Below are 144,179 nucleotides of genomic sequence, written 5' to 3' on the forward strand. Positions count from 1 at the left end.
TAACATCTGAGCGTCACTGGGTGTGACTCAAAAATCAAAAAAGAAAAAAAATTGTTTTTACAAAACAAACCCAGAACCTAAAAACTGGTCTATGGAACAGAGCTTACCATGTTAGTGAGATTTAGTGCAGGAAGTGAGGGATCTTGGTGAAGTGGGACTTGAGAGAGATCTGGGAGCAATGGTAGAAGGAAATAAACACCCAAAAGGAGGTGTGGTGTGGAATGTTTTATTCATAAAACCATGTCATTGACAGAATTATAAAATTGTAAAGCGCAGTGACTAAAATCAAATAAATATTAAGATAATGGTGGAGAGAAGCAGATACTTTGGTGAAGGGTATGGTGTTGGAACATGGTCTGCATGAAACCCCATCACTAACAGCTTTTTAAAATCACAGTTGCGGGGCTGGAGAGATAACATGGAGGTAAGGCATTTGCCTTGCATGCAGAAGATCAGTGGTTCGAATCCCAGCATCCCATATGGTCCCCTGAGCCTGCCAGGAGTGATTTCTGAGCATAGAGCCAGGAGGAACCCCTGAGTGCTGCTGGGTGTGACCCAAAAACAATACAAACAAAAACAAACGAAAACAAAAAAATCACAGTTACTTTAAATTAAAGATAACAATTGCAACCAATAAACAAAATAACACATTTAAAAATCCACAAGAGGGAGCCAGAGCGACAGTGCAATGGATAGGTTTTTTTGACTTGCATGCAGCAGATCCAGGTTCAAGCCCCAGCATCCCATATGGGTCCCCAGGCACCACCAGGAGTAATTCCTAAGTACAAAACTAGGAGTAACCCCTGTTTCATACCTACCATTGCTAGGTATTACCTCAAAAGAATGTTCCCAAGGTGGCCAGCATATATAATGGGATTTGAACTTAGACAAGTATGTAGGGCAAGTATTTTTTTCCCCAAAGACTGCAGGCAAACACTGTCACAACCCACAAACTACCTACCATCCCTCACTCCAAAGAGTTGGAGTTCTTGGGTTTCCCAAAGGTCCAGCGGGGGAAGAGGACTGAGGACAAGGACCCACCAGACTGACCTAAGCAGTCTCCTATGGAACCTCTGCCTAAGGACTACTCTGTCCAAGCCACCTTTCCCTGGGGGCATTTTTAATGGGAAGAGCTCAACCCTTGATCCCTTTCCCCCACCTTTCTGTCTTTCCATTTTCCTGCTGCCTCTGGTCTCAGGCTGAGCCCATCTCTGGGTGAGGCAGGGAAGCTTCTCTGTCTGCTTTGGATGATAGCACAGTAGTAGTTAGGGCTTTACGTTACATGCAGTTAACCTGGGTTCCATCCCTGGCATTCTGTATAGTTCCCTGAAACTGCCAGTAGTACTTTCTGATCACAGAGCCAGGAGTAACCCTTGAGTGATGCCAGCTGTTGCCCAAAACTCACAAAAATTGTAAGTAAATAAATAAATAAATAAATAAGGAACCAGAGAGTTAGTATAGAGGGAAAGGCACTTACCTATCATATGACTGATTTAGGCACCCAATATGGCTCCTTCAAGCTCCACTGGAAGTGAACCCTGAGTGCAAAGCCATAAGTAAGTCCTGATCACTAACAGGTGTGGTCCCAAAACAAAAAAATTAAAAATAGAGCTACCAGCAATATAGTTCTAGTGATTTCCTTCTGGGAATCTAAGGGAAATAGAAGCACAAAAAGATATCTTCACCCTCTGCAACATGACTTATAGCTTCAGAAATGCCTAGTGAGAGATGGGGGGATGGGAATAAAGAACATATGGTCCACCCCATAAAATATTCCTCAGCTATAAAAATAAAAAGATCCTATAATGTGAGACAACCGTGATAAAGCTTGAAGGCATCATACTATAATAAATATTCCAGAAACAAATTAAATATAATATAAATTATATTTATACATTAAATATAATATTGCTTGTAAATGGAAGGAGAAGACTCGTTAAAAAAAGAGATCAAACTGTGGTTTTCAGAGACAGGGGGAAAGGAAATGAAAATTTGATGGGGGCCATTGAAAGGAACAAACATCTATAGAATAGATTAGCTCCAGGCATGTAATGTACACTGTAAAATCTATAATTAAAATGGCAATGTAATTTATATGGAAATTGTTATGAGAGTAAATTCAAAGGGTACACATCACACACAAACACATACATTGCCCCCCCTGAAAAGCACATGCTCTGTTCCCCTTTGAGTGTGGGTATCTGCATTCTAACTGGATTCTGAATTGAGGAAATTGTATTGTGGCATTCATTTCACAGATGTATAAGTCAGTTCATTATGATAGAGACTTTGTACTTATATAGTGACACATCTCAATTATATCGCAAAAATCATGAGGGTGGAGAGATAGTGCAGTAGGCAGGGCATTTGCTTTGCATGTGGCCAACTAGGGTTCAATCACAGGCAAACCATATCATCTCCTGAGTACTGTCAGGAGTAATCCCTGAGTGCAGAGCCAGGAGTAAGCACTGAGTACCATTGAATATAGCCAAAAATATACAAACAAAAGTTAGGAGCACATTGTGTGTGTGTTTGTGTGTGTGTTGAGAGTGGAGTGGAGAGAAAAGAGATAGAGGAATATAAGAAGAGAAAGAGAAGGGAGAGGGAATGAAAGAACAGGAGAGTTAGAGACAGACATGGAGAGAAAGAAAAAAAAGAGAGGAAATATGGTATACCCCATAAAATATTCCTCAGCTATAAAAATGAAAAATCCAAAAAAAAAAAAGAAAAATCCTATAATGTGAGACAATAGGAATAAAGCTTGAAGGCATCATGCTATAATAAATAATCCAGAAACAAATTAAATATAATGTAAATTATATTTATAAATTAAATATAATATTGCTTGTAAATGGAAGGGGAGAGAGAGTGAACAACATCTGGTCATATGCTCCCACCTTCCCCAGCAGAAAATCCAAAGATACCACCCAGGCATCTTTCTTTCATTGCTAGTTTGGGACATTAATTTCTGTACAAATCACACTTGATATACTTGTTCCTAAACTTTGCTAGTCTGTGCATGTTTGAAACTTGCAGATGAAATGTGCTGATCCCAAATTTGATGAGCCTTTAAAAAATTCATATTGAGCCTCACTTTTCTCACCTGTGAAATGGAGACAGTAACAGCATCCCCTATAAGAATTAAAAGATTTGGGGCTGTAGCGATAGCACAGCAGCAGGGCATTTGCCTTGCAAACAGCTAACTCAGGAGGGATCTGGGTTTGATCCCCGACGTCCCATATGGTCCCCCAAGCCAGGAGCGATTTCTGAAAGCAGAGCCAGGAGTAATCCCTGAGCATCACTGGGTGTGGCCCAAAACCAAAAAGAATTAATATACATGAAGCGATAAATTGGCTCTGGCAAAGCAGAATCACTCTCTGTGTTTACAGTGATTATTGCCAGCTTGTTTTTCCTCTGATGAAATGAAAGGATAGCCCAATTTCAACCCAGGTCACACACATTGTGGGTAGAACTTAGATTTGCATCTGGACTTAGTCCCAGCCCAGAGCTGTGATCAGCCCATTTCCTTCTTCATTGCCGGTGTGGATACCAGAGATAAGAAGAGCTCCCTCCCCTGGTTACTCCAAGATGGGGCTTCTCAGAACACAGCAGGTTTCTGTGGGGTGCTGGTACCTGTTCGGCAACTCCATAAAGTCCACTTCTAGGCATCTGAGCAAACAAACCTCTTACTTTTTCTTCCCCCGACTGTAACAATGAATCTTTATGCAAAGGGTGAACAAATCAGCTTGTGCTTATCAAGGTTTGTTAGATACTAGCTGCTGTGTCATTCACAGCTTTCTTTCATTTTTAGTCCCATCCACCTTACAGAAGAGGGGCACAAAAGTAAGTTGCCCACTAATAAATTATGTGGTGGCTCAGGATTCAGAACCTGGCTAATGACTCAGAGTGCTAAGTGTTTGCTTGTTTGGGGGACATACCCAGTCACACCTGGATTGTAAGCCAATCAGACTGCCTACTGTACTATCTCTCCAGCCCCCAGAGTTGGTTTTATGTTTTCATCGGTCTTGGGACACACCCAGAAATGCTGAGGGCTTACTCTTCGCTCTGCATTCAGGGATCAGTCCTGGCAGCTCAGGGTCTGTTAATATATATAAGACTGGGGATCAGACTTGGGTTTGCTGTGTGCAAGGAAAACACTCTTCCTAATGTACTAGCTCTCTGGCCCCACTGTCACTGTTGTGTCTTTTGTTATTGTTGTTTTAATTTTTGGACTACATTTAGCAATGCTCAGGAATTATTCCTGGCTCAGCACACTGAAGTTACTCCTGGTGGACTTGGGGGACCATATAGGAAGCTAGGGGTCAAACCCAGGTCAGCTGTTCGGAAGACAAGCACTCTGCCTGCTGTACACTCCAGTCCTGTGTTGTGCATTTTAAATAAAAAATTATAGAGCCATAGAAAATGGTACAGATTTGTAAATCTATACTTGAGAATTTTCACTGAGTTATTTACCTGTCTCACCAGAATCTGTAACAACAAGCAGACCCTGGCAACTCCTCCCTGATGAGAAGCCACCTTTTTGTTCCTTACCCAACATCCTGACTTCCAATGTCATAGATTAGCTCCAATAGCATAGATTATTTTTGCTTGCTTTGGAGCACTAATCTATAGTGACTGATTCAGGTTCCATTTGGTGCCCAGTTCCTTTCTCTCAGCATTACGTTTGTGCCATGTGTCCATGTTGTGTGCTGAGCTGTGTTTTCTTTCAGAGGGCCACACCTGGCAGTGATCAGGAGCTACTTCTGAGCTCCGCACTCAGAAATTAGTCCTGGCAGGCTTAGAGGACTGTATGGGATGCCAGGGATTGAACGTAGATAGGCTGTGTGTAAGGTGAGTGCCCTGTTCACTGTACCTGGGAGCACTCACTTTAACCCTTTGATTGCTGGAAAGAAGCAGTTCTGCCTCTACTGTGGCCTCAAAAATTTTCTGGCTGCTAGTCAGAGGTACCTCTTGGTTAGTTTTATGCAGGTCTCTCCACCTGGCTTCATCCAAACCAAGGAGAGTAATTGAGACCTTCATAGAAAGATGAAATTTATAGTCTAAAGTAATATGACTATGGGAAGGACATCTTGAAACACACCTCCAAACATTTTGTTGGTTGGAAGTAAGGTGTGGGTTCTGCCCACACTCAAGGGGAAGGGAACACAGGGGTGGGGTCATGCAGGGATACTGCGGATCACTGCATATCTTTAGTATTCGCATCTAAGTCTGTTCTATGGTGTATATACTAGAGCAGAGTTGCTAGATCCTAGGGAATTCACATACTTTACAAGATTTTGCTGAACTTTATTCTCCATCCTACCCACCACCAACACCTCAGCCTTGTACCTTTTACTCTCTCAGCAGTGCAGAAGTCAGAGTGTCTGCATTTGAATCTTACCCCTTATCCCTTTACAAAGGAGCTTTTATCCCTGGAGTCATTGAATGAGAGGTCTAAATTTGGTTTCCTGGAATCACATATTCTCAGGCCACAATTCTAAACTTTATTCCTTTTTTCTTTTGATTTTTGGATCAAACTTGGTGGTTCTCAGGGCTGATTCCCAGCTCTGTGATTAGGGATCAGACCTGAGGTTGCTCAGGGAACCCTATGTGGTACCAGGTATTAAACTGGGGTAGACCTATGTGCAAGACAAGTGCCTTAACTCCCGTATTATCCTTTGGCCTTTTTTTTTTTCTATTTTCTAAATATAGTTTTATTTTGTTTTGGGGTGGGAGGTTATATCCAATAGTGCTCAGGGATTACTCATAGCTCTATGCTTAGTAATCACTCCTGGTGGTTGAGGGCCTGCAGCGCTCAGGGGTTATTCCCTGCTCTGCGTTCAGAAATTGCTCCTGGCAGGCTCAGAGGACCATATGGGATGCTGGGTTTCGAACCACCGTTGGTCCTGGGTCAGCCGTGTGAAAGGCAAACGCCCTACTGCTGTGCTATCTCTCTGGCCCCTCTATATTTATAACATCATTCACCAGCTGTACAATCAGGCAGCCAGGCAGCAGAAAGCCAGGAAGTGCAGTGTCTGTCCCATCATGCAGTTGGGCCTTGCTATTCCCCGCCCCTGCTTTAGGGTAAAGATGCCTGGGAACTGGGACAGTCTTGGCAGTGGCAGGCAAGTACTGGCCTGGGATGCCTCGTTAGCTAATACTTTGCTCCTTCAGACCTTTGACCATTGGTGACTCTTTTACATCTAGCAAACTCTGTGACCTGCTGGGACTTTCCCTGAGTCTGTCTCTGTTGTGTAGCCAATTCCAAGAAGGCCTTGATGACTGAGTTTTTGTCAGCAGGGAACTGAAATGAGCTTCACCTTTGGAGAAAGTCCCTTTCCATCAGCAGAAAGCAAAGCCTCTAGTTTATTTGGTTGGCAGTGACCTCATACTATGTCACCATTGCTCTTGTTTTCTGCAGAGACTTCAGCATCTTGCATTCTTGTTTTATGGATTAGGCTCCGATTCAGAGCCAAAGAGGAGGTGTCATTCTTCACTCTTGGTTTTCATGTTCCTTCCAAAACAGGTCAACCTTGTCTACCTAACTAGAAATTTCTTCTCATGTTTCCTCTGAATCATTCCATTGGATCTAAATATGTCCACATGTGCCTCCCTCCTCCCTGCATTTTGCAGAGATGCTCTCTCCTTCCAGAACAAAGGTTCCTTTCTTTCACAGCCCTTACCCAAACCTCATCTTTCACTGTTTTCTGACTTCTCCTAAGAACAGATTGTTTTTTGAAAGGTAAATTTCAAAGATCATTCCTTTTGGGTCTAAGCTTGACTTGCTGTCGAGAAGCTAGGGAGATAGGAATGTTTCTTGGTAATCAGGATGGGTCAGGTTTCTTAACAGGGGGGTCTGACAGGATGGGTGCAGAGGAGGAGGAACATTCTTCTGCCTGGAGTAGGGCTTGGGCAAGGTCAGGAAAGTGCCAAGAGCAAAGAAGCATTTGATTCCAGTCTTGAAGGAGAGGTCCGTTTTTTTTTTATTTGGGAATTTTGGAAACATACAGAACTAGGAAGAGTAGTATAGTTAATTTCATATATCCATTACCTTCAAATTTTTCTTAATCTTTCATTTCTTTTTCTTCCATTTTTTTGTTTTATTTTCAGAATCAATTTGGGTGATTTTTTTTTCTCCCTACACCCAGGCACGTTCAAAGGTTACTCCTGGCTCTGCGCTCAGAAATCACTCCTGGCAGGGTCGGGGGATTATATGGGATGCTGGGGATCAAAACCAATTCAGTCATGTGCAAGGCATATGCCCTACATGCTCCCCCAAAATAAATTTAAAGCAATTTATATCATTTAAATCGAAATACTTCCTGCTGAAAAGGGTATTTTTCTGCTCTCTGCTCATATTTCTTTGATTCATTCAAATATGTATTTTAACTGTTGGTTGGTCAAAACTATGATCCAGACAGGATCATTGCCTAGGTTTGTTTGGCTCTGAAACATCTTTTGTTCTATAGTAATATCCTTCCGTGGCTCCCTCCTCATCCACTAAAGTTATTCAGTTTTTTTTTTCTTTTTTTATCCTGAACAATATTTGCATCCTGGATCTGGCCAACTGCTTCCTCTTGGTTTAATTAATGTATCCCTTTCTTTCTCTTATTTCCTGTAAATGAATGGTCAGATCTAGAGGCCTGATTAGGTTCAAAGTCTTTTTCGTTTTCAAGGTTCGTTCAGGGTGGGGTCATGTCATTCCTCCTGCACCTTATTGTGATCATATCAGGGCTTGTATCCTGCTTTCATTCATCCTAAGAATAATCTATATCAAAGTGCTTACAGGAGTCATAGCACAAGTGAGTGAGTAGGGTGTTTGCCTTGCACACAGGCAATCTGGAAACTACCCAGGTTTGATTCCCAGTATATCATATGGTCCTCCAAGCTTGCCAGGAGCGATTTCTGAATGCAGAGCTTATGAGTAACCCACGCTGCCGAGTATGGCCCCAAACCTCCACCCCTCAAAAAGAAAGTGCTTGCAGATGGAGTCACCTATTATATGGCCTCTATCCATTTTCTGTCTTAGTGATTTTTAAAAGTTTAATTGTTGTGACACAAATTTAATTTTTATTGGTTTTGGGCCCACACACAACAGTGCTCAGGACTTACTCCTGTTTCTGCTATTAGGGATATTTTTTGGCAAGCTCAAGAAATCATATAAGGGGGCCGGAGAGATAGTGTGGAGGTAGGGCATTTGCCTTGCATGCAGAAGGATGGTGGTTCAAATTCCAGCATTCCATATGGTTCCTGAGCCTGCCAGGAGCAATTTCTGAGTGAAGAGCCAGGAGTAACCCCTGAGCTCTGCTAGTTGTGACCCAAAAACAAAACAAAACAAAAAAAAACAAAAAAGAAATTATACAAGAGTCCAGTGTTAGAACACAGGTTGGCAATATGCAGAGCAAGAACCCTACCTACCTGCTGTGTAACTGCTCTGTACTCCAAATGCATGGTCTTTTTAAATTAGATGTATTTTTGCTTTTTGGGGGTGACCACACTTGGCAATGCTCACTCTGGGGACCACGTGGTGTGGAAGAATCCAACTTAAGTTCCCACAAAGCATATGCTCCAGTCAATTAATTGAGCTGTCTCCCAGGCTAACATTCACCATCTAAACCTTTTAAAATGTATAGTTCAGAAGTGGCAAGTGTCATATCCTGTATGCAATCTCTGGAGCTTTGTATCTTGTAAAAGTGGCGCTTGCTTTCTATTAAGTCAGCACTCTCTAATTCTCCTCTCCAGGCCCACAGTAACCACCAATTTTATGTGACAAAATTCAGAATAAGAAGTAACTTTGCAAGTGGCCAATACATTTTGCTTTATTTTGTTTTAAGATCACATCCAATAGTGCTCAGGGGTTATTCCTGGCTCTGTACTCAATAATCATTACTAGCTGACTAGGGGATCATATGGGATGGTGGATATAGCACCCACGTCAGCCTTGTGCAAGGCAAATGACCTATCTGCTGTGCTATTACTTCAGACCTGAGTTTTGCAATATCATCAGAAGACTTGACTTTGTAATTGAAATATGAAATATGTTTCCTCCATTGAAATTAATGTTCAATTTAATTATATAGTATAATAGTATAATTTATATTATACTATTTTAGGTCCAGCTGGGCAGTCTCCTGTGTTCATAGAAAACAAGAGAAAAAAAAAAAGGAAAACCACATACTATTTTATTATAAGCATCTTTTTTATATTGAAGATCTCTTTATATAAACATTTCTTTGTCTTATTGTTCTAATTGGACAAGATGAGTTCTAGAACCATTCTCTATTCTAATTATCTTTTCTAGGTGTAGAATTAAGATATATGTTTGCATATTTGATTCTTCAAGTTCTGTAGCTTAATGCTATTATCAGTAACTTCATGCTACAAGCATGAAAATTGCTGCTCAGTTGTTAATTCTCATTTTTTTCCCCTAATTCTCCATACTGCACATACTCCACAGTCCTGTCGGCCATAAGCAGTAGTTTTCAATCAAAGATATTTTGGTCCTTTGGTGACACCATATTTGGAGATATTGACAATGTTTGGAGACACTGTCATCTCTGAGAGTTATTGGCATGCAGTGGGAAGAAGCCAGGAATACTGCTGAACATTGTCTATAATGCTCAGTATAGTCCTACCTCCTAAAAGCCAATGGTGCCATGGTTGACTTGTAAGCAATTCAGATAAAAGCTCACATTTTTTTTAATAAGTGTGTATTTAATGAAAGGATATATAAATGTGCTCATCTGAGAATTCAACTATACTTGAAGAATAGACAAAACATAACTTTGAAATTCCTCTACTCTACCCCCTTCATTTTTATTTCTGGCTCCTATTTTTCCCCTAGAGATCTTTCTATAATTGGCCTAAGGAAAGATTAATGGACCATTTTTATTGCTTTCAGGCCAATGGAAAAACTCTAGGTCTTAAATTTTTTTCACTTGGGAAATAAACATTAAAACCAAGTTTACACAAATAGTAGTTAAATATTTCTTGGGAGGAAGGCTCCCAATACCTCTTTGCTGTTGTGATAGATTCATGTGCACATTTTATAAATTTAATATTACCTTTCAAAAATCATCAAAAGCATTGCTGCTTCTGCTCAGAGCTTCTCATACAAGATGTATATTCCTGTGGTCTTTTCACTGCTGCTTTTGGGCTGATTTGAAATAACTCAGTTGGTGCTTAAATAAATTTACTCTTGGAAACATCTGGAATGAAGTGATTTTTCTATTCAAAAGTTAATTTGTAGACTAGAACTCTTAATCTTAATCTGATTTAATAAAAGACATAACTGATTTAACAAAAACAAAAATGCAACTTGTTTTGTTGTGTTTTTGTTTTGCTTTGTTTTCAAGCTACACCTAGTGGTGCCAGAGCTTAATCCTGACTCTGCTCAGGAATCACTCTTGGTAGGGCTCAAGGGACCATATGTGGTGCTGTGGATTGAACCTGGGTCAGTCACATGCAAAGCAAGCACTCTGCACACTCCACTATCTTTTCAGCTCATAATTATGTTTCTATTTTTATTTTTTGTTTTTGGGGTCACACCCATCATAGCTCAACGCTTAATCCTTGCTCTGCACTCAGGGATCATTCCTGGCAGGAATTAGAGGACCATAAGTGGTGTCAGGGATTGAATCCAGATTGGGTATACACAGAATAAGCATTTTATCCACTGCATTATCTCTCCAGTCTGGTTTTATATTTGATATATACAAGATTAGGTAAGGCAGATGTATTGGTTCATTTGCTTATGTCAAATAGTAACATAATTTTGAGGGGTGGGAGGTGGGGAAAATTTGGGACATATGGAGTGGCTCTCAGGGCTGCTTGGCTCTGTTTATGGCTCACTTCTGGATTTGCTCGGGACCATATAAAGTGTCAGGATTTAAATCCACATGCAAGACAGACACCTACTCCCTTTTCTATCTCCCCAGCTCCGCTACACAACTTCTCCTACAAATATTGCTGACTACATTTTGTCAAAAAGTAAAGAGATGGGGGCCGGAGAGATAGCATGGAGGTAAGGCATTTACCTTTCATGCAGAAGGTCATCGGTTCGAATCCTAGCGTCCCATATGGTCCCCTGTGCATGCCAGGAGCAATTTCTGAGCATGGAGCCAGGAAAAACCCCTGAGCACTGCGGGGTGTGACCCAAAAACCACACACACACACACACACACACACACACACACACACAAAAAAGTAAAGAGATGGAGAAATAGCTCTATGACCTAAGTGCATGCTTTATTGTTTTGTTTTCTTCAAATTTTTTGGTTTTGGGCTGTATTTGGCAATGCTCAGAGGATATTCCTGGCAGGCGTGGGGTACAACATAGAGTACTGGGGATTGAGCTCGGATAGGAGAGATGCAAAGCAAACAAACCCATACCACTTACTATCACTTTGGCCCCTGAATATATGCTTTCCATGTAGGAGACCCAGAGTTTGATCACCACCACACTACATGGTCCTTTGAGCACTGTTGGGACAAACCACTGTGTACTGAGTATAAAATAGGCCTTGAGCACCACCAGGTTTGCTCTTCTCCAGAAAAAAAAGGTAAAACAAAAATATTACTATTTTATGATTATTTTTGTCCCTTCTCTTTTTTTTTGTTTCAGTAAATGCCAATGATTTTTCTTGACTTGGTAATTTGGAAATAAGATATCTCAAGAGTAAATACTAAAAAAAGTGTCCTGGGTTTAATGTTCCCATGTACCTACCTAATTTTATACAGTACCAAGTCCAGCTTATCTCTGAGAAGTATTATTTGGCACAGCTTCTTTTGCAAAGTGACCGTACTTTAAACGTTTGCTTCCCAAATTGTACTTTAGTTGCTTAATTTTGTTATACATCCTCCACTTGTTCCAAGTAGGCTTTTAAAGAATCTAAAATTTCATGAAACCTATTTGAGTTCCTAAGTGCTGCATTTTCTTTCCCACATCCTTTATATTTCAGCTAATACATTCCAGGGTATTATAAACTTGAGACTGGTGCTGCAGCATAGGAAAACAGGAAGATTTCTGTTGATTTAATGCTCTCAAGAATTGGATTTATTACTCTGGATTGGTGGGGGATAGGCAAAAATATTGTATGAGTGAATTTGGAAATTGAGTTTTCTTTTTTAGCACAAGTACTACTTTCAAGTTGATCTCCCAAAATGAATAATTTCTGCTTCTTCTGGATGAAGTTGGTACTTGATGGCTGAGCTCTGTACAAATCCCACTGCCCATAAGATGCAATTTTCCAGGGCTGGAGAGATACTGCAGTAGGTAAGTTGCTTACTTTGCATGAGACCAACTGGGCTCAATCCCTGGCAGGATTGATTCTTGAGTACAGAGCCAGGAGTACCTCAAGCATCACTATAAGTAGTCATCCTTTCACCCCCAAAAAGGGGATTTTATTTTTATTCAAGATATGATGTCCCAACTTTGTCTGGACATTCAGGGCTGGAGAATTCTTCATTGTGGGGACTCATCTGAGCATTGTAGGATGGTTAGCAGCTTGTCTGCCCTGTTAGACAGGAAACTTCTCCTTCCAGCCATTATCACATTTCCAAATCCTCACCCATTCCAATCTGACCCCAGGGAACAAAATCAATCCTGGTGGATTACTACTGAGCTGAAGTGAAAAGGTATTGACTAGATGTTTAACAACACACATTGCATTGTGTTGACCTGGTTGCTTTGTCTTAACCTGTGGTCTTTCTACTTTTCTGAAACCTGTAGATTTCTGGGCATTGCTTCTCCCTGGGTGGTGTTGTTTATGAGACATCTGAGATGAGGGATCTGGTTGGTCCTTATTGGCTCTTGCTCAGGCTGCCTGCTCTGCTGTGGACTGCTTCTTAGGGATCTGGATATGCGTCCTCTGCAGCAAGCTTTCTTGATCCACTCACACACATAAATTGTAGCTCATTTTTCGGTGTCTCCTACTCTGTTGGTAGAGTACTTGTTTCTAAGTATCTGAAGACAATGGACTCCTGATGTTGCTTTCCATGGACTATTGGAGATCTAAGATAGAGGCACTGTGGCTTGATATCCCTTTACAACCCTACTTTCACACATATGGACAATCTTACAGATATAGAGTGAAAGGAGTGACTTTCTTTGTGGGGTGCGGGTCTCTCACATCACTGCCTTGAAACAGGCAATCAGAACTTTGGAAATATCCATTGATGGTCCTAGAGCTGTGCTGCAGAGCTGTGCATGTCCCATAAAAGATTTCAGCTTCCATTTAGGAATGGACACTGGAAGTCTGCAGGGCTTTTGGGAGCTGGAAGGTCCAGTTAAGGGAACTCCTGTTCAGGAACCTCTGGTTCTGGAGGGCAGGATTTTAGAGGTTTATCCTCCCAGTGTGATCTGAATATTCTACCAAAAAATTAATAGACAACTCTACCCATGAGAGTTGAGGTTTAGACAAGTGTTTTTTTTCTATTCACCACTATTTCCCTTCTGTGAAAACAGCATGTTGGACTCCATTGTTCCCTCTGCAGCCTGGCTCAGAAAATCTGGCCTTGGAAGATGCAATGAGTAGAAAGGAAAAAATTTCTGAGATCAATGATTTTGAGAATGCTCAATCCAACTGCCTCTGCTTTCCCTCCTTTGCTTTCCTTCACAGCACCTCTTGTATTCTAGAGTCATACCAGGCATTTATTTATTGGCGCATTATCTTTTTCTCCCTCCTCCCAGAATGTAGCCTCTGAGACAGCAGGAATGTGGTGCTTCTGTTCGTAGCTTATCCTTGGCACATGGCATATAGCAGGCACCCAATAACAAATGTGGTGAATAAATAGACCTTTTGAACTTGGGGTTTTCCAAATGAGTCAAATAAGGGAGATCATCCACCCATTAGGATGTAGCAACAAGTACATGGGGAAATAACCAGAGAAAAGGGGATTGTAAAACTTGAACAGTCATCCCTGAGGTTAACTTTCTTTCTTTCTTTTTTTTCTTTTTTTTTTTTTTTTGGCTTTTGGGCGGTGCTCAGGGGGTACTCCTGGCTGTCTGCTCAGAAATAGCTCCTGGCAGGCATGGGGGACCATATGGGACGCCGGGATCCGAACCAATCAGCTTTGGTCCTGGATTGGCTGCTTGCAAGGCAAACGCCGCTGTGCTATCTCTCCGGGCCCGAGGTTAACTTTCTTAACTCAAACCATTCTTCTCTGACAGCATCTTCCTGACCATGGACTAAGCACACGGCATTCACATTTGACTGAAAGTCAGACAAAACATGGACTTATCCACCCTCTCTTTATGATAGAGAATGACATCTTGAACTGAGAACTCCCCTGCCCTGCCCCCAGGCCCTCTGGGAAGCAAAAGTGAAGCTATTGAAATCTGTGCCTTTCACAGACCTAGTGAGCAGTGACTGAAGCCTGACTAAGGAGAACTTGAACTGTGACATTAGAAATAGCTCATCTCTCTCTCTCTTTCTCTCTCTTCTCTCTCTTTCTCTCTTTTTCTCTCTCTTCCTCTCTCTCTCTCTGTCTCTCTCTGTCTCTCTCTCTGTCTCTCTCTCTCTCTCTCTCTCTCTCTTTGCATTCCTTTTTTATTTTCTCTTGACCACGCACTTCATTCTGTCCTCCTTGCAGACAGACCACCTTTCTCTGTACACATGACTCTCCTGTGCCTTTCGAATATCATGGACCTAATTCAAGTAGCCAGTTTAAAATGACCCTACTCACTGTTGCTCAAGGCCACAGGTCCCACTTGTGAAATGTTGCCTAAACAAGAACCTTACTGTGGGACATAGGGATGGCTTTTTATTAATTGCAGTACCCCCAGATTTTAGAACATCACCTGGCAGTTAACTATTTGTGGTTGGATCTAACTGTTTCATCCTATATTCTCACCATGAAACTCTCAATAGTGCAGTTAGACAGAACCTGGCTCTAACAAAATTGTGTCTCAGTCTTTTTCTCACTGCTTCCCCAAGTTAGAATTGCAGCCAGTCTTAGAAAAGAAAAAATCAAATTTAAGATGAGATAGGATATACACATAGGGGTCTAGTACTGCGAGAAGAGGCAAAGACAGCACCTGCCCCCTTTAAGAATTCAACTCAAAAAAAAAAAAAAAGAATTCAACTCAATTTAGAATCAGAGCTTAAAAAGGGAAAATTATTGGGAGAACAAGTCACTTCTTATGAACCAGAGTACAGAAATATAGCTGTGTTTCCCAAGAGAAAAGAACTCATGACTCGGAAGTCATTAGAAGACTAGGAAGTCATTAGAATTTCTGAGGTCTTGCTATTTGGGTTGGCTTCCTTCAGTAATCTTCAGTTTTTTCTTTATTGACCAGTTTACACAGTGTCACATCACAAAGTGCCCATGAATGGTTCTCTAATTTACTAAGATCACATCACGAACAGTCTCTCCGCTATTCCAGGACCTATTTCTGGAAAATATCTGAATGAACTCAAGCTTCTGATTGGTTCTTTGGAGTCAGTTGGCCACATACCTCAGGTCCAATCATCTGTGGCCTTACAGGGTAGAACTCATGTGATACTAACATGCAGCTAACATTTGTCCTTTTTTGGGGTGTTATGGAAATGCTTGGTGGTGGGAATTTTCTGGTTTTTTTTTTTTCAAGTGTTGGAACTATATATGCCTCAAGAAATTAGTGGTAGTGATGGTGGTGTGATTCTTTGTTAGATCTATCCCACTCAGTACATGCCTTGTTACTCATTGGTTGGAAAACATCTTTGAATGTAGCACTTTGGACTGTGTTTAGACCACTTGTTTTCCATCCCAGATTTGGGTCTTCCTAATAAAAATCCTGGGTCTCCTGTGCAGATACCAAGATCTCTAGACACAGCGGTCTAATTTTACCACCCATGATGGAGCAGAAGTCTTCCATTCACCACCAAAGCACCTAGGGAGAATAAATGAACATGCATGGAGTCTGTAGTTAACTTCAAGGGTGGAGAGACACTGTATCTCTTAGGCTAATGGAATTCCCTTTCTAATATCCCCAATATTTACTGTGCTTATGCAGGGAAGGGGGAAAAAAAAGCACAAAATAACCTTTTTTAATTTATTAATCTATTTATTTTTATTTTATTTTATTTATTTTTTTGATTTTGATGTTGTTATTGTTGTTTCCAATTATTTTTTTTTTTTTTTTTTGGTTTTGGGTCACACCCAGTCACGCTCAGGGGTTACTTCTGGCTCTACGCTGAGAAATCGCTCCTGACAGGCTCAAGGGACCATATGGGATGCCGGGATTCGAACCACTCTCCTTCTGCATGAAAGGCAAATGCCTTACCTCCATGCTATCTCTCCGGCCCTCCAATTTTTTTTTTTGCACTCTGTTTTTTTTTTTTTTCAAGGACCGTGGTTATTATGTGGTGCTTGTCTTTATTGCTGTAATGCTCATTGTATTTTTTGTTAGATATCTTTTTGTATTGTTGTGGTGTTTCTCTTTCTTTTTCCCTTTCTTCTCTCAAACTGATGCTGAGGGCCTCTAGTCTAGAAGGACTTCACCCATTTTCAGCTTATTTGATTTTTACCCCATTTTATTGCTTTTCTTTTTTCAAACAGAACCACATAACTTGAACCATCTAGTTCCGCCTCTCAAATTGAGGGGGGAAATAATGGAGGGTTCCAAGACCAAACAGTTGTATGATCACTAGTAGTAGTAGTAGTAAGCTAGACACAGAGGGAACCACTTATACTAGAAGCCCGGGGGGTAAGGGTGAGGGATATGGGATGCAAGCTGGGAACGAGGGTGGAGGGAGGACAATTTTGGTGATGGGAATTCCCTGATTCAATGTTAATATGTACCTAAACATTACTGTGAAAGATATATAACCCACTTTGGTCAAAATAAAAATTATTATAATTAAAAAAAAATCCTGGGTCTCAGAAAAAACACTCTCTTGTGTTTCTGGCTTTCCTTCACTGAGCTGTCTGCTTCTTAGGAGAGAAAGTCTTGCATGTTGGAATTCCTGCGTGTTGTTTTACCCCTTTAGTGTGTGTGTGGATTATTTACTGCCTCCGAGTTTGCTTTCAGACCCATGTCTCTACAATGTTTTGGTCTTGGAGCATGAGACTACCTTCACACTTCTTGAATCTCCCTCTCCTCAAATTTCTTTTCATACTTTTATTTTGGTTAACAGAGTTATATCTGAACCAATGAGCAAACAGGAAGTGGTGTGTGTGTGTGTGTGTTTGCCTAGGGAATTTTGAGGTGAATATGGACCCTGTTTTGACAGGTGGTTTCAATGTTGTAGAAAATGCCCCTGCTTCTCTGGTATTATTCTTTGGCTAGTTTCCCAGCTAACATTCTTGCAACCTTTTTTTTATTTAAAAAATTTAAATAATTGATAGAATCATTGACTCATCCATTCATTAATTTTTTAATTAATTTTTAATTAATTTTCCATTCCTTTGAGTCACACACATGCAAGGCAAGTGCTATATTGTTGAGTTATATCTGTGCCCACTATGGTCCATTTTCACATACTACTAAATATTTATGATATGCTCTCTGAGTAATCAGTACAACTTTCTATGTGATCATCTGAATGTGCAGATAGATCTTCACTGTGACTTCCACCACACTTGAAGTCTTCACTAGGAAACGTAGAGGAGTGAACCATGGCTGCTCTATATCAAATTAAAGGTTGAGCCTTGTGTTGTTTCCCTATGACCATTGTAACAAATTTCTACACACTTGTTGGCCTGAAAACTAAAAACTGCTTTTCTCTTGGTTCTGGAGGTGAGAAGCACCAAATCAGTATCAGTTGAACTGAAATGAAGGTTCTCACGTGGGCTGACCTCCCTGGCATGTTCAAGGGAAGTGCCCTTGTAGGTCTTTCCCAGATCCTGGGACAGCTGCCTTCTTTCCTTGGTTGGCAGATACCTCGCCCTAGCCTCTGTGTTCACATGCTTCTTTTATTTATACTGGTAATGTATCCTAGTTCTTATTTCTCAGGGCCCACTGCATAATCCATTCTAAACTCAAAGCTCTTCCTTGAATCAGATCTTTAAAAACTCTACCTTATAAGGAAACATTCCAGGGTTTAAGGCTCAGTATCTTTAGCTACATCATGTCTCAAACTCTAAGGCCACCATAAATTAAGCATCGGATACTGGACCCTAACAAAACTACTTTGTTTATCAAGGAAGGTCCAATCTAGGCAGACATCTTGAAAGATGTCCTTGAAGTCAGACTGAAAACCCCGTTAGGAAATCATTCTCAGCAACAAGATGAAACCATGACATTGTTGGGCATCTCATTATTTCTCTCTCCTCCCATGGGTCCCATCAGAAGGAAGCATGATAAATTATGGAAGTCCAGAGAGAACATCCATAGTGATAATAGAGAATCTGAAGTGGGCTGGGACAAGAGCAGGCTCTGGTGTCCACTGCTGCCAAACCAGTATTGCTCCTCTGCCCATTTTTATAGATAGATTTTGTACAAGGAAAGAGACAGGTTGGAACTTGAGGCACTGCCACCTATTCTGAGATAAGATAGTGATCTTCTTATCTTCTTTCCCTTACCTCCCAGAAGAAGAGGTTAGAGGAAATCCACCATGCCTGAGAATTTATTCCTTCAACTAAACAGACTCTAAAGAGGCCCTTCTTGCCCACACAGGAAGGTGACTTTGGCTTCAAACATGGCTTCCCAGACACCCCTTCTTGAGTTTCTGAGTCTACCTGGTCTCATTCGGCCCTCATCAGTGGAATGGCCCTTGGGATATTTATGAGAAGCTTCTGTACCCTCACAATCAGACAGCCCACCAGTTCTGGGGCTGGATCACAGCAGTGCAGGGTTTTTCCCTGGACCAATACTCTGAAGAGGTATTCAACAGATAGAGAACTGTTGTCTAGTCAACTAAAATTTTTGAGAATGTGAATTGATGAGGATAGCTTCAGTGTCTGGAAAACAATCTTTACAAGGTTTATTGTTTTTTGGGGGTGGGGGATTTGGTGTTAGATCATACCCAGCAGTGTCAGGGCTTACTTCTGGATCTATGCTCAGGAATTACTCCTGGCAGTGCTTAAGGATACATGTGGGTTTCAGGGGATCAAACGTATGTCAGTCGTGTATAAACACTTTACCCACTGTACTATCTCATAGCCTCCATGGAAAAGCTCTTTATACTGAGTTATCCTGCTGTTTAATAACTCAGACCCTGAATCCAGAGGCCCAATTTCAAACTCCATCTCTGTCACTTACAGTGTAACCTGTGCCACTTTAACCCACATTTCCATGAGCTAACCTCTGAATGGCAGTGAAAAGTCTTGAGGCCAGAGGAAACAGGAATTTATATATATATATATACATATATATGTGTGTGTGTATACATATATAAAGTATATATAAATATGTACATATATAAATATATATTTATATATAAAGTAGTTATATATATGATATATATAAAGTAGGACTAAGTGTTCAGTTCCTACTAGCTACTGACATCATTTTCATCGTCATTGCTGTTGTTGTTATTGATTTTTTTTTCCTGAGCAAGATATAGTGGAAAATCTGCAAAAGTAGTTCAGGATCCAAAGCTATTCCATATAAAAGATTTTATTACAAAAAGTTCAGTTGCACAGTATTGTAGAAGAAATGGAACACCTTCTTTTTAGCTTTCCTGTTCCTGTCATCACACATTAGAGAAGAGTGAAGTTTGCTGATACAGACATGACTTTAGCACCCTCAGGTACTTGGGCCCTCAAAGAACCAGCTGTAGCTGGATCTTCTCCCTTTGAGTCACCCAGCCTCTCCCAATTCACCAAATGGCCCCGCATCCTTTCCACAAATCCCTATGAGTCCCAACTTCCTGCCCACGGTGGCAGACTCTGGAGAAGAAAGCAGAGACATGCCTTGTTTTCTTCTGGAAACAGAAAAGCTTTAAAACAAAAACACAATCTAAACCAGTTGCTAGATATACTTTCTCACTAGAGAAGACAGGTGATGTCAACTACAATTCAGAGATGGGGAGAGTTGATGGGGTCCATGCCCATGTTGCACCCCAGACGGGGATCACAACAGCTGGGACCCCAGTTGCTCCTCCTATCCTGATGCACCTAGTATATGCCATTCAATGGTCATCAGAGTCACTCCAGAACCATGTGTCACTCCAGAACCACGTGCTCCCTCCCCGCCCTCTGTGATGCCCCATCCAAATTGCTAAGTATGCAGGGAGGAGGCCTCCTGCTTCTCAAACGTGACTGAGGTGACTTTCTTGGGGGTCTATGGTGTGGAGGGTGGATGACAGGAGGGAACACATCAGAGAAGGGTATCAGTCAGGTGGCCGCGTGTTGGGGGCCTTGTCCTGCACTTCATCATACTGTGGTGGGGGAGTCAGGGGCTCAATGGAAGGCGGAGGGATGTTTTTATCCGGAAGATTGATCCTAAAGTCTTTGAGGTGAAGCTTCTCAGATTTAATCCTCCGCACTTTCAGTGGCTTCAGGCGTTTGGCCAGCTTGGAGTTCTGCCGGTCTAGTGGGTTCCCCTGGTTGGTCTCCCCATCTGTTCTGGTGGTGGTGGTGGGGCTTGTCTCATCTAGTCCCGTCAAAGACTCATAGGAGGGGAGAGAGATGCTCATCCCGGGGTTCTGGTCCATTTCCCTTGCTTCTGAGTAGTTTGTATTCATCACTTCCTCGTAGCTGGGGACGTAGTACCTCGAGGAGACCTCCTCCTCCTCCTCCTCTTCCTCCTGGCTGTAGGACAAACATAAGACAGGGTGTGTGAATCACTGCGAGTCTCTTACAGTTACAAAGGAGGCTGGAAAGAGTCCAAGAGGCTGAACATGTGCAAAGCTTGCTAGAGACGCGAATTCAGCCTCTGGCACTACAGGATTTCCAAGCACAAAGCAGACAGTTCCCCTGGAAGCAGTGCTTTCAGGTGTGGTCCAAAACACAAAGATTAAAAAAAGAGATAAAAATAAATATGTTTGTTTTTGTAGTACTCCCAGCAGTGTTCAGCTGGGTGGGAGTAAACTGGGGGTGCCACATGGAAGGTATGTGCCACAGCCCCTGTACTAGCTCTCCAGTTAAAATAAAATCATGCAAAATTACAAACAGGTGACTCCAAATCACACACTAGCACTGGGACCACGTGTTCTAGGCAACAAATGAGCCCACAAGTAATAAAAGCTAACGTTTAACTGTTTGTTATGTGTCCAGTGCTGTAGTAAAGACTTTAACTCAATGTCAACTTAATCTTTCCATCATATATACATTATGATCCCTCTCTTATGGGTGGGGAACAGAGATATGAGGTTAGGTGACTTTAGAAACTGGAAGAGCAGGAATGGAAAGTTGTTCTCAACTCTGGTAGTGGATTTGGCTGGGTACTAAATCCCTGGCCTTTCAGTCTCATACCTAGCAATATGGGTAGGGTAAACTATTTTTGGTATAGCCAGATGAACACTTTACTGAAGGCAAAAGAAAAATACACAAACTGGTTGGCAACGTGAAGCAGAATAGTTAAGATTTTGTTTTATGATTTTTGTTTGTTTGGGTTAAAAAAGAAATATGAGGGGGCCGGTGAGGTGGCGCTAGAGGTAAGGTGTCTGCCTTGCAAGTGCTAGCCAAAGGAACAGACCCCGGCATCCCATATGGTCTCCCCAAACCAGAGCGATTTCTTTTCTTTTCTTTTTTTTTTTTTTTTGGTTTTTGGGCCACACCCAGTGATGCTCAGGGGTTACTCCTGGCTGTCTGCTCAGAAATAGCTCCTGGCAGGCATGGGGGACCATATGGGACACCAGGATTCGAACTGACCACCTTTGGTCCTGGATCGGCTGCTTGCAAGGCAAACGCCACTGTGCTATCTCTCCGGGCCCATCCAGGGCGATTTCTGAGCACTTAGCCAGGAGTAACCCCTGAGCATCAAATGGGTGTGCCCCCGCCCAAAAAAAAAAAGAAAAAGAAAAAGAAAAAATCAATAGGAAAGGGCCGGAGAGATAGCATGAAGGTAGGGCATTTGCCTTGCATGCTGGAGTGATGGTTAGTATCCCAACATCCCAAATAGTCCACCGAACCTGCCAGGAGCGATTTCTGAGCATAGAGCCAGAAGCACTGCCAGGTGGAACACAAAACCAAAAACAAACAAACAAACAAACAAAAAATATCAAGTAGAAACATTTAAAAAAAAAAAAGAAATGTGAGGTGCTGGAGCGACAGCACAGAGGTAGGGTGTTTGCCTTGCATGCAACTGCCCAGGATGGACCTGGGTTCTATCCTCCTCCCTCACCTGTGTCTCATTGGTTTCCCAGGAGTGATTTCTGAGTACATAGCCAGGATTTCTGAGTACATACCCATAGTACAGGGTATGGCCCAAAAAACAAAAACAAAAATAAACAAACAAACAAAAAAAGAAATCTGAGATACGATGCACTTGCAACTCTAATAAAGTCTATTGTCTTTCTCTTCTAGGTAAAATTTTCCATTTTCATTTGTACCAACCAGATGGATATAAAACCATGGACAAAGTGCAGCTTCTCAGCTTTATGCTCATCTGGTTGAGGCAAGTGAAAATAGGAAAAATCACATTTGTAGAGAGTGATGCCTGTAACTGTTACATTTAAACTGGAAGGGTGAGGACAGCCAATATCAGAAACCTAAGTGGTATGATTCTGTTCTGCTCTCTTTTCCTTTCTTTCCCTCCCTTTCATCCCTACCCCTTCAGAATTAAGCTCTGTGTGCTCAGTCCTGGGTGGTACTGATTCCCTTGCTTTATTCTTTTCCCTAATTTCCACATTTCCTAGAATATGGATAAATAAATATCATCTTCCATGATCAGAAAATAAATTTGGTTTTTCTACAATAAAAACAATTCCCCTCCTTGCTAGAAATATAAGACATACTTGTAGAAAATTCAAATGATTCAAGGTTGTCATGTGCAAAATATAAACAGTCTATATCCTTCCAGCAGGAGATGATGCCTGTTCACAGTTCACTGTGCCTATTTCAAGATCCTTTTTGAATTCTAAACCCACAGCCACCACACCAGATGTGACAGGACCTTATCAAAGATGCTGAGTTATAACCTTCTCTGCTTTGTGTGGTGACTACGACCACCCTTTTGCAAATACAAGTCAATAGATAGCAGAGAACCACAGAACATACTATGGTACATCATAACTTAGCAGGACTGATTTGCAGGACGCTTTTCAGGGTTGGCTGTCTTAAATGATGTGCTCATTATAGACTGCAGAACCCCCTTTGTAAATGTTCACTTGTTTCCCCAGGACAAACAAATAGAACTGATTGGCACACACACACTGTGAATACTTCCCCTTTTGGGAAACTCCCCTTCTGAAGATGATGCCAACTAACTGCCATTTGCACCCACTTCCTCCCAGTTCTCACACACTGGATGGAGTTGTAGCTTGGATAATCTTCTAGGCAACAAATAATGTTACCTCCATTCTGTGTGCTCTTCCTGACTCATGAGGCTGAACTTTAATTGCCTACTAGTCTATGAAATGCTTATTTGTACCCTTGGTCTAATTTCTACCTGGCTATTCATTCTCCATATTCATTTCTAAGGGATCCTTTATTAATGGGGATATCAACCTTTATCTTTTGTGGCTCTGCTTAGCACTTACCTTTCTTTATTCATTCGTTTTTTTTGGGTTGAGGCCACACCAGAAATGCTCAGGGCTTCCTCCTGACTGCACTCAGGAATCACTCCTGGTAGAGCTCAAGGGACCATATGTGGTTCCAGGGATCAAACCTGGGTCAGCTAAGAGCAAGGCAAAAGCCCTATCCTCTATACTCTGGCCTCAATCACTTATCTTTTAACTTTGTTCAAGGTTCTTTTGGTTAAATAAAATATAGCTTACCAACTTTTTAGTTCAAAGTATATAGATATATAAAACATAGCACAATGGTGATAAGGGAGCAGAAGCTGGTATGCAGGCTCCAGAGCCACTGTAGATCATATGCAGCTCCTCTGAGGATATAAAATCCTGGTATCCCCATAATCTAGTCTTGTCACATTTATTGCGAAACTATAATATGCAACTATTTGTGATCCCCAATCTTGTATACAACGACTTAATGGCAGAAATTGGAAAATGCAAAGCATTTAGAATAATTCTCTCTCTCTCTCTCTCTCTCTCTCTCTCTCTCTCTCTCTCACTCTCTCTCTCTCTCTCTGTATGTATGTTAGTTTGAGTCATACTCAGTGATGCTAAGAACTGTCTCCTGGCTTTGCATTCAGCAATTGCTTGTGGCTGTCCTCCGAAGACCATATGTGGTGCTGGGGATCTGACCTGAGTCGACTCTGTGCAAGGCCTAATCCTTACCCATTGTACTATCTCTCCAGCTCTAGAATAAAATTTTTTTTCTGGAACCCCAGAATGTGCTTGTCTGAGACTGGCAAGCTGCTCCTTACCTATCCTCCTGGGTGCGGGGCTCAACCCCCTGCTGACGCTGGATGTGCGCCATCTCATCTCCTTGTCGCTGCTTCCTCTTGTCCCGGATGCTCAGGCAGATGGAGAGCAGAAGCAGCATCACTCCCGCCCCGACCAGCACGTAGGCCACAGAGAAAGTCTTGCTCTTGAGAATGCCACTGCCAATCTCCGTCTTATTGTTCCCCTGTGTTGTTGGCTTCTCAGTGGAGCCGAACCCAGGTACCAGATTCCACATGGCCATGATAACCCCAAGGACCAGCATCCCCAGGCCTATGGCAGTCAGTGCATAGTGTGAGCCGTTGGCCTTGGACTGGGCCATCTTACAGGTAGGGATGGGGCACAGCCCAATTCAAAGAAAGAAAATAAATTAAAGCAGCAGGAGCAACAAATCCTTAATTGTACTCAACAAATCCCATAGTGCCGAGCTTGTAGAAGAACATCAGCCAGACTCTGGAAGGCTTCGTGCAAATGTAAGGCATCTTGGATGTACAGCTGGGGCCAACAGGTCTGAAAAAGAAGCAGAGAAGAGAAAGCAAAATTAGTCTGGATTCAAGTTGCTTTTGCGAACACAGCAGCTGCAGCTTGGAAGGAGCTGAGAAGTGCTGAGCTCCAGCAGGAACTTGCCTTCCATGCATTCCAAATGTCTTATGTCCTGCCACTCCTTCTGGGAGACTGCAAAAGGCAGGCTGATCCGCCTACCCCCACCCAAAAAGGGAAAGTCAGACCTTCTCCTGCTGGAGACTGGAAAAGTCAAGAGAGCAGGTCTCTAAAGCATTCTGGAATTGCTACAGAAAGCCTAGCTTTCTCTGGATACTAATTGCAGAAACAGTGAGCCATGGCATGGGTGTATAAGTGATCTACAGAGGTCATCATATCTCATGGATGACAGGCATCCATCTATGTTAATCCCAGTCTGGACAGCCTTCTACATTCTGCAGTCTGCTCACCACCCTCAATAGTTCCCCATATCCTGCAACAGAAAATTCAGGCTCCTTAGAATCTTGTTTATGGCTGATTTCCTTGACCCTGCCTCTCTGTCTTCCATCCTGCCCTTCCTAGTACCTGCCTCCAGTATTTCTCCTTTAACCAGCTCAGCTACCTCTTCTCAGTGCTCCCCCAACAAGTACTGTGACAAGTTTTCCCCTTCCCAGGACTAACTTAACTCTTCCTTATCTCTTAGCTTGAAACATAGCAGGTCTCAAAACTTGCCCATTGAATCAGTGGAATGAAACTGCGTCACCTTCTTTTTTAGCAATAGAGAGTTTTCCTTTTCTTCAAGGTACAGAAGCAAATGGCAAATGAGACTAGAACTTAGGGGGCCAGGGGCTCTATGTTTATGCAACCAGATGTAGTGATCAAGTTCCTCATGCACAATGGCCTTCCATAATCATTTGGAAGCTGCACCAGTGAGCTAGATAAACAACTTGACTAAGAGCTCAGTTTAGAGCACTTTCTGGAATCAGGAGGAAGGGCAAACAATGGTCCTAAAGCGCTGCATCTCCATACACAATTCCCAAGACAGCAACCTTTGCTAGACAGTAAAACTTTATAGATGTTTAGATGGGCAAGATTCTGTTTTCAATTCTGCATTCTTTTTGATCTTTCCAAAAGAAGGGCTAAGGAGGCCTCTGGATATCTGATGCTCTGGAGATATTTTCTCATCAAACAATGTGTTTAATCTGAAACCGGCCAGTTGGTTAGAAAAGACTCTCAAAATATTTGCGATAACCTCTTTAATCGGCTTGAAGTCTGTTCCTTCCTTTTTCATATTTCTCCCCCACTCAACTATTTTTTGCGCATGTGCTTGGCCGTGTGTTATTTCTTGCACATCTGCACTGGAGATGTTTCTGGTCAACACATCAAGGCTTAGCGGGGCTTCTGGAAAGCAAGAAAAGTCTCTAAGGAATCAAGTGGGAAGAAAGAATGGGAACTGGAGAATTAAACAGCCAGTGTCCTAACTTGGCTAGCAGGCAAAATTTGGCCAGCATCCTGCATATTTAGGTAGCTATGCATGTGGGACCATTGTGCACCACTAGCATGCATGGCCATATGTTCTTGTATGTATATGTGCACGCATGTACTGCGGGCACAAGGCATTCAACAGAGGTCCAGCTGCACACACAGTGGGACTAAGCAAAGTTAGTTTGGTATCAAACAAGGGGTATCTGTTTCTCACAATGTTAACATGACAAGGGAAGGATGGGCACTTTGGCAGCCCATGAAATGTACTAGTTCTGCCAGATGGATGCAAGACAAGGTGAGAGGTGGAGGGGTTAGTGGTGGGATAGTGCAGCGAAGCAGTGCTGGAAAGAAGAGAAGGGAAGATCAATGAATACTAGATAGGGTCCAGCAGGTGGGGCAGGGACTTGGGGAAGGACCAATGTAACCTCCTCCCCTTTTGTATGCGCCTGGTAATTCTCAAGGCAAACCTTGCCTTCCATGATCACATTAGTAAAACAGGCCCACATATTAGTCAAAGATGAAAATGTCATGATGAACTCATTTGAGGGGCATGTTAAATTGTCACTGTAGGAAAACACCTATTCCTGTGTGGGTAAGGTTGATGGGGCTGGCAATTTCATATAATTTTTCTAGGTGGCAAGTTTTGGCACTTATAGATTGAAAGCTTTAAGAATAAGTATACCCTTTGGCTCTGAAATTTTAGCTTCTAAGAACTAAATAAAAGGTAGGCAGTTCATCAAAGCTTTGTAGTAGTTAGAAGCTAAAAATTACTTATACAGCCAATAGTCCAGATTTGGTAAAATAAAACATGGCTTACAGAAGTATAAAACTGTATGATCTCATAGCAGCTACTGATATATTTTAAGGTCAAACAAGAAGTTAAAAATGATACTAAGTATAATTTTAGTTTTTTTTTGGGGGGGGGGGTCACCCCCCGCAGTGCTCAGGGGTTACTCCTGACTCCATTCTCAGAAATTGCTCCTGGCAGGCACGGGGGACCATATGGGATGCCAGGATTCAAACCGATGACCTTCTGCATGAAAGGCAAATGCCTTACCTCCATGCTACCTCTTCGGCCCCTAATTTTAGTTTTAATAACATTTTACATGCAGACATGTACATATAAACACAGAGTGGGAAAGACAGGATGATCCTACTTAGATAAAATTTAAAAGGTATAGGGCCCGGAGAGATAGCACAGCGGCGTTTGCCTTGCAAGCAGCCGATCCAGGACCAAACGTGGTTGGTTCGAATCCTGGTGTCCCATATGGTCCCTCGTGCCTGCCAGGAGCTATTTCTGAGCAGACAGCCAGGAGTAACCCCTGAGTATCGCTGGGTGTGACCCAAAAAAAAAAAAGTTTAAAAGGTATAACATGGAGCTGGAGAGATAGCACAGCAGTAGGGCATTTGCCTTGCACACAGCCGATCCAGGACAATGGTGATTCAAATCCCAGCATCCCATATGGTTCCCCCATGCCTGCCAGGAACGATATCTGAGCACAGAGCCAGGAGTAACCCCTAAGTGCTGCTGGGTGTGACCCCCCCCAAAAAAAAGAGGTATAACATATATTCAACCAATATCTATGTAATAATTCCAGATGAGTGGCCAGTCTAGCCACTGGGCTAGTTACCACTGGGCCTGAAGGTGGACTTGGGATATGTTTTACTCTCTTTATTTCTGTTTATATATATATATATACATACATATATATATATATATACATACATATATATATATACACACACACATATATATTCACACACACACATATATATATATATTTTTTTTTTACAATAAAAACTGTATTACTGCAATGTAACATGGTTCAGTGGTTGACTGTGAACTTTGGAGCAGGTTATCAGGACTCAGATCCTTACCAGCTGTGTGATCATGGCCAGTTACTAAACTTCTTTGTGCCTTGGTTTTAACCATAGCTCAAGGGATGTAAAAGCTCTTTAGAACTCACTTCATGAAAGACCTGTGATAAGTAAACAAGGAAATATATGTAGAGCATCTAGTATAGTAGGTAACCAATTTAACTTTGGTTAAACCAAGGTAACTAGCTTTAGAATAAAGTTCCTAGAGAAAGATTTGTTATTGTTTACTATTTATAATGTATACAGGGTAAAATTGATTCTTAGACACTGTATGAAAAAGACTTAGATATTGCAATGGTTTCTTTAGTACATAAATACTAATTTACTATATGATACCTATTATACAGTATGTCTGCATTATAAAAACCTCATAGATAGTGTGGGCTGAAGTATTAGAAAAAGAATGCCAAAAATAAACCTACAGTATACGGAGAAAAGGGCAGAGCAACATTCTCTCATGTATTATATTAAATTTCAAAACATCTGATTTATACAAACTGTGATGTATATTTTCCTCAGTATGGTGTCATGAGAGTAAAGTGTTTTTTTTTTCTTACTGGGAGGAGAATTGAAAAACAGAAACTTGCTTATATTGCTTAGAATAAAGAAATTATAGGTGGTTGTTTGGTTAAAAACCCACAGGTATGAGTCTAACAACGTTTTTTTTTTTTCCCCAGGGGAGAGCACAAACCCAGTCCCCCACTACCACAAATTATTTTCCCACATTTGGGAAAATCGCAGGGGTCAGCACATCCGGAGTGCAATGGGTGAGCCTCATGGTGGGGAGACCACCTTCATGATCATGGTATCTCCCCTGCAAGGTAAGTTTTAACATGTTGAAGATAGTCCCATGATGGCTTAATGAACACAAATTGCAGTGCCAGTTTCAAGGTGTTAAAATCAGCTCAGAATTGCTCTTAACCCAGGCTGCCTGGAGAGTCAGATCCCCAAGGATGCAGCTGGGGTGATTTCTTCTAGTTCTGGCTTGCTGGCTTGTGCTATATTTAGTTCTTTCCCTTTGAAAACTATGTTCTTTCCATTTTGAAAACTATGGAAAGAAGTTAATTTTGTGCTTGGAGGATTTGGGTCACATAGCTAAGATATCCCTTAAGCCTTGGCGGTAGTCTCACATCCTAGCTGGGCCTAGTACATCTCTGTTCCTAAAGTTGGACTCTTCTCTGCTCATGTTTAAGGGTGTCTAAGGAGCTAACCAATACTCCTGCCTCTGGGTTTTCCAGGAAACAATGGTAACAGTAGAAGCACCCAGGACTGGCCTGACAGCTCTATTCCTGTTAAAATATGGAATAAGGGTCTAGAAAAAAAATAGTACATCTAGGAAGTCATTTGTCTTGGATTCAGCAGACCTGAGTTTGATCCTTGGTACCACCAGTGGTCACTCTGAGCAGAGCCAAAACTAGCCCTTGAGCACTGCCAGGTGTAGTAGTAGTCCAGTCCCTTACATGTATCCCTCTTGCCCCTCCAAAAAAAACTGGGGTAAAGGACCCACTTGTGAGAGAATAGTACAGCTTTCTAAGTAAGCTATGAACATGTTAGATGGAAGTGTATTTGAGCACAGAACAGAGGACGAGTAAATTAGAGCTAGCTTTAGGAGCACCTAGACATCTAAATCTTGTGTGTGTGTGTGTGTGTGTGTGTGTGTGTGTGTGTGTGTGTGTGTACATGCGTGCAGGTACGAACACACATTTGTGTTTTTTGTTTTTTGTTTTGTTTCTGGTCACACCCAGCAGTGCTCAGGGGTTACTCCTGGCTCTATGCTCAGAAATTGCTCCTGCCAGGCTCGGGGGATCATATGGGATGCAGTGATTCGAACCAATGACCTTCTACATGCAAGGCAAATGCCTTAGCTCCATGCTATCTCTCTGGCCCCATGAACACACATTTGTAAGTGACATGTCCACGTTGAATGTGATTTCCACTTTGACCCAAACAAGAGATTATTCACACTGACTGGATCAGCTAAACCCAACTCTCCCAAACAGTATTTGGCCAGCACAAGAGAACCCTGAGCCTCACAGCTTTCACCCTTCAGGTCCTGCCTTCTGTCCAGGAACAGGTTTGACCAACCTGAGTCAGGAGGGATTTCCCTGGGCACAGTGATAGAGGCAGTTGGTGCTTGGGGGTAGAGAATTGTCTATGGCTGAGACCAGAAGGGACTCAACTCTTCTGGATAAGATGGGAGTCTCTGGGACTCTTCCATAAGAGAATGATTTCAATATTCAAACCAAAGCAGTCTGCTCTGGCTGAAACACAGCAAAGGACCCCAACTTCTGATGGCCAAGTCTTTGCCCCTTTGCATGGAAAGTAGTGGAATATGGCTTAAAAGCCAGGCTTCTGATCTTGTTCCTGGTGTGGCCATTGAGCTCTGCCCTCAACTGGCTCTAGAAGGCACAGTTCCAGAAGCATCCAGCCCAGACACAGTTGCAGGGAGAGATCTCAGCTATTGGAGGTGTTAGGCAGCAGGACTAAAGCTGCTTTTTCCCATGACAAAGAGACTCCTTGAGCATTCTCCCTGCACCCCAACCTCTTGCTGCCAAGCTGCATAATTGGGAAAGGGATCCCCACTCTCTTTGCAGGGAACCAGGCTGGGCTACATTCTCATCACAAAAGACGAATTCAGCAGGCCCTCTGTTGGCCAAGTTTCAGCCTTCAATCACTTTTGTCACCGAGTTCCAGTCCCAGGAGTGGGGAAGAGGTGGAGGCACCAAAAAGGCTCGGCCCAAGTGTCTTTGCTCTCAGCCCAGTTTCACCTCCTCAAGGTCAAAGGGTGTCAGGTTCCTGCTCCTTTTAGAATAGATTTTTGAGGTATGCTCTCTGCGCAAATGAGTCAGACAGGGAGAGGTGAGGGTAGGAGGGCTGCCTGAGCCAGGAAGAGCTGATGAGTAAAAGAAAGAGAAAAAGGAGGAATAAGAAAGAGGGGGAAAGATATAAAATGTTCTGCCTGGTAAAACAAGGGTAACACTAAGACTAGTAAGCAAAGTACCAGCAGATTCTCTTAGGAAAGACGTAGCCTACCTGCCTCTGCCACACTTCAAGGGGTCATTAGACACCAACGAGATTAAGTAGTTTGCTCTAAGTCACACAGCTCTAAGCATCAGGGTCAAGATTCATAAACCAGTCCCTAACTAAAGTTCATCTCCAATCACTCTGTATGTGAGTACATGCCTTTTAAGAGGCTTAAAATAAAAAGAATTTGATTTAAACAATTTCTGAGTCCCTACTATGTGCCTTGGGGGATCTGGAATGGAGGAGAACATGCAGGATTCTGATGATGTACTCTCACCATCCTTACAGAAGGGTGATCTAGCCATAGATAGGAAGTCAATGTCAATACATGTTGAGAGCCTTTTCAGGCTCTGCTGAGTTCTTTTCCCCATGTACAATCAGGCAACGATTCCTTGTTGTATACTGCAGATATGGATGCGGAGGTTCAGAAATGTCCAGTGACTTGTCCAGAGTTATACAGCCAGTATGAGGCAGACTGATTCTATATATGTTCTATGTTTTTAGTCACTAAATAGTATTGCTGAGAGGACCCATAGAAAGCCAAGCATTTGACGCCAGAGTGATAGTACAGTGGGTAGTGAATTAACAAAGGAATTAAAATCTATGTTCAATCCCTGTTAAAATTCCTGTTCAATTGAACCCTGTTAAAATCCAGGTTCAATCCCTGGCATCACATATGGTGCCCTGAGTACTGCCAGCAGTAACTGCTGAGTGCACAGCCATGAGTAAGCCATGAGCATTGCTGGATGTGGCCAAAAACAAACAAACAAAAACAAAAGAAGAAGAAAAAAAGAAAGAAAAGAGAAAGAAAAAGAAAAAGAGAGATAGAAAGGAAGGAAGGAAGAAAGGAAAGAAGGAAGGAAGGAAGGAAGGAAGGAAGGAAGGAAGGAAGGAAGGAAGGAAGGAAATAAAGGAAAAGAGAAAGTAAGTCATGTATTCAGTTCCAAGGGATTGGGGAGGAGAAGGAATATAAAGCAGTAGTTTGGGAGGGTTTAAGGTGATGTAAATTTTCTTCAGGCAGAGCTTGAGGAGGAAGAGGAGGAGGAGGAGGAGGAGAAAAAGGAGGAAGAGAGGAAGATATTCAGGGGAATTGCACTGAGATTTGAGGAAGTCCACCAGTATAAATCACATCCTCTTTCTCCCTGGCAAAAGAAGATGAATTTTATCAGATCTGACACCTCCATTTCTCTCACTAATCTTCAAGGGTTGGCAAGTTAAGGAAGACAAATTCTATCCAAAGACTCCAAGTGCGGAAAACACAAGGAGCAAGTTAATGAACCAGGTATATATATATATATTTTTTTTTTTCAGGTATTATTCTCTCAGTGAGGACTGGTGTGTACTCATTTTGAAGGATGGCACTAGAGACCTGTTTTGAGAATGCAAGTCACATTCACTCTTTCTCAGAACTGTGGTATTACGGCATGCTTCTCCGCTAAGATAGTTTGGTGCCTGTGGGGTGCATGATTGTGACACTCTATGGTTGTCCAAGTTCTTATGGATACCAACACTTCTTATTTCCCTACCCTGCCACTCTGACAACTACACTGACCACCACCTGGCCCCTTGGCCCCAGACTCCAGCATATGACCAACAACAGAAATATCTGCTCCTGTGTCCTGGACTCTACATGTGTTCTGGGCTCCTGTCAAGAGCTTTACCTGGGTTAGGTCTTTTGTTCCACCCAATGTCCTTACAAGGCAGCTGTTATCTGCACAAGTCAGGTTGTCACTGGTTATATAACAAAGCCCAGAGAGGTTGAGAAGCCTGCCTCCCAATCTTAGAATTTAGCAAAGAGGAAGAAGGAATATGAAGGATGATGAAGCAGGGGGAGGGGGATGTCTGCCTAATTTCTTCTACTTCAGGGTGGGGAAGGGGCACATCCAACAGTACTCAGGTGTTATTCCTGTTTGAGTGACCTCCTGGCAGTACTTGGAGGACCAAATATAGTGCCAGGGATTCAAACCTGGGTTTGTGGGATGCATTGCAAATGGCTTCCCCCTCCACACCTGCCTCATGCTATCTCTCTGGCTTCAGAGTGTACATACCACTCCCTTTCCTGCTCCCTATGTATCAAGGGCAGTTGTTTCCACCTGCGCAGACCAGAAGTGCTGACTTCTGAGACTTTGGAGGCAGGAAGAGATTCACTTTGACCAGTGAGTGAGTGTGCGGGAGGCTGGCCAGGCACCTGTGAACCTGGGCGCTGTCTGGACACATTTGTCTTGTTCAGAAAGCGTGTTGTGTTAGACCTTAATTCACGATGCAAAACGCTATAAGGCATTTTGCATTGGAGAACAGAGGGTAGGATGAATAAGCAAAGCAAACATAGATATCGCATGCAATATCAACTCTGCCCACTATGTAGTGGACTTCCCAGGGAGCTCTGGGATCTGCTACTTTAATGGTTCCCCCAGAGCCTGGCTCCTTAAACTTTACCACTCACAACCCCTTTTGGCCCAAGGAAAAAATGTTGTGACCCCATGTATGTAGGATAAAAAGTGAACATGTGGGCCCGGAGAGATAGCACAGCAGTGTTTGCCTTGCAAGCAGCCGATCCAGGACCAAAGGTGGTTGGTTCGAATCCCGGTGTCCCATATGATACCCTGTGCCTGCCAGGAGCTATTTCTGAGCAGACAGCCAGGAGTAACCCCTGAGCACCGCCAGGTGTGACCAAAAAACCAAAAAAAAAAAAAAAAAAAAAAAAAAAAAAAAAGTGAACATGCAAGTCATTTACTGACAATAAATCTTAAAAGGATTATGAAACAATTTTTAAAATATTTATTTATTTATTGGGGTTTTGAACCACAACCAGAGATGCTTATGGGTTTCTCCTGGCTTTGTGTTCATGGATCATTCTTGGCAGTGTACAGAGGACCATATGAGGTGGCAGGGATCAAATCTGGGTCAGCCAGGTGCAAAGCAAATGCCCAACCTGCTGTACTATTACTCCAGTCCTCTACAAAACAAGTTTGAGAGATTCCTGTGATCCCCATATTAAAGCCTCCTCCATGGCATCTAAGGTACTAGGACTTAGAGGGCTGAAGAGATAGTACAGGGCTAAAGGATCTTGCCATGTGTGCTGCCATTCCCAGTCTAAATTCCAGGCACCACACATGGTCCCCCAAACAACACCAGGGTTAACTGCTGAGGACAGAACCAAGAACAACTCCTGAGTTGTGATCACCTTCTCCCCTGAAAAAGAAGCTAGGATAAAAGTCAGTTCTTGGTGCTGAAAGGAGATAAAGTAATATGCTGATACCTCTTCATGTAATAATACCTGCATAATAATAATAATAATACAATAATACATGCATGATACCTCTTCAGTAATAATATTATAAACCACAGTGTCTGAAAGGGGAAGAAGTGAGAGAGAGAGAGAAAGCTAGAAAGAGAGAAAGAGAAAGAGCTCTGTCTGCATAGAGGTGGGCAGGAGGAAAATTGGGGACATTGATTGCGGGAAATATGCATTGATGAAGGATGGTGAGTGTTGTGTGACTGAAACTCAACCATGAACAATCTTGAAACTGTGAAAACAAACAACAGTATTATGAACAACCTTGTATTCATCGTGTTTAAATAAAGTAATTTTTATAAAAGGTAGCTCTCACCTCTAAGTTTGGCCTTTGTACATGTTAAGAGGGGAATTGTACCAAGAACTCCCTTGTTGGGGGTACTCTGCTCAATGCATGTAGTTTTCAGAAACCTGTATCTATTCACTCAACAGAACATGAACTTAATTCTTATCCCATGTGAGGGCCTAAGTGCTACAGAGAGAGGTCTCACCAAAATAGACTGACAACCAGCTTCACAGAGAATCTAGAGAACCTTCCTGGGCGGTCATATACTAGAGTTAAACAGTGGAGTTGGGGTGGGCCAGGGTGTTGAATACTTTCAAATACACAGCTCAAGGAAAGTGATATTTAAGCCAAAAGTGGAAGGAGACTAGGGTGAGAACCCGGTAGTTATCTGGGAGGGTGATCCTGGCAGGGGGAGCTGGGAAATCACAGAACAAACACCTGATGCTGGAGCCTGCCTGGCAGCTTCCCGAGTCAGGGAAGCTGAGTACAAGTGCAGGCAGGGCCTGGCCTGTGTCTGGCAGCAGTAACTGCTTTCCCATGTCAGCTCCCTCTGCAAAAGGGAGGTTAGAATTTGACAGGGGCAGAGAAGGGTCTACACTCTCGGCCACTCACCACCCTGTGTTGCTCAGAATTTTGAAAACGCCACATGGCAGGTGAATAATGCTCTGGTCCAACATATGTGAAGTTCTAGAATTTATAATTGTGACTTAATATAGTCTAAGATGGAGCATTTGGGGATGTGGAACAGAGGGGATTATCCAGGTGGGTCTAATTTAATGATGAGGAAAGAAGAGGCTGGGATGAAGGGAGAGGAGAGGGCCCCAATGCCAGGAATGTGTGGACTCCAGAGCTGAAAAAGGTGAGCAAATACCTTTGCCCCTAACCAGCCCCACCAACAGGAAACTAACTAATCATGGACTTTGGAACCTCCAAGAACAGTGAAAGAATGAATGTATGTGCTTTCAGATGCAAGGGTGGGGTGATTTCTTACAATAGCAAGAGAGAAGGGTACCAACAGCTCCTTTCTCTGGCACCCCAATTCTCAGGCAGTTGCTGACCGGGCAAGTAGTATAATTGAGCTAGGTTCTGATAAAAATCATGCACTGGGTGAATGTCACAGCCATTTCTCAAGTTGACAGGTTAAAGAGAGGCCTCCTCCTGCTGGGCTTACATTTAACCTAGGGTTCTGAGCCTGCTTTACTGAACTGCTTTACTGCTTACATTTTTTTTTCTAACATTGCTGGGAAGCAAACTAATAAAATGCTTTCTCCAGCTTATATCAGCAAGTACTCCTCCAGGCTCAAAACTACAATTTCTAGTCCATAGGACAAAGCACAGCAGGGGATTATGTTAGAGAGTGGCAGACCTTTATAGGCCATTGAAGCTCACAGAGTCCAATCTGCCTCCCTCCTTTTATAAGCTCAGCCTTGATCTGCAGAGGATAGTCTTGAGAATGTTTATTCTGTCCATATCTTCACATTTTCTTTTTTTAACAACGGGGATGCTGCTAAGTTTTCCCCAAACCTGCCAAGTGCCTTCCAAGATCAGCTCACCCTCTCTCCAACCACTTGCTTCTGCTTCCATTTTCCAATTGCAATTGATTTCTCTGGAAGACTTTCAGCCAGAGCTTTGTGCAGGCCCCTTTTCCTCCTGCTTCTGACAGAAGAAAACCACTTTTCATGCCCTGTTCTTTCCCCAGCCTTTACATTTTGGATTCATAGCAACAATAGTGACTGTCCTCCTAAAGGGCCAGAGAGATAGCATGGAGGCAGGGCATTTGCCTTGCATGCAGAAGGACGGCGGTTTGAATCCCGGCATCCCATATGGTCTCCTGAGCCTGCCAGGAGCGATTTTTGAGTGTAGAGCCAGGAGTAACCCCTGAGCGCTGCCGGGTGTGACCCAAACACCAAGATAAACAAACAAACAAATAAATTAAAAAGAATGTCCTACTAAGTGCCAGCTATTTTACACCTATTGTTATACAATAGACTTTTCATTTTATTTGTGAGATCTAATTGGTTTATCTATTTAAGATGATTATTTGCTAATAATTCTTTAAAGTTATTCAGTCTAATCATACCAAAATTTTTGATTTTTATCATATTAAACTTTCCCAAGAACCTAAAGAAAAAGTTTGGGTGACCTGGAGAGATAGTACAGTGTGTAGGGTGCTTTCCTTGCACATGATGAACCCAGGCTTATTCCCCAAGTGGTGCCCTAAGCCTGCCAGAAGTGACTACTGAACATAGATAGAGCTAGGAGTAAGCTTTGAGCATTACTGGGTAGGACTCCAAAACCAAAAAGAAGAAAAATTTGTGGAAGGAGGGGAAGTCCTCTCAAACAGTGCTCAGAGGAATCTGGGGGCTTCTCCTGGTGAATTTTAACCAATCAGGTCTGTGGTTCAGAGGTGGGGCCTCAGGATGTAGTGCTTCTTGGGTTCTGCAGTGCCAGGGGCCATCAGAGCTACCCTCCACAAAGCCATCCAGTCTATATTTGCCATCATTCAACCTCCAGTGAAGTCTTCCAGGAACTGAGACAAACCTAGACAATTTTTTCTTTTTCTTTTCTTTTCTTTTTTTTTTTTTTTGCAGCTGATATGTGCTATCAGAGTGGCTTGCTATCTATAGATATGCTCTGATGAAATTCCCAAGATGCTCAAAGATGTCCCAAGGTATTGGAGGAAACACTCTGGCTGCCTTTCCTCTCTGCTACTCTTTTGTTTTGTTTTATCTAGAAGAAATCATACCTGCTCAGTCTTCTCCTGACTCTGTGCTTGGAAGATCATGTGTTGCAAGGGATTGAACCTGGGTCTCCCACATGCAAAGCCTGCACTCAAATCATTGAGCTACGGCTTCATTCCTGCTATTCTTATTTCTACATGCCAATGGGATCCAAAAGCATGCTAGTTAAATACATTGCAATGTCCCCTCTAAGCACACCACACTTCTGAACTCTTCTCTGACCTGTGCAGAAAGGAAAAGAAGAGAAATGGTGCTGACAAGTGAGCCTGTGAGTCTCAGGAGGAGTTTCTGGTTTTTCTGGTTACCAATATCCACTCTTCCTCTTTCTCATTGTAAGAAAATGAAGCATAGTTTTCAGGGCTTTGTAGAAAAACAGCCCATCTCAGATAGTATGAGTGAGGTTAGACAATGCAATTTATGCAAAAGTGTGTGTTGGGAAAAGAAATCATTCAGGAAGGGTTTTCAAAGAGAAGAGATTTAGGGGGGTGGAAGTGTTCCTTTCTCCTTTCTATTGACTATACTAGTGATGTGATGGCTAAAGCTCAGCAGCCATGATTGAACATGAAGAAGAATGGCAGAACAAGAAGAAAGATCTCTAGATTGTCAAACTGCACTCTATTTACACAAAAAATAAAAGTTTATTTCAATGCATTTACTGTGATTTAGAGCTTTTTTATTGCCTAAGCCAGCTCAGGTATGGAAACCAAGGAGAGTGCTAAAAGTTTTGTGATTTTATTTAATCATCGTACGACTTGCCCCATTCTACAGATGAGGAACTTGAAGTCTTCCCAAAGGCATAAGTAGTTTTCTTTTCTTTTTCTTTTTTTTCTCTTTTTTGGTTTTTGGGCCACACCCGTTTGATGCTCAGGGATTACTTCTGGCTAACTGTTCAGAAATTGCCCCTGGCTTGGGGGGACCATATGGGACCCCGGGGGATCAAACTGCGGTCCTTCCTTGGCTAGCACTTGCAAGGTAGACACCTTACCTCTAGCGCCACCTCACCAGCCCCCATAAGTAGTTTCTATTTCTTCTCCCATCCTTAATAACAGATATGAGAAAGTGTGGTTCCTAGTTCCCACCTCTGATATTCATAGCCTTGTGTGCCCCTTCCTACTCGACTATGAGAGGGACCCTTGACTTTCTTTTGGCCAAGAAAATAGTGAAGGATAAGAGTGTTTATAAGGGGGATACAAACATGACCTTGATGATGGTACTCCAAGGTGATTTTTTTTTATCACTCATGCATTTTTACAAAAACAATAAACCATTTGTGTGGAGCCATTTAGAAAGGGCCTAATGCAGCCTCCAAACAATAATCAATGAAGCCCTTCTTCCTCCATCTGTCAGGGACTGAATTCTGCCATCAAGCACGTGAGCATGCCAGTGGTTCCCCATATTACCAGATAAGGATACAGACCAGCCTTATCCTTATCCTTTGCCTTGTCATGTCAGGTCACTCTTGTTCTATTACTAATGTTATCATTTTCTATTCTGTTTCTCACCTCCCCACCACACTTTGCCTTTCTTTTATGGAGCCATTGTCCCAAAAATAAAGAATACCCAGATTGGCCGGTCCGGGATATGGACATATCAGAACCAGTGTCAGTATCAAACAGCTAAACTGAGTAGGAAGGACCTTGCCAGGAAGTTCATGTGCTATCATGCTAGAGGAGGTGTGGATGGGGCAGGAAGAACCAGAGTTCCTGGTGGACTCTGCAGGACACCGAGGCTGAAAGCTCCTCTTTTTGACACCTCCTGCAACCTCTGAGCCCTGTGCATTCTGTCTTTTGCCTACGAAGCCATTGTTGGCCTCTTCTACCAGACCATCCCCATTCCTGCTTCTGGTCCATATGTAGGAAGCAGCAAGCATTGCTCCCATTACTGGTTCCTGTGAAAATGATATCTGGCAATGTGGAGCTTCGCTGATGAATACTTTCCTAGTTATCTTTTCAGTGAGGTGTTATTACTGCCACTTAGATAAGGAAATGGAGACTGGTTTGGTGGGAAGAACCCACTGGTTAAGAAGAGGAACTGAAGCTCATACCAAAGGCTCATACCAACTGCTCTAATCTTCTATTTTTGGATCTACCTGGGGCTTTCTGTCTTTGCCTCAGAGTGCTGAACCTGCCCCCAGATAGAAACCCAGGCTTTGTGCTGAGACAGTTCACCTCTCAGCATAACTTTCTGACTCCCTGTCCCAGGCCAGTCCTCAATATAGCAGGGGTGAAGTGAGGGAGTGGTGGGGGTGTCTTTCCCTGAACCTTCTTCATTTCTCCAAAGCCTCTAAGAAGTTATTATGGCCTTTATGAAGTTCTCTTTGAGATTATTCTTGTACAGCCAATACACAGAGTGTCAGGGAACTTACTTCTATCAATCCACACACTGTACAGCATGAAGGGAAGATGTTAGGCATACCTTAGCCAGCCTTCTGCCAGGCTGCAACCACACGACTAAGCCAACCATCTAAGCAGAGGCCCATTGCCTTCACCTACCACCACAGCAAGAAATACTGGTTTCCATACCTAACTTCAATTCTATTACCAACTAGTTCCATTGAATCTACAGAGGATTGCTTTTTTTCTCTCACTTTTTCTCCCCAATTTTTATTGAAGAAGGAAGGGCCATTTAAGGAGAGAAAAAAATCGAAAGCAATGTGGTTAGCTGGATGTTATTGGCTTCAGTGCTCCCAACAGACAACACCACTTGAGAAATATAAAAATCCACTGCCTCTAACAGGGAAAGTACTGTCAGGCCTCTCAAAAATAAGCCAGGAGGTTAGGAAGCAATCAGTAGAAAGCTATCAAATACCAGTGCCCAATTAGCTATTTAGCATTTTCTGCAGCTGGGTCATTAGCCTACCACATTTGGGTTCCTTGATCAAATAATGAAATCTTCCTATATTCTAGAAAACCCTCAATTGTACACATTCCTGAACGTCACTGAGATAAATTGTTGTCAACTGCAGCCTTTATTAACTAGCTCACAAGAATTTCTTTTTTCTTTTTTTTTCCACATGAATTTCTTTTCCACTATTTTCACAACAATTACAGACTAAGTATTACAAAGAAAATTCTTTCCTAACACTGTTAGTATTACAAAGAAAATTCTCTTCATAGCGCTGTTATGATGCACCCAAATCACCATTAGAAATGCCCTGGGCCCGGAGAGATAGCACAGCGGCATTTGCCTTGCAAGCAGCCGATCCAGGACCAAAGGTGGTTGGTTCGAATCCTGGTGTCCCATATGGTCCCCCGTGCCTGCCAGGAGCTATTTCTAAGCAGACAGCCAGGAGTAACCCCTGAGCACCACCGGGTGTGGCCCAAAAACCAAAAAAAAAAAAAAAAAAAAAAAAAGAAATGCCCTGGAATGGGCAGGAGAGATAACACAGCGGTAGGGGGTTTGCCTTGTATGCACCAAGATAGACGGTGGTTCGAATCACGGCATCCCATATGGTCCCCAAAGCCTGCCAGGAATGATTTCTGAGTGCAGAGCCAGGAGTAACCCCTGAGTGCTGCTGGATGTGACACCTACCCCCACAAATAAAAAAGAATAAAAATATATAAATAAAAAAAAATGCCCTGGAAGAAAATTTTAAAAGATACTTGGGGCGTTCACCAGGCTCAGGCGCCAACTAACAAGGTTGGAGACATGCTTTGAATGCCATGTTTTTTATTTGCAAATTATTTGGCATGATTTTAAAGCAGAATTTACTTACCTAAGAGGGTAGGCAAATATTTCAATATTCTTTCTAGAGACTGGCTCAGATATTCTAAGTCACAGATGGCTCCTGTCATGCTTACCATAGACAGGCAGTTAGAACCAATGTGTTGTGAAACTAGTGATTTTCTTTGTTTTTTCTTTTTGTTTTTTTTTTTTGTTTTGTTTTTTGGGCCACACCCGGCAGTGCTCAGGGGTTACTCCTGGCTATCTGCTCAGAAATAGCTCCTGGTAGTCACAGGGGACCATATGGGACACCGGGATTCGAACCAACCACCTTTGGTCCTGGATTGGCTGCTTGCAAGGCAAACGCCGCTGTGCTATCTCTCTGGGCCCAAAACTAGTGATTTTCAACCTTTCTATACCAGTCTATAGACTGGCGGTTGAAGGCCAGTGCTCTCAGCAGTACTCTAGCATGAATATCCAATTAGGAAGAGAAATGTATTTGGCCTTTCAGACTGACTGAGAGCCCTTTGGGTGTCTAACTTGCCTCTCTATCCTTCTGATTTTAACAATGGCTTCCTGTCACAAGCATGGGTACCAACAAGCTCTTAGTCCACATTAAATACGATCTTCTTTGGGAAGCCAGTTGCCAAAGACCAGATGCCACAAAAATCCATTTACATGAAAAGACAAGGACAGGAAAAGATTGAAAGGTTCATCATTGCCTGTGACTAGGAGACTCTAGGAGAGAAACAGCAGCTCAAGGGTGAGGCTTTGTCACTGAATTAAGGGTTTAGTATCGTTGGATCATAAGGAAGCTCAATTTCCAGTTTTTTAAGGAATATTCAATTTTTGAAAAATAGCCTTTTACAGAAAGGTTGGACTAATAGCATTCCCACCAGCACTGAATGAGAGTCCCTTTCTGATGTGTGCCATTCCTTATGATTTATTCCTTATATCCCAGGGATATACCCTAGGAACACAAAAACACAGTACAAAAATGACCTCTCCACTTCTATGTTAATGGCAGAACTATTTACAATAGTCAGAATCTGGAAGCAACCCAGGTGCTCAACAACAGATGAGTGGCTAAAAAAAAACTGTGGCATATCTACACAATGGAATATCTACACAATGTTGAAAAATAAAGTCATGAAATTTGCTTGCTTATACATGGATGGACATGGAGAGTATTATGCTGAATGAAATGAGTCAGGGGGAGAGGGATAACATAAAATAATTTCATTGATGGGATATGAAGAAAATAAAATATAGTGTGGAGATGATAGACAGAGACTATAGATATGAGGATTAGGAGGACCAGGCCATGATAGGGGATGCTTGCCACCAAGAGTGACGAGTGCAATTCAAGTAGAAAAGGGTCTAATATGAAAGGGACATTCATTTGCAGTAGTACAAACCACAATGTCACAAAATGAGAGAGAGAGAGAGAAAAAAGAGAGAGAGAGAATGAGAATGCTTGCCCCAATGGCAGGAGGGAGAAGGGAGTAGAAAGGAAGAGGGCATCAGGGAGGGTGAGAGAGAAAGTGTTGACAATGTCGGGAAATGCACACTTGGTAAAAGTTGTTATACATTGTTTGACTGTAACTCAATCATGAATAACTTTATCTGTGGGGGAAGAAATCTATTACGAATAACCTTGTAATCATGGTATTGAAATTAAAAATATATTAAAAAAAAAAAAGAATCTAAGATAGTCACTGCTGTTGTGGAATGCATATGGTGCTGGTGTCATGAATGAATCCAGGGCCTCAGATATGCAAGGCATGGGCATTACCAGTTAAGCCACATTCCTAGGGTTCTTTTGGGGGATGATGAACATAAACATAAATCATGATAATGAAACCACCATAGAAACTATCCCCTACAATTTAAAATATATTACTCCATCTCAATAAAGTTATCATCAAAACTTACTAGAAAAAGAAGAGAGGAAAGAAATCCAGAGCTCTTGTGAGTCAAGTCATACAATAATCCATAAGCCTGATTGAAAACCATATCCTTGCACCCCATTTAAATTTAATTACTATTCAACACTGACTTCACATTTTTAATCCATTTACAAATTATCCTAGGGTATCAGCAACTTTCTGTAGAGGGCACAATCAGTTCCCCACAGATGAGTTTGGTAAAGAAAATAAACAATAATGAAAACTCAAAGGTCAAATAACTTCAGGCTTTGGGCTGTGATTTATTAGACAGAATAAGAGACAAAGCTCATTTCTTTTTTGGTGGGGGAGCACGTGTGGTGCTCAGGGGTCTGGAAATTGATTACCAGCCAATTGGAAGTTCAGTGGAAGGACCTGGAGGAAAAGGTGCTGCTTGGGCCATTTGGCCTGAGATTTCCTGGCAACCTATAGATCCTTGGGGAGACCTCCAATGTTGATGTATGGTAGTTGGACTTGGACATGCTCCTTGAATAACCCCACTGTAATGACAGCTGAACCCAGACATGCCCCCTTGTCATGCTGGGTATAAAAGGAAAAATTTGAACAGCTGCAGGGGGGGGGGGGGCCCAGGATAATGACCAGAGCAGCGCATTCTGGTCTGCGGGGGCCAGAGATAAACACTCAGAGAGATGCTCATAGAGATGCTGCCTGCTTTGTATTCTTTTCTCTTTCCCTTTGTACCTGAGCCTCCCCTGGCCACCTCTGGCTGGTGAATTTCCATCTATCTCTCCTTCTTTCTCAGAAATCCCTGAACAGGAGGCAGATCTCAGACTCCAGGAGAAATAAAAAGTATACCATACTTGGTTTCTACTTTTCTATTCTCCCTCTCTCAGTCTCAGGCACAGGGTTGCTACATGTTGGTGCCCCTGGATGGACATCAGGCTCCACCTGGCAGCCAGGCCCCATGGACCCTTGCAAGCAGTAATGGGCTCCGGCAGCCTTGGGCCTCTGCAGCCTGCAGTCCAGGCTGCCTTGGGCCCTTGCAGCTGGGCAACAGCTGAGTAGCAGGAAGACTTGCAGCTTATTGCACTAAATGCAGAGAGAGATTCTATGAATTTCTACATTCCAGGGCCAGGGTGGTACCAGGCAGTGGGAAAATTTCCCCTCCATTTCTAAGAGGTAAAATGCCTCAACAGTAAAGATATCTTATGACTCTGGTCTAAGTACATTTCCTGAACATCACTCTCTTTGAACCTATATAGTTTAACATAATCATATTCTGCTTTTCACAACCAGTGAAAAGCCCTTGTTCCCAGGGCTCCAGTCTAAGCTATGCATAGTGCCTCAATGCTTTCCTCTCTGTAGAGGATTCTGAAAAACCCCATGGTAGGATCTACTCTCTTTTCATTCTGGAGGTTCCAAAATCCAGGAGAGCCACTTGGGATGTGCCCCAGAGTGGGCCTTGCCACTTTCCCACCCTCCTACCCACCCCCAGGATTTCTTGATTTTCAGTCAGGTGTTCCTGTCAGTTTTTTGCACTACTTTCCCTACATCCATACACAGGTTTGACCCACACAAGAGGAACTTCCTTAAATAATCCTTGTTAAATGAGTGAACAGCAGAACTTAGTAGAATGGTGGGAAACTCATGGATTAGAAAGTTGATGGAACTTTGCTGAATCTAACACCCCTGGCAGTCCATTTGTTGTCCATTTCCTCATCTGTATGAAGCAGATGTCCCCTCTGGAATCCTGCAACCAAGCCCATGCCAAGGCTGGCAACACGGCCAAGCCTGGCAACATGCCGGCAGATCACCAGCTGCTAAGCCGTGGGAAACCTGGAAGCTACGGGAACAGATGACTCTGCCAAAGGATTCTAATACTTTTGGGGTGTGATGGATAAATCCAAGTTAGGCACCGGATACTGACCTCTAGCACTTGCATGTAATTTTACCTCCAAATGTAAATGCTTAGATGAATTCCCATGAAGATAGGCAGTCTTCCTCTAAGTCAGTGGGGGTGGAGGGAGGGTGGGAAAGTGGCAAGGCCCACTTTGGGGGCACACCCCAAGTGGCTCTCCTGGATTTTGGAACCTCCAGAATGAAAAGAGGGTAGATCCTACCATGGGGTTTTTTTTAGAATCCTCTCCAGAGGGGAAAGTATTGAGGCACAATGATTAACTCAGACTGGAGCCCTAGGAATAAGTTGCCTAAGAAAGGGAGAAATATCTTGATGGGTCTCAGGGGACTGAGACATATAAGTGGCTCCTCATCTGATTGCATCTAATCTGCACAGGTGGGTCTCTCCAGCACCTCTTCTAGGAAGCATTGTATCTGGTTCCTGCGGCCACTCTAAGGGATTCCCAAAGTCCGGTTGGCTCATGGCAGCACGTGTCCATTTTCATACCATTTTGGAGGCTAGAAGGTGAAAGAGTCTGTAGAGCTGTACTTCTAGAGGTGCAGAAAAAACTTGTTTCTTTGCCTCTTTGACTTCTAGAGGTGCCTACATGTTGCACTAAGCCCTTTGGATGGGCTTGGATGGAGGTGAATGGTGATAGAGGCCTTTTTCCTCCAGCTTAGGACCACGTGACTGCACCTCCTTCCAATCGGAGGGTATCTGGATTCAGGAGAGCGAGAGCGGAGGGTATAAAACTCACAGGCAGTCAGGTTTCTTCAGGGAATAACTATCATCTTTATTTATGCCCTGGCCACCACATGTGGCCTATAATCTTAAACCTATTTAAGCATGCTCTTGTCAGCTTGCCCTGTGTCTAGCTTCTTTCAGCCATCTCTCCTCCTGCTCCCTTTCCATCCAGGCAAAATCCCTTTTTGCCCCTCAGGCAAAATCTATTATAACCTTCCAAGACCCCTCCCAGAAATGGGAGGATCTATTAGCAGGTAAGATTACACTGGAGGAAATGGGAGGTGTGGTTACACCTACATTCCTGGACTCCAGACTCCCCCTTCACTTCCAGTGACTTTATTCCAGCCTTTATTCTCAGGGTTTCATCTCTATGATTTTCCCATTTCCCCTTAAATACACATAACTACATGAGGCCTGTCCAGATCATCTGGGACAGTGTCCCCATTTCAGGGTCCTTTATCACATCTGCAAAAGGCCCTTTTATGTTTGATGTAAAGTAATCGAGTTACAGGCTCTGAGATTAGAGCATAGATTTAGTTGAGGGGCAATCACATTAGTAATTTAATGTACCTCATACCAAAAGATAAATAAATATTTGTATTTATTTTCAAATAAACCTACTCACAAAATCATTTCTTAGACACCTATTTTTTGCCTCTTCCAACATAGCCACCATTTGGGGAGTGGCACTACCTCCTTCTGGCCACCCTGTCACTCTTGCCCTGCAGTTCTTCCCTATACAGCAGCAAGAATGAACTGTTGAAAGTGTCCTTGTTTGTACCAGTCTCAAAGCTGATCACACTAAGGCCCTGGGGAGGGAAGGTCAGGGCAAAGTCCCCTGCCCTAATGAAGCCTCAGCAGCTGCACACACACCCAGCAACCTTAGCCATGACAATGGCCCAACTTCACCACTTTTCCACTTTTCCTCTCTGCAGACACCCAACCACCAGAAACTTTTGTTAGTTTTGGGGCTGCCAGAGTAGACTGCCTCCTCCCTAGCCCCCATGTCTCCATATAACTGGAAGTCCTGCATCAGCCAAGCACATAATCAACACCTCCATATTTTTCAATACTGACATCCCAGTAAGAATGCATCAAATTAGATGTGAAATTATCATAGAAGCCACTAAACTCAACAAATAAAACCAACAACAGAATGTTCAACGTTCAATGTTCAATGTCCTCCCTCCCTCCCTCCCTCCCTCCCTCCCTCCCTCCCTCCTTCCCTCCTTCCTCTCTCCTTCCCTCCTTCCTCCTTCCCTCCCTCCCTCCTTCCCTTCCTTCCTTCCTTCCTTCCTTCCTTCCTTCCTTCCTTCCTTCCTTCCTTCCTTCCTTCCTTCCTTCCTTCCTTCCTTCCTTCCTTCCTTCCTTCCTTCCTTCCTTCCTTCTTTTTGGGCCACACCTGGTGATGCTCAGGGGTTACTCCTGGCTCTGCGCTCAGAAATCGCTCCTGGCTTGGGGGATGATATGAGATGCTGGGATTTGAACCACCGTCTGTCCTGGATCAGCTGAGTGTAAGGCAAATGCCCTACCACTGTGCTATTTACTCTGGACCCAAAATTTTTCTTTTAATGAAAAAAATTGGATAATTCCATTACCATTTAGTTGTAACATGCAATATTAAGTAAATTATTTGTATCTGCCAAGAGGCAGCTGGAGGGAGGGTTGGAAACTAGGAACGATGTTTGAGGGAATGTTACATTGGTGGTGGGATTGGTGTAGAAATTTCTGCATTATGGGCAACTTTGGAAGCCCCAGTGTTTAAGTAAATAATTTATAAAAAAAAAATGAAAGCATCATTGAGTGCCTTCACTACTCAGATTCTGAGGTCTCAAACAATATCCTCACTCCACACCCTGCCTCCCACTGCTTCAGGTTCTGCTCCAGTTAAACCCTGGAATCCCTTTGCCTCTTTCTGTCCTGGCCTCTCCAGGTGTGGTCTGGTAACCAGCAGCCCTGGTAGACCCAGTGCTGGTAAAAAACAGTTGCATCAATCCATTGAGATCTTAGCGATCAGAACCTGTATGTTAGTTCCTGGACAGAGCTAGAGACTTAGAACTTGAACAGGTCCACTTAATTCTGGTGTATTAACAACCCTGCTAGCAAATAATATTTGAGTCTGCTCCTTATGCCTGGCACAAATCCAAACCTCCATACCTATATTGAATCAAGTCCTCAGGTTCAAACACAAGAACACTGGGGAGACACACAAATGACCACACCTGGAGGTAGGACCAGGTGGTCTCAACACCAACCCAAGGTGCTATATTCAAAGATGTAAACAATAAGTGACAAGGAGTATACTGAGTGAGGTAGAAACAGATCAATCCCAGTAATCCCACACATGCCTTGTTCTCACAACAGCCCCATGAGGCATGTGTCATGAGAGTGTCCATTTGACAGAGGCTCAAAGAGACAGACTAATATGAGCTCATGGCACATGGGCCTTACAAATGAGTAGGAATTTGGTCCTAGGAGTACACACTAACGGGGCACCACTGAGCTCCCCACCCAGGCCACACACAAACCCTTCTAGTCTGCTCATGTAGGCAGAAGCTTCATGGTGTGAGTTTCTGCCTTTTATTTTTGTTTCCACCCAAAGGAAATAGCAAGCTTCAGAAGCCCCATTGCACCTCCCAAAATTCATGGAAAATAAATAAAACAAACACCAGGGTTGTTTGTTCACCTTGAGCTGGGGGTGCACCTGCTACAGCTCCACCCTCACAGTGGGAGGCCTGCCTACAATGCCTCAGTCTCCTCCATTATGTCCGGCAGCCCTGCATCTTTGGAGGGAGGGAACATGATCGTCAGGAAGATCTGGGAAGAAGCGCCTGTATTTTTAAAATGAATCATGGGAACTGGTTCAAAGATCTCTGTGTGCAGAAGCCCTGAGTTCTAATTCCAGCATCACACGGTCCCCTCCCCTGAGCACTTCTGGAAAAACTGTTGAGTACTTGACCTGGAATAGCCCTTGAGCACCATCCTTGTGTCCCCAAACAAAAATAAATAACTGAATAAATAGAAATTTAAAAAACTAAACAAGAGGAGATAGAACTATAGTATAGCAGGTAGAGTGCTTGTCTTGCATACAGCAGACCTGGGTTGTAACCCTAAAACTGCATATGGTCTTTCAAATCCTACCAGGAGTGATACCTGAGCACAGGTGAGTGTGGCCCTAAAGCAAAGAAAACAAATCAAATGAAAGAAACCCTGAGAGGATTTCAGAATCCCTAGCCAGGGTTGACAAGTCTACAACTAACCCACCGCTCATCCAGCAGACTGTCCCATCTTATAAGGACAAGCTCCCTACCTGCTAGAGCCTGGAGTAGCCTCCATGTTAGTCACAAAATGAAAGGTGTGTGGCTCAAACAGTATATGGTGAAGGCAGATACAGAGTATAGGTGTCACTGATTGCCATCCACTCAGGCCATTTCACAACCAATTGTGGGGCCTTTGATGATTGACTGGGGTCAACACACCTACTTTAAAGATGAGTATAAGGAGGTGGTGCAGTAACTTGTCCACACTCTACAGCTCAAGTTTTGAAGCTACTTTTGGAACCAGTAGACACAGCCTTCCCGAAGAATGGCATGCTTTTTGCTCAACTAGTGATAGATTCTTTTTCTGGGGGTGGGGAGGACTGTTCTGTAGAACTCTTGCTGGTCTACAAAATAATCACCAAAGCTAATGACAGTGTGGTGTCAAGAAGAAACAAGAATTTAGAGTTGGGACTTGGGTTCTGAACAAGGAGGGACGCCATTTTGTAAAGGCCACATGGCAGGCTTCTTCTCAGGTTCTGAGCAGGGAGAGATACCATTTTGAAAGAGCCACATGGTATAAGCCACATGCCTATTTCCATTAACACCGTCCCAAATTATCTGACCACACCAGTTAGCCTATCAGGGAAAGACAAGGGAACAGTAGGAAGGTGCCCCTAGAAAACATCTAATCATTTTAAAGATCATCAGAAATCTAGAATATCCCTCTATCCCTTCCCATATAATCTTCCTCATGATCTTGGGCAGAGTTCATTTCTTTCGAGAGATGATTCTGGCTGGCCAGTGTGGGGGGCCTTTTGGCAGACGGATTAAAGCATTAAGCTTTATTCCAGTTGTTTGGTCTCAGTCCTCCGACACTGGCCTCTAGCAATAGCAGCCACAAGCTTTAGTTCAAGCTCTTCCATTTTCTAGTGGTGAGATTGTGGCCTAGGGTTGTGCCTTATCTGAGCCTTAGTTTTTTTCCCCTGTCACATGGAGCTAGAAATAGTTCTGAAACCACAGGGCTATTCCATGCACTAAATTAGCAATATTAACCATAACAGCCAATATGTACTAAATTTTCCCCATGTTTATGGGTCTATAACAGGAGAAATTTTGGCATAACCTTTATTTTATAAATAAAGAGCCCAGGGATTTTAACTACTTTGCACAAAGATATACAGTACACTATGGCAACATGGGGACTTGAACCTAGAATGACTCTGAGTTCAAGCTCCTCAGAATAATATAATATGGGCCACAGCTGGAGTCCAAAGTTTGTATGTGGGAGTCTTTGGTTTAATTCCAGGCACTGCATGATCCCCTTACTACCACCAGGAATGACCCTGGAGCACTAAACAGGGGAGTAGCCCAGAGATACCACTGGGTTGGTTCAAAGACAAACAAATAAAAAAGAACGACACAATGCATCCTCTTACAGAATTCAACAGGTGCACAAAACAACCAGCATTGTGTCTATTCCATAGTAGTTCCTCAACACACACTGTAACAATGATTATTGGAGCTTATCCAGAGAGAGGAGAGCCAGAGAAGGCCCATCTACATCTGAGCCTACAGCCCTGTATGGAGCCCTGTCCATTGCCCAGCACTGCAGACCCTGTGATACCTGGCACCCAGCCAGGATCAGCCGGGTGACTGAGGGTGCTTTGTCTCCAGATTTGAGTCGGTCTCACTGATTATCGAGTCAGCCCTGTGGCCAGTCTCTAAGACATTAAGTTTGTGCTTGAAAACAGACAATTAACAAGTGCTCAACATTTTCCAAGCCTCAACTCTCCAGGCCAAGAAGAGGTATCCAGCTTAGATTGGATAGAGTCCATGCTGAAAGAGGCATTGGTTGAAAATATCAAAGACATTACATTCCCATTAAAGACTTGAATATTCTGGGCTACCAGGACTAAGACAGTTATGTATTTGTTTACCTAAACTATATATACAATAAAATGTATAGAATAGGCCTCCATGTATGATTGGCTAACTTTTGACAACTGCCTCCATCCTTATTGCCATCACTGAAATCAGAATGTAAGATATTTCCTACACCCCTGAAAATTCCCTTGTATGAGCTTTCTTCCTATCCACCTAGCCCTCACCTCCCTCAAACAGCCACAATTGTCTGTAACTGTAGGTCTGTTGGCTTTGACCAGACTTTTCTAGAAAGGGGATCAGTATAGCTGTTTTGTTGGCCTTCTTTGGTTCTTCTGGGTAATACTTGTCTTGGAAATTCATTCTGTTCATCCTATAGAGCAGCTGCCCCTTGTGTGTTGATCTCATGGTTTGTTTAGCTTCTCACCTACTGAGGAACCTGGGTGATTTCTTGCTTGGGCAGTTATGCAGTGAGTAGCCAAGAATGTGCATGTATGACCCTTTGTGGGCAGATGCTGGCTTTTTTCTGTACAAATACTCAGGGGTGAGCCATAGAGATAAGACACGGCTAAGGTGCTTGTCTTATGCCTTGTATGCAGCTGACTCTAGTTGGAACTTCAGAATTGCATATGGTCTCCTGACTCCCCCCAGCAATAACCCCAGATTGCAGTTAGGAGTAAGTCCTGAGTGATGCCTCCCTACCATCCCGAAAAGCAACAGAAAATTCAAGGGTGGAAATTGCTGAGGTCTGGTAGAAAGAAGACTTATTTGTGACCTTTCCAGACACTGCCTCAGTCCCATAAAACTACAATTCTAGAATCCACTCACTGAAGCTCTCTCTCCCTGAAGTTATAGGACCTCCCATGGGTCACATGGGAACAGTCTTCCTTCCTACTCATTTCATGTTTTCATTCACTTTTATTTATTTTTTGTTTAAAAAAGTTTATATATATAGACATATATATATATATATCTTTATTTAAGCACCATGATTACAAACATGTTTGTTGTTGGGTTTTAGTCATTAAAAAAAAATACTCTCCTTCACCAGTGCAACATTCCCACCACCAATGCACCCCAGCTCCTTCCTCCCCCACCCCTGGCCTGTATTCGAGACAGGCATTCTACTTCTCTCACTCATTAACATTGTCATGATAGTTGTTAGTGTAGTTATTTCTCTAACTGCACTCATCACTCTTTGTGGTGAGCTTCATATCCTGAGCCGATCCTTCTGACCCTCATCTCTATTGTCTCTGGGCATTATTACATTAATGTCTTTTTTTTCTTAAAACCCATAGATGAGTGAGACTATTCTGTGTCTATCTCTCTCCCTCTGACTTGATTCACTCAACATAATAGTTTCCATGTCCATCCATGTAAAGGAAAATTTCATAACTTCATCTCTTCTGATAGCTGCATATCTGTTGAAGGGCATCTTGTCTGTTTCCAGATTCTGGCTATTGTAAATAGCACTACAATGAATCTAAGTGTGAGGAAAGCATTTTTGTATTGTGCTTTTTTGTTCCCATGATATATCCCTAGGATTCATTCACCTTTAGTTGGAAAGTTTAACTGGCTCTGGGTGATCAGTTTAAGAGCTCATGGACACCACACAAGGAATATTCTTTCCCAGGTTTTGCATCATGTGCCTCCTTTTCCCCTAAGTCCACATGTTGGATGCACTGATGAAATGCTGCATTTACGACCACTTCAAACACTGATAGGGAACTCTGAACAATGTAGCAGAAGCAGTAGTGAACTGGTTAGAGCAAAGGTGTCAAACTCGACACAAAGAGCCAAAATTTTAAACTGTGAGAGTCAGAGAGCCATACCACGCAGTGACCTGCCAAAACAGACAAACACTCATACAAAAGCATCTAATTTTAACAATAATCTATTAAACACACATTACATTTTGCCATTTTGAGTGAGGGTAAAAATCCTGCAGTGTGCTGTGTCCTCCACACTAAGAACTAATGGCCAGATGTGACCCAACATGTGCCATAGGGGTCCCCCCACTAGCTGGCCCGTGCAGTTGTTTCCGAGGGATGGGAGACGGGATGACGCGCTCAGAGATCTCTCCTCAGAGGTCCCTCCTCAGAAGCAGCAGAACAAAATCCAAACTTGGCAAAGAGCCACAGTGTACAAAATAATGATAAGAGGCAAAGAGCCACATTCATTTTGGCCGGGAGCTACATGTTCACCACCCCTGGGTTAGAGAATGTATATGTGTGCGCTGGGGAGGACAGGGGAAGCTTACAATCAATCCACTAAGTGCCCTAAGGGGACTCTTTTAAACTTTCTGAGCCTTGATTTTTCTCAGCTATAGAATGGAGACACTAGAATGACAGCTTCATAATAGACCACCAATCCAAGGTATTCAAAATAACTAGAACCTTAACCCTAGTCAGAACCCTAAATGTCACCATCACCCTAATCTTCATCCCAAAATAAAACTCTAACCCTAATGCCAACAAGAAATGTCACTTTTGCCCTAATTCTTATTTATTTATTTTTTTTTGGGGGGGGTCATACACGGAGGTGCTCAAGGGTTACTCCTGGCTCTGCATTCAGAAATCATTACTGGCAGACACGGGGGCCATATAGGATGCTGGGATTCGAACCACCATCCATCCTGAATTGTCTGCGTGCAAGGCAAATGCCCTACCACTGTACTCTCTCTCTCTGGCCTTTTTACCCTAATTCTAATATTGAATATGAATCTAACTCTTGGGGAGGGGATTGGCTCAGAGATGGAGCATGGGAGACCCAGGTTCAATCTCTTGTACTGCATGGATCTCTGAGCATGCCAAAACCAAAATAAAAAAATAAAATAAATAACAAAAGGCAGAATTGGAAGCAGAGAGAGGAGACTTGAAACTCAGTTTTAACAAAACCCCCACAGGCTTCTCTTGTAGAGGTAGAACTGCCTTGCATAGTTATACAGCTTATGAGTTCCCCATTGTAGACTCCAGAAGGAGCAGGGCTGAGCCTAAAATCTGCCTTTTTTTTTTTTTTTTTTTTTTTTTGCTTTTGGGCCACACCCGGTGATGCTCAGGGATTACTCCTGGCTGTGTGCTCAGAAATCACTCCTGGCTTGGGGGACCATATGGGATGCCGGGATCGAACCACGGCCCGCCCTAGGCTAGCTCGGGCTAGGCAGATGCCTGACCACTTGCACCACCGCTCCGGCCCCTGGAATCTACTTTTAACAGGCTTCCATCCAGACACTCACAAGGGCCTGAGTCCTAGTTCTGTAATCCTGACCAAGGAGGAGCCCAAGAGGTCTGTAGGGACTAAGATGAGGGACCAAGGTGGGGACTTTGGGTTTTGAAGAGTCAAAGCTTGGAAGTTACAGCCAGGGTAAAACAGAGACAAGAGAAAGACTGATTTATTTCTCCATCATGAGAAATTGGCTATTGGCTCTGGCCCAGAAACCCCATGTGCATCATATAATCTTAGCAAAAGTGCTAACAATCCTGCAAGGAAAATATCTTTAAGGGGCCACAATTAAAAGTTCTGGCTAGGAGGTAGGAGGCCTCAGTTTAACTTAAGCTACTCCACTTCCTACTTCAATAAACGTGGGCAGTTGGAGCAATTCATTCTGTGGACTCAGAACTCAGGAAGTAAAAAGGGTTCACAGTTAGGATTGACTGTTGGGCTTTAACAGGTGGAGCACTGAACATTGAAATCACTGAACATTGACCTCTTTCACAAAGTCACACTAGGACTTCATTTTGCTTCTGCTGGAAGCCTGGGGAGGCTGTGACTAACTGCCGATTGCTCAGAATCTTCCCTAGGAGTTCTGGGAGGAGAGGGACTGGCTCTCAATCCAGCTCTCAATCCTGCCGTGAAATTTCAGGTTTTTGCCCATTTTCTCCTGACTGCCAATGGCTTGGATTTGCACAACTAACTAGCAAGCCAAGGTGCCTCCCTAAGAGTCCAGACTGGGGAGACATGTGACATCGCTGAACCTATTCTGACTCCCCATAAAATGAGAAAGCCTTAGTTTCCCCTTGCAAGCTGCAGGAGTGGTCTCTATTTCAGTTATTACTTTCTATGCATTGTTGCACTTTCCTGGGCTCTCACTCTCTTAGACCCACCTGAGGAGTGCTATAGTCTGAGGCCTTATCCTAAAACAAATGAATGAATTATGCCTGGGTCTTCACTCACAGGAGGCCAGAAGATAACAAAAGGCTGCACTGGGGCAAATGGTTAAATAAGCAACACTAAGAACCTAAATAACCAAAAGCTAAGGAAGATGACTGCCTGCCAGCCAAATAACAGGACTTTGATCTTTTCTTAGCCACATGAAAGGGCCTTAAATTAACACCTGTGCAGAACAAATGGGAAAACTCTAGTACTTTCTAACAGCCTTATCAGCATGATTAGAGACACAAAAACTCAATTTACCTCTTACACAAGCTGCCTGAACCTTAAATTATCCCTGTGGGGAATTTTTTCCCCTTCAATGAACTTTTTCTATCTGTTTCAAATACTGAGTCTAAAACACTAAGTTTCATTCTTGAAAATAAATACTAAAGCATCTGGGAACCATTAATCTTTAATAATAAACAATGGCTAAGGCCCACATACTGCTGGTCCCCCATGTGGGTTTACTGGGAGTTGCAGGTCTTCCTGGTTTCTAGGGGCAGAAGTCTTGGTCCAGGGGAAGAGGGAGGAAGGCTACTTCTATGAACCATCTGATGCTGAACTGAACACAAGAACACAGGGACTGGGGCCAGAGATAGCATGAAGGTAAGGTGTTTGTTTGCCTTGCATGCAGAAGGACAGTGGTTTGAATCCCGGCATCCCATATGGTCCCTTGAGCCTGCCAGGTGCGATTTCTGAGTGTCAAGCCAGGAGTACTGTCGGGTGTGACCCCCCCCCCAAAAAAAAAAAAAAAAAGAACACAGAGGAACAAGAACTGAGGTCCTCACTCCCTGAAACTATTTTGAGTTTCTATTTGTTATTTAACATTAAAAATAAAAATTCATGGGGCCGGTGAGGTGGTGCTAGAGGTAAGGTGTTTGCCTTGCAAGCGCTAGCTAAGGAAGGACCGAGGTTCGATCCCCCGGCGTCCCATATGGTCCCCCCAAGCCAGGGGCAATGTCTGAGCGCTTAGCCGGGAGTTACCCCTGAGCATCAAACGGGTGTGCCCCCCCCCCCAAAAAAAAAAGAAATTCACAGTGCAAACTACAAGGCTGAAATTCTTTTGTTTGAAAAATAAAAATTATGCTTTCAACAGGAAGCAATTTTATTTTGTGCCTGTTGCCATAACTACTGTGTAAAAAGTAAGGGATGAAAGAAAATGATGGGCTCTAGGGACACTACTGTCACCAATGTGGCTGACTCTACATAATTGCATCCACCACTACCCTTTCAGGGCCACATAGGGTGAGAAGAACCAGATAGAACCCTGGATTCACCCAGTCTGAGCCCAGGCCTGGGGAAAGAAAGTGGACTTAGGACAATACTGAAAAAAAACTGGGTGTGGGCCAGCCCTAGGGAGGGAAAGGAGGGCAGGAAATCCTTCAGTTAGGAAAGCAGCACCAGATAGATGCAGCTCAAGGTCCCTGTCAACAAGGAAACAAGCCCGGATTTTTTTTTTGGGGGGGGGGTGTTTAAAACTTGCAAAGTAAGTATGAAAATTGGGCACTTTTGTTTCATTTCATTTTGGGGCCACGCCCAGTAATTCTCAGGGCTTACTTCTGGCTCTGTGCTCAGGAATCATTCCTGGTGGGACTCAGAGGACTATATGGGATGCCAAGCAACTAACAGAATCAGGAATTGCCTCTAGCAAGGTAGGAACTTCATTCCCTTCACTATCTCCCTGGTAATCAGGCAGTCTTAAACAAAACAAAATGATAGGAACAAAACAAACAAATTGAAAGAAAGCCACTGGATGCCCTTAGGGTTGTTACTTCACCTTTCTCAGCAATAGAATGGAGAAGACTAGGAAGACAGCTTCATGATGCTGGAAAACACACTAAAGACACTCAAAATCTAGGGGCCGGCACGGTGGCACTAGAGGTAAGGTGTCTGCCTTGCCAGCGCTAGCCTAGGACGGACCGCAGTTCAATCCCCCGGCGTCCCATATGGTCCCCAAGTCAGGAGCGACTTCTGAGCTCATAGCCAGGAGTAACCCCTGAGCATCACCGGGTGTGACCCAAAAGCCAAAAGAAAAATAAAAGACACTCAAAATCTAACAATTCGGGGCCGGAGAGATAGTACAGCCCCGTTTGCCTTGCAAGCAGCTGATCCAGGACCTAAGGTGGTTGGTTCGAATCCCCACGTCCCATATGGTCCCCTGTGCCTGCCAGGAACTATTTCTGAGCAGATAGCCAGGAGTAACCCCTGAGCACCACCGGGTGTGGCCCCCCCCCAAAAATTCAAACAGAAGTTAAATAAATAATTGATAATACAGGAGTCAAAGTGCTTGCCTTGTTTGTGGCTGACATCACAAGATATGGTCTAAATCCCTCAAATAATAACTACTTTAGAAAAACAGAGAGACCACTTCCATACCTGTGCCAGCTAGCCACTCACAGGCCCTTTCTCCAATCTCTAACCAACAGCCTTTTGCAATTCAGCTGCTTCCTCAAAAGCAGCTGTTTTTTTTCTATCTTGCTTTATTTTTCTTACATTTATTTTTAAATTCAGTCATCATAAGATGACAAAGTGATTCATGATTAGGTGTCAGGTTTATAATGTTTCAACACCAATCCCGTCACCAGTATCCACTTCCCTCTATCGATGCCCCCTTCAACCCCCATTTGCCTCCCACTTACCTTCTATGAGAGTGCTTTTTTTTTTTTAAAAAAAAAAGAAGCATATTCTTTTTACCATAGTATGCAATGATGGGTTCCATACATAACACAACTACCTTTCAACACTACCTCCTCCTGGTTGAACACTTCCCTCCCTAACCCTGTCCCATCAAGTGGCATGGTCCTATTGAATACCAGTTCTCATGTTTTTTTGGTATCCATTATCTTTGATTATTCATATTCCATTATTATCCTTCTTTATATCCTGCATATGAGAGATCATTCTATGTTCATCTCTTTCCCTCTGAGTAATTTCACTAAGCAAAATACTCTTCAGGTTCCTTATGAAGCAGCAAATTACATGACTTTACCTGTCTTTTCATGGTTGAGTAACATTCTATTGTATATATGTACCATGGTTTCTTTATTTAGTCATCTATTCTTGGACACCTGGATTATATCCAGATTTTGATTATTGTATATACTGCTGCAAGGAACTTAGGTTTGCAAATGTCTTTTCTCCATTTAGTTTTTAGGCCCAAGGGAGTATTCATATTGTTTTCCAGAAAATCTGTGTTCTGCTTTGTTGTTGGACTGTCTATATATCACTCAGCAGCTTCTACTTCCTCCCCCTTTTCTGGGACCCTCCTCTAACCACAGTGCAAGGGCTCACCCTGCTCCACTCCCTGTAACCTGAACTCAACATCTCGGGGATCTTGGACGTCGTCTCCTCTCTCCCAATACATATAACTCCTGGATCTTATAGTGGCAGCCTAAAGGTTGTATTGGGCCCATGAAACTATCTTTTTTGGCCTATTATTTGGTGTGTCATGCATTTTGTGTATTTGGCAAATTGCCACTATTGAGAACATGGGTCATCTGATATATTAAACTAGAGAATCTGGGAACCCTGGCTCAAATTCTCACATGTGAGGCTGAGTCATAGCTGCGCCCTATGAAAGATGCCTGACATCCATATGGCACAATCTCAACCACTCCCTGCTGCCTCACATCTCACCAGTCTTTCCTTAGGAGCCCTGCTGAGGTAAGTAACTTGGGAAACCCTAACCACATCCACATCCAGATGGTCCCCAGACTCGTTTCTTCCACCTTCCCACCTTTTCAGCAACTCTTCCTATTCCCACCCACCCCTGTCTGGTTTCTCAACTATGAGCCAAGAGCACTGCTGGGTCTGGTCCTCAACTTACCTTTTTAAAAATTTTAAATCTAGGGGTCGGGTGATATTACAGTGATAGTGTTTTTGCCTTGCACCCAGCCAACTAGGGACTGGCCCGGGTTTGATTCTCAGCATCCCATATGGTCCTCTGAGCCTGCCAGGAGCAATTTCTGAGTGCAGAGCTAGGAGTAACCCCTGAGTGCTGGTAGGTGTGGCTCAACTATCCCCCCACCAATTAAATCTAGGCAAATAGGGTCAAGAAAGACCTCTCAGTGAGTGAGTGCAGCAAGTGGCATATGGAAGGTGAGGAAACATGGCAAAAATCTAAAATACTTGAGACATAAATAACCTTGGACATTTAGCAATGCAATGGCAGCAGAGAGTCAGGAAATTACTGTCTTTGTCCAGGCCATCACTGACAAATAAAGAAAAACTAGTGATGGATTTGGTTGGGGAAGGAGATATAAAGAATGGTAAGGCCCTTTAAAGATTGGATTTAAATTCATATGTAGAAGTCCTGATGTTTTGTATTTTTCATGGGGTTTTGATGTGGTAACTAGAATCAGATATGGTAAGGCTAGGAGAGTGGGCAGTGGCCTGATGGGACTGGTGGACTCACAGGAGAGATCAATATGGCGGCTGAGCACCATACAGGCCCTTTACCCAAATGGGGGAATCTCAAATAGTAATGCATGGTTGCATAAACTTCCAGGACCCTGGGATTATATCTAGGAGGTCCATAGCTCTATGCCTAAGGGGCAGAACTCTACATTTCATTCTGACATGTCCCTGGACTCTTGTCTCTAAACTTTCACCTGAGGCTGAGAGCTGTTCCCAGGAGGTCTTCCTCTCAATTTCTGACCATTAAAGTGATCCTTCCCTTCCCCTCCCTCCTTGCAGCTGAAATGCAAAACCCTGCACTCCAGATTGCTGCTTTCACTTGCTTTGGGAATAACAACCTTTTGTAGAAGAGCACTTCAAAGCATGCACTCAATTTACCAGATAGCCTGGAGGCTCTCCTTTGATCCACCAAGTGATGGATATTATAAAAACCTCCATCTTGCCTCTTTAGAAAGTAGTTGTACTAGGCAGACCACACAAAAAGAAGACAGTTATGGAGATGTTTGGCATGTGGCAAAAGCTTCAGAAATTCCAGGTTTAAGAATGTTTTGAGATAAGGTGGAACTGGAAGTTGAAATGGAATTAAAAAATCGGGATAAGCGATGGTGCAGCTGTAGGGTGTTTGTATGTGGCTGACCCAGGACAGACCATGGTTTGATCCCCCACATCCTATATGGTCCCCTAAACCAGGAGCGATTTCTGAGCATATAGCCAGGAGTAACCTCTGAATGTCACCGGGTGTGGCCCAAAACATCCAAAAAAAAAAAAAAAAAAGGGTTTTGGAGTTGTTTGGGGCCTGAGCACAGTGGTAGGGCATTTGCCTTGCACGCGGCTAACCCAGGATGGACCACGGTTCGACCCTTCAGCGTCCCATATGGTTCCTCAAGCAAGGAAGGATTTCTGAACACATAGCCAGGTGTAACCCCTGAGCATCACTGGGTGTGGCCCCCCCAAAAAAAGTACAATTTTAGGGTATTTGAGGGTCTGGGGGCACAATGCTCAATGACTACTAATGGCTCTCATGCTCTGGGATCACTTTTTCAGGGTAGCTCAGGAGACCATATATGGTGTCAGGAATTGAACTCAATTCCTATGTGCAAAGCACACACTGCACTCTCTCTCCTGACCAAGTGTCACAATATATTATAGCTTGTTAAAGTAGTGTGTGTGTATGTATGTGTGTGTGTATATATATATATATATAGAGAGAGAGTATATATAAACTATATATATATATATATATATAAAGAGAGAGAGAGCTACTTCATTTTGAAAAGCTGCTACTTACTTTAAGATTATGGTTTAAATTTATCTGCTGTTCTGTAAATGAGATTAAATCTCTTTAGTTTTCTTTGCTAGTCCTTTTTTAATTTTAATTTTATTGAAACTATTGGGATTTACAAAATCCTTCAAAGTTGGGTTTCAGACATACAATGAATCAGGACCAAACTCATCACCAGTGTTGACCTCCCTCCACCAATGTTCCCCACGTACATCCCATATCACCCCCTTGCCCCTCAGCCTGCCAATATAAAAGACCCATTTTAAGTTTAGATTGTTAAAGTTTGAGTCTCTTGATTCCACTGTGGTTGACTTAGGCTTGTATATTTACTTGTCATTTTTGTAACATTACCAATGCACCTTTGACCTCCTGACCCCTGGCCCCATCCTTTCATATTTGTTTTCACCTCTTCCACTCAGTTTCTTTCCTTCTCCTCAAAGGAAGGGTAAGGATATACCGGACAGTGGTCAGGGCCTAATCCTGGCTCTGTGCCCAGATATTACTCCAGGTAGGGTTTGGGAGGTTAGATGTGGTATTGGGGATCAAACTCAACTTGTTCACATTCAAGACAACAAGTACCTTATCTGCTGTACTATCTCTCTAGCATTGGGGTTTCTTTTAGGGTAATGAAAAAATGTTGCTCTAGATCAAGGTGAGACTGCATATCATGAAAGTTCCCCAATAGGATTGAATTGCTTTCTTTGAGACTTAATTTTGTGTTATGTGGATCATCTGAGTTGAGACCCCTTTTTTTTTTTTTGGTTTTTGAGTCCCACCCTGCAGCACTGAGGGGTTACTCCTGGCTCTAAGCTCAGAAATTGCTCCTGGCAGGCTTGGGGGACCATATGGAATGCTGGAATTTGAACCGCCGTCCTTCTACATGCAAGGCAAATGCCTTACCTCCATGCTATCTCTCCGGCCACAACAGGCTGTAGAAGAAGCATGCCCCTAGAAGTAGTGTGAGCAGGAAAGGGCTCTGTGCTTGGGAAACTTCAATAGCTGAAACCTCAGAATAAGAAGGTCTGAATTCAGGGGCTGAAGTTTCCCAAGCACAGAGCCCTTTCCTGCTCACAACACTTCTAGGGGCATGCTTCTTCTCCCCAATTGGAAAGGCATGGAACCCACCCATTGACTCCCATATTCACACTTTTTACCAATAGCCCTGAAACCCAAAGCACTGAATTATTGATGTGGAGGACAGAACCTAGTGATCAGCAACACTGGGTCTATTCTGAGAAGTGAATTCCCTAGGCTCAGCCTGACCCTGCCCTGCCCTGAAGCAGTTTATCTAAATTGGAAGAACTTTTTCACCTTTTGGTGGTAGAAAGGAGTATTTGGATCACCTCACAGTACTTAAAGGCAGAGAGCACTCCTGGTGGTGTTTAAGGGACCAGGAATGGAACTAATGTAACATAGACACTTTCAAGGCAATGTGTTCTTAATCCTAATACTATCTCGTCTAGACTAAAAAAAGAATTGTATTTGTTTTTAAATTTTTAACTTTTTGGGTCATACTAAGAGGTGCCCAGGACTTAGTCTTGGCTCTGCAGTCAAGGATCACATCTAGTGTAGCCTAGGGATTGAAGTTGGGTTGGCCATGTGCAAGGCAAGAATACTTCCTGCTGTACTAGTGTGCTGGCCGCTGTGGAAAGAATTGCAAAATATAATTATGAGTAACAGCACCAAAATTGATTAGGCATCTACTCTAACACATAAAATTTAAGCTTAGTCTATGTAATCCTCAAATAACTCAAAACAATCTCCCCATTTAGAGAGATTAAGAAACTGTCCAACAATGTCTTGGATTGGACGATAACTTGCCTGGAGCCTAGAGTTGGTCTTATGCCAGAAAACTTCAGGGGTAGGATCTCTTTGTATTTAGGCCAAGGTTATTCCTTTCCATGCCTCTCATATTTTGGTGGGCCTATGCAAACAACAATTGCCACTCTAACACCGTTTTTACTGTGCTCCTTTGACTCTAATCCTTAAAAAAAAACCCACTTAAAATTTGAGGTTAACTTAAGCTAATATGCATGTACATGGAAATGTAAAAAATACTATGCCTCTAATGTTTAAGGAGTTACGTAAGTTTTATGGCTTTAGATTGCCTTGTGTGCTGTTAAGAAATATTATAATGTGTTACAATCTGGGGACTTGAGGAACAAAGTAATTATACATGGATTCTGTTTTACTTATCTTAACGTTCTTTGGCTGAAAGTTCAAAGTTAAGGTATCAGCAAGGGGACTTCTTCTGAGAATTATGTTATGGGTGATTGTCCTTCCACTGAAACTTTACCTTGTCCTCTTTCTTTGCATCTTTTGTTCTCATAATTCAAAATAAAAAAAAATAAAAAAAAAGAAACTGTCCAAGTTCACTGGAGCCATTCAGGCCAGCACTTAAATTTACTTTTGTTACTTTTTATTTTTTTATTTATATACATATATACATACATATATATATACACACAAAAAAAAATCCTTCACCAATGCAACATTCCCATGACCAATATCCCAAGTGTCCTTCCTCCCCACCCACACCGGCCTGTACTCTAGACAGGCTTTCTACTTCCCTCATTCAGTCACATTTTGTTATGATAGTTCTCAGTGTAATTATTTCTGTGACTGCACTAAACGATTCCTGTGGTGAGCTTCATGTCAGGAGCTGGACCCTCCAGTCCTCCTCTATTTTGTCTCTGATAATCATTACACAAATGTTTTTCATTTTGTTACTTTTTAATACAAAGTAGCATGCATTTCTCAGCAAAAATTAAAATTAATATATAAATGGTATATAACCTGTTAAAATATTCCTTGTCTATTCAACAATAAAACTGAAGCCAGATTTATAAGCTGCCTTATCATATGAATGGATAAGAATAAACTTTCCAACATTTCTCTAGTACTGTTGCTTCCAATGAATGTGTTATTTCACCTTGTCAAAGCTTTTTGGCAACTCCCTCCCTTTTTATCCTAGTGGCCTCCGATATAAAAGGACTCTCAGTAAGAAAGTAAGAAAAATTAAAACAGACAGTCTGAGGCTAGTAGTTTGGAGGATGTGCTCACCTTTCTCTGGGAAAAGTCACCTTCTTACATTATGTAGTTCTGATTGGGCCAAACTGGAATTTTACCAACACTCTGCAATTAACAAGGACCACATGATTCTGGCCAGAGAGTAATCTTCAGGTTCTAGAGAGATAGTACAATATGTAGGTGCTTGCCTCACACATGACCAAAGCAGGTAAAATCCCTGAACTCCATATTGTACCCCAAAATTCGGCCAGGAATGATCCTTGGGCAGAGTCAGGAATAAGCAAGCCCTGAGCACCACCAGATGTGGTCCCCCAAAGATAACACTCCCCCACCCCAATGACAGCACTGGCCTGTGGAGAGTGTATAGTCAACCCTCCTTTGACCTCCAGTCTCCTTGCTCTTCATAACCACACATAAAAAAACATGACTGATAAAATTTCTCTGCCATTTTCTGTATATGCAACATATGTCCATGGTACATTCCTCAACTACACACACTCACATCTTTCTCATAAATATTCAGGAGTTTCCTGAAAACCTACTATAATATGTATAAGCTGTTATGCCACTGTCTCTACTGGGCACAAAATCAAACCTACTCCCCATTCCTTAAAGCGGCTCTGCAGCGTGTGCTAGTGGATATCCTTCCCAACTTTTGTTTTCTTCCTTCCTCCCTTCCCTTCCTTCCCTTCCTCCCTTCCTCCCTTTCTCCCTCTCTCTTTCTTTCTCTTTCTTTCTCTCTTTCTTTCTTTCTCTTTCTTTCTTTTTCTTTCCCTTCCTTCCTTCCTTCCTTCCTTCCTTCCTTCCTTCCTTCCTTCCTTCCTTCCTTCCTTCCTTCCTTCCTTCCTTCCTTCCTTCCTTCCTTCCTTTCTTTCTTTCTTTCTTTCTTTCTTTCTTTCTTTCTTTCTTTCTTCCAGTTGTTGAGACCTGTGTGGAGAATTAGCCATATTCTATGCTCCTGTCCTATCTGTTGGACATTTAGGAGGTTTCCATGAGACTGCATTTCAGCTAGTGAATAAACAAACGAGGGGCTAATGCCTCTTTGCAGTTATCTTCTTTCACTGAGTAGTCACGTGGAGCAGTAAGTTAAGGAAAAGATTAGAAAAAGAAACTCAGAGACAACAGAGCTGGGGCACGTCTTTCAGATGTAAATCTTTAGAAGAAAAAACTTTCATTTTCTTTTTTTCTTTTTCGGTTTTTGGGTCACACAAAGCGGCACTCAGGGGTTACTCCTGACTCTGCACTCAGAAATCGCTCCTGGAAGGCACATCCATATGGGATCCCATATGGGATTCGAACCATCTCTCCAGCCCCAAGACTTTCATTTTCATGTGCTGAAGACTATGTAAAACTCTCATATTTTTATATCTCTCTTCTTAGAAAGAGTAGGTTGATTCCAAATGCTCTCCAGATTCCCTTGGTTTTTCCTAGTTTCTGGTATCTTAGGTCTAAGACACCATCCAGGTAAATGTGGCTAAAAGCAGTCCTCTTGGGGCCAGACAAATGGAACAGTAGTTAAGGTCTGTGGCTTCCATTCAGCCAACCCAGGTTCAATTCCTGAGCATCACCAGAAGTTATACCTGAGTATAGAGTCAAGAGTAAATGTGAGCACTATTGGGAATAACCCCTGAACACTACCAGGTATAACCAAAAGAAAAAGCAAAAAGGTCAGTGCTCCCACTCCTTACCATAGCACAGTGATGGGTAAGAAATTAAGAACATAGAATGGGGGGCGGAGAAATAGCAAAGATAAGGCATTTGCCTTGCATGCAGAAGAACAGTGGTTCGAATCCCGGCATCCCATATGGTCCCCGGAGTCTGCCAGGAGCGATTTCTGAGCGTAGAGCCAGGAGTAATCCCTGAGCACTGCCGGGTGTGACCCAAAAACCAAAAAAAAAGGGAATGTAGAATGTAGTTGGGTTCTATATCACTTTCAACTATGATATCACTTTCAAACTCAGGACATTATAACTAACTCACCAAATTCAAAAGATGGAAGAAGCTTGGGTCTGACTGGAACACAGAGCCAATCTTTCCTAACTAGACCCACTCTCCCCACTTCAATATATCAAATTGTGATCTTAATATCTCTCACAAGTGCTCTAGAGCTGGGGCTCCTTGCATAGTAGCAAGCCAATTCCTGCCTCAATTTCCCCTTGCACCAAGGATGAAGACTGACCTTAGGAAGGTTATGCTTCCAATTTTCCAAAACTCTGCCTCCCAGATGTGATCTATAACTCACCAATTCGCGGAAGTCCTCTGTGATAAGTGGTCTGACTTTCCTCTGTCAGTTCCAAGAAGAGATTGTTTCATTCTAAAGCTGCTCCTAAATTCTCCTCATGTGGTGAGTCAGTGCAAACATGTGGCACTGACTAGCTCTCTGAACTTTCTTTAGAGAAAGTTCCAGGCCCAGTAAGGGAAACAGCACAATAGGTTTATTTAAGTGTAAGCACAGAGTTTGAGATTGGATGGGGAGGTGTCATTTCTTAATCATTAGGGCCCTACACCGTAGTCCCTATACTGACATAGTGCTGAAGATGGTAGTTGTGTTGAAATCTCCTTAGGGGGGATTTGAGGTGATCCCCCAGCAAATTTTCTGGGCTGAGATGGAGGCTATAAAGGTGTGTGAAGGCTAAAACAAGACTGAAGGAGGTATGGGGAAGGCCATAGAGTGTAGATGGAACACTCCCCCTCTCCAACTGCAGAGGTAGCTTTGCCTTGAGTAAGTGGTGTTGAGGCCTTTTACGAAGGCCAACTTGAGTCACCATCATTCCAAGCTAGAAAAACTCCAAATATTCCTTCACAGAGGAAAGAATGTGCCAAGTGAGGCACATCCACACTGTGGCATAAAGTAAACAAATATGGGAGCTGAGGTTGCAGCTCAATGTTGGGGATGTGTGAGACCTTGGAAGGATGCCCAATACTGGAACAAAAAAGAAAAGCAATAGAGAAAAATCTCAGATGACTTATGGTGAGTCAAAGCAGTTAGGCCTAAAGGTTCCTCCTATATGATTCCAGTGATAGGACACCCATGAAAATTTAGTACTCTTCATATAACAAATAGATAGTCACCAAGGACTGGGGTAGAAGAGAGGGTAACTACCGAGGGGATGCATCATGGAATGGGGAGGGTGTTTGATAAAACTATGATGGCAAGGGCCCGGAGAGATAGCACAGCAGTGTTTGCCTTGCAAACAGCTGATCCAGGACCAAACGTGGTTGGTTCGAATCCCGGTGTCCCATATGGTCCCCCGTGCCTGCCAGGAGCTATTTCTGAGCAGACAGCCAGGAGTAACCCCTGAGCACCGCCGGGTGTGGCCCAAAAACAAAAACAAAAACAAAACTATGATGGCAGTTAAATAAATACATGTTTGCCAAAACCTATAGGAGTTAACTGTATGTGAAAAAGGGGGGAACTGCACAATATATATTATATATGTATGCATATGAATGAATACATATAAAATGCTGGGAGCTAGTATTTGAGCCTAGATTACTAAAGTAAAATATCATAGCATTTTATAATAACGTTATTTAAATAATGGGGCTTAAAAATACACTTATTTCTCAGAATGCAGGAGCTTAGAATAAGGCCAGTAGATATGGAATCTGGGGTGGCTGCCTCCTAGCTTGCAGATGACAGCCTCCTTCCTCCTTAGAAAGCTCTCTCCTTCTTACTAATCCATATTGTACCAATGAACTCACTTTCCTGATCCATCTGAATCTTATCTAGTTACTTCCAAAGCTTCAACTTCAAATATCCCCACTCTGCAGGGTTAGAACCTCCACAACTGAATTTGGGGACATGGCCTGAGAACCCAACCAAGACAATCAGCCATAGCAGGTAAATCTCACAGATGCAGATCAATGCACTGCTATGGCTTATATCATAGCTTCCTAAATTCAGGAAAGGAAACAACTCAAAGTTAAAATTTCAAAAGAATCACCTGAAATATTGTCTAATATTTGCAAAGTTCTCTATACTCACAAAGAACCTTGCCTAGTTGTCCCCCTTGAACCCCATAACATGAAAGTTGTAAAAATAAACATCTTTTTTGTTATAAAAATATGGCGTGTTTATTCAACAAGGTTAGTAAATCTAGATTAGCAAAAGTAAAATGAAAATCTCCCATTACCCACCATCCATAACTGCTGATAACATCTGGGATACTATCTGGACTTTCTTGAATATTATGCAAATAAATATTCTTTAAAAAAACAAACAAATAAGAACTGGATTTTACTGCAATATAATTTTATGACCTCAATTTGTAAATTATTATATAGCAAATAAGTTTGCACAGATTAAATATTCTGATACACTATAATTTTAGTGGTTAAAGAATATTCAACATGAAGGACTCATTTATGGAATCAATCTGTATTGCCTGACACATGGTTTCTTATTTTATTGCAATTATATATATATATATATATATATATATATATATATATATATATAATAGGATTGGAACTAGCTCCTTGCACAACTATGTTTCTCAAGAATAAACTCCCAGTATTAAAACTGCTGCATTTTAAAAATAGCTCTCAACATGAAATTTAATTTATACTTTCACCATGAGCTCCTGAAAACACCACTTTTGATACTACCTTTTTCTTATCAAATTTAAAAAAATAGGGAAGGGAGGGGATTGGGGGCTATATCCAGGCTGCTTAACACTCTGCTCAGGAGTGATGCTTTTGTTCAAGGAACCATATGTGGTGCTGGGGTTTTATTTATTTATTTATTTATTTATTTATTTATTTATTGTTTTGGGCCACACCCATTTGACGCTCAGGGGTTACTCCTGGCTATGCACTCAGAAATCGCCCCTGGCTTGGGGGGACCATATGGGACACCGGGGGATGGAACCTCGGTCCTTCCTTGGCTAGTGCTTGCAAGGCAGACAATTACCTCTAGCGCTACCTTCCTGGCCCCTGTTACTGGGGTTTTAAACTAGGATCAGTGGGATGCAAGGTAAGCACTTTAAACCCTCAATGAACTCTCTGATCTGCAACTTAAAAATTTTTTTAAAAACTTTCAAAAACATTCAATTGCTTTAATTTCATCTCCTTTGATGAGGTTGAATATTGCTTCTTTCCACCCCCCACTCCTTCTGGCACTTATTGTCCAAACGCATTTCTTCTTTATCCTGTTTCTCTTTTGGAGCTCTCAGTCCTTTTCTATTGGCTGGGAAAGCTCTTGTGTACGTTTAGCAAACTGCCCCCGTCTGCTATGAATGGAAATATTACTCAAGTTTATAATTTGCTGTATCAAAATTTGCTAGATTAGGAGCCTAAGCTAGCAGTCCTTTCCAATGATTTCATTTATAGCTTTACCTTTTACATTCACGCTTTCTAAGAGTCACTTCCATAAAGAAACTTCAGTAACTTTGTAAAGAAGAAGCTTAGCACACTTCTAGGACCAGAGTATCAAAACCAGTATATGGGAGCTGGGTTGTCCCAGTTTTTCCCCAGGCAGCTAGAATTATATTAATCTGGTAACTCAGCACATGCCCATGCACAGATAGCTAAGATGAAAAACATATTAAATACTTCTCACCATAGACACACACTAATTTGCAGTCTACTTTATTCCATTTCATTTTTGTTTTGGGGGGACACATCTAATAATGATCAGAGGTAACTCCTGGTTCTGTACTCAGGAATGATTCCTGGTGGGGTTAAGGAGATTAAGCTCAGGTTGGCTCATGCATGAAATGTTCCAACACCAACCCCACCACCAGTGTGACCTTCCTGACACCCATTACCCCAACCTATCCCTTTGCAAGCACAAACACATTTATTTCATATAGTTTGGCACAATACAAAAGCAAATGAATTGATCAAAACAAGCTCATTGAGTTTGATGTTCTTCCATGAAACTTTCCCATCAGATTTGCTATAATCCTACTGGGCTAAAACCACTATGAAATTTTGGGGTGTTGCACAATCTAGGATCTATAAATCTGGAACAACTTTGTAGCTTGGTAGTTGGATAAAGTTTAGTTGTTGGAGCTAAGCTATTCCTGTCAAGTGTTCCTGTCAAGGGTTGTTGTGCTTTCCAACAGAAAGGGAACCTGTCTGTTCCACTCTGAGAAGGCCCCAGAGTTGTCAGCTAGAACTAGTCTACCTGAGAAGATTCAGTGGCCACCATGTTCTTATAGAGATCATTTGTTGAACTGGGCCACTTTTTACCAGCAAGGTGGTGGGTGTGGTTGGGCTCTCCATTTTATTTTATTATTTTTCTTCTTCTTCTTCTTCTTCTTCTTCTTCTTCTTCTTCTTCTTCTTCTTCTTCTTCTTCTTCTTCTTCTTCTTCTTCTTCTTCTTCTTTTTTTTTTTTTTGTTTTCTTTTTTTGGGCAGGAGGTCACACCCAGCAGTGCTCAGGGGTTACTTCTGGCTCTATGCTCAGAAATCGCTCCTGGCCGGCTCGGGGGACCATATGGGATGCTGGAATTCGAACCACCATCCTTCTGCATGGAAGGCAAACACACTACCTCCCTGCTATCTCTCCAGCCCCTTTATTTATTTTAGATTTTGGGCCAAACCTGGCAACGCTCAGGGGTTACTCCTGGCTATGTGCTCAGAAATTGCTCCTGGCTTGGGGGACTATATAGGATGTGGATCAAACCGCCATCCATCATGGGTCAGCTGCATGCAAGGCATAAGCCCTACCGCTGCACCATCGCTCTGGACCCTTCATTTTCTTCTTAAGCCAGAGGAAAACTACTTCACTGATTTAAACCCACTAATCAAGGACTGGAGACCTAGTACAGTGGTAGGGCACTGGCCTTGCACAAGATTGGCCTAGGTTCTCCCTGGCATCCCATATGGTCCCCAAGCACCTCGAGGAGTAATCCCTGAGTGCAGAGCCAGGATATTCGAGCATCATCAGGTATAGTTCCAAAACAAAACAAGACCCCCCCCCACCAAAATAAAACCCCATTAATCAGCCACAACTAACAGAGCATGAAGAGGGTTGCAAGTTCACTTCTGGTGCCAGCATACAAGCTCAACAGTGCTCTTCTTCTGAGGTCTTCTTCTGTGACCTTCTTCTGAGGTCTGAGGAGATGCAGCCTCAAAGGGGAGTGGCCTGCTGAATCACCTGAGCAGGAATCACATTCTTGGCACCTCTCTGCCATTGTACCACGTGTTCCCCAAGGGCAGGGCTAATTTTTCTAAGGTCCTGATTTGCCACAACTAATCTCAGGGATATTTGGGCAAGCGGTGATGATTGTGGGGTAAGGAACACTTGAGTTCCCACCTAAAAAAAAGCCTGAAGAAACAAAGCTTTCGCTCTCCCTTTGTCCCACTGAATTTTTTTCATCACTTTCTCCCTCCCTTAGTCCCACCCATCCCTCCAGATGACTGAATTATCTTCATCACTCACTGCATGAGGTTTTGCTTTGGATTTAGTAAGTACAGCCCTTTCTCAAACACCTCTGATAATGCAGAGAATGATCCCTCCTGAAGTCACCGGGAGTAATTTGCAAGGCCTTCCCAGATTTGGCTAAGGAGGGTTTGGAGGGAGTCAATCAGGGAGGGAGTTGGTCTCCTGATCACCAATCTCCCATCATAGAATGGTGTGAAAAATGGTCACACTTCATGGTGAACTGAAAAATCAGGATCTGAAATTGCTGTGTAAGCACACAAAACACAAAACTGAACCGAATAAAATGCCACTAGATTTACAGAGCTTTGTCAGCATGTCACAAAACTTTTCTTCCCATTTTTCTGCCATGAAACAGTGCAATCTAGAGAAGAAAACAGCCTTAAAAGCCTATCCATCCATTCAGGGTTGGGCTAGAGATAGAGCAGTAGGTAAGGAATTTACCTTGCACAAACCTGACCTGGCTTTGATCCCTGGCACCACATATGGTTCCCCAGTGCTTGCTAAGAATGATCACAATCACAAAGCCAACAAAGCCCTCAGCACCACCAGCTAAGATCCTGTACACCAAATTCTGTTCATTCATTATACATTATAAAGATTGAGTTAGGAAAGAGCTGATACAATAGTACAATGGGGGCCCGGAGAGATAGCACAGCAGCGTTTGCCTTGCAAGCAGCCGATCCAGGACCAAACGTGGTTGGTTCGAATTCTGGTGTCCCATATGGTCCCTCATGCCTGCCAGGAGCTATTTCTGAGCAGACAGCCAGGAGTAACCCCTGAGCATCGCCGGGTGTGGCCCAAAAACAAAGACAAAAAAAAAAAAGATAGTATAGTGAGCAAAGTATTTGCCTCATATACAGAGAACTCAGGTTGATACTTAGCTCTGCATATGACACACAAGCCCCATCTGACACATAGAAGGAGGTGGATCAGGAATAAGCCCTGAGCACCACCAGGTGTGGCTCCAAAACTAAACACACACATCTCAAAATATTTAATCTCTAGTTTACTCCCTGTAAGGAAGGTTTGGAGGGAGCCAAATTGGCATTATTAATGCCAGTCAAAGAGGACTGAAAATTCTTTTTTTTTTTTTGTTTTTTTTTGCCACACCCATTTGATGCTCAGGGGTTACTCCTGGTTAAGCAATCAGAAATTGCCCCTGGCTTGGGGGGACCATATGGGACACCGGGGGATTGAACCGCAGTCCTTCCTTGGCTAGTGCTTGCAAGGCAGACACCTTACCTCTAGCGCCACCTCACCAGCCCCAGACTGAAAATTCTTTTTGGAAATAACCCCATGGGAGCCCAGAGATAGTTCAGTGATAGGGAGAGCAGCTGCCTTACAAGTGTGAGGTTGTGAATTTAAGTTCCCTACACCCTAATATATGCCGAAGTGTGACCTTGGCACGGCAATGCCTGGGGGATCCTCAGAGTCACAGTCCTTGTGTGTGAATTTCAGGGCATAGCAGCCTGGCTTGCAATTCCTGGCAAGCACTGGAGCTAAATGGGTGCAAGCATAAAGGCTGCAGCCCAAGCCAGTGGGTACTTTCACATCTGTGTACAATCCATTACTGCATCAAACACTCAAAGAAAAAAGAAGAGAAGGGAGTTAAACAAAAGTAAATAGAGGGATCAAGAATACATGCTCTTTATGCACAAGGACTTGAGTTTGATTTCTAACACATCTTAGTTGCCTGAGCACCAGCAGTTGTAATCCCAAATGTGCCCCAGCATCACTGATATCTTAGTACCTCCAATACCCCTGGGCCTGACTGGGACTGCAATGCCAGGCACTAAACTGTTACTCGATTAGCTGAGTTTCTCTTGGAGTGGTCCCTAAGACCTCCTGAGAACTGCTTGGGAAACACTTTTCTAAAGAAAGTACAAAGCCTCGGCCATGTGCCCCTATGGATGCAAGTGTAGGTGCTGTGAGATTCTTTGCCAGGTATGGGCAGAGAGAAAGGGCTCTTGGGAAGGAAAAAATGCTCTGTTTTTTTTCTGTTCCGGGTTTGTTTGTTTGTTTCCTCTTCAAGAACCAATTCCAAATAATTTAAAACAAAATTGGGAAATTAGAATCAAAATCTAATACTGATCCTGATCTCCTTCCCTTCTCTGGGCCTCAGTTTCCTTATTTGTCAAAGAAGCACATTGACCTCTCTGACGGCTACAGTCTCTCCTGGCCCTGATATTTGAAGACTGACAGGAACCCACATTGAGGTCTAAAGGCTAAACCCGATAAATCTAGGGCAAGAGAGAATAGGAGTCTTTCAACTGCTCAGTCCAAGTAAACAACACAGGCAGGGCCTAGAGGCCTGGAAGATTCCAGCTGGGGCTCAGGAGGCAGCAGAGATAGGAACTCCTGAGACCCTCGAGTCCTGTTTCTGGCCCTGCTTCTCTGGGGCTTGCCTTGCAGGGCACTTTGGCCTGACAAGGTAAAATGGAACAAATGGCCTGTTTCTCTGGGGATCTGGAGCTCGGGGTGTGGGGTAGAGGTGGGGGCGGTAGTAAAAGCACAGGCTCAGTCCAGAGAAGAAGGAAAAAAAAACAATATCAGGTTAAGTAGGGTCACCTGAGCAGATGGGGAAGAGCAAGAATCCTTAAAGGGGCTTGAGATGCTGAGAAGTCAATCAGCCTGGACAATATGCTTGGCGGGCCTCCATGGATGATGCTGAAGAAGCCAGAGGTGGTGGAGCACTAGGTTGAGTTCACATTTCTCCTAACACCTCGTTGGGGAGAGAGGTTCCCTCTATCCAAGCGAGATATTTTTAGGATCACGTCCAAGTAGAGGGAGACTTCCGTTTTTGTCTTAGTGCCAGCAATGTTCAGGGCTTACTCCTGACTCTCTGCTCAAGGATCACTCTTGGCATTGCTGGGAACAGGGGACATATAGTGTCCGAAATTAAACCAAAACCAAGGTCCACACTGTACAAGGCTAGTGCCTTATACCCTAGCTAGCTGTCTGGCCATAGGGGGAGACTTCTAACCTGGAAAAGTATGCATGTCTGCTGCAAGAATACTTTCCAGGTTCACAGCGGACACAGTGAAAGTGAAAGCAGAAGCCAGTGGCCAGAGCAGACCCTTTTTGCCATGTCCAGATCAGATGTTATCTGGATTTGTGAACTTTCCTGGGTTTTGAGAAAGCTTTTCAGTCCCGTCTATTTCACCATAACTTAGAGTTGGGGGAAGAAAGGCTGATGATCCTCAAGACTCTTCACACTCCAGTCTCCCTGAATCTAAGTTCTGGGGGGCTTCCAGCCAGTCCCTCAAAGAGGGGGAAGAGCATTGGGCATCCTAGTGACAGTGTAAGGCAGGAATTCTCAAGGGAGAAGGATGTCCCGAGCAAATGTTAAGCAGCTCTGTTAACAGGCAGACTTTGCCTTCAGCTTTGCCTTTTCTCATTCAGAGAAACTACTAGAACAATACAAGTTCAGGAGCTAGAGAGCCAAAAAGTCAGAGTTGGAAGAGTCTGAACCCTGCCAAGGTCTCAGATATGCACTACCTCTTTTGGTCACTTAAAGTTCTCGCCAAATCCATTCACCAGATAACTTTAGACCAGATAACATGATAATTTCTGTGCTCCTAAGCACCCGTATAGGACACTGATTCCTTTTTTATTTCCTTCACCTCAACAAACACAGATCAGCAACCCCCCCCAAAAAAAAAAACTCTAACTTTCATGCTGCCAGAATTACCTTCCTACAATAACAATAGGATCAAATGACTTACTTCCCTGCTGAAATAGCTAGAATGGACTTTGTGACTCTGTGCTTGGTTCCTTGTGATACTCAGAATAGGGCCTCAGAGGCCCCTCACTCTGAATCTCTCTACTCACCTTCTTTTCATGCCCATCACCCCACAGACCTCCGGCCCTTTCCCAAGGCACATTCACATTCCATGCCCCTCTCTGGATGTGCTGTATCTGTCCATCCCATGGGGGACAACAATTCATAACATTTTTTAAAATTTTAATTCTGGGGCAGGGGGTGAGGGTTTGAGCTACACGTGATAGTGCTAGGGATCTAATTGAGGTACCTCTTAAACAGGCAAGTGCCTTACCCCTTTCTCTCTGGTCCAATTTCCTGAGTTCCCCCAACATTCTTTTCTTAACACAATCTCTAAGCATTCCTTGCTCTGTGTTATGTCCTTCCCTCGGCTCTCCCATAACTAACTTACTTGCTATGTGCTAGGTATGGGCGCACACTTCAAATTAGGTAGTTAAGAGGCATCCCCTGACGGCTTGCCTCGGCTGAGGCGTGTCTCGCTGGGGCTGTGAGTTTTCTGTTGGAGTTGTGGATTGTGCTGGTTTCTTTGCTTGGCAGACACTTGGGGGCCTCCCCAGGCATCCCCTGACGGCTTGCCTCGGCTGAGGCGTGTCTCGCTGGGGCTGTGAGTTTTCTGTTGGAGTTGTGGATTGTGCTGGTTTCTTTGCTTGGCAGACACTTGGGGGCCTCCCCAGGCATCCCCTGACGGCTTGCCTCGGCTGAGACACTTGGGGGCCTCCCCAGGCATCCCCTGACGGCTTGCCTCGGCTGAGGCGTGTCTCGCTGGGGCTGTGAGTTTTCTGTTGGAGTTGTGGATTGTGCTGGTTTCTTTGCTTGGCAGACACTTGGGGGCCTCCCCAGGCATCCCCTGACGGCTTGCCTCGGCTGAGGCGTGTCTCGCTGGGGCTGTGAGTTTTCTGTTGGAGTTGTGGATTGTGCTGGTTTCTTTGCTTGGCAGACACTTGGGGGCCTCCCCAGGCATCCCCTGACGGCTTGCCTCGGCTGAGGCGTGTCTCGCTGGGGCTGTGAGTTTTCTGTTGGAGTTGTGGATTGTGCTGGTTTCTTTGCTTGGCAGACACTTGGGGGCCTCCCCAGGCATCCCCTGACGGCTTGCCTCGGCTGAGGTGAGTGTTTGGGGGCCGGAGCGCGGCCGCTCCGCTGCGCTTCGCGGCCGCGCACTCCACCTCGCCAATGAGTACCACCACAACACGTAGAAAAACCCACAGCGTAAGCGAGACAATGGGGAGACTACGCAGACCAACTTCAACCATAGAGAATGAAGATGGAAACTCTGATGACCCAACAACGACCAACTACCTAAGCAGTCTTTCAGAAATGGAGTTTAGAGACGAAATATGGAGGTTGCTATCAGATATCAAAGAAAGTATAAATCAGAGCACTAATAAAAATCAAGAGAATATGAAGACAGAAATCAGAAAACTCCAAACTGAAATATCAGATCAGATAACAGGTCTGAAAAACTCAATAGACGAATTGAAGAACATAATGGATGAGTTTTCCAACAGGTTAACAGCAGCTGAGGATAGAATTAGTGCTTTAGAAGATGAGATGCATAACAACTTTACACAGCAGAAGAGATTAGAAAAAAACCTCAAATCAAATGATCAGACAATGGAAAATTTACTCAAAGAATATGAGAAGATGAAAATAGAAGTCTTTGATAAGCTCAACAGAAACAACTTCAGAATCATTGGAGTTCCAGAGACCCAAGAAGAAAATCTTCAGGAAGAATCAATGGTTAAGAACATCATCACAGAGAAACTACCAGAGCTAAAGAAAACATGTGACCAAATCCTGCATGCCCGAAGAGTACCAGCTAAAAAAGACCCCAGTAGAAACACCCCAAGACACATCCTAGTCACCATGATGAAACCCACCGATAGAGATAGAATACTGCAAGCAGCAAGATCGAAAAGGGAAATTACATTCCACGGAGCATCCTTGAAATTTACAGCAGACCTGTCACCAGAAACACTCAAGGCCAGAAGGCAGTGGTGGGACGTAGTGGCAAAACTCAATGAAATAAATGCTTCGCCAAGAATATTGCACCCAGCAAAACTAAGTTTCAGGTTTGACGGATGTATACACGGCTTCACAGATAAACAACAGCTCAAAATCTTTGCAGACTCAAAACCAGCCTTAAAAGAAAAACTGAAAGATCTACTCTAAAAACAAGACAGAACAAAAAACACACCAAACTTCTACACAAAGATGGCAATAAATCCCATGACAATTATTTCTCTCAATGTCAATGGACTAAATGCACCAGTTAAGAGGCACAGAGTGGCGAAATGGATCAAAAAACTGAAGCCAACCTTCTGCTGTCTACAAGAAACACACCTGAATAGTCAGAATAAACATAGACTCAAAATCAAAGGCTGGAGGAAAATCATTCAAGCAAACAACACCCTTAAAAAAGCGGGGGTGGCCATACTAATATCAGATGACACAAACTTTATACTCAGAAAAATTGTAAGGGACAAAGATGGATATTATGTACTAATCAAGGGATTTGTACAGCAAGAAGAAATCACTCTCCTAAACATATACGCACCGAATGAGGGTCCAGCAAAGTATTTAATACAATTGTTGACAAATCTGAAGAAGGATATCAATAATAACACAATAATTGTGGGAGACCTCAACACAGGCTTGTCAACACTTGATAGGTCAACCAAATGGAAACCCAACAAAAATATACTAGACCTGCAAAAAGAAATGGATGAAAGAGGCCTAGTAGATATATATAGGGCACTCTATCCTCAGAAACCTGGATACACATTCTTTTCCAATGTACATGGATCATTCTCCAGGATAGATCATGTGCTGGCACATAAAACATACCTCCATAAAATAAAAAAGATAGACATTTTGCAGGCTGCCTTTGCTGACCACAAGGCTCTGAAGTTAGATGTGAACTGCAAAGGGACACAGAAGAAAAAATTTAACACCTGGAAGTTAAACAGCCTCATACTCAATAACCAGTGGGTCCGAGATGAAATCAAGGAGGAAATCAAAAGGTTCCTGGAAACAAATGACAATAAAGACACAAACTATCAGAACTTATGGGACACAGCAAAAGCAGTACTGAGAGGAAAATTTATAGCTTTGCAAGCACACATCAGGAAGGAAGAAGGAGCTTACCTGAGTAGCTTAATGACACAGCTAATAGAACTAGAAAGTGCTCAACAAAAGGACCCAAAAATAGGGAGACAGAAGGAAATAACAAAGCTGAGAGCAGAAATCAACGAAGTGGAAACCCAAAAAACAATCCGAAAGATCAACGAAAGCAGAAGTTGGTTCTTTGAAAAAATAAACAAGATTGATAGACCATTGGCAAAACTCACAAAGCAAAAGAAAGAGAGAAACTTGATAACGCGTATTAGAAATGAGAAGGGGGAGATCACTACAGATACTGCAGAGATTCAAAGGGTATTCAGAGAATACTTTGAGAAACTCTATGCCACTAAATATGAGAACCTGGAAGAAATGGATAAATTTCTGAACTCATATAACCTTCCACGGTTGAATAAAGAAGAGGTAGCATATCTAAACACCCCCATCACTATTGAGGAAATTAAAACTGTAATCAAAAATTTACCCAAAAACAAAAGCCCAGGCCCTGATGGATTCACGAATGAATTCTTTCAAACCTTTCAAGAGGAACTACTACCAATTCTGGCCAGGCTCTTTTATGAAATCGAAAAAACAGGAATACTTCCAAATAGCTTTTATGAAGCCAACATCACCTTAATACCAAAACCTGATAGAGATGCTGCCAAAAAAGAAAATTACAGACCAATATCCCTGATGAACACAGATGCAAAGATCCTCAACAAAATCCTGGCGAACAGGATCCAGTGCCTCATCAAGAAGATCATTCACTTTGATCAAGTAGGTTTCATCCCAGGAATGCAAGGATGGTTTAACATCCGTAAATCTATTAATATAATACACAACATAAACAACAACAAAAATAAAAATCACATGGTCATATCAATAGATGCAGAAAAAGCATTTGATAAGGTTCAACACCCATTCTTGATTAAAACTCTCAGCAAGATAGGAATAAAAGGAACCTTTCTCAATATAGTCAAAGCCATCTACCAGAAGCCAGTGGCAAATATTATCCTCAATGGAGAAAAACTAAAATCCTTTCCTCTAAATTCTGGTACAAGACAAGGCTGTCCTCTCTCACCACTCCTATTCAACATAGCACTGGAAGTACTTGCTATAGCGATTAGGCAAGAAAAAGATATCAAGGGAATTCAGATAGGAAAGGAAGAAGTCAAGCTCTCACTGTTTGCAGATGACATGATACTCTACTTAGAAAACCCTAAAGACTCTACCAAAAAGCTTCTAGAAATAATAGATTTGTATAGCAAAGTGGCAGGATACAAAATTAACACACAAAAATCAATGGCCTTTTTATACACGAATAATGATAGGGAAGAAATGGACATTAAGAGAACAATCCCATTCACATTAGTTCCACACAAACTCAAATATCTTGGAGTCAACCTGACTAAAGATGTGAAGGATCTATACAAAGAAAACTACAAAACACTGCTCCAAGAAATAAGAGAGGACACGCGGAAATGGAAACACATACCATGCTCATGGATTGGCAGGATCAACATCATTAAAATGGCAATACTTCCAAAAGCATTGTACAGATTTAACGCGATTCCTCTAAAGATACCCATGACATTTTTCAAAGAAGTGGATCAAATACTTCTGAAATTCATCTGGAACAACAAACAACCTCGAATAGCTAAAGCACTCCTTGGGAAAAGGAATATGGGAGGCATTACTTTCCCCAATTTTAAGTTGTATTACAAAGCAACAGTTATAAAAACAGCATGGTATTGGAATAAAAACAGACCCTCAGATCAGTGGAATAGGCTTGAGTACTCAGAGAAGGTTCCTCAGACATATAACCACCTTGTTTTTGATAAAGGAGCAAAAAATCCTAAATGGAGCAGGGAAAGCCTATTCAACAAGTGGTGTTGGCACAACTGGTTAACCACTTGCAAAAAAGCGAACTCAGACCCCCAGCTAACACCATATACAAAGGTAAAATCCAAATGGATTAAAGACCTTGATATCAGAACTGAAACTATAAGGTATATAGAACAACATGTAGGTGAAACACTCCAGGACATTGAGACTAAAGGCATCTTTAAGGAGGAGACAGCACTTTCCAAGCAAGTGGAAGCAGAGATAAACAGATGGGACTATATTAAGCTGAAAAGCTTCTGCATCTCAAAGGAAATAGCGCCCAGAATACAAAGGCCACCCACTGAGTGGGAGAAATTATTCACCCAATACACATCAGATAAAGGGCTAATATCCAAAATTTACAAGGTACTGACAGAACTATACAAGAAAAAAACAACTAACCCCATCAAAAAATGGGGAGAAGAAATGAACAGACACTTTGAAAAAGAAGAAAGGCAAATGGCCAAAAGGCACATGAAAAGATGTTCAACATCACTAATCGTCAGGGAGATGCAAATCAAAACTACTATGAGGTACCACCTCACGCCACTGAGATTGGCACACATCACAAGAAAGGAAAACAAGCAGTGCTGGCGGGGATGTGGAGAGAAAGGAACTCTTTTTCACTGCTGGTGGGAATGCCGTCTAGTACAACCTTTATGGAAAGCGATATGGAGATTCCTTCACAAACTGGAAATTGAGCTTCCATACGATCCAGCTATACCACTCCTAGGAATATACCCAAGAAACACAAAAATACAATACAAAAAACCCTTCCTTACTCCTATATTCATTGCAGCGCTATTTACAATAGCCAGACTCTGGAAACAACCAAGATGCCCTTCAACAGATGAGTGGCTGAAGAAACTGTGGTACATATACACAATGGAATACTATGCAGCCATCAGGAGAGATGAAGTCATGAAATTTTCCAATACATGGATGTACATGGAATCTATTATGCTGAGTGAAGTAAGTCAGAGGGAGAGAGAAAGACGCAGAATGGTTTCACTCATCTATGGGCTTTAAGAAAAATGAAGGACATTTTTAACAATATCTCAGAGACAAGAGAGATGAGGGCTGGTAGGTGCAGCTCAGGACATGCAGCTCATCACATAGAGTGATGAGTGCAGTTGCAGAGATGACTACACTGAAAACTATCATAAAATGTGAATGAATGAGGGAAGTAGAAAGCCTGTCTCGAGTACAGGTGTAGGGGGGTGGGGAGGAGGGAGATCTGGGAAATTGGTGGTGGGAATGTTACACCGGTGAAGGGGGGGTGCTCTTTACATGACTGTAATCATACAACTATAATCATGTTTGTAATCACGGTGTTTAAATAAAGATAAAAAATAAAAAAAAAAAAAAAAAAAAAAAAAAATTAGGTAGTTAAACTGCCAGTTTGCAGACGCAAAACCCAGTTAGAAAATAACTACACTAACAACGATCATGACAATGGTAGTGAGTGAGAGAAGTAGAATGCCTGTCTCGAATACAGGTAGGGGGTAGGGAAGGAGGGAGATGGGGGGCATTGGTGGTAGGAAGGTTGCTCTGGTGAAAGAAATCAGTTTTATGACTGAAACCCAACTACAAACATGTTTGTAATCATGGTGCTTAAAGATATGATATATATGGTGTATATATATAATATATATGTCCCAAATATATATATATATATATATATATATATATATATATATATATATATATGTCCCAGAACGTGTGTGTGTGTGTGTGTGTGTGTGTGTGTGCCAGAACCCTCCAGCCAGCCTGGGCTGCCTTCTCCTTCATGCATACCATTTATTACCTCTGCCTAACTCTATTGATAGCTCCTGCAGCTCTCTATCCCCCTAACCCACCCGTTTCCTGCTCTCTCCTGCCTTTTCTTCCACACTGGGAGGCTCCTTTGGCAAGCAAAGGAGGAAGATAACAGGAGGTAGATGGAGCTTTCTTCTCGTCCCAATTAGCTTCCTTCCTTCCTAGGCGGCAGATTTTAGTAAGAGCACTGCGGTTCTCAGGGCCCCAATCTTTTCACTCGAGAAACTCTCCTCTAAGTTACTCAAGCAAAACGCCCCAAGTCTGAGGCCAGCCCAAGAGGGCGATTCCTTAGGCTGTGTCCCGCCCAGGTACACGCGGCTCCGTCCCGGGAGAGGCCCCCGGAGACCCAACCCCGCTTAGAGGCGCCGGGGTACCTGCAGTTTCTGACCTCCAGCTTCTGAAGGAACGACCCCCGACCCCCAATCGATCATTGCACCACCGATGTGAGCGTTGGCTGCTACGTGCCAGGGAGTGCCCGGGAGCCACCGGAGAAGAAGCAGAGACGTCCAGGGGTCTCTGCTCTGAGTCCCCCAGTTTCAGGCAAGCTTGCATCCTGCAAGGGACCCTACCTCTTCATCAGCTAACTTCTGGACCACACGCCTCCCCTAGGCAGAGCGAGATTTTGAGCATTTAGTGCCTTGCTACGAGCAAGGTAACATTTCCTTACGCCATGAAAAAATAAAATACTCAGGTTCACGCCACCTTGTTGGAGCCAGTCCTCAACCATTTGCTTCTTTTCCTTGCATGCAAAACACAAACCATAAAAGTTTAAACTCCTGGAAAGCCTCGGCTTCCAGAAAGGACTAGGGGATGGAAGTTCTTTTGGGGTAGAAAGAACCAGGGGTGGTTTACCGGGATCTAGGGGGCAAATTCTAAAAAGAAGCAAAGCCTAATGGAAGGCGCTAGATGGAGCCCGACAATAGTGGGGGGTCTCCGGGTCCGGCTCCCTCCTGGCCAAAGCCGGGTGGCTTTCTGAGGTCCGGGAAGGCGTATGGGGGGGGGGTCCAACACTGGCCTCATGCGCCTGCAAAGGGTGAAGGTACCGGGTCTGCTCAGAGCAGAAGCCTCGGGTAGAACCTCTCAGATCCACCGGTACCCAAGATCTGGACCCACAAGATCTACAAGAGAGCCCCCGAGCGCCCTCTCCGATCCCGCAAGAGCGCACCGCGCGGTCGGTTGTTGGAGCGGTGCAGACTCACCCGGGCGGCTTTGGATCCAGCTTTGGAGTCGATCTGGCTTAACATGGGCTGGATATATCCGTGACCCCCTCGGCTGCTTTCTCCGAGGGGCCGAGACCCCCAAAGCTGGGGCGTTTCTGGGGAGCGAGGCGATGGAAGGAGGCGGTTTTGGAGAGGGCGCGCCGCCCTCTCCAGGACTGGGAGCAGTAACCAGGACGCAGGAAGCTCAAGCCCGGAGCACTGGCTTGCGGGAGGGAGGGACGACGAGAGCCCGAGGGCGGTGCCCGCCAAGGCAGCCTCCAGCCCGGCGAGGCACCACCCACTTTGCCAAGCCGCCCTCCGCGTTCCCCCAACCCCCCGGGTGCGAGTCTCCACACTGCAGAGGGCGGACACGCACGCTGGCATAGGCTCGGAGGAAGCAGGGCGGGGAGAAGGAACCCTGAGCGCCAGCCTACCAGCCTCCAGACAAGGGGTACGATATGGAACTGGGGGGATGGACCTGGTCTCCCAGATCCTGCAAGAGGGCCAATAAGTAGCTCTGCAGCCCTGACCTCTCCGCGTTTACCTGTCCAGGCCTCGGTGTCCTTCTCCACTGCCACCCCGATGGCGAATTACGGGCATCGAGACCCACCTGCACCGCCCAAGGTTGGTTCCTTGCAGGGTGATTGATGGGCGGAGGTAAAAAAAAAGGAGGAAGCAAGTTTTTTTTAAAAAGCGAGTCAGCTCATGCCCTTGGCCCAGCTTTCCACCCACGACTGGGTCTCCTGGGCGACCTCTGCCAGGCACGCCTGGGCCTTGGCCAGGAGAGTGCCCCCCTGATGTGTTGGGCCATGGTATAGGATGAGGGTCCTTGCTTGTTTGGGGAGCTTTCCCAGCTTTGCAGCGAATTTGCCCTATGTAGAGACATTTGGCAGACCTCTAGCTGATTCCTCTCAACTCAGGGCGCCCCACTGTAATAAACCAGCGTAGAGACCCAACTCTGCTTCTGAGCTTTTGCTCAGGTAAGGCCCATCTCACATCAGGCCCTACCTCTTTTCCTACCAGAAGATTAGCCTTGGAACAGTGCTCACTGCTCCCAGCTCAGCTAGGAGTCAGCACTTCTCAGCCACCATACTACAGGAAAAGGGAAAAGGCAGCTGTCTCCTCTCCCCACCTTAGGTTGTTTTGAATTCCAAGGAAGGTCAGGCTTGGGGTCCCCTTCTCAGCTGAGTGTCCAGGCTTTGAAGTTCAAACCCTGAGAAAAGCCAGTAGGCAACTGACCAGATGTCAGCAAATTGCGCTGAGAGCTGAAGAGGCCAGAAATTCTACACTCAGATGGCAACTGCCTTCAGATTTACTTGGAAGGTGCATCCATACAAATTGCATACTGAGTGGCCACAAGCCAAGGTGTTTCCCGCCACAGCTGCTTCCTAACTTGCGATCTAATAGTTTAGCAGGAACCCACCCAGTATTGTGGGAAAAAAAAAAGTAGATATGGGGTCACTTGTGAATTTAATGGTTCTAAGTTTTAGGGGAAACAGCGCTAAAACTTCAGGAGTAGAACCAAGAACTATGCCTCACTACCATACCATGGACCAGTGGACACCCACTTTCCAACCCTCTTCATTCTCAAAACAAGCCTAGAGACAGTTACTGCTTACACCAGCCTCACAGAAGAGACTGCTGAGGCTGAGAGATGCGGTCAACTTACCTGAGACCACACCGGAACACACTGGAAGTATGTGGAGGGAGTCCAGCAGTCACAGGCCGGCTCAGCTCTGGGCTGAAGCTATGTCCTCTCTGCTGTAGAGCTCCCACTCAGTCTGAACTTGCTTTTGCTCCAGACAAGCTTCCCCTGCTTCTCTCCTATCTGCCCTTCAGGAAATGACCTTTGTCCCATTCTCTGGGCAGTGATGTCATTCTTTTTAAATCTGCCTCCTATTTTCCTTTAGGCTGATCTCAGTGCCCTGTTCCTTTGCCTGTCTCTCCTGTACCTGCAAATGCTTAAAAAATATTTGTTGAGTGGATGAAAATCCCAAATAGTAACTTTTTTTTGGGGGGGGGGTCACACCTGGCAGTGCTCAGGGTCTACTCCTGGCTCTATGCTCAGAAATCGCTCCTGGCAGGCTCAGGAGACCATATGGGATGTCGGGATTCGAACCACCATCTTTCTGTATGCCAGGCAAAGGCCTTACCTCCATGCTATCTCTCCAGCCCCCCAAATAGTAACTCTTTAGTGCAGCTTTTTTTTTTTTTCAAAAATGGGGTCCAGGTGGCCCCTGTGGGTCCCCAGGGAATCCCAAGTGGGGGTACCATAGTTGAAAGTTGCATCAATGGGGGAGGCCACAAGGCACAAGACTAGGGGGCCAACAATAGAATGGAGGAGAACACAAAAAGGAAGTTAGGCCAGAAGGGGATCACGGTGGGGAAAAGGTAGAGAAACCTTAGTTATATCATTGAACAGAGCCCTTGATAAAAGGTGCCTATAATTACAAGCTGCTGTAGGAGAACTGCGTGCTCTGTTGTGAAGTTTAGGCAATGAATCTGGGAACCTGCCAAGCTCCAAAGGCATGATGGGAAACAGTTGCTTACCCTTAGAAAAGACCAGGAATCTGGTTTTCATTTTCACTAAGGAGAGGCCTGGATTGGGGGGTGATCATTTCAGATCACTGATCCAGTACCAGGAGGCAGTGCCTCAGTACTTTTCCATGCCAGGAACTGACACCAGCCCCACCCCAACATGCTGCCAACCTAGGCAGGTCCTGTCTATCTCAGAAACTCATCTGAGTGTTTCTTGAGGGGATACTTAACTCTAGCTGGCTGAACAGGGGAGAGGCTAAAGGGAGATACGCTCAAAGCTGAGCGACGGACAAAGCAGAGGCTTTGGCTAAGGAAGCATATTTTTCTTATTCCTGTTTCCATCAGCTCCCTCACCGACCCACCACGTGGTTGGTTGGTTCTTTGAATCTCTCCAGCTTCTCCAGATCTCATCAAGAAACCTGATTTAATTTAATTGCCAACATATTCCACAGTGTCTGTGGATGGGACCCGAGATGTGTTTTTGAGGAAAGAATCAAAGAATTAGGTTTGGGTTTTATTTGTTGCTTGGCTTATTTGGGGGATCAGGGCTTACTCCTGGCTCTGTGCTCAGAAATCACTCTTAGTAGAGCTTGGGGGACCATATGTAGTTTCAGTGATTTGATCTGAGTTCAACTGCATGCAAGCAAGCACCCTGTGCTAACTCTCTTCCTCTAAAAACTAGGTTAGGAATGGAGGTGGTTCAGTCACTGGACAAGAGTCTAGGCCAGTGATGGCTGAGTGTCCAAACTGCCGTACAATGCCTGGTCCTCCCAATGGCCAGTCCGGCCCTGTTGCCAGGTGAGCTGCAATGCAGACACTGGCACACTCGCCTCCCATCGTGCCACATATCTTAGTTGTGGATCTTCCTGCATGCCAGTTGCAAGGCCTTCACGTGCCACAGCTGGCACGAGTGCCATAGGTTCGCCATCGAGGGTCTAGCAGTTACCATTCATGAAGGTCCTTGTTTCAATACTCTGACATCATTGTGTCATCATCTGAACTTCATAACAACCTTGAAATGTCAATGATTCCACTTTTTCAGGTGAGGCAAACTAAGATTCAGAGAAGTGATGTATCTGTATCTGCTAGCAAGTGGTAGGACCAGGATTCAAGCTGAGGTACATGCAGTCTTGCTCCTAATCACGTTGCTAGACAGGAGGCAGAGTAGTGACTGGCCCGTAATGGTTCCTTCCTAACTCCCAGAACCTGTGACTCTTACTTTCCTGTCAAGAAGTATATAGATATAATGAAGTTGTGGAGCTTGAAATGGGAAGCTGATCCTGAATTACCCTTATTGAACTCATGAGGTCATATGGCCTCTTATAAAAAGGGAAATAATAATATCAAATTATATCAAATATCAAATTATAAAAGTTAGGGGCTGGAGAGATAGTACAGCAGTAAGGTGTTTGCCTTGCATGCAGAAGTATGTTGGTTCAAATCCCAGCATCCTATATGGTCCCCCAAGCCTCCTAAGGGCAATTTCTGAGTGTAGAGCCAGGAGTAACCCCTAGCGCTGCTGGGTGTGACCCAAAAACAAACAAACAAACAAACAAAAATTATAAAAGTTAGAATCAGAGGAGAGATGACATTGGAAATTGAGGCTGGGGTGACATGATTGTTGAAAGAGCCAAGAGCTGTAGACAGTCTCTGGAAATTAGGAAAGGCCAGGAGAAAAAAAAGCTCCTATTGATTTTAGTCAGAGTGAGACCAACTTTTGCACTTCTGGTCTCCATGAACTCTTGGGTAGTTCTCAGACATTTGTTATGATAGCAAGATGAGTACTATTGGTACCATGATAGCCTGTTGACTATACTTTCTGCAAGCTCATTCTGACTTTTCTGCCAGGTGTCCACCACCAAGCTGTTCTGAGAAGAAGCATCGCGCTGCTGTCTACATCCTAGATTAAGAAAGATGGCAATATTTCATTTGCTCTGCCTTTGATGAGTTCTCAGCCACTTTTGAGACGTCGGATATCTCCTTCTCTCAGAGCTCCAGTTACCTCCTCAGTAAAACAGAAGTGCTAATGATGCATACTTTGAAGAATCTATATAAGGATGAGATGAACCAGAACATAACAAAGTATCATGGAAATGGTCCAATGTCCTAAGAATATGAGTTGCTTGGGGGAACTGGTCAATTTAATTCTGAGAGTTTTAAGAGGAGATTCTAGGAGGAGAAGATACTGTTCTCAGCTTTCCCCTGGCATACATTTCTATTTGTTCTGGCAGAGTCAACAAGTAAATAATTTAAAATATTAGATGGTGTCTGGGCAGTCACTAGACCTCAATCAATCATGGAGTGAAGTTGGCAGGATCCGTGGTAAGACTCTATTAGCAAGCAGAGAAACTCACAGGCCCGAGCACCTGCATGACAGAAATTTCAATCCTAATTATTTAGGAGGATGAAAAATTGTTGCCATCCTAAATATCACCCAAGGAGACAGGCCAACTAAATTATGGGTGGGCTGAGGTCAGAGTATGATGATGCAATCTTAAAAAGCAGGTGGTAGAGCTGTCTGATAAGAAAGAAAATCTAAATCGTATCACTTGCAGAGAAGAGCCAGAAAGAAGCATGATAATATAACACTATTGCTTACTTAGAAATACCTAAGCAGAGTATTGGACATTATGTATCTGAAACCCAATCATGATTAACTTTGTAACTGTGTGCCTCATGTTGATTCCATTTTAAAGATTATTTAATTTATTTATTTTGATTTTGGGTCACACCTGGCAGTGCTCAGGGGTTACTCCTGACTCTATGCTCAGAAATCACTCCTGGCAGGCTCAGGGGACCATATGGGATGCTAGGATTCGAACCACTGACCTTCTGCATGAAAGGCAAACGCCTTACCTCCATGCTATCTCTCCAGCTGCCTTAAAGATTATTTTAAAGTAAAAAAAAAAAAAGAAAAAGAAATGCATAAGTACATAGGTATTTGTTTATGCATAGAAAAAGTACTAGAAAAATCTAACCAAACTAATTACTCTTAGACACTTATGAAAGAAAAAAAAATAAGGGGCCAGAACAATAGCACAGCTATAGAGCAATTTGCCATGCATGCAGCCAACCTGGGACAGACCCAGGTTCGATCCCTGTATCCCTATGGTGCCCCATGCCTGCCAGATGCAATTTTTGAGAGCAGAGCCAACAGTAACCTCTGAGCACCACTGGATGTGGCTACAAGTCCCAAAATAAATACATTTTTAAAAAGAAAGAAATATTTTTCATGCAATTGTATTAAATTAGAATTAAATTAAATTAGAATGGGGACTAGTATAGGAGGTAAGTCGCTTGCCTTGCATACAGCTGACCCTAATTCAATCTCTGATACTACATATGGTCTTTGAAGCATTGCTTGGGTCACTCTGGAGCACAGAGGCAGGAATAGACTTTGAGCACTGCTAGATGTGGTCAGAAAACAAATATGTTAAATTAATAATAATATAGAAAGAAAGTCAGGAACTATCTGTATTGTCCTCTAATAGTGTACGATCCCTTGTCTATTCACATGTACTCCTTTCTTGCAATGGTCTTCCTCCTTTTTCCTCTTTTCCCTCAAAGACTCTAAAGTGGGTGAACCCCTCTTCCCACTAACTCTTATGAGGATCAATCCTAAACCCCGAGGGGCTGAGTAATATCTCCTCTGTGTGACTTTTGCTGAACAAAGTCATCAGTAAATCATATATGAACGTGTACTTACAACCGAAAGGTTCCCATTAGTCACCAGGAAGGGATGTGTTCATTGCATGCAGACATCACCTTTAACAAACCAACTCAACCTCTTTTAACACTGAATCAGAAGTATATGCCAGAGGTGCTTGCTTCAACAGTACATATACTAAAATTGGAATGATACAGAGAAGATTAGTATGGCCCCTGAGCAAGGATGATGTGCAAATTCGTGAAGCATTCCATATTAAAAAAAAAAGTGTGTACCAGAAAAATCGTACTCAAAATTGCATAGTTGGATCATTACTCAAATAAAATCTTTTTCAGCGGCCAGAGATGTACATTGGGTAAGACTTTTCTTTCACATGCCAACCCAGGTTTGGTTCCCCAGCAATATGTATAGTCCCCTGAACAACACCAGGAGTGACCCCTGAGCACAGCCAGGAGTAAATAGTCAAGTGTGGCCCAACAACTCCCACAAATACACCAGTGAAAACTGTTTTCATCTCCTTTCCTGAATTTGTTTTATTCAAGAAATTTGTCTCTACCACCTGAGTTACCAATGTCCCTAAGTCTGTTGTTAATGGATCACACAGTCTGACTGAATTGAGGCAAACATCAGGGAATTAGAGAACCAGAAATTCACTATACATTCCAAAGGTCCTGATCCTGTGATCTTTTTTCTGGTCCTATCCCATTGATCTTTCTTCTGGCCTCCTGGGCAGTACAATTCACCCACTACCTTTGGCCTGCTGGCCTGCCCCCAAACACTCAAGCTTAGTTCATTCTCTGAGCTGCATGGCCAATAGTGTGAAACAGATCGGAACCAAAGTTCTCATTGTGTTTGTCATTCTGTGTAGTATCCTAAACAAGGGCAATCAGGACTTCATCATTGGGTGGGTCCTTCTGATTTACTCAACCTCCTTACTCACTGCTCCCTCAGACTCTGCTATTTCTCTCCTCATGGGCCCCATTCCCATCAATGCTGAAATCTTCCTGGAAGCTCCCAGTAAATTTCCTCTATAGTTCCCATGTCAGAAATGAATCACAAATCCACTCCCAAATCTATCACTGTTAAGGTCCCTCAAGATGTTGAGGATCCACCTGGCGTGACTTCGGGACAGTACTGACATCTCTGCCTATTGGAGGCTCTGCCAACATGAAGAAGCCAATGGCTGTTAGCAGTCTAAGGCAGGTGCCCCTTGAGACTTGAGTGACACCAAGTAGTGCTGGAACCCACCAAGACAGGAATGCTTGTGCTAAGACAAAAGGAGAAAGAACTACTAATATGATTCTAGATTTCCAATTCTTCATTCTTTCTCTTCTTTTCTTCTTCTTCTTCTTCTTCTTCTTCTTCTTCTTCTTCTTCTTCTTCTTCTTCTTCTTCTTCTTCTTCTTCTTCTTCTTCTTCTTCTTCTTCTTCTTCTTCTTCTTCTTCTTCTCCTTCTCCTCCTCCTCCTCCTCCTTCTTTTTCTTCTTCTCCTCCTCCTCCTCCTTTATCTTCTTTTTTCTCCTTCTTTTCTTCTTCCTCCTCATTCTCCTCTTCCTCCTCCTCCTTCTTCTTCCTCCTCCTCATTTTTCTTACTTTTTTCTCCTCCTTCCTTCTCTTCTTTTCTCCTCCTGTTCCACCTCCTCTTTATTCTTCTTTCTATTCTTTCTCCTCTTCTTTCATCTTCTTCCGTTTTTGATGAGTTTTGTTTTCTTGCAATAAAAAGATCCTAAGATAATCTCTTGAAGCTATTGGTGAAGTGTTGGTGAAGCAGTGGTTCTGACTTTCTCATGATTTTATGGCTGTTAACCACTGTCAGCAAGCACATGGCCTATGAGTTTAATTTCCATTGGTTTCCAAGAACCTTAAGTTGTGTAAATTCAAGCTATCTAACAATAACCATGCAGTGCTGGTTACATGCTAAGCACTTCTGTTTCTTCTTTGGTCACAACCATTGGTTCTTGGGGCTATTCTAGAGATCCAAGTGGGCATGCAAAGTTAGCACCTTGATCCCTGTAGTACCTCTTTGAACCATCTAAGCACAAATATGCATGTGTTATGAAGTTGACCCCACATAATCATCCTTAAAACCACCAGAAAAAGTTACTGCATTCCCCTCACTCTGCAGATAAGGCAAAGGAAGCACAGAGAGCTCGAGGTATTGACCCAAATATTTAGATGGTGAGAAATGAGCTTGACTACCAACTCAGGATGCCCAGGTCTGTGCAAAAACACTTCTCTATCCTGGTTCTCATGTTAGTCATGCTTGTAAGTTCTGATGGGCCTCAGGAACCCACTTATAAAGGATTGTAAGATGACACCTAGCTATTAACACAAAATAAAGGTGTTCCCCCATCTTCCTTTCCCCCTTAAATCTCTCCTTTGAATGTAAAAGTCTACCTGGATAGGTACTTCTCTTCCTTCCTCTGTCCCTCCCTCCCCACCCCTCTCTCAACCTTCCTCCTCCTGATGAATTGGGAATGGGTTAATAAAGAAACTACATTGTTGGATTGATGCATGCAGAGAAGCATTAGGCAAAAAAAAAATACTGACTTTATGATTCTCTCCTGACTAGCTAGTTTGGTTTATTAATCCTTCATGGCTATCCTACTTTCTTCAGATTTGTCTGCCTGGGATTGGAGATATGGTATGTGGGGTGATCTCACAAATTATGGAGATTTATTTTATAAAAGATAAACCTGAGCACAGAGCTTTCAATAACCAGGACTTTGGGGCTGTAAGAAGCTAGGCTTGAACTACCAAAGATAGAACTAGCTCTGGTGGCTTCCATTCATAAGGTTTTGTTTTGTTTTGGTTTGGTTTGGTTTGGTTTTTTTGATGGACACACTGCCAAGTTTATTTGGTCCCAGCAGCTCAGAAAAAGGTGTTAGGCCTGTGGCACCAGCACAAACCACACTTCATCACCAAAGGGCCCAACACCTTTTTCTGAGCTGCTGGGACCAAATAAACTTGGCAGTGTGTCCGTCATTCATAAGGTTTTATTTATTTATTTCTTTTTTTGGTTTTTGGGTCACACCCGGTGACGCTCAGGGGTTACTCCTGGCTATGCGCTCAGAAGTCGCTCCTGGCTTGGGGGACCATATGGGACACCGGGGGATCGAACCGAGGTCCATCCAAGGCTAGCGCAGGCAAGGCAGGCACCTTACCTCTAGCGCCACCGCCCGGCCCCTCATAAGGTTTTATTAATGAAATATTTTATTTTTCTCTCTGTGTGTGCACTCATGTTCAATACTGAGAATCAAACTCAGGGCAAAGCAAGTGCCAAACAGTAGAACTACACTCACAGTCTCTGGTTACTAACAAAAAGTTCAAAGACTAAACTAGATCTGGGAATCATTTCTCCTGACTCAGATAAGGTGAAGAATCCCTGGGTTGGGCAGGAAAGAGTGGGAAAATTATGGTAGTGTGGGTCTCCAGCAGAATGAGTGGCAGCTGAGTGTGTGCTGTAGGTGGGAGACTGTCTGCCCTTCTCCCAATAAGGCTCAGAAAAGGAGAGAATAATGACATAGAATGGTTGACAGAGGGGTAAGATAGCATTGTAGAGGTTTTCCAGGCTCCTGTGTACCCAAGGGGGAAAAAAAATTTTAGAGGAGAGAGAAGCCAGGCTTCTGGAAGAGTGTTGAGAGAAGGGCTTCAAGGAGGCGAGGTGGGCATGGCCATCCTCTTAAGGACGGAAATGTCAGCTCAGCTTATGCCAGAAGAAACAAGACAATAGCTTGGCAAGCTCTGCCTCCAAACTAGACATTGAGATAAAACCCAGAGCAAGGGGGAAGAGACCTTGATTAATTGGGATTAGATTTCTTCTATGCTGTCTTGATGGGGACTTGGCTGAAAATAAGGCTTGTTTTGTAAACAAGTTATGTTTCTAGTGCACATCATTAGTGTGGATTGCATGCCCTATCCACTCCTCTGTGGTCCTTAAAAGACCTTTCACATACAATTCTCTGAGACATTTCTGCATGTAGGAAGTTGTTTGACGAGGTTCTTTTAGAGAAAGAGACAAGAGGGCATGGGGTATAGGCACATCCTCTTGCTTTTATGGCACCTTTCTTTAGAAGCTTACTCATGCCTGCCCCTGCATCTTCATTTCATACAGAGAAACTGCCAAGTCCTATATAGCTGAGACAAGGAGTCTTGATTATGACTCTCATAAAGACCTTTATAATTACTCCCCACTAGCTGCTGTTTCATACCTATCATTCAACAATTGTGTCTACTTGGGTGTCCCATATGGTTCCCCAAGCCAGAAGTGATTTCTGAGTGCATAGCCAGGAGTAACCCCTGAGTGTCACTGGGGGTGGCCCAAAAGCAAAACAAAACAAAACAAAACAAATAAAACCCAAACCTCTATGCAAATGCTCATGATAAAGATATCACAGAAAAGACTATATCCATGGGGCCCAGAGTGATTGCACAGTGGTAGGACTTTTACCTTTCATGTGGCCATCCTGGGATCTGGGACCTGCATTCGATCTTTGGCACCCCATATAATCCCCTGAGCCTTCCAGGAACAATTTGAGCACAGAGCCAGGAGTGTGAGCACCACTGGATATGACCACTGAGCACCACCGGGTATGACCAAAACAAAACAAAACAAAACAAAAAGACTGCATCCTGTCCAAACTCAGCCCATTACCTCCAAGTGATAATATGTGATAAAATTAGAACCACAATACACCAGAGGCACACACAGAGAAACGTGGATATGCAGAGATTTTCTAAACAAATTTTAAAGATCCTTAAGGATTCATAATAACTCCAAAGAAATTATTTTAGTAAAGCCTTCAATAGGTGAGTGATTAAATGGTGGCACTGCAGTATAATTTTCTCCCTGTTGATAAAAAGGAATCAATGACCAAAATATCAAACCACCTGAATAGATCTCAAGAGAATCATGTTTAGTGAAGGAGCCAGACTGTACAGGTGACATACTGTGTGATTCCATTGGAAGAATATTCTTGATAGTATGGTATTAATGTCCAAAGACAATAGAAACAAGGGCCAGAAGAACCAGTCCATGGTAGAAGCTTGCCAAGATAGTGGGAGAATGCAGTCAGGGAATAGAAGGGATCACTATGATGATGATATGGAAACGATCACTCTGGACAGAACGGGGGGCTGAAAGGAAATAAAATAACATGTATGATACTCCTTCAATAACAATATTGCAAATACACAAGCACACACAGACTAACAGGCATGTTCATAGAGACAAACACACACAAGCACTCTCAAACACATGAACATGTGGGGAACCCGATGAATCAGTTCTGTGGATTGTTCTAAGGTTCATTTCCTGACTCCCTCTGATATTATTCTACAGTTATGCAAGAGGCTAGGGGAAAGACACTCAAAGCTTCCTATCATTTTTTTCTTGCAACTTCCTGTAAATCTGTCATGATTTTAAAATAAGGCTGCTAGTCCCAATAAGTGCATAAAATAAATAAGTATTTAGGAAGTCATAGGGAGAAAAAAAAACTTCTCAAAAATAGTGTAGCACAGAACTAATTTTTCCTAATCACCAGAGAGACAAAAGGTTCAGGCTTCAAATACAGGTTGCCAGTAAGTGTAACAGTCTTTGCATGACTAAAACTAATTTCTCTTAGATGTCTTTATTCAGTCAGGAGCTAAAACAACACCCCTCCCCACTTCCTTTAGTGACAATCATCTGCTTTCTGAAGGCCATATATGATGCCATAGGCCCCCACAGATGCATCTAGGACAGATACCTTCCTTCTCTTTTTCATGATGGTGTCTGGTTCTTGGCACCTTACAAGTCCATCCTGGGTGAGCCTCACCCCAACACCCACACCATGATGGGATCAATAAAATCAGGTAGGACAAGAAGTCACTACCTGGCTTACAGATAGTTTATAGCTATATATTGCTTTATCCATAAAGTACGTATAAAAATTATCTTCCAATATCTGAAATGGTCCTTTGAGCATCAGAATCTTGCTCTCTAGAGCAGTTTTCTCTGAAAGAGCCCCATGGTCAACAGTCTATAAGACCTGACTATAAAGGGGTACCATCCCCAAAACAAAACAAAAAATCAAAGGGGGCCATAGTGATAGCACAACAGTAGTTCATTTGCCTTGCATGTGGCCTTTCATGGGGCAGACCCCAGGTTTGATCCCTGGGATTCCATATGGTCCTCTGAGTTTGCCAGGGTGATTTCTGAGCACAGACCCAGGAATAACCCCTGAGTGCCGCTGAGTGTGGCCCCGAACCAAAAACAAACAGAAACAACAACAAAGGGTTGCCCCATTTTGTTCACCAAGTCCCCCTATTATGCTTTGTTGGATTATGTTGGATTCTTTTATTTATTTATTTATTTATTTATTTTATTTTATTTTTTGGTTTTTGGGTCACAACTGGCAGTGCTCAGGGGTTATTCCTGGCTTTAAACTTGGAAATTGCTCCTGGCAGGCTTGGGGAACCACATGGGATGCTGGGATTTGAACCACTGTTCTTCAGCATCTAAGGCAAACGCCCTACCGCTTCACTATCTCTCCGATTCCTGGATTCTTTCAGATTCACACATTAGTGGACCTCCCCATTCTTCTTCATTTCTGTGCCACTTTGGGGCCTTCAGGGCTCCTTTTCATCTTCTGCTCTTGCTGAGATATAGAGAAACTTAAAACATAAAACCTCTTGGGCCAGAGAGATAGCACAGCGGTAAGGCATTTGTCTTGCATGCAGAAAGACAGTGGTTCAAATCCCGGCATCCCACATGGTCCCCTGAGAATCCCAGGAGCAATTTCTGAGTGTAGAGCCAGGAGTAACTCCTGAGTGCCACCACCGGGTGTGACCCAAAAACCAAAACCAACCAACCAAACAAACAAAAACATAAAATCTCTGTTCCAATTCCACCTGCTTAGCTCTAATGGTAGTCTAGCTCTTCTTCTGGCACAGCTGGAGAAGGACAGTGGGGGGCCTTAGAGCCCTGGATCTTATTCCCTCTTTTCTTTCAGGTTGCTCCTCTCCTCCTGACTTATTTGATCTTAGAGGATAGAAAGTCTTGCTAGGCTAGTATCTGCAGGCTTCTCACCCCTTTCCTCAAGTCAATTTTATTACATGTTCACCCTTTCTGTTCCCCCAGACCCAAGCTTCCAAAATTGAATTACCTGGATTCTTAGCTCCTCTTTTATCACTGTCATCCCTTCTTGGAGGCAAGTTAACAGTTGTCTGAATTTGGGGTGTGGTGAGGATCTTGAAGCAGTAAGAAAAACATGAAATGTAAAAACACATCAGTTAATTTAAACTGTCATTGCTCATCATCTTTCTATATGCCAGGCTTTTTACATTCAGGATCTCATTCCAAGCCCAAATTGGAAATGGGCGAGATGAAATTCAGAGAGTTCAACTGTCTGTCCAAAGTCAACAGTTAGGGAGTGGTAGAGCTGAAGATGAACTCAGAACCTAGTCCCTTAGTCACTCTGTTTTCCAAAATCTTTTTTATTTTATTATGGATTGGGCACATCTGCCTTTGCTCAGAGGCTCCTTTTGGCTCTGGGTTTTGGGGTTGGTGATTGGGGGACTCTGCCATACAGGGGATTGAACCGAGGACTTCCACATGTACAGTAGGCACTTCAATCCTGGGATTTCCCAGTCCTCTAAACGTTTATTTTACTTCTAGCCACCCTTTCAGCTTCCTTCATTCCCAAGTTCCTACCTCTCCAGAATCCTTACCTAGGTCAAAGTGAAAGACCATTCATTGGTCAAACATTTCATGTGGCCCGCCTATTCCCGGCTGATTGGCAGGGTGGTTGTAATTGACGTGATGGGGTGCATCACAGACTCAGAGAACTATATTGACCGTCAAGCACACCACTTTAATCATAGCAAGAGAGTTCAGACAGCCAGGGCAGATGACTCCCTGGAGAAGTGCAGGAATAAATGGACAAAAAAAGAGATTTGAGTCTGAGCAATAGTAAATCCAATTACAGGGAAAGGTAGATGATGGCTTCCTCAATTTATAAATCAGCAGTCTGCCTTGCAAGCTAGACAAAGCCATTTCTCTAAAAATCCAATTACAATGCAGGGCCTGGAGGGCCTTGTAGGTTCTCTGAGTTCTTTGTTCTGCTCTCTGCACAGCCTCTGCTGTAGGCCCATGAAGGCAAGGGGATGTCTCACTTCTAAGACACCCCCTATGGGGTCTCACATCAGACACTGTAAGCAATACCCAAGACAGTTGGTCCCTTGGAGAACTAGCTCTCAAAGCACTGAGCAGGAAATTTTTTCTTTGTCATCCTTTCATCCTTGGCAGGTGAAGCATTCATGAAGCCTTCTCTCTGTCAGCCCTCTAGCCACCCAGGGGGCTCTGCTGGGAAGATGAGTTAGGCAAAAGACAGACCCACGCTATTTATTGCCATTTTCTCAGGTGGTATCTGCTACCCAACACCAGGGCCTGGTTGAAAAGCACATGAGCCAACTGGGCTTCAGTTTAAATGACTTTAAAATTTTTTACTTATTTATTTGATAAAGGGAGTATTGCAGGGTTTGGGCCACACCCAACAGTGTTCAGGGCTTATTCCTGGTTCTGTGCTCAGAGATCATTCCTGGCAGTGCTTCAAGAATCATATTCAGGGCCTGCATGGTGGTGCTAGAGGTAAGGTGTCTGCCTTGCCAGCGCTAGCTTAGGATGGACCGAGGTTCGATCCCCCAAGCCAGGAGTGACTTCTGAGTGCATAGCCAAGAGTAACCCCTGAGCGTTACCGGGTGTAGCCCAAAAACCAAAAAAGCAAAAAAAAATAAAAAAGAATCATATGGGCCCGGAGAGATAGCACAGCGGCGTTTGCCTTGCAAGCAGCCGATCCAGGACCAAAGGTGGTTGGTTCGAATCCCGGTGTCCCATATGGTCCCCCGTGCCTGCCAGGAGCTATTTCTGAGCAGACAGCCAGGAGTAACCCCTGAGCACCGCCGGGTGTGACCCAAAAAACCAAAAAAAAAAAAAAAGAATCATATTCTCAGATAGGTCAACTGCATGCAAAACAAACATTTTACCTCCTATACTGTCTCTCTTGTCCTTTGTTTTATATTTTTAAATGCAATGTCATTCATGATTTTATACTTTGCCAATTTGTTTTTGTTTTTGTTTTTCGGTCGCATCCAGTGGTGCTCAGGGGTTACTCCTGGCTCTGCACTCAGAAATAGCCCCTGGCAGGCTTGGGGGACCATATGGGATGCCAGGAATCGAATCACTGTTTTCTGGGTTAGCCACGTGGAAGGCAAATACCCTACCACTGTGCTATCTCTCTGGCCCCTACTTTGTCATTTTTTTTAACTTTATTTAAACACAGTGGGTTTAGTTCATAATACAGTTATTTCTGGCATTTAATGTTCCCACACAAACCCCACCATTAATGTGACATTTCTTCCACCATTATTCTCAGTTTCTCACTTATACCCCAAGCCTACCCTCTAAGTAGGCACATCATTATTTATTTTATATTGTTTATTACAACATAGTAGCTAATGGAATTATTGAGAAATACTTGAAAAAAATGGAAAATATTGAAAAAATTTTGTGAAAATGATTATGTTTCATTGTTAATTTATGGGGTATTAAAGTCAATGTCTGAAGTTTACTGAGCTCTTTGTTGCTATTTGAGCTGGCTGTGCTATTGTTTTTGCTTATTGGGCATGGTTAGCTTCTGTGCTACTTTCCCATCTAAGTTGTTATGCTACTATGGGACTGTCAGTCTTATGGACTTCAGACATGTTGTGTGGTGGCTATGTGGTGGCATGCTCCAGGAGCTCCAGAATCTAGAGAAGTAGGACAGCTCTTGACTTGACCTCCTCCCAAGGGTGTCCCTGAGTTTTCAGCCCAAAGACTAATATGCCTATGAATTTTAGTGGCTTGGCATGAACTTCTATGGAGATTAGAAGGGAAGCAGTAGAGCTGGACCATTGTTTATATATCTGTGACTGTGACTGTGGCTGCTAGAACTTCGAGCAGTACGGGGATGGTGGGGAGTCTGCTCACTCCCACTCCAAGAGGACCCCAAAGTTTTCATCCCCCCAAAATGATGTACCTGGAATTTTCATCAGCTTGACATCTCTGCAGAGATTAGTGAGACAGTGAAGTTGGGCTTTATGTGTGGTGGTGGTTACTGGATGTGGATATAGCTATTGGGCCTTCTATAGGGCAGACTCAGCCCAGTCCTCTTCCTATGGTGCCTCCAAAGATTGGTTCAACCTGTGACTTTTAATGGATTGGTTTGCATCTTTTCTGAGCTTAGTTGTGAAGCTGAGAAGCAGGGTCATTGTTTCTAGTAGTATCTGTGGGTGTGGCTGCCCACACTTTGTTTTTAATTGAGATTATGATGTTTTCTTATTAGAAATGTTATCATTCAGGGCCAAAGAGATAGCATGGAGGTAAGGCATTTGCCTTTCATGCATAAGAACGGTGGTTCGAATCCCAGCATCCCATATGGTCCCGTCCCCCCCCCCCCCCCCGTCCCCCCCCCCCCCCCCCGAGCCTTCCTGGAGCGATTTCTGAGCATAGAGCCAGGAGTAAACCCTGAGCACTGCCGGGTGTGATCCAAAAACAAAAACAAAATCAAAAAAAGAAGTGTTATCATTCATTTTTATCTTTCATTGTTCTTTTGTTTATATTGAGCAGCATTCACAGTGCTAGACCTTAAAGTAGTTCCTGCAGGAGGGAGTTCATCTAGTGCTCTTACCTGGTGTTTAGCCACTAGATCAGGGGTGGTGAACAAGTATGACACAAAGAGCCAAAATTTTAAACTGTGAGAGTCAGAGAGCCACACCATGCAGTGACCTGCTAAAACAGACAAACAATTTTCTATTATACACATATTGCATTTGGCCATTTTGAGTGAGGGTAAAAATCCTGCAGTGATGGTGAGGGTGTGCTGTGTCCTCCACACTAAGAACTAACTTCCTTCCTTCCTTCCTTCCTTCCTTCCTTCCTTCCTTCCTTCCTTCCTTCCTTCCTTCCTTCCTTCCTTCCTTCCTTCCTTCCTTCTTCCTTCCTTCCTTCCCTCCCTCCCTTTTTAGAATGATTCATGGGATGAGGGTTTACTTCAGTGGGTGAGATGCTTGCCTCAAACCTGGCTGACCCCAATCACTGCCTGGAATGATCCCTAAGCACCACAAGTCAGGAGTAAGCGCTGAGTACTGCTGGGTGTAACCCAGTGTCCAAAATCAAACTAAACAAACAAACAAAATAAAATAAATAAATAAAACCCCAAAGCCTGATTTATTGCATAGCTAAGTAAATCCTTCTCTCTCTTATCTGACAGCCATAAACATTTATCACTCAACTTGGTGCATCTCTCAGTGTCTGATGGTCAGTTTTATGTGTTCAGAGAGCAGGGTGCTTGGAAAGTGATTGATAGATGTGATCAAAGTCCACTTTGATTGGCTTCAGGTAAGGCCAGTTCTCTTGCCTAGAGAGATGGTAGATGTGTGGTAATTTAAACTGTGAGGGGTTGAGTCCCCCAATCTACCAGTGGGCAAAACTTCCTGTCCAACTGCACAGACCTCACATTTGCCTCACCAACCCCTCCAATTCCTTGTAATAATAATAATAATAATAATAATAATAATAATAATAATAATAATCTTTTATTATTCTGTTGATTTCTTCTCCACCTGCCAGGGACTTGGGGCTACTTTCGTTTTCAAGATTTTTGGAATTAGGTTGAGGGAAGCCAAGTCCTACAAAAGACTCTGGGGCATCAGCTGAGAGGAGAGGCCAGACCTTGGTAGAAAGCGGCCGGACCTTGGTAGAAAGCTGCCATTAAATATTTGAGGGCTGGTGTCATAGACGGTTATTTCTGGCTGCCCACTGATGCATTTTGGGTGCATTTATCTCCTTTCTGTTCAGCATGGGTGTTCATCAAAAGCTCTGTTCACTTATGGTCAAGTGGATGAACACGTCCAGCCCAGGCCCATGAGATATGCCCTCCCTGGATCAGGCTTTCTGACTGCTTGGTCTGCTTTAGTAAGATTTGAGAGGTCTTGCCAGTCAATTTTCTTTTCAGGTATTGATAGTTTTTATCATTGATACCTCCCCCAACTCCTCCTGTGCAGCTATGGAATCTAGGGCCTTAAGGTGACTGTTTTACTGCCTGCACTAACAGTGCCTGGGGGTTCAACACAGATCAACTACAAGCTAGGAAAGCATCTTCTCTTTCCAGTCCCTTGTATTGCAATTAGAAACTGAAGCTCTCTGAAGGAAGGGAGCAGGTCCCAGTGTTTTTTGCAAGACATGGGAAACCAATTTAAAATTGATTGTGGAGGAGACTAGAAATTATTGAACTACAATTTGCTCCAGGTAGGACTGGATATAGGGTATCAAATGATGTCATCTAGTGTAAAATCACTCCATGTGCCATATTTCCAACCCCAGGTGAATAAATCTGAATCAGGGCTGCACATGAAATAATCCAAGCTAGGCTGAGGGTGAAACACATGTAATCTGGCAGTCTCCTACCTCATATGGAGAGCAAGCTGCCTGCCTGAACTACCATTTTTTTTTTAGTACAGAGACCATCCCTGGGTGGGGCAGTAAGAACAAATATCTCGGGCTATCCTGAGCCAGTTCTATCTAGTAAAACAATTTCTGTTTTGGGATAAATTCAAGTTGTAAACAAACATACAAAGGAACCAGGGATGATCTCTATTTTAGGCAAAATAAGGTATAAACTAACTATCTAGTCTACAGTGGCCCTCAAACTTTTTTTCCTTTGGGCCACACCCAGTGATACTCCTGGCTATACACTCAGAAATCGCCCCTGGCTTGGGGGGCCATTTGGGACACCAGGGGATCAAACTGTAGTTCGTCCTGCGTCAGCCATGTGCAAGGCAAACGCCCTACTGCTGTGCCACCACTCCCTTTACTTTTTTCTGTACTGCCTGAGATTCATCATGAGGCTCTCCTAGAACAAAGCTTTCCTAAATCAAAACAGGAAAGAGGCTAATCATTTCAATGTCTTAGAATTTCTCAATATGCCTTAGAATGGAATCTTTAAAATATAACTAGGCCAAAGTTCAATCCCAGACTTTACCCAAACCAGAGTGGACTGGCCTCTGGGTATCAGGGACAGTTGGTGGTAATAGCCATGCTAATAACATCATTTCCAATGGCTGCCAGCATAGACATAACTCTGTCTCCATAGCTGAGGGTGGAGAGAAGCACTCTAAGAAGGAGGCCAAATATATCTGTCAAGGTGTCTTGGGAATTTCTTGTTCTGAGTGTGAAATTGGAGTAAAAGAAATCAGTGACAGGACCAGAGTAACTTTATAGTACAGTGGGTAGTGACATCTGCCTTTCATGCTGTTGACCCAGGTTCAATCTCTGGCATCCCATATGGTCCCCTGTGCCTTTCCAAGAGTGATCCCTGAGCACCTCGGGGTGTGCTTCATTCCCACCCAAATCAGTGATGTCCAACCTGAGCTACTTGTTAAATTACCTTCTCCATAATAACTATGTGCCTCACTCCTGAGTCTGGAGTCCAGACCAACTGAATGGAAATTTCTAGGGGTGGGACCCTAACATGAGTATTAAGAAAATGAAATATCTCTTCAGGCATGTCTGCAAGATCACAGGCCAGCTGGCCACTCAGTATGTGGGGTATAGCACCTGTTTTTAACAACCAGCCAGGTGCAGAGAAGAAGCTCTTAATGAGGACCTCAATTTCTATCACAACCTGGTGTCTGGAGTTAGGCTGCTCCTGGCCAGAAGCGACCTGTGTGGGTGTACCTGCTGACTTCCTGGAAGTGATGAAGAGGAAAACTGGCCCAGGCACTCACAAGCAGCTGCACTTGGAAGGGAGTCCAAGCTTTGAGCTCTTATGGGCCTGGAGTATTTGAAATGGCCCCACCCCTTTGGAATAGCCTCAGTTTAATTAGTTGACTGTTGTTGGTAAAGGCCTTTGGATTGGTCCTCATATTGCCTTGTAATTAGATGACTCTCAATTGGTTCCTTTGGTTTTCTTGTTAAAAAGAAGTTTCCCCATTGCCTCCTCATCTGGATTTTCCCCCACCCCTTTGGAGCTTGGCTTGGTTTTTCCAATAAAAGCTATTCAGGCTGCTTGGAAGAGCGGCTGACATCTTGGCTCCTGGTTCCAGTGATGGAGTGACCAGCTTGTGGGTGAACATCTTGTGGTATTAGTTTCAGGCCTGCTATACCTTCCCATCTGTGTGTGGATTATTTCCTTCATCGGAATTGCTGCCAGACCTATGTCTCTTGTCCTACCTGAACAGAGGGCATGGGAATCCCTCTCCCTCTCTGGAGATTATAGAATGCACAACCTACCATTCAACAGTTAACAGAGTCATGTTGTTGCAAAACAAATATGTGTCTTTCTTGCCTAGAGTGTTTTTCTTGTTTTGTTTTGTTTTGGAGTCACACCAAGCAGTGCTGAGGTTTTCCTCCTGGATCTACTCTTAGGAATCACTCTTGGTGGGGCTTGGGGAATTATATGTGGAGTTGGGGATAGAAATCTGGTTGGCCAAATGCAAGGCAAGTACCATCTCTTCTGGAGTGTTTTAAATCAGATCTTGATCCTGGTGAGAACTATTTCTCTTTGCTTGAATGAGCTTCTCCAAACTAATGGAAATTTATAAAGAGTAAAGTTGTGAGGGGGAAGAAGAATTGTCTGTTGTCCTATTGTTTCTCCAGAAACACAGCACTCTGGTTGTAAAATGCAGGAAAGCTTTATGGAAGCTGACACTTCACACCTAACATTCCAAGTACATTCTAAAGGTTCCTTCATTAGTGTGTAATGGGGAACTAAATACTTAAAAAAAATTAGGGAGCACACCCAAGTCGGGGACATTATGTGGTGCCAAGGTTCAAATTTAGGATGGCCATGTGTGAAGCAAGTGCCCTACTCTCTGTATTACTTCTTTAGCCCATCCAGCATGCTAATAGTTTTAGTAACATACTTGCTATAAAAATAAATATTCAGGGGGTCTGAGTGGTGGCTCAGTGGTAGGGCATTTGCCTTACACAGAGATGAACAGAACAGGACAGAACGTGGTTCGATCCTCCGGCATCCCATATGGTCCCCTGAACCAGGAACAATTTCTGAGTGCATAGCCAAGAATAACTCCCGAACATCACCAGGTGTAGCCCCAAAATCAAAATAATTAAAAATAATTAAAAATCTATAAATAAATAAATATTTAGGGGCTTTGGAGAACCCAACAGAGGCTAGCTCCACATATGGCCCTCTGATTTTCACTAAGCAGGATTCCTGGAGCATAGATCCAGAAGTACGCCCTGAGCATCACAGGACCACTGGTTGTCATCTGAAAAACTGAAGATGATGATAAAATAAAACCAAAGCAGGGGCTGAAGAGATAGTATAGCAGTGAAGGTGCTTGCCTTATATGTAGCTGACTCAAATTTGATATCTAGCATCTTATATAGTCCTCCAGGATCTCTGAGCTTAGAGCCAGAAGTAAGCCCCAAGCATTGCTGGTGTGGCCCCCAAAACAATAACAACAAAAGAAAGAAAAAGCCTACATTTCCCAAACTATGCCACACCATCTCCAACTCAAATAATAATCAATATGATAAGAACTATTAGAAATAAAGAATAATATTTCACTTCTATGAGTTAACTCAGATGTTAGTCTAAAACAAAAACAGGTTGCAGAGTTCATAGAAATTGTGTCTTTGGGAAATATTTTCTTTATTTTATTTTTTTATTTAAACAACTTTATTACATACATGATTGTGTTTGGGTTTCAGTCATGTAAAGAACACCACCCAACACCAGTGCAACATTCCCATCACCAATGTCCCAAATATCCCTCCTCCCCACCCAACCCCCGCCTGTACTCTAGATAGGCTTTCTATTTCCCTTGTACATTCTCATTATTAGGATAGTTCAAAACGTAGTTATTTCTCTAACTAAACTCAACTGTTTGTGGTGAGCTTCATGAGGTGAGCTGTGACTTCCAGCTCTTTTCTCTTTTGTGTCTGAAAGTTATTATGGCAAGAATGTCTTTCATTTTTCTTAAAACCCATAGATGAGTGAAACCATTCTGCGTCTTTCTCTCTCTCTCTGACTTATTTCACTCAGCATAATAGATTCTATGTACATCCATGTATAGGAAAATTTCATCTCTGTTTTGCTTTATAGGATTTGGACATAAAGAACATGAATTATGGGGCCGGCGAGGTGGCGCTAGAGGTAAGGTGTCTGCCTTGCAAGTGCTAGCCAAGGAAGGACAGTGGTTCGACACCCCCCCCCCCCCGGTGTCCCATATGGTTCCCCCAAGCCAGGGGCAATTTCTGAGCACTTAGCCAGGAGTAACCCCTGAGCATCAAATGGTGTGTCCCGAAAAACCAAAAAAAAAAAAAAAAAAAAAGAACATGGATTTGTCACTTTTTCTTCCCATTTTTGTCTTTCAAGTTTATCTTATTTCCTGAAGCAGCATAGTAATAGTACCTGTGGCAAATGGGGTAAGCTCATATGTTGGGCACAGGGAGTGAGGTAAGGACTGATAATGACAGCTTCTGTTTGGCACAGGCAGATTAGGGACAGTAGCCCAGCTTCTTGGAAAAGTGTGGTCTAGGATTGGAAGGCACTTATCTAGAGAAAGTAAAAGAGCCCTCCTTGTTCCCTGGGTGTCCCAAATATTTATATGACAGCTCCAGAATCTGGCCACTGTTTGTGAGACAGGAAAACACACTGTCTTACATTCTGAGAAAGTTTTGGCCCTGCTGGCTGTGGCTTGTCACATTGATCACAAATGCCCTTTAGAACTTGCTTGGAAGATGCACAGTCCTCAGCCTCATGCCAAAATGGCCTGATCCAAAGGTACAAATCACAGGAACAGAGATGAAAATTGTTCTATTTTTTTCTCAAGTGTGTGTATGTATGTATGTGTGTGTATGTGTGAGTGAGTGAGTGAGTGAGTGAGAGAGACAGAGAGAGACAGAGACAGACTGTGTGTGCGCGCACATATGCAATAGGAGGGGATCCCCCAAGCCCAACCCGAAGTCTGCTGTTGTTACAGCTTTTTCTCTTCTTCTTTTTTCTCCTTTTCCCCTTCCCCTGGTGTGGGAGGAAACCTTTCTGATCCAGAGGCACAAACATCAGGCCACTGAGTGCCTACTTTGTACCTTTAGACCTTTAATCAAAATGGTCTAAACCAAAAGGCATATAAGCCACAAGGCTTTTTTGACATTTTTGTTTTTCCTTACACATTTTGGTTGGAAGTGACAGGTGAGTTGTGGGTCTCCATGTAGCAGAACCTGATGCCTCTTTCTTGCCCCTCATTGAAGCCGGCCTGATGCAGAGGTACAAACCACACATCTGGGGATCAAGCTTATGGTAGAGATGGTAACAAATGAGGGACTCCATGCAGCCCTGTCTAGCCCAGAAAACAAATTAACCAGACTTAACATAATCCAGAGGTATGTAAATTGGTGTGGAGATGCCTTGTGGGACTTCAAGGCTGAAACTCATGATATCTTGATAGTGTACCTTAAATTCAGCCCTGCAAATAGAACTTTTTCGCAACAACAATCTGGTTGGACCAAGAGGTACAGCAGGGCTGAAAATTTTGTATTTTTGTTTCCTTACAGGCTCCGGGAAAGACACCTGATGGAGCTGCAGGACTATGTGATTGCAGTTGGCCTTCTGTTCTGTGTCTATTGTCCTGGGCACCAGCTTCTAACACTGACATCTATTTACTGTCCTTGAGCAGAACCCCCGTCCCATGGATATCATGACAGATTCACATTGGATAAATCGCCTTGGATAAATCAGGGAAGGGCAGTGCAGGGTCAGCTGGGGTCAGGCCTGGGCAGCATAGACTTGCTTAGTGTCACTGTGTTTTATTTAGATCCAAAGTACATGAATTTTACATTCCTGTACTATAAAACCCATGCATATAGATATACAAGCCAACTTTTCTGAGTACAATTTTTTGGGAGGCCACAAAGTGGCGGTGTTCAGAAATCACTTCTGGCAGGCTTAGAAGATCATATGGGATATTAAAGATTGAACCTGAATTGGCTATGTGTAAGGCAAATGACCTACTCACCGTACTATTGTTCCAGCCCTGATTATCAGTTTCTTCTTCTTCTTTGTTCTTGATTTTTTGGTCTACACCTGGATATTATTGGCTCTGTGCTCAGGGATCACTTCTTGTGGGGCTTGGAGGATTATATCCAGTGCTAGGAATTGAACTCAGATAGCTTGCAAGAGCAAACACTTTACCTACTTTATCCCCAAATTTGGTTGTTCTGGAAAAATCAGCACCTGTTTCAATTTCTTCACACACACATACACGAACACACACACAATAACAATAAAAATAATACCTACCTTGTGGTATTACTGTGAGAACTGAATGAATTTTAATATATATAAAGAACTTAGAATAGTATTAATACCTTGTAAACATTATATGTAGTTAGCTATTCTACCGTTGTTATTATCCACTTAATTATTTATTAGTTAGGTAACTAGATTCTTTTATTCATTCAAAGGGAGTGTGAATCTACCTCAAAATACATCTTTATTTTTATTTTATTTATTTTATTTTTTTTTATTTTTTTATTTTTTTTGGTGTTTGGGCCACACCCTGTGACGCTCAGGGGTTACTCCTGGCTATGCGCTCAGAAGTTGCTCCTGGCTTCTTGGGGGACCATATGGGACGCCGGGGGATCGAACCACGGTCCATCCTAGGCTAGCGCAGGCAAGGCAGGCACCTTACCTCCAGCGCCACCGCCCAGCCCCTATTTATTTATTTTTGTTTGACGGGCCACACTCATCAGTGTTCAGGGTTTAATCCTGACTCTGCACTCAGGAATCAACTCCTAGCAGGCTCAGTGAACCATATGGGATGCCAGGGATCAAACTCAGTTAACCACACTAGGTAAATACCCTTCCTTCTATGCTTTTGCTTCAGCCCTACTATACATTTTTAAATTGAAGGGACATTTCTAGTGGTCCTATGGGGTTGTTCCTATTGCACAGGAGAATATATAGTCCCAGCCTCCAGCATACAAAGTCTGTGTGGCCCTTTCTTCCATGTCCCTTGCCCCTCAATACATTTTTAAGAACCAAACACACTCTTTCTTGGGGAGAGGAGGGAAAGCTTTGTTGTTATCATGGGTCCTTTGTTGTATAATTATGTATTTTTGTGTGAAAGATTATTGCCAAATTTAATTGTTCTGGGAAACCCCACATTGTTATGTCCATTTCCAGGTCAGGGACTGAGACATGGCTTAGCTGGTTGCTTCTGACTCAAGGCTCCTACAGACCAAATGGTCAAGGGCCATTTATTCCAAGATTCCACTAGGTAGGAATGACTTTCAAACTGTGTGTGTGTGTGTGTGTGTGTGAGAGAGAGAGAGAGAGAGAGAGAGAGAGAGAGAGAGAGAGAGAAAGAAAGAGAGAGAGAGAGAGAGAGAGAGAGAGAGAGAGAGAGAGAGAGAGAGAGAGAGAGAGAGTCAAAGAATCACATTCAGAGGACAGGAGAAAGAATGCACAGACACAAGAGGTAGGGTCCTTGTGAGTCATTTCAGAAGCGTCCAGTGGCACCTGGATACACTTTGAGCAGAACAGAGCTCTATAGGGTGTCAGCTTTCCTGATTACCCCAGTCATGTGAAACTCAGAGCTTTCTGGGCCTCCTCTGTGAAGTGGGCGCTCTGTAAAAAGTTCCACCTGGGAGACTGAGCCAAGTTACAAATGAAACTGACCTTCATGTGCAGTGTCCCTCTGTGCATCAACTTCCTCCTGCTGCTGTAACAAGTGGCCACAGGCTTTACTTAAACAACGCAAGAGCATGATTTTATGGGGCTGTAGGTCAGAAGTCTACACTACCACACTGGATTCCAAGTCAAGATGTGGGCAGGACGGCCTGTGTTCCTTTTGAACAATCTGTTTCTTGTCTACTGTCTAGAGGTGCCCACAACCCTTGCCTGGTGATCCCTTTTTCCTGAGTCCAAGCTGGCACTGGTGGCTGAGTTTCCTCTCTTTCTTTCTCTTTTTTCTTTTTCTTTTCTTTTGTGTGTGTGTGTGTGTGTGTGTGTGTGTGTGTGTGTATGTTAGGGGGTGGGGGAAGATCTTTCGATCACACTTGGTGATGCTCAGGGCTTTGTCCTGCTCTGTGCTCAAGGGAGCAGTGCTTGGGGAGAGGGAAGAGTATATATACTGCTGGGAATTAAACCTGGGTCAGCCATGTGAAAAGCAAGCACACTAATCCTGTGATATCTCTCTGGCTCCAGAGCTTCCTTTCTCTAGCCTGTTGTTCTGACATTCTTCCAGGATCTCATTCATCTCCTTCTACTCCTCCGCCCCCTCCTTCTTCCAGTTTTGAGGCCTTCATGATTCAATTGAGTTCATCCACAAAATTCTAAAATAAGATAAAATCTCTTTCTCTGAGTCAGCAGGTCAGCAACCTTTATTCCCCTTTTCTAAGTCATCTTTAGTCCCAGGACTAAAGATCAGGATTGTGGGTATCTCTAGGGACTCCTTCCACCTATGTGTTTGCCCTGATAACCCCCCTGCACCCTCCACCTACTGTCCCGAGTTCCTTCTTGTCATGCCCAGGCCTGGAGCAAGATTCATTTGCTATTCAGGTGCAGAAGAAGGCAGGTGGAGGGATAAGAAAAGACAAAGTTTATGACCATTCTTCAGGTTTCCCAACATCTGTCCAACTACTCACTAAGTCCCTTGAGATTATTTTATAGCCTCTGCCTGGAACAGTGGCTCATAAACTCCTCCCCTCCCCAGCTGCTCCACCACCTGCTTGGATAAAGGGAAATATCTGTAACCTCGGCAGGTCTTGGGCCCATCCAGACAATCCTAAAATAGGCCATAATATCTCTGCTCCACAGGACGGCCTTGAGGGGATTGGTCGACCTTGTATTAGTCTTGTAAAATGAACAGGAATTTCTGTGGGTTATCATACCTGGAGGTTTGCCCTACCACGTGTGTTTCTTTTTATTTTGGGAGAGGTTGGGAGGTGGAGGAGGGAGTGCTTCACCCTGCAAATATTGGGAACTCCTCCCAGTGTTGTGCCTAGGGGGGTGATCCCAGAGGAAATGCTGGGCCATGTGGTACCAGAGATTGGACCAGGGTTGGCTGTCTGTGAGGTAGCCTCCTTAACCCCTATTTTATCTCTTATCTCTCTCCTTATTTCTCCTCCTGCCTGTCCTTTTTCCTTTCAAGACTGTTTCTTGAGTTTTAGAAGAAAACAGGTTTTTTTCTTTAACCACTGGCAGAACTTGGCTGGATGGAGAGAGATGTAGCATGTTGCCATCTAATGGCAAGTAGTGGGACTGCGAAGTAGAAAGGTGCGTGGGTGCCAGCAGAGGAAGAGAGTGGTGATCTAATTGTCCCAGGGGTTCTCTCTCGACCCAGCCCTGTCTGTGACACAGAATCACATGAGGTCTTAAAAATACTTTTCAAATATTACCCCACACAGTTCTTTATCAGAAATGTAAAGGCCTAAAAATAATCAGAGTAATTTTAGAATATCATTGGCCAGGCCTTATCTCTAAACTCTAGATTACAAGTGTTGGAAGAGAATCTAGAAAAGTTCCTTTTTGGGGAGTGGGGAGATTTTTGGGTCACACCCAGAAAGGTGGTCACTGCTGTGGGTTTGCTCCTGGTTGTGCTCATGGGACAAAGGGTCATTCTAACCCAGTTCAATTCCCTGCCACATGGTCTCCCAAAGATTGCTGGGAGCAGCCCTGAGCACAGGAGATGCTGCTGGTACCACTAGTAGGACCCACTCACCTCCCAAATACATATATACTTTATGCCCAAATGAAACATGTTACTACTCTTGCTCAGATGTGGAAATATTTTCTATTAAATTATATATATATTTGTGTGTGTGTGTGTGTGTGTGTGTGTGTGTGTGTGTGTGTGTGTGTGTGTGTGTGTGAGTCATTGGAGCTCCCAGTAATGTCTAGGGGGTCCTGGGTTCATTCCTGGAGAGCTTCACCAACTGGGCTGGATGTTCAATGCTGGGTCTGAGGAAGCAGTGCTATTTGAACTCAAGAGTTTTGAGGCCATCAGGGCCATACCCAGTGGAGTTACAGGGGCAGAGACATGCAGTTTATAAGATTGAACATGGGACCTCGTTTGTGCAAGGCATGTTATCCAGTTTTCACACTGTCTCCCCTCCCAGGTCCCTGTTCCCCCAGGAACATTTGGCTTCTAGAATATTTCATTCTGATTGTTGGGTGTACTGCCTGGCTGGGAGATCACTGCGGATGATCCCTACTCAGTCCAGATCCAGTTCTCACTTGCTCAGAACCCTGGAAATCTACATGAGTACTGTTTTCCTCAGTTTCCCCTGCTGTCAGAGGGGAGCAGCAGGGCCTATTGAAAGAGACACCAAGAATTTTGCTCTAGGTCTCACACTTGTGATCAGAATGTATAAAGCCGTTTAACACTAGGCCTTGCTCCATGTGTCTTTTTATTATTATTATTATTTTGGTTTTTGGGCCACACCTGGTGATGCTCAGGGGTTATTCCTGGCGAGCTCAGAAATTGCTTCTGGCTTGGAAGACCGGATGGGAAATTGGGGGATCAAACCACAGTTCAATCTAAGTTAGTGTGTGCAAGGCAAACGCCCTACCGCTTGCGCCACCACTCTGGCCCCTCCATGTATCTTTTAGTTCTTCCAAGCCCTGCTGGACTCAGCTGTAAACTGGGGGGCGAGGGGTGGTGGTGCTGGCTGAGTGGGTGGCTGGCTCCTGAGTTCTCAGGAGAAGCACACAGGCTAATGCACAGACTCATCTCTATGTCCTATGATCTGGGGGTGGATGAGGAAGAGGAGCCCAGATGGCTTCAATGACTTTGAAATTCACTGTGAGTCTCTGCATCAGTAATTTGTGAGCTGTGAGCTGTGCTGAATCTCAGGTTATACCTCATCCTGAAACAGCATCTGCTTTCCAAAAATTCCATGTCCTCCTTCTCTTCTAGTCTTGTGCTGGGATACCTGTAGTTCCCCTACTCTGATTTGAATGTTTGCATCTCTCCCAAATCTGCATAGAAAACCCTAACCCCAACAATAATGATGATAATCGCAGGTGGGGCCTTTGCTCAGTGCTTTGTTCTTGAGGGTGGAGCCTCAAGAAATTAGTGCCCTTGGAAGAGATGAGGATAAGGGGCCAGAGAAATAGCACAGTGAATAGGGCATTTACCTTGCACAAGGCTCAACCATTCCTCTGAGCCTTGCCATGAGTGACTCCCTGAGCAAGGGCTGGTATACAGGCTTGTCATGTGGGAGGCCTGAATTATTTTTGGCACAGCCTGGTACTTTGAGTACTTCCAGGATGGAGCAACACAGTGGGGATTGGCTCCTGTAAACAAAAATTCCCAAATCAAAGCTACTCTTCCACCCTGTCTTTTGTATCTGGTTAGAACAGCCTCGCTTGAGGCAACCACTAAGGGTCTATTCTGACAAGCATGATGCAAATGGCAGGGTGGCTGTTCAGAGGATTCCATCCTGATGGCAGGGATATCCCCAGGACAAAAGAAAACTCCCCAATAAGGCAAGTAGGCCATAGGCTTTTCCATCAGGACACATGGTACCAGAGCTTTCATGGGTAAAGATTCCAAGTAGCATGTGTCCTTGTGCTGGCAGCCAGTAGTTGGGTCCCCACCTCCTTCCAGGGTAGGGCAAAGTGTGCCCAGACTGTTGAGCCTGAAGTTAGAGACAGAGAATGTGTTCAAGTCCCTACCTCTTGGAGCTGCACAAGTCCCTCATGCAGCCTTTCCAACTTCAGTCTCCACCTATGAAATGGGTTACCATCTTCTCATTCAAGGAGGCAATGGAGGAAGGAAATGAGTCCACACAGAAGCAAAGGTCATTACAACAACCAAACGGTGGATGGAGTGTTTATTGTTTTGTTAGTGTTAAAATCTGACCTTGGAAAGTCTCTGATCTTTGCTTGAGGACCACTTGTCTCTTTTATAGCCAGTCTGGCTTAGGCTCTGGGCTCAGGGAACTTTCCTCACTGCCTACAAGCAGCTGTTAGAGCTTCAGAAGCAGTTTTTCCTACAGCTATTTCTATGTGAATCAAGTGGATGTGGAGGTGACAAGAAATTGTAGCTTGGGGAGGAACTTAGATTTGGGATCCCCAGAAGAGAATCCCAAAGGTATGTCTTGTTACCTTGTCCTGTTTTGCCTGACCCAGTCATGTTATATGACCTCAAGATTTGGGGTCATTGTCTTGCGGTCCCTCCATGCTAACAGAATACTGTCGAGGCCCCCATCCCTTCACCCAATCCATGTTCTCAAGTGAGTTTTCCCTCACCTCCCTCACCGTGGGGCCCCAACCAGCAAAGGTGACCCTTAAATTTTGGGAGGCTTTCTTAGCAAGGGTAGGGAGCACTTTCACATCCATCTGAGAATCTAGTGGTAGATTCTGGACACAACAATTGGGATGAATATGAAGTGCCTTCTGCTCTGATACTCCCTAATCTCTGAATCTCCTCATACCTTCTCAAGGGTCCAGACCACAGCTACTGAGGTCCTCCACTTTACTGAGACTCCCAGATCCATAGGCCTGACCATGCTGCATGGTTTGGACAGGACTGGCAGCTCACTGTCCTGAAGGTGGCCCCTCACCAGACCTCATGGGTCCAATGCAGGATTCTCTTCATGGCCTTCTCACTCCCTGTTTTTTTCTCACCTCTGGCATAGAGCTTGCAGATGAAACTCACCCCATCTGCCTCTATAAGTGGTTAAAAAGCCAGCACCAAAGCTCTGTGGGTATACCAGGTAAGTCAGAAGGTGCTAGGGTAGTATTTGGACCAAAAGGTACCTTCTAGGCTGCCTGCATTGCCCCAGGCCTGGCGACTCAATACTGCAGACACTTGAGGCTACAGTATTGTCACCACAGGTGGCCCTTCCAGGATCTATTTTTTTTCTTTTTGACTTATGGGCCATACCCAGCATGCTCAGGGGTTACTCCTGGCTCTGTGCTCAGGAATTATTCCTGGTGGTGCTCAGGGAACCACATGAGATGCTGGAATTAAACCCAGGTCAGCTGCTTGCAAAACAAGTGCCCTACCCTCTGTGCTATCTCTCCAGCCCCTCCAGCATTTGTTCACCTGAGAGGCCAAGTTAGGGGACAAGGTGACTTTGTGGTTTCCAGAAACCAGACCTGCTTTCTGGCATCTCTCTGTTCTTCTCTTTTCCCTGCCAGCTGTGGCCTCCCAAGTATATCCACCTGGAAGGCTGGCTTGGGTACATTTATAGATGGTCAGTTGTCAGAGATTCTAAGGCTAGGAAACTTGGCAAATCAAGGCAGGAACCAGAGCTTTGCCTTCTGGTGACTGAAAAAAAATGCTTCAGTATGCCAAGCTTTCAGACCCATGGGGCCACCCTGTGGTACACCCTGAGGTCTTCAGTAAGAGAAGCTGAGTTTGTTGAAGAGAAAACCATTCTGTCCCAGGAGGACTAAGTCTCAAGTTCATGTGCACTCAGCTTCAGTGCCCCATTGGGAGAATGGGAAGGATCTGTCAGCTGAAGAACATGAGCTTAGAAAGTTCTCAGTAGCTCATGCTCACTGTAGGGTTGATGGCAAACCATCCCCTACACAGGGTGAACATCTTTGATGGAAATCAGATATCTGGTCCTCCATCTTGATGTGCTTTGGAAGCTGATGCAGAGGGAGAAACTCCCAACACACCTTATCCATCTCTCTTCATCTCTCTGTGCTGAGGACAAAAAATACAAACCTGAATATAATAAAAAATGATTTTCAAGGTGGGTCAAAGTGGTTATCCAGCAGTTAGATCACTTGCCTTGCATGCATCCAACCTGAATTTGATTCCCAGCATCTCATCTGGTTCCCGAGCTCTGCCACACAGAGCTAGGGGGTGATTCCTGAGTGCAGAGCCAAGAGTAACCCCTGAGTTCAGGAGTAACCCCTGAGCACAGCCCCCCAATTTTTTTTCAAGGAATGCAAGGCCCCTCCCTCTTTTGGCTAAGTTGGGAATTTGCAGAGTCTGAATATTAAATGCTCCTACCCTCCTCTTCTGCCTATTGCTCCAGTTGACCCTGAGCTGGAAAGAACCAGTTTGATGTCCAAATTACAAATGGATAATTAGACACCTGCTTCTTCCCACCCCATAACTTCCTTTTGGGGGTCCTGAGAGGCTACAAAGCATGTTACAGACATTAGCAAGTGTTAATCCTCACAAAGCCTTAGGAAGAAAGCAGAAGTTTTGTAGGTGAATGAGTTGAGGCACAGAGAGGTGAGGCCACTGGGAAGAAGTCACACAACAAAACAGCGGCAACATCAAGAAAAGGCTAGAGGTTCTCTCTGTGATCTGAATGGCAGATTGGCCACAGTCATCTCAATTTAGCTGCGGGGAATCCACCTACCTTTCAGGTGACAGAGGCATCACAGCAAGGCATCGCATCCCACCCCCAACCCCAACCTGTAGTCACACATGAAATGATGGCCACAGACTGAACTCGACTATCTCTGATCTGATGGTCATGTGTCCATCATGCTGATAGCAGGTTAAACAGCTTAACCTCATGCCTGTACCATTGTCACCCATGGGGCCAATCTGGTAACAAGGGGTAAATAGTTCATTGAACCGTGTGTTCCCTCTGTGTGACACAAGGCTCTTGGCTTCCTGCTTTTCGTTCTCCTAAGAGAAATTCAGTGACCCACGTTCTCTATCATGGTTGGAGACAAGGATGCCAGAGGGACACCCCCCCTTCTCCAGCTGGCTGCCAACATTCCTGATATGTCTGGGAAGCCTCAGCCTCCCAAAGTTTGCACTGTGGACGCTGGGCATGGATTGGTTGGGTTACTGTTCAGTGGCTCCTCCTGGCCAGTGACTAACAGTTCAGTGGTGCTGGTAGGGGCTGGGCTCTGGGACAGTCCACAGCATAGGAAAGATCATGGTCTGCCCAAGGCTGGAACTGCTTCCACTGCAAAGGTGGCCAACTGTTGGGATTTTTAGAGACCTTCTGTGCCTGAGGTCACTATCCAGTGGTCCTGGAAGTTCCTCCTCTCCGTGGCTCTCTGTGTGTGGACTGGTGGGGTGATGATGGATGCTCAGACATTGGTGACCTCCAGGCCATTGTAACCTTCCAGGCGACTCTGCTCTGCTCTGTGCTGAAGGTCGTCATCCCCACAGTCTTCATTCTGAAGAGAACCATAGTCATCGTGGAAATCGGGGTCTTTGCTGCTGAAGCCCCTTCCTATCTTCCCCAGGGGCAGCTGAGAAGAGAAGAAAGAGACAAAAATACAGGGAGAAGAGAAAAGAATGGAATGCTTTCTGCTCTGGAGAAATGGGGGCTCACCAAATCCAACCACTGGAGGTTCCAAGTCATATCTTAGCTCTCTTATTAATACTCCACTATCTGGGAGTGGGCTTTGTGAGCTGGTTTTAAAGCAAGAGAACTATGTTCCATCTGGAAAAACCTAGTCAATCATAAGGCAAATAGGCATAAGGTAAAAAGGCAAATATAGTCCTTGTGAATTTTCTAAAATACCTGCATACAAATATGTTCCATCTTCCTCCTCAGCAGGAAAAAAATAAGAATGTTTATGCACAAGGAGGTAGAAATAACTGATAACTGATAAGCTATTTTTTCCTTTTTTTTTTTTTTTTTTTGGTTTCTGGGCCACACCCTGTGATGCTCAGGGGTTACTCCTGGCTATGCTCTTAGAAATTACTACTGGCTTGGGGGACCATATGGGACACTGGGAGATCAAACCAATGTCTATTCTAGGTTAGCACGTGCAAGGCAAGCACCCTACTGCTTGCGTCACTGCTCTGGCTTCTCTTTTTCTTTTTTTAAACTTTATGTATTGATTGATTGATTGGTTTGGGGCTACATCTGGCAGTGCTCAGGGGTTACTCCTGGCTCTGCTCTCAGAAATCGATCATGGCAGGCTCGGGAGACCATATGGAATGCCGGGAATCAAACCAGGTCCATTCCGGGTCGGCTGCGTGCAAGGCAAATGCCCTACTGCTGTGCTATGTCTCTGCCCCCCACCCCGAGGAGGTATTTCTTTCCTTTTGGTTTTTTGGGCCACACCCGTTTGATGCTCAATGATTACTCCTGACTAAGCGCTCAGAAATTGCCCCTGGCTTGGGGTGACCATATGGGACACCGGGGGATCAACCCAAAGTCCTTCCTTGGCTAGCGCTTGCAAGGCAGACACCTTACCTCTAGCGCCATCTCACTGGCCCCCTATGGAGGTATTTCTAAAAAGAAAACACTCCAGCACTTTCTGTGGCACAAAGACTGTGAATTTTGGAGATTTACAAATCCCTACTCTGTTACTTCTCAGACTTTACCAAAATTCCCTGTTGTGTCTCAGACTTTTTTTTTTTCTGGGTCATACCCAGCGGCTCTCAGGTGTTACTCCTGGCTCTGCACTCAGAAATCACTCCTAGCAGGCTCGGGGGACAGTATGGGATTCTGGAAATCAAACCACATCCATCCCGGGTCAGCTGCCTGCCAGGCAAATGCCCTACTGCTGTGCTATCGATCTGGCCCCGAAACTCCATTTTTAAGCTACAAAGTAGAAACCAAATTTGTTGTAAATAATAGAAATCCCATTTGAATATCCTACCACAAAGTGCTGGCTAAAAGAAACACTGAATACTAATGCCTACTAGATTCTCATCAGTATTTTTACATTTTTGCCTTCTAGTTTTGTGTCAGGCTCAGCAAGATTCAAAAGGGGGTCCCAGCTCCCAGCTAAGGATTTACACTCTTGATGTACTCTGGGACCTCATGGTGCTGGGAATCAAACCTGAGCTTCTGAATGCAGAGTACAAGGTCCTGCCCATTAAGCTCTCTCTATCCCATAACCTCTTATTTTGAACTTCTCTTTATTACAGCAGCCAGACGAGTGTTTTCTAATTATTTATTTGATAGATTTTTGTCTTCAGAACAGTGTTTCTTAAACCTTTCTCTCTCCTTTAAAATATTATTCCCTAAGAAGTCATTTTAGGTATTTGTTCCCGGACTTAAACCTACACTGTGAACTTTTCCTTTTTCTTTTATTTTGGTTTTTGGACCACACCTGGTGGTCCTCAGAAGTTATCTGGCATATGGAATGCTGCAGATCCCATCTGGATCAGTCTTGTGCAAAGCAAGCGACCTACCCAAATTACAGACTTACTGTACTGTCTCTCCATGTACGTGTGTCCACAAGTGTTTGGTATCTGGCTCTTCTAGGTGTGCATGTGCGTGTGCGTGTGCGTGCGTGTGCGTGTGCATGTGCGTGTGCGTGTGTGTGTGTGTGTGTGTGTGTGTGTTACCCGGGCACACCCTCCTGCAAAGAGGGTAAATAAAACCAGTCTGCAGAACTCACCCAACCCAGTCCAAGCTCCTTTTCCTTCTAGTCAGACCCCTAGAGTTAAATAGCTAAGCCTGTAGTTCTTAAGTTTTGGGGTACCCTGGGACCCTCTGATTGGGATGGTCACATGTAGGCTCTCACCACCCCCGAGGCCTTTTGAACATATGGGCTCCAGTGTCCTTGATGCACCTGGCAGGCTCTACAGATGTGTTGCTCTGAATCTTTCCTGAGCTCTTTGTCCTTGGACCTTAAGTTTTAGGAGGTTCCTTGATACTGGCCACTGGGCCTCACTCCTGGCTGCACCTGCAGATGGTACCTGCAGGAGCTGGAGTATGTGAATTGGACACAGAGGACTAAAGACCCTTCCCAGGAGCATTGTGAGCACTTACCCGGCCAGCCTTGTACTTGATGCCCCCACCACTCTCCTCCTTTCCTGCACGGGGGACACTGGAGGCCCTTCCTGGTGGTGTGCCAAATCGCTCAGCTTCCCGGATTCCTGTAGAGCTGGGGAGAGACCTGTGTCATGGGTGGTGTGGGGGGGTGGTCAGCTCCTGCTCCTAAGACAGACACTCAGCTCCTGTGCACTCACACATTAGCACTAATCACAGCCACCACAGCAGCTGGCATCACTGAATCCCCTCATTGTGCTAAGTCCATTATATTGTGCCTAGAGGTTGGCTTGTCACCTGTCCTAGAGATGTGGGGAAGGCACACAGAAAGGTTAAGATCCAGAAAGATGAAGCCATTTGACTGGGATCAAAGAGCTGGAAATGTCAGAGGCGGGATTTGACCCCATCTTGGAGATTCCAAAACCCCAGTCTATTGCAGGAAAGGGGGGAGACTTGAAGAGAGACTGTCCGACATTGAAATGACTTAAGTATGACCTGAGGACTTCAGGAAATTCCCCTCACATTTGAAGTCACAGTAATCCCAACTCCCAGAGTTTCCCTTTTCCTCCTATCTTTCTTCCTCAGTAAACCACGGAGGTTGTTAGAATAGCACTTGGCAAACTGCAGCCAGTGGGTTAAAGCCAGCCTGCTCAGTGCTGGGGTAAGCCCTGCTGGATAGCCGCCATGTCTGTCCATTTGTTTATGTCTCTGGCTTCTTTCGTGCTGTAAAGATGAAGCTGCAAACTTTTGACACAGACCAGATGGTTCCCAAGTGCTAAAATATTTATTTAGGCTTTTACAGAAAATGTTCCAACCCTACTGTTAAAACTAAATGCTCAGGGCTGGAGCCATAGCGCAGTGGTAGGGCGTTTGCCTTGCATGCTGGTGATCCAGGACAGAGCTCGGTTTGATCCCTGGTGTCCCATATGGTCCCCCAAGCCAGGAGCGATTTCTGAGTGCATAGCCAGGAGTAACCCCTGAGTGTCAACCGGTATGGTCCCAAAACAAACAAACAAACAAACAACCTGAATGCTGTGACAGGAGGAAGGAGGGGTAGAGAGGGAAAGGAGAAGGGAGGGGGAAAAGATATCTGAACTGGAGTCAGGAGTCCTGAATGCAACTCTCTGCAACCCCCTTTCCCTTTCTGGGTTCGGGCAAATCACTCCTCTAGGGGCTCAATGTTCTGCTCATAAGATCCGATCCAGTTCTGGAAGGCAGCTGTGAGGCTCTTCCAGTGGCCTCATCACTCTCAGGGACATCTGTCCAGACTGTACTAAAGCCATGAGCTGGGCAGGGTGTGAGGTGAGGGAAGGGGTTACCCTGGATTTGCTTATCATTAGAGATCATTTCATTTTTTTAACACTTTCTTTCTTACATCTGCAACATACATAGTAACCCCCATGAAATTATAGCAAGAGTTTAAAAGGGAGGAGGGGGCAACAGAGAGATAGTACAGCCAGTAGGACACTTGCCTAGCAACCAACTGACCTGTATTTGGTACCCGGCATCCCATATGGTTCCCTGAGGAATGATTCCTCAGTGCAGAGCCAGAAGTAACTCTGAGCACGGCTGCATGTGGCCCAAATACAAACAAATAAAATTAAATGCATTAATGGGGCTGGGAATGTGTGTGGTTCAGTGGCAGAGCATTCTCCTTTATATGTGTGAGGCCCTAAAATGAGAGTTTGGAATTGAAAAAAAAAAAAAGCCTCTGGTGCTTCGCTGGCAGTCAGTAGATGAGTGATCGAAATTTCTAGGAATATTGAAAGTTTCAATTTCTCAAAGGAATTGGCTCTGGCTGACAGACCATTAGGAGTTGGAGTCTTAGAAGCTTTGAGCCTCAGCTGGACCACCTTGGAATTGGGATCTGTGAGAAATGAACATTCCAGCTTCTTTGAAGCTGCTTCGAGTAGAGTTGCTATCTATGTTTCTTTTAGGGCCACTTTGCTGAGGAAGAGAGGGGAGAGCCTTGCTGACAAGCAAAATGAGCTAAATTTTCAGAGGCACCTGGACTAGGGAGGTTGGGGGGGCGGGCAGCTAGGTGGAGGGAGGAGGGTCACAGTTAGGAGTAAAATTTGCACTAGAGATTTCTTCTCTCTGCAGAAGAAATCCCCCTGTATAAAAGGGAAACTGTTCTGCTTGCAGAGTCCATTCCCTACTCTCAGTAGTGAGCTCAGGCCTTTAAATCTCCATCCAGACCCACAAATCACAGAACATAAGTAATCAAATGAGCCCTTAGAAGCTAGGACCCTTTGGTTTTTTGTTTGTTTGGGGGCCACACCCAGCAGTGCTCAGGGATTTCTCCTGGCTCTCTGCTCAGAAATTACTCCTGGCAGATTTGGGGAACCCTATAGAATGCCAGGGATTGAACCCTGGTCAGCCACATGCAAGGAAAATATCTTACCCATTGTGCTATCACTCTGGCCCCTCTTCAATTATTTTTTAAATTAAAAAAAATTTAGGCCATATTTAGTGGTTCTCAGGGGTTACTCCTAGGTCTGTGTTTTGTCAGCTCCAGGGATCATATGGGATGCCAGGGATCGCAAGGCAAGCACCCTATCATTGTACTATTGCTCTGATCCCACTTCCTTTGTTTTCACCTCAGCAGAAACAAAATTCCAGAGAGAAAGAATCTCATCCGGGGCAGGAGAGATAGCATGGAGGTAAGACGTTTGCCTCGCATGCAGAAGAAAGTGGTTCAAATTCTGGCGTCCCATGTGGTCCCCGAGCCTGCCAGGAGCGATTTCTGAGTGTAGAGCCAGGATTAACCCCTGAGTGCTACTGAGTGTGACCCAAAAACAACAAAGAAGAAGAAGAAGAAGAAGAAGAAGAAGAAGAAGAAGAAGAAGAAGAAGAAGAAGAAGAAGAAGAAGAAGAAGAAGAAGAAGAAGAAGGAAGAAGAAGAAGAAGAAGAAGAAGAAGAAGAAGAAGAAGAAGAAGAAGAAGAAGAAGAAGAAGAAGAAGAAGAAGAAGAAGAAGAAGAAGAAGAAGAAGAAGAAGAAGAAGAAGAAGAAGAAGAAGAAGAAGAAGAAGAAGAAGAAGAAGAAGAAGAAGAAGAAGAAGAAGAAGAAGAAGAAGAAGAAGAAGAAGAAGAAGAAAATGTCTCATCCAAGCAAGGATATACAAGGCAGTAGCCAATGGCAGGGATGGAACTAGACTCTGGACCTCTTAATATAGATCAGACTTTCCCCACTATATAAAGGAGATGGCACTGTGAGTGTCCAGGCCCACCCTGATAATTCTGTCCTCTTAAATTTTTGCACCATTAGAGGGAACTGATCTGAGGCCCATTTTTAGGAGGCCTGTGTGAACACACCTACTTGATGCATGGGAAAAAGATGAGTAGTTGTGCAGAAAAACATGATGATGGTGGTGGACTGTGCCCCCCACAGGCTGTGAGGGGTGCAGAACTAGTCTCAGTTCCTGTTCCCCTACTCCTTCACTGTGCCAAGTGTGTCTCTGACAGGACCTTCCAGGTCCTCATTTGTGCTCACTCACAGCTCACTTCACAAGCTAACCTCTGAGCAGAACTCAGCTGCCTTAATTGTGTTGACAGAAGAATCTTAAGACAAATAGCTTTTCTTTCTTCAGTTTTCCACTGTAGCTGACATTTCAGTCTCTGAAATCCTAGCTTGTTGCACTGTGAAAGTACAAAGGCTCTGGGGTAGAAGCTGAACCCAAGACTAAAATCTTGGAAGGATTGAACTGGCTTTCTCAGTTCAATCAGGCCTCAGAGTGAATTCTAGAAGGACATATGTTGATGCTAGAAGTTTCTGGAGAGCAGGGCATCTCCGAAGTAATCTGAGTCAATAAAGAGAAAAGGTCACAAAGGGCTCAGGAAGAATGGATGGGGGCTGCCAGCCTGGGTTGGTCTGGGGCATAATACCTACCCCCATCCTAGAATGTTTCAGAAGACTTGGCAGAGATGAATGGAATGGGGAAGGGAAAGCATTGAGTGAAGTTCCTTCTCTCAAGTTGAGGAACCAAGGTTCAGAGAAGACAAGTTTCTTGGCTGGAGTCACCCAGATAGTGAGGGGGAGCCAGAAATCAGCCCTCAGAGATTTTGATCAGGTTCTCTTCTCACACTGGCCCAGGCACATTTTTGCAGGGGCCTGATCTGGGGAATTCATTTCAGTCCTAGTTCAGGGAGGGGTGAGGCAGTGCAGAATATTCCCAAATTATTGAAATCAGGAATGCAAAAGGGGGACATTATCACCAACCCAACAGAAATAAGAGCTATCATAAGATAATGATAGTGGATTGATCATAAGCCAACAGATTATCTAACCTTAACATAAAGAGATAAATTCTTAGAAGCTATTAAACTGATGATAATAGAAATATCTGAATAGAAATTTAAAAGTAAAACGATTTTATTTGTTACTTTTATTTGTTAAAAAAAAAAACCTTGCCTGCCCCTGAAATAAAATGAACCCCAAGACCAAATGGTTGGTTAGAACAGGATGTTGAGGGCCCGGAGATATAGCACAGTGGCGTTTGCCTTGCAAGCAGCCGATCCAGGACCAAAGGTGGTTGGTTCGAATCCCGGTGTCCCATATGGTCCCCCGTGCCTGCCAGGAGCTATTTCTGAGCAGACAGCCAGGAGTAACCCCTGAGCACCGCCGGGTGTGGCCCAAAAACAAAAAAAAAAAAAAAACCAAAAAAAAAAAAAAAAAGAACAGGATGTTGATAAAGAATAACAAAGATTACCAGGCACCAATCTTTCACAAGGTGCTTCCCAAAAGCAGAAGACGAGAGGTGTTCCTAATAGCCTAGGAGACCACTGGTACTCTGATACAAGAACCAGACAAGACAGCACCAAACATTCAAACTCCACTGTCAACTACATAACTATGGAATGCAGGCTTCTCAGATACAAATGGAACACTAGCAAATCTTACTCCCATACCCGCTAGACAGGATGGTACATTATTATGGCATTTATTTTAGGAATGCAAGGTTGGCTCAACAAATGATGTCAAATAGTGTAATAAGACTGGAACCAGGACAAGTCTGGAACCTTTTATTACCTTGGAGAGGGGCTCTTGACCCTTGGAACACATTTCTCTACAATCAAGGAATGGTGTCATCAATTTCTTGGCAGCATTATAAAATGGAAATAGAGGCACATAGCAAATGCTTGGTAAATGGCTAAGAAACTCTAAATGGTGTTTTTGAGAGGCTAGGGGCAAAGGATTGTCTATCCAGGTATTCAGGTAGGAGACAGAACCAGGTAGGTACAGGCCTGCTCACCTGGGCTGTAATTACATTTATATGTCTCCAATGTTTGGTCTCTGGAGTGGCCCTTGGGGATGACCACCTATAGCTCATAGGCCCCTGCTTATTCCCACAGCTCACGCCCCAACCTCTCACACTTTCTCAACACTCACATTACTCTATTTCCTATCTCTAAATATCCCCCAGGGATTTTGCAATAATAACACACAATTATTCCAACCCAAAGTTCCCTCCGCCTCCTTTGGGCCAAAGCTCTTTGCTTCTTTGCATCCTGATGGGTTCAGGAGAGAGTGAGTAAGAGGTTAGGTCTTCTCTGCTGCAGGTGCCACTCACCCAGCAGGGAAGACAGCACTCATCTCCTCAGCCAGGTGTCTCCGGAGGATGTGCTTCCCACTGGGAATGCCCAGAGCTGTGGCCATGGCCTCAGCATTGAAGGTGGGCTCCAGCACCAGCACCGCGCCATGGACGCCACTGTTGGTCAGGTTGTCTGCATACTCCTGTGGATAAGATCAAGAAGGCTAAGACCAATGGGTCATGTCTGAAGGGACTGTCCTGCAGGTCTATGCCATTGGGCTGGAGGATCACACTGCTACCTGAGAGGAAGGACCACAGTTCCCAGTTGGGGTTATGTCCCCAAGAGCAGGGACTGGACCTTGGAACCAGAGTTTGTTGTTGAGGGTGATCCCATATACTCTTAGGGTTATGAAGGCACCACTGAAGAAATTCACTGATATTATCCAGTTCTTGGCTAATCTTGGTGCTATCATTCCCCCCTACCTTTCAGCACTACTTCCCTCAGGAGAAAAGCATCATTCATGAGCAACCTGTTGGAAAGTAGGTGCAGTTATTTCTATTTCCCAAGTGGAACAGAGCAGATTACAATTACCAGCCAGGACACTGATGCCAGTGCCCATGAACAAGGTCATCAATTTGTATGCAAATGTGTATGGAATTAGCATATGCCTGAGCTTTGAAAGCCTATTTGACCTGGGTGCACCTATCTCTGCCTCTCTTGTCACCCTCACCTTTAAGTCGATGTCTCGCACCCACTTGAGCACCCGCTGGTTGGTCCAGACCACTGGGTCTGTGTTCTGTGTCTCACAACGGGCTCGGCGTTCCTGCAGGGTCTGTGGGTGAATGGGGGAAGACAAGAGTCAGCTGTGGGGAGGGAGCTGAGATCTACCCTTGCTGCCAGGCCCTGGATACCCCTTATCTTTCTTTTCTAGAAAATGCCCCCCAGAAGGCAAAGCCTTCAGTGGCAGCCTCTCACTCCTCTGTTGGCTCACCTCCTTCACCAGATGAAGGATGCCCATGGATCAGTTGGTCTCATATCCTGGACCAGAGCACAGTGAAGGCCAAGAAGCTCCTCCTTTGTCCCTCTGCTCTCAACTTTGAACTGTATGTGCCTTGACATCACTAAGAAAAGTCAAACTGGGGCCAGAGAGATAGCATGGAAGTGAAGTGTTTGCCTTGCATGCAGAAGTACGGTGGTTTGAATCCCGGCATCCCATATGGTTCCCCAAGCTTGCCAGGAGCAACCCCTCAATGCTACTGGGTGTGGCCCCAAAACAAAAATAAACAAAATTAAAAAATAAAAATGAAATTCATGGAGGTAAGGCGTTTGTCTTGCATGCAGATGGACAGTGGTTCAAATCCTGGCATCCCATATGGTCTCCTGAGCCTGCCAGGAGCAATTTCTGACAGTAGAACCAGGAGTAACCCCTGAGCGCAGCCGAGTGTGATCCAAAAACAAAAACAAAAACAAAAACAAAAAATAAATTCTGTGCCTGGGGCCGGAGAGATAGCGGAGGTAAGGCGTTTGCCTTTCATGCAGAAGGACGGTGGTTTGAATCCCAGCATCCCATATGGTCCCCTGTGCCTGCCAAAAGTGATTCTGAGCATAGAGCCAGGAGTAACCCCTGAGCACAGCCGGGTGTGACCCCACAACCAAAAAATATATAATAATAATCTCAATGTTTTGGGGTCCGGAGAGATAGCATGAAGGTATGGCATTTGCCTTTCATGCAGAGGATTAATGGTTCGAATCCTGGCATTCCATATGGTCCCCTGAGCCTGCCAGGAGCGATTTCTGAGCATAGAGCCAAGAGTAACCCCTGAGTGTTGTCAGGTATGACCCAAAAATCAAAAGAAAAAAAAAGATAAGTCAAACCATCTGAACTCAGCCCCATAAGTCCTTCTTTGGGAACTATTTGTGAAGATGTGGCAGTAGTCCCTGTGGGAGTTGACTAGACAATTTCCTCTAGACTTGCACAGTTCAGAATCAAGGGGTCACTCAGAGTGCTAGAGTTTCACACTTCTCCTGTTCCCTACTCATGAAATGGATGTGCCTGATCAGTGCCACCACTTCACACCAAACACTAGGCCATGCAGACCTTTAGTTCTGCCCCATATACTTGTCCTTTGTCTATACTCTTCCTGCTGCTAGACTGATTCCCTTTCATATATTCTAGTAGTGGCTGATCACCAGAATTATTTTAGGGCTCAGTTTAGTGGAATCTATCTCTGGGAAGTGTTTCCTTATCTCTGTCAATGTTTCTCACTTAGGTTCTTGTTTTGTTTTGGGTCACACCTGGTAATGTTTGGGGGTTATGCCTGTCCCTCTACTCAAGAGTCACTCTTGGCAGGCTTAGAGGACCCCATAGAATATGGGAGACTGAACCCAGGTCAGCCATGTGGAAGACAAGCATCTTAGCCACTGTGGACTCTCTCTCTTTCTTTCCCTCTAGTCCCTTGTGCTTTCATTAAATCTTAGACTTCTCTCATTATCATACTTTCCTGACTTTTTGTTTGTTTGTTTTTGGGGCCACATCTGGTGATCCTCAGGTGTTACTCCTGGCTATATGCTCAGAAATCGGTCCTGGTTTTGGGGGGGGGACCATATGGGATGCTGGGGGATCGAACTGTGATCCATCCTAGGTTAGCACATGCAAGGCAAACACCCTACCACTTATGCCACCGCTCTGGCCCCACTTTCCTGAAGTTTTATGGCTATGAATTTTATTGTGGTTCTCCTTGATAGGTAATAAGTTCTCGAAGATAACGGTTCCCCATTTACTCTGAATGGAGCAAAGATCTTAACCTGTGACCAATATGCAGTTGTTGAAAGGATGGAGGTAGGAAGGGAAAATAAGTGGATGGATGGATTGATGAATGTATTCATGCCAGGAAGGACAGTGGCAGTCTGGTTTCATGGATGTGTGATTGTACAAATACATCATATGTGGACACATGGATGCATGGATAAGTGCATAATGGATGGATGTATTGATACATAGATGTATGAATGAATGAGTGAATGCATGAATAAGTGGATAGATGCACAGATATATGTACACTGAATAAATGATGGATGGAAGAATACATGAATGAATATATTGATACATGAATGGATTGTTGCATGGATGAATTGCTGTATAAATTAATGGATGCAGAGATGAAATAAATCAGAGTGAGAGAGATAGACACAAAATAGTCTCATTCATGTATGGGATTTAAGAAAAATAAAAGACATTATTGTATTTATTTATTTATTTATTTTTGGTTTTTGGGTCACACTCAGTGGTGCTCAGGGATTACTCCTGGCTCTGTGCTCAGAAATCACTCCTGGAAGGCATGGGGGACCATATGGGATGTTGGAATTTGGACCACCATCCATCCTGGATTGTCTGCATGCAAGGCAAACGCCCTACCACTGTGCTATCTCTCTGGTCCAAGGCATTATTGTAATAATACCCAGAGACAATAGAGATGAGGACTGGAAGAACCGGCCCACTATAAGAAGCTTACCCCAAAGAGTGGTGAGTGCAGTTAGAGAAATAACTACACTAAACAATTATCATGACAATGTTAATGAGTGAGAAAGTAGAATGCCTGTTTCGAATATAAACAAGGGGTAGGGGAGATGGAGGTTGAGGGTATTGTTGGTGGGAATGTTGCACTGGTGAAGGGGAGTGTTCTTTTTATGACTGAAACCCAACTACAACGTATTTGTAATCATGGTGCTTAAATAAAGATATTATTTAGAAATAGCAACAAAAAAGGATACATAGATGGATCATGCACGAATGGCCTGATATATAAATGGGTAGATAAATGGATGTGTGGATGGATGAAGCACAAATGGATAAATGCATATGTGGATGGATGAGTGGATGGATGATAGGTGAATGGGGACCATGGATGGAGAATTTATGGGCAGAGGAGTGGACAAGTTGGTGTGTAGACTGAGAATGTCAGAGGGGGAAGCTGAGCATTTTAAATGCTCCCATACACTTTGGTCCTCACCTCTCTGCTGAAGTTCACTTGATACAGCAGTTCGATCCCCAGCAGGATGCTGACTTGGTGGAACTTCTTAGATACATTTAGGTGCTTCTCCAGGTCCCGCTTCATCAGAGAGTTCAGCATCCGTCCATCAACCAAGTGGTTTTGGAAAGCCTGGGAGTACTGGGACAGGCCAATGTCATTCAACCAGGCCTTAGCCACCCAGTGATGGTCCAGATCAGCTGCTTTAGATAGGCTGGTAAAGAGAGACATAACCAGAAAAACAGGTAGATGGGGAAGGGTGTTAGTAATAAAGGGACAGGCAGAAATGGCAGAGATATGACGAGATGCAAAACACCCAAGGATAAGCTAGGAAAGAGCTGAGATAGACAGAAACTGGTGGAGTGGAGAGATGGAAGGAAGAAGGGAAGGGAAGTCTAAGAGAGAGGAGAGACAGAGTCTCAGAGATGGGAGAAACAGACACACACACACACACACACACACACACACACACACACACACACACACACAGCCCAAAGACCACAAGAGACAAATGGAGACAGGAAACAGGAAGAAAAGAGATGACCTTACATAATGATGGGCAGCAGTGTGCAGTTATAAGGGCACATTCACAGAAGGCAGTGCCTCTGGAATTCTGGCCTGCTCTCCCTGACCTGCTCTTGGAGCTTATATAGAACCCCAATCTTCCACCCCCCACCCCCAGACCCTACTAGATCCATCAGGAAGCTCAGCATCTGACCTGGGTCATAGGGAGGCCTGTTTGGACACAGAGAGAAAATGTCTTTTGCTTATCCCCTTCCTCTCTCTTCCATATCATGTCACACATTTCTTTGGATCCATCACAGAACTGATCCCAGACCACACACATGGGGTAGGTGCACAGGGACTTCAACCCATGGAAAGGAGGCTGGTCCTCCAGGGTAGGCCCCTGGGCAGTTATTCTCCCGCTCGCCACACGGTGGCAGCCTCGCAGAAGGAATGAGGAACCATCCTCGCGCCCCACTAGATAAGTGACTTGGAGAAATGACTACAGGTCTGAGGAGGTTGGAGATGGCCTGGGGGCCATCAAAGGAATAGTGAAATGAAAGGCATAGGCTGAGATGTCATCTTTCTCTCGGACTAGGGGTTAGGGCCAGCGCCTTCTTTTTTTCCAATGCAGTTGGGGTGTGGTGGGGTCATACCTCTGCACCCTTTCAAGTCCCTTCTCCGGATACAGAGTTAGCTGTCCCCCTTATACTCCTTTATCTTATCCCCGTGACACTTTTCTCCCAGGAAAAGAGAGAGAGATACAGAGAGAGACAGAGACAGGCAGATTTGCCATAGAGGAAAGCAGGGGAGAAACAAGGGGAAGGGTGGGATATAAACTAGGAACATTGGTATGGGAAATATGCACGGGTAAAGAGGTGGGTGTTGGATATTGTACAATTGAAATTTAATCATGAAAAATCTTATAACTGTATCTCACAGTGGTTCAAAATAAATTTTTAAAGAGACAAAAAAAAACTCTTTTTAAAATGAATTATAGTAACCATGTTTAAGTGTATTAGATCATTCATAGACTCTTCAACCTTCACACTCATCCTGCTTCAGAACTCTGCAGCTTATAAAATTGAAACTCCAGTGGAGGGCAAGAGATAGTGCAACTTTCATCCTGGGTTTATACCTAGAACTACATAAACTGTTGAGCACTGCTGATGTAGCCCAGCCATTTAGCACATATACCAGTCAATCTACAATGGAGCAAGGATTTAAACCTACAAACCAGCCAGTTCCTGGGAGAAAGAAAAGGGACCAAGAGTAGAGATGCTATGGATATATCTGGAAGATCCGTGGTCAGTACTTATGGCACTGGGTGTCTCACCTAGGGCCCTGAATCAATTGTTTCACAATTGTTATGCTTGTCCCCTTTGCTGCTTTTCTGAGCACAAGCCACGACTCTCTCTGGCATTGATGTTTGCAACTGATTCCTAAAGCCCAGGGCCTCACCCCTATATGCCTCCCCATCCCCTTTTAGATCATCAGTTTAGACCTTCCCCTGAATAAATCTTAAACTACATTTAATTTTTTTGTTTGTTTGTTTTTGGGTCACACCTGGTGGTGCTCAGGGGCCACTCCTGGCTCTGTGCTCAGAAATCACTTCTGGCAGGCTCGGGGGACCATATGGGATGCTGGGATTTAAAGCATAATCCGTCCTGAATGGGCTGTGAAAGGCAAAGGTCCTATCACTGTGCTATCTCTTCCGCCCCCACATTTAACCTTTCTAAATGTTTTTTTCTTAGTGCTATGCGTATGTTAATTTTGGGCCAGGAGTTTTCAGAAGTGACTTCTGACACTGTTCAGGGGACCATACATTACCAGAAATCAAACCAGAGTCAACCATTTGCAAGACAAGTGCCTTTACCCCTGTATTGTCTCTCTGGCCATTAAAAGCAAGAAAGAAGCCAAGATGGAAAAGGCAACAAGTTGTAGGATGTTAACATTCTGGAAAAGTTAGAACTATGGAGATAGACTTCACAGTGAGTGCCTGAGATTGGGGAAGAGAGACAACTGAGAAGGTGGAGCACAAGACTTCAAAGTGGAGCTCTTTGGGGGGACATACTAAATGGTGAGTAGATTGCATTGACCAGTCATCCAGACTCATAGACTGGACCTCACCAGCAGGCCCTCATGGGAACTGAGGCCTGGGTTGAGTTAGTGCATAGTACATCATAGTACATCAATGCTGTTCACTGCTCTGGGCCCTGCTCCAGCTGACGTTCTCCCCAAATCAAGTCTTTTCTTTTTTCTTTTTTTTTTTTTTTTGGTTTTTCAGCCACACCCATTTGATGCTCAGGGGTTACTCCTGGTGCTCAGAAATTGCCCCTGGCTTGGGGGGACCATATGGGACACCGGGGGATCGAACCGCGGCCCTTTCTTGGCTAGCAAGGCAGACACCTTACCTCTAGCACCACCTCGCCAGCCCCCCAAATCAAGTCTTAAAGGAATTAGGAAAGATAGACTTTTAAAAATATATGCAAGGAGCTGCAGCAATAGCACAGCAGTAGGGCATCTGCTTTGCATGCGACCGACCCTGGTTTGGACCTGAGTTTGATCCCTGGCATCCCATATGGTTTCCTGAGCCTGCCAGGAGAGATTTCTGAGTGTAGAGTCAGGAGTAACCTCTGTGTGCCTCTGGGTGTGGCCCCAAAACAACATACACACACACACACATACATGCAAGCAAAATTAGGAAGGTTTATCACTGAGGAATGAGCTCAATCCATGTTCAAAGAATCTCTCCAGAAAGAAAGAAGCACACGGAAATGTGTCTCCACTTTAGACAAGAGTTCTGCACTTCTCAAACCCAAAGGCAAAAATCCAATGCCTGACTCAGAAATGAGCCAGGCACTGTAGTAGATGCCTCTGAAAAGAATGCACACAAATGGCCTCCATGTATGTGCAGGGATATTCAGGTTCTCTCAGCATCAGAGAAATACACTCTCAGGAGGAACCTCAAAGCCATAGATGGCTTCTGCCCCTCATATGAGGATAAGTGTTAGTGGAGAAATTGGAGCCTTGAGTCTTATCAAGGTAAAAGAGGGCAGCCACTATGGAGACAGGAGAGTTAGTTCCTCCACAAATTCACATAGATTCACCACAGGACCCAGCAGTTCCACCTTTTAGTACAGACCTCAAGGAAATGAAAATAGGGCCTTATACCATCTCACGCCACAGAGACTGGCACACATCACAAAACAAACAAACAAAAACAAGAACAACAGTGCTGGCAAAATGTGGGGAGAAAAGAACTCTCATTCACTGCTGGTGGGAATGCCATATAGTCCAGCCTTTATGAAAAACATATGGAGATTCCTAAAAAAACTGGAAATTGAACTCCCACATGATCCAGCTATACCACTCGTAGGGATATACCCTAGGAACACAAAAACACAACACAAAAAGGCCTTCTCACATCTACATTCATTGCAGTGCTATTTATAATAGCCATAATCTGGTAACAACCAGATGCCAGACAAAAGATGAGTGGTTAAAGAATCTGTGGTACATATACCCAATGGAATACTATGCAGCCATCAGGAGAGATGAAGTCATGACATTTTCCTATACATGGATGGACATGAAACTATTATGCTGAGTGAAATAAGTCAGAGGGAGAGAGATAGATGCAGAATAGTCTCACTCACCTATGGAATTTAAGAAAAATAAAAGACATTATTGTAATAATGCCCAGAGCTAGCCTAGGACGAACCACGGTTCAATCCCCCGCATCCCATATGGTTCCCCCAAGCCAGGGTCGATTTCTGAGTGCATAGCAGGGGTAACCCGTGAGCATCAAATGGGTGTGGCCCCCAAAACAAATAAAAAAACAAAAAACAAAAAATAATGCCCAAAGACAATAGAGATGAGGGCTGTAAGGACCGGCTCATGATATTAAGTTCACCACAAGGAGTGGTGAGTGCAGTTAGAGAAATAATAACACTGTCAACTAGCATGACAATGGCAGTATGTGATAGAAATAGAACGTCTGTCTTGAAGGCAGGCAGACGGGGTGGGGGAGGAGGAAGATGGGGGAATTGGTGGTAGGAAAGTTGCACTGGTGAAAGGGGGGGTGTTCTTTTTTATAACTAAAACCCAACTACAAACATGTTTGTAATAATGGTGCTTGAATAAAGATATTATAAATATTTAAAGAAAAGAACCAGGGGTCGGGGCCCGGAGAGATAGCACAGTGGCGTTTGCCTTGCAAGCAGCCGATCCAGGACCAGAGGTGGTTGGTTCGAATCCCGGTGTCCCATATGGTCCCCCGAGCCTGCCAGGAGCTATTTCTGAGCAGACAGCCAGGAGTAACCCCTGAACACCGCCGGGTGTGACCCAAAAACAAAAACAAAAACAAAAAAAGAACCAGGGGTCAGAAAAAAAGAAAAGAGGGCCTTAAACATTTATGCACCCATGTTCATAGCAGCATTGTTCACACAACTGAACCACAGGTGAAGGTAATCATAGACGTGGACATGTGTTACCACAGGTGAGGATAAATATGGATATTTTTGTTTTGAGGTAATGCCCAGCGATGCTCAGGGGTTACTCTTAGGTCTGCACTCAAGAATCGTTCCTGATAGTGCTCAGGGGACCATATGGGATGCTGGGGATTGAATTTATATGAACTATGCACAAGGTAAGTGCCATAAACTATTATACTAGCACTCTATTTCTGAATAAATATGAATGTAGGCATGTTCTCTGCAGGTAAAGGTGAACACTGATATAGCCATGGGTCGACAGAGGGGAGGATAAACTAAATTCAGAACTTCAAGTCTGAGTCCTCAGCCTCAGAAAGCAGTGAGGATAGATACTGGCCAAAATGTCAGCACTCAGGGAAAAATGCTGAGTCCACTTCTCCCTGGCTCCTAGAGGCATCCCACTCACAGAGAGCAATGGTAGACTAGTGGCTGGGGGAGGACTGGGGTTGCCTTGGATTGGGGATGGGGTTTCAGTCTGTTGGATCAGTGCTGGGATCCTCCAAAGTCGAACCTGATGGAGCTCCAGGGCTGCCTGGCACACACCAGCAGTGTTTGACAATTTATGTGGTTCTAGGTATAAACCCAGGATGAAAGCTGCCCTCCACTGGAGTTTCAGTTTTATAAGATGCAGAATTCTGGGGCAGGATGGATGTGAAGGTTGCAGAGACTATAAAAGGTCTAATACCATATCAAGGTACACTTAAGCATGGTTACTATGATTCATTTTAAATTTTTTTTTCTTTTTAGGCCACACCCAGTGATGCTCAGGGGTAAGTTACTCTTGGTTATGTGGTCAGAAATCGCTCCTGGCTTCAGGGATCATATGGGACGCCGGGGGATTGAACCGAGGTCTGTCCTAGTGTAGCAAGTGCAAGACAAACGCTCTACTGCTTGCACCACTGCTCTGGCCCCTAACTATGATTCATTTTAAAAAGATTTTTTTTGGGGGGGCCACACCCGGTGACGCTCAGATGTTACTCCTGGCTATGCACTCAGAAGTCACTCCTGGCTTGGGGGACCATATAAGACACCGGGGATCAAACCTGGGTCAGCCGCATGCAAAACAAATGCCCTATCGCTGTGCCATTACTCTGGCTCCTGAAGAGATTTTTTAAATCTCTCTTTAAAAATTTATTTTGAACCACTGTGAGATACAGTTATAAAATTTTTCGTGATTGAATTTCAGTTGTACAATGTCCAACACTCTTCACCAGTGCATATTTCCCACCACCAATGTTCCTAGTTTACTTCTCACCCTTCCTCTTTGTTTCTCCTCTGCTTTCCTCTATGGCAAATCTCTCTCTCATTTATTCTTCCCCCTTTCCCCTTTAAAACACTGGATTGCAATAAGGGGTATCATGCATATCACTTTACAGTGATATACTCCTTTCAGCACCCAGTCCTTGTCCTCATATGATTCATTTTCTACCTATATTTTATGGCAATACATTTTGTAACAATTGAGAAGGTCGGTCACAGGCAAATCTCTGGGTAAATGTTTTTCTTGGTTGCTAATCTCCTCAGGGAACAGGACATTTAAAAGAAGAATAGTAACCATGTAATACTGAATTGACATAAATGAAAATGTCTGCGAACAGGACCACAAGAGGTGCCAATGTGCATGCAGTTTCTCCTAGGGCAACAATAACACGATAAAATAAACAAGTAGTGCTTAAAAAACCAGTGGTGGGAATCAGGCAACTGGTTGATAAAAAAAAATCAAGTTGGGCAAAGGAGGAACAAAGAACCAAGGGCAGAATGAAGCAAGTTCTGCTGCCTAAAGTCAGGTGGATGTAGACATCCTGGGATAGAGTGGGGAGGTAAGGGGCAAGCAAGGGGGATCCTCCTGAGTTCCTGCGTCTGTGAGGTTTGGGGTTACATCCCCGAACAACACGTGGTGTCTCTCTGCCTTGGTTTTGCAGGGAGACTGGGACTATGGAGAATACTCCTGGGAGGGACTGTATGCCCTTTGGGTGGACCACCTGCTTTTCCATGGCCCACTCCTCACACCAATTTTCAATGCTCACTTTCAGGACACCTTGTTTTGATGATTTTGCTAAAGCTGTTCCCCCCATCACCCCACTCCATCAGCATTTTCTCTGCCTCCAAATGATTTATTCAAAGCTGATCACTTGGGGCCATTAGAAGGTGCTGGGGCTGAGCTAGCTTTGCATGGCCACAGTGGAAACCTATTGAAATATGCTGGCCACTGCTTCATTGCGTCATCCACATCACTGGGGTCTCCCTGGTTCCTGGCTATCTCACCAGCCCTGCTTTCTTGGCCTATTTAGTTCCTTCTTCTAGAACCCACCGGCAGCTGTTCACAAAGGTTTTCCAGGGCAGAGTTTTTCCTCTCCAGGTCCTAATTCCGCATTGCCACATCAGCTAATTGCTGCCCATCGGCCTACAGCTGTCCAAGCTCTACAGCTCCTAGGAAGGATAAGACATAGATTTTTCTAGGTGCAACTATCCTACCTGACTCAGAGCTAAGATGTTGTGATAAAATGGCCAGAATCTAGAGAAAGGCCCAGAGAGGGAGGAGGCATTGAGTCAAATTCACCAGAAAACTGACCAGGTTCTAGTTCCTTGCTTGGAACCTTTATGTATCATGTCATGAGCTGTGGCAGCCCCTGCAAAGCTGACCTTATTGGGTTCCTCTGTCTAGTCCTGCCTCACTTTCCCTGCCCTGGGCAGAAGTGGAGCATTTGGCCATCTGAATCCAATGCCACTGGAGTGGGAGGAGGGTGTAGAATCATGTCCTCTTCTGTTTGACGGGTTTGCTTAGCAAATCCACAGAGGTAGAAAGGATGGGCCCCTCTCCAGTGTCCTTGAGAGATGCTCATTTATGGTTGGCAATACCCACCTTCCTGCTGATAATTCATATGCTCCTGACCTTCATGATGGTTTAATTTTCATTAATGGCATCCTCACGGTGTCTCAACTTTCTCTGCTGTTGGTTGTGCTATTACAAGCATCCAACTTGAATAACATTGAATTTTTGTTTGTTTTGGGGGCCACATCCGGTGACACTCAGGGGTTACTCCTGGCTATGCACTCAGATATCACCCCTGGCTTGGGAGACTATATGGGACGCTGGGGGATTGAACCTTGATCTGTCCTAGGTTAGCGTGTGCAAGGCAAATGCCCTACCGATTGTGCCACTGCTCCAGCCCCTGAAATAGGACTTTTAAAACACTTTTTTTTGTTCTCATTTTTGGACCACATCTGGTGGCTCTCAGGGATTAATCCTGGTACAGTTCTGCCCACAGTACTAATGACTGTTCCAAATTCACTCTTCTATAGGCCTCCTGTAATCTTCCCAGACCCCCCAAAACCTTGTGTCTGGGCCTCTCTCTATTTGAGGCAGTGATTTGAGGCAGTGATCCTGGATTTGTGATGAGTGGAGCAGTAGCCGAGGAATGGGTGGGTGGAGGGGCAGGGTCCCTCCTGTAGGAGGCAGGCTGGAACAAGATGGAAGTAGGGACACACTGGCTAGAGATCCTCAGGACGTGCTGTTCCCCTCCTTCACCTGGCACCCTGCTCCTCCATTCTTCACCCTCTATCTCATTGGCTGGGGTCCTGGATTGCTGACAAGGGTCTCATTTTTCGGTTCTGCTTGCTATGCATCACTCCCTAAGCTCCTGATGAGATATCACGAAGCCACACCAAAGGCCCTTCCTTCCCCCACACAGGGGTTTGATTTTCCTGTCTCCAAACCAGCCTGATTTTCCCCACCCCCAGAAGCTCCCTCTCTCTCTTATTTTTTTTTAAATCTATGAAGCTGCTTCTGCAAATAATAGCACACACCACCAGGTTTGATTAATTAACTGCACAAAAAAACGGTGGGGGAAACCAGTGAAGGAGATAATTATGCAAAACAGAAAGTGTCAGCTTTGCCACATTAACTATCTTCCTCCTCCAAACTCTGAGGATGAATGTGTGTGTGTGTGGGGGGGCATTATGCATGTACGTGAGTAAGTTCATGTATGCATGTAAAGGGTCCTCTACCTTGCTTCCTGTAGCTACTTGTTGAATAACCCCTCCTGCTCACAGTTCACAAAGGTGGGAGACAGGCAGTGGAAGAGTTGGTGTGATCTGCTCAGTGGGGGGGTGGGGGCAAGAACAACTTCTCTGGAGAAGCACAGAGCAGTTGGGAAGGACCCCAAACATTACCACTATGTTTGCTGAAAGATGCCCTTTCCTGAGCCTGAGCCTCGGCAGAAGAGACAGCAACACCCTGGCTTTGAGCAGGGAGCAAACCGGCAGAGCAGACATTCTGGCCCTATTCCAAGGTCTGGCTGATGGAAATATCCTAGTCTTTGGAGATGGCAGAATTCTGGGAAGCCCCACTGACTCCTGCACTGGGGGAAATCATAGGGTATTTGGGGTCCCACAGTTTGGAGATCAACAATTATTGGTGGGGCAGGAATGGCTAGAGTGCTCTGGGGTTTCCCTACCAGGGAGATCTGTTTCCTTTTTGTTATCATCCTGCCAGCCTTGCCCAGCATCCAGCCCCTATCCCTGTGTCTGCTCTGAGGCTCTGCGGGCTCTGCCTTGCCCTTGGGGTCCAGCTTACCTCCTGCCAGCCTCAGCATCACGGTAATCCTCGATGGCCAGCCGCAGCTTGCGCCGGTGCAGGGAACTACACACACCCAGGCCCAGCTCCAGGTCCTCGTCGCTCAGACTCAACAGCACCTGCCCCAAGGAGGTGGAACTGAGTTCTGGGAAGGAGGCTGAAGCTTTGCCCATAGCCTCCCAGCTATGGTGGTCTCCAGCCCAGTTCCCAGGGGCCTGCTGGCAGAGCTGATCTTCTGCTTGTATACATTTCACAAGAAACAGCCCTTGGCCTGGGGGTACTGCTCTAAGAACTGAGCGGGAACCACAAAAGTACCCTTTTATGTGGAGTCCTGTCGACCTCCAGAAGATGGAGGAGAATCTGTCCCATTTTAAAGATAAAAGGACTGGGATTGGGGCGAGGGGAAGATTCAGAGGGCTAGTGCACATGCTTTGCACGCAGGGAACCTGGGTGTGATTCTCAGCACTGAATACCTCCACTGCGCACCCATAGATATGGCCCCAACCCTCCAAATAAAATAGCAAATAAAAGTCAGGAAGTGGATTCTTAGAAGCGCGTGGTGCCTTGCTGAAGAGACCAGGTGGTGGATGGGAACACTGGAGCTGAGTCCAGGTTAACAGGATCCAAGAGAACTATACTCCCTCCCTCCAGTTCCCTGGGCAGAAGTGGGGAGAACTCAGGCAAGCCTCCTAGAGGGTGGGGTGAAAGAGTCCCAAAGGGGCCCTTTGGGGCCCTACCTTCCCACTCTTCACGTTCTCTGCACAGGCCTTGACGTACATGGGCATGGCCATCACCACCTCGAGCCAGGCCTGCACGGTGCCAGCCTTCCAGTGGGACATGGGTGTCGTCCTGACCAGCTCCACATGCTGCAGCCGATCCATTTGCTCCTCACCCTCCGACAGGCTGAGGCTCTGACGCGTGGGGCTGCTCTGGCTGTCGGAGTCTGCAACACACAAGCCCACAGGGTGTGCTAGGGAGTGGGGAGCAGCTTCCATCTTGGGACTGCTGCAGGTAGGGACACTCCTCCTCCACCCCCAACTTCAGTCTGCACTCGTGGGGTGCAGGAGGGCAGGAGGACTTTTCCCCCCATGCATTTTTTTCTTATTAAAAAACCCAAATGGCTCTTGTTTCATTTGAACAGAATATTTTCTTAACATCACCCCTTGTCACTTCCAAAGAAAAACATTTCACAAATTTCATCCAGAAGAAGAATGCAAATAATGCAGAAGGTGACTCTGAGCCACTTCCCACGCTGCCCAGACAGCAGCAGCTGGTGCTCTGTGGTAGTTCTCTGGGATACACAAATGCCCACACAGCCAAACACACACACACACACACACACACACACACACACACACACACACACACACACACACTGACATGATGGGCTGCTTCTCCCTCTCTTACTCTCTTGCCAGTACCCAGGAAGACGCATCTGTCCATCACCAAACAGACAGAGTGGATGGACTAGGGCTTCCCCCCTTCTCATGACAACACATTGTGCCACAGCAGGTATCGTGGGGTAACTGGATGCTGGGTCTTTTTTTTTTTCTTTTGGTTTTTGGGCCACACCTGGTAGTGCTCAGGGGACGCTCCTGGCTCTGTGCTCAGGAATCACTCCTGGTGGGCTCAGGGGACCATATGGGATGCTGGGGATTGAACCCAGGTTAGCCACGTGCAAGGCAAATGCCCTACCTTCTGTACTATCATTCTGGATTCACATGGTGGTTCTTCTTTTTTGTTTTGTTCCTGGCTCTCTGTGCTCAGGAATCACTCCTGGTAGGCTTGGAGGACCATATGGGATTCTGGGGATTGGACCTGGGTCAGCCATATACAAGGCAAATGCCCTACTTACTGTACTATCGTTTTGGACCCAGATTATGGCTCTTCTTTTTTGTTTTGTTTTGGGGCCACAGCTGGCTGTGCTCAGGGGTTACTCCTGGCTCTGAGGCCAGGAATCAGTCCTGGTGGACTCAGGGGACCATATGAATGTCAGGGATCAAACTCAGGTCAGTCATGTGCAAGGCAAGTGTGTGTCACTCAGGTTCTGATGACTCGTCTTAATGGAGTCCCAGACTCATTTTTTTTTTTTTTGGTTTTTGGGCCACATCCGGTGACGCTCAGGGGTTACTCCTGCTATGTGCTCAGAAGTCGCTCCTGGCTTGGGGGACCATATGGGACACCGGGGGATCGAACCGCGGTCCGTCCAAGGCTAGCACAGGCAAGGCAGGCACCTTAACTCTAGCGCCACTGCCTGGCCCCGAGTCCCAGACTCTTACACATTGAATCTAACACTACCCAACTGCTATCACCAATATGCTGCTTCAGTTCCCATCAATAAGCCAGCATAAGCATAAGTCTGCTTAAACACTACACAAAAACCCACAGACAAACAAGACCAAAGGGGAAATGAGTCTCACAAGCTAAGCCTGATGAGCAACAGCCCCAAACCCCTATTGCATCTGACAAGTGGTCAGAGCAACAAGGGTTGCTTTATCTACCAGTTGAGTCCCATTGTTGGACTAGGGGTGTGAAATGTACATGGAATCTCCCAGGTACTGAGTTTAGAAGAAGGTTGCTTTCCCACCCAAGTCCTATCCTTACCTTGCAGTGAAGCTGAAAAATAAACACGAGAATACCAGGAATGAAAACAATTAGAAAAGTGGAAAAAAATAAACAGGAAGCAGCATCAGTGGTTATTGATGGGTGTCTAGATGAAGGAATGATGTACTATTTGTATATTGGGATATGAATGATTAATTAAAACATCTGTCCTGGGAGAATTATTCTGACAAGGAAAAATGCTTATAGTCTATTGGTAAGTGAGAAAGAACAGCAGGAAACCACAGATACAGTGTAATGCCAATCCAACTGTGCTCTACAAATGACATATATGACAATATATGTACAGCAGATATATACACATACACACTCTAGGCCTGGCCTGAGTGCCACCTCGGGTGGCCTGCTGTGGGTTCCAGGTGGACTCTATTAGGGGTCTCCAGGCTTCCCCCCTTCCCTATATATATATATACATATATATGTATATATATATGTATGTATATGTATATATATAGAGAGAGAGCAGAACTGCAACCATGCATATATATGCATATATTTAATAGTAGTATTTCATATATTTAATAATTAGAGTAATATTTGAAAGTCTATCTCTGAAAAGAAGGGAGGGTAGTCTGTGTGGTGTATATGTGTGTGTGTGTTGAGTGCACAGATAATAGAATAGGCATTTCTGAGGTTTTGCATGCTTGGCTGCATTATCTTTAAAATGGTTAGTTTTTTTGTTTTGTTTTGCTTTGGGGTCACACCGGCAGTGCTCAGGGGTTACTCCTGGCTCTGCACTCAAAAATCACTCCTGGCAGGCTCAGGGAACCTTATGGGATGCCGGGAATTGAACCAGGGTCCTTCCTGGGTTGGCCGTGTGCAAGGCAAATGTCCTACTGCTGTGCTATGACTCCAGACCCAGTTACTTCTGTTTGTTTGTTTTTGTTTTTTGGGCCACACCTGGCGGCGCTCAATAGTTACTCCTGGCTTTATGCTCAGAAATCGCTCCTGACAGGCTCAGGGGACCATATGGGATGCTGGGATTCGAACCAATGTCAGTCCTGGATCGGCTGCTTGCAAGGCAAATGCCCTACCACTGTGCTATCTCTCTGGACCCAGTTACTTTTCTAAGGGGGGGAGGCACACCTTGCAGTACTCAAGGATTACTCCTGGTTCTGCACTCAGGAATTACTTCTGGCAGTGTTCAAGGAAATATATGGAATGCCAAGGATTGAACCTTTGTTGAATGTTAGCAAATCCTTACCTGCAAAACTATGATTTTGGCCCCACTCATTTTGAAGTGGAAAAAAGAAAGAAACCCTATTACAATGCTAACTTCTTTGATTTAAAAAGTTCCTTCCTCCTGCATAAAGTCTGCAGATTCTGCTACTTTCATCCCTCAGACCAGCTCAATTGAAATGCAGACTTTGATAGCTGGAGACTGGAGCCCCTTTGTGCCCTCAGGAACCTAGCAAGGAAGATCCAGCTGGGCTCCACCCTGAAGTCTAGCAGAGCTCCAGGCAGTGACCTATCTTTGAGAAAACAGAGCTTTTGTCTTGTACCTGTAACTGAGTCCTGTTGGCATATGCTCTGGGAAGTTGAGAGGTAAAGATTACCTCAATTGCTAATTATCCCAGATTCCAAGATTGGCCTAGATTCCTAGATTCCTACATTGGCCATTTGCACAAGCCTGTGAAAAGGGACCAAGAAGTCGAGGCAATCTTGGCTTTGAGCAAATTCTTTGTGATGCCAAACCATAGTTTTCCCATTCATAAAACAGGTTATGATGCTAACATATTCCTCCTAGATCATGTTGCATATAAGTCATTTGAAAACTCTGAAAACATTACATTGGCTTCTTTGTCAAGAATTACTGTAACTTGGGGACTGGAGAAATAGCATGGAGGTAAGTGGTTGTCTCGCATGCAGAAGGACGGTGGTTCGAATCCCGGCATCCTATATTGTTCCCCGAGCCTGCCAGGAGAGATTTCTGAGTGTTGAACCAGGAGTAACCCCTGAGCCCTGCCAGGTGTAACCCAATAAAAAATAAAAAAAAGAACTACCGTAACTTGGTAATAAGACCCCTCTTCTATGGCTGGAGTACTTTAGGATTTACATGTAGAATTAAGCAGTATTTGCCTTCAATACATTGGATTCATGGAGCTTAATTTTAACTCAGGTGCTTAGGATGAGAAGCCAAATTGTGTTGCCAACCCCACCAGAAATTTATGGTTCCATACACTAAAACATTCCTTCTGGCTCTGTTCAGTTGGAAGTGAAAGGAAGGGGCTGTCTATTAGGGTTCAGGGAGATTGCTATGTGTACCCACGACAGAGGGTCTGGAAAGGAGAACTAAAGGAAAGGACAAGAAGAGAGGGAGAGGGGCCGGAGAGATAGCATGGAGGTAAGGCATTTACCTTTCATGCAGAAGGTCATCGGTTCAAATCCCGGCATCCCACATGGTTCCCTGAGTCTGCCAGGAGTGATTTCTGAGCATAGAGCCAGGAGTAGCCCCTGAGCGCTGCCGGGTGTGACCCAAAAACAAAAACAAAAACAAAAAGAAGAGAGGGAGGAGAGGAAGAGGGAGAGAATGAGAGTGAGAGAGAGAAGGAGGAAGGGAGAGAGAGATGTCACAGAAACCATTAATGCAAAATGAAAAATAGAAAAGAATTACTAAAGAGTGGTGAGGAAAAACAGAAATGTGAACCGAGAAAAAAAAGTAGCATGCTGTGTACATGTGAAAGTGAATGAATGTGTGCAAGTGAACATATGAGTGAGCCTAAGTTAGCATGTATATGAGTGAATACATGGGTGAATGTATGTATTTGAGTGTGAGTATGTGTGTCATTCTTGTAATTTTTTTCCCTACAGATATGAGTTTCATGCATGTGAAAGGAACTGGCTCTTCATTTAAAATGTTTGATTTTAGAGCATTTGCCTTGCACGCAGCTGATCCAGGACAGAAGGTGGTTCAAAACCTGGCATCCCATATGGTCCCCCTGTACCTGCCAGGAGTGATTCCTGAGCACAAAGCCATGAGTAAACCCTGAGCGCTGCCGGGTATGGCCCAAAATACAATAAATAAATAAATAAAATGTTTAATTTTTAAATTAAAAATAGAGCAATATTACAGTGGACAGGATATAGACATAGTCAGGCTCAATTTTCAGCATCCCATATGATGCGTCCAGCACTGCCAGGAGCAATTCCTGAGTGCAGAGCCAGGAATAACCCCTGAACATTGCCAGCTGTGGCTCCCAAACAAACAAACAAACAAACAACAAAAGCAAAAAAGCATTTTATGGCATCCATGCTGGTGTAAAGCCAGAGGTGACTCTGGGTTCAGATGAGCAAACCACAAATTTGGTTTTTGAGAAAAGAGCTCTATCCCCTGCACTTTGCTCACCCTCACTGCTCTGGACTGAACTTCAAGACAGTACTGATAAAGGACTGAGGATGGAGGAACTTGTGAAAATTGTGAAAGCAATTTACAAAATGCCATCATTCTAGTACCAAAATGCTTGTCTAGGACTCCAGGGACCTGGCCTGCAGCTGCCGTCTCACCCCGA

At 44.0% G+C, this 144,179-nt stretch overlaps 2 protein-coding genes, 1 non-coding gene and 1 pseudogene across 5 annotated transcripts in view; 1 reads left to right on the plus strand and 3 right to left on the minus strand.

Moving 5' to 3' along the window:
- Positions 1–20,167: 20,167 nt before the first annotated feature.
- Positions 20,168–83,024, minus strand: TMEM51 (transmembrane protein 51). Of its 2 annotated transcripts, XM_049772111.1 has the most exons (3): positions 82,991–83,024; positions 24,359–24,884; positions 20,168–20,676 (listed from the first exon to the last, which is right to left on the minus strand). In XM_049772111.1, the coding sequence occupies exons 2-3, from the start codon at positions 24,694–24,696 to the stop codon at positions 20,256–20,258; spliced, it is 759 nt and encodes a 252-aa protein (XP_049628068.1). In that variant the 5' UTR covers positions 24,697–24,884; positions 82,991–83,024; the 3' UTR covers positions 20,168–20,255. The 2 variants fall into 2 exon arrangements, with proteins under 2 accessions (XP_049628068.1, XP_049628069.1); XM_049772112.1 differs by lacking the exon at positions 82,991–83,024 and having other exon boundaries at positions 20,609–20,672; positions 24,359–24,944.
- LOC126008106 (uncharacterized) lies at positions 28,892–29,046 on the minus strand (annotated as a pseudogene).
- Positions 83,025–89,348: 6,324 nt separating the features above from the next.
- LOC126007424 (U6 spliceosomal RNA) lies at positions 89,349–89,455 on the plus strand. The gene has a single exon (XR_007494997.1). It is a non-coding gene; the product is annotated as a U6 spliceosomal RNA (small nuclear RNA).
- Positions 89,456–116,121: 26,666 nt separating this feature from the next.
- KAZN (kazrin, periplakin interacting protein) overlaps positions 116,122–144,179 on the minus strand; it is a 1,232,668-nt gene continuing 1,204,610 nt past the window's right edge. For both annotated transcript variants that reach the window (XM_049771973.1, XM_049771974.1), the window contains 7 exons: positions 138,786–138,991; positions 138,049–138,167; positions 128,455–128,686; positions 125,175–125,276; positions 124,483–124,646; positions 118,912–119,026; positions 116,122–116,425 (listed from right to left, as the gene is read on the minus strand). In XM_049771973.1, the coding sequence (XP_049627930.1) occupies positions 116,261–116,425; positions 118,912–119,026; positions 124,483–124,646; positions 125,175–125,276; positions 128,455–128,686; positions 138,049–138,167; positions 138,786–138,991 (1,103 nt within the window). In that variant the 3' untranslated portion in view covers positions 116,122–116,260. The remainder of the gene's footprint in view (positions 116,426–118,911; positions 119,027–124,482; positions 124,647–125,174; positions 125,277–128,454; positions 128,687–138,048; positions 138,168–138,785; positions 138,992–144,179) is intronic.

The sequence above is a fragment of the Suncus etruscus genome, chromosome 4 (genome assembly GCF_024139225.1).
Source record: "Suncus etruscus isolate mSunEtr1 chromosome 4, mSunEtr1.pri.cur, whole genome shotgun sequence".
NCBI classification, from domain to species: Eukaryota; Metazoa; Chordata; class Mammalia; order Eulipotyphla; family Soricidae; genus Suncus; species Suncus etruscus.

Bases quoted from the DNA above. Each gene is read 5' to 3' on its own strand.
- TMEM51 (XM_049772111.1), bottom strand. From the start codon at position 24,696: ATGGCCCAGTCCAAGGCCAACGGCTCACACTATGCACTGACTGCCATA. The intron at 20,677-24,358 runs GTAAGGAGCAGC...TTTGTCCTACAG, and splicing joins CCCCGCACCCAGGAGGATAG to CCAGGAGGAAGAGGAGGAGG.